Source organism: Sceloporus occidentalis, unplaced genomic scaffold (assembly GCF_023333645.1).
Source record: "Sceloporus occidentalis isolate IW3139 unplaced genomic scaffold, rSceOcc1.0.p SCAF_4, whole genome shotgun sequence".
NCBI lineage: Eukaryota > Metazoa > Chordata > Lepidosauria > Squamata > Phrynosomatidae > Sceloporus > Sceloporus occidentalis.
This window is the reverse complement of record NW_028316984.1, coordinates 162845215-162989393: the sequence shown is the minus strand read 5'-3', so window position 1 is coordinate 162989393 and position 144179 is coordinate 162845215. Positions and strand designations below refer to the sequence as shown.

The window sequence follows — 144179 nt, the reverse complement described above, 5'->3', positions numbered from 1 at the left end:
TATCAAACTGTATAACATGATGGAGACCATCTCTTGTGCATTGGTGCTAAACAAGAAGCAAGAGATATGGATTACATGTGAAAGATGGAACTTCACAGGTGGAATACGTATCACTTTGAATGCCCAATTTGAATGGGTCAGGCACAGTATAAAAGATCTGGTTACATAGTGGAAGCAGGAAGTTAAAAACAGACTTGAGATTTCTACTAGCACAGTAGAAGTCACTCTTGACATCACTCAGAAGTGCCCCTTCTAGCCTTTGTAGAATAAACCCAGAGTGATGTGTCTCATTGTAGAGCATCAGAAAGAGAGAAAGTTATGCATGAATTGCTCCAACCCTCAGGTACTGTGGAATAAGAGATTTACTAGACAGCACTGTGACAAACTGACTTACAAACCAGCCAATCAGAAGCCAGAGACCCTAAGCCAATCAGGTGCTGGCTGAGGAGTTTAAAGATTCCGCTTGGCAGTTGGGTTGAGTTAGTTAGGGTTTAGAATCCTGAGGGATGAAGCTGGAGTTTAGTGGGGGAGATAATTAGTGTTAGGTCCAGAGAGGGACAGTATTAGTTCTGGAGAGTCTAGAGAGGAGAGACTCAGTGTAACCAGACTGAGAAAGAGGGGTTTGGGTTACCTAATTTCTTGAATGATAGTATAGCCTGTGGGGCTTAGATATTTAGATAGAAAGTTAAAACCCAACTTGTGTGTGTGTGTGTGTATATATATATATAAAACAAAAGAAGACATAGTAACAACTTCATGTCAAAGTTACCTTTGCCTATTCTATGTTAAAATAAACTTTTATATTGTTGAACTATCCACTTGGCCTGTGATTTAAAATCCATGCACGCTACTGACCTTTAAAAACCCACAGGTGTGTTGGGTCACAAAGAAGGAAAGAATTGTGAGGTGATGAGGAAAACGTTACATAATTTGGTGGGAGCGGTGGGATAACAAAAGTCCCAAGTGCCTGCCACCATAGAAAGGTTGTTCGTTACATAACACAAGCTCCAGAGCCTTCCCCTTCCTGACTAGGCAGCAGTAATGGGAGGACAGCTCAATATTTGCTCTTTCGGCAGACTAGCTCAACACTTTATTCTGAAAATGAGGTGACTTCCTGTCCCTTTTGAGCTGCATTTTCAGAAATTGTTGGCTGATTATGTGTCTTGAAGTTGCGAGGGAGGGGGGTGTTTACATGATTTTAACCCATTTTTTGCAGTTTTGTGGCTTGTTATTGTTAACCTCCTTCAAGAAAACCTGAACTCATGGTGTCACAGTGAATGAAACACCTCCAAGACACAGTATCCTCAACAACTCAGTGTCTTCTTTAATCAAGGCTATCCATCTCTTCCTACTGTCTTCCACCTTTCTAAGCATCATCATCTTTTCTACTGAGTCACATCTTCTCATGATGTGGCTAAAGTATATCAGCCTTAATTTAGTCATCTTAATTTCTAGGGAGAGTTCAGGCTTGATTTGTTCCAGTGGGCCCTCCTCTTACATGGGGATCCGTTCTGGATCCCTCCGTGTAAGGGGAAATCAGTGTATGCTGGAGCCCCATTGGAAGTAATGGGGCTTGCACCCATGGCATGTGGCAGTGTGGCAGTGTGCCCCATTAGTTCTTCTGGGGTGCATGAAGGGCTCTTCCGGCATGGCTTTCAGCATATGCTGAAAGCTGCGTAAAACGCAGGCACATTGTATTTGTTTGTCTATTTTGCTACCATAGAACTTTCTTCTTTGACTTTCTTTAGTAACTGTTTCAAGTCTTTGTTATTTTCTGCTTAGTGTCATCTGTATATCTTAGACTGTTGATATTCCTTCCTCTAACTCTAGACCTGCTCTGCATATATAATAATATTATAATATTTTCTGCATAAAATTATACAAATAGGGTGATAGAATCTAGCCTTGCCTGACCCCCTTTCTGATTGTGAACCATTCTGTTTCTCTTTATTCTATTTTAATGGCAGCCGCTTGTCTTGTGCACAGGTTATGCATCAAGACAATCAAATGTAGGCACACCCATTTTTAGCCAACAAGGCTCTCCTAGACCGCCTTTTGGAGGACTATGGAGAGGCGATACAAGCAGCTAAGAACTCGTTCTATGGTGCTCGTGTCGCGTCCGCGGAGTCGTGTCCAGCAGAGGTGTTCAGGGTGGTCAGGGAGCTAACTCAGCTCCCTCCCACCCTGAACCAGATCCTTGAACCTTCAAAGGCCTGCTGTGACCAATTTAACAACTTCTTCGCGGATAAAACCTCTCGGATAAGCGAAGGTCTTAACGCCGGCATTATCGCAGAACCTAGGGTAGAGGCATCCAGAGCCTCCGTGGACTCCATTAAACTGGATCAGTTTGAGTTGGTTAGTACCGATGATGTGGACAAGATCCTTGGAAGCGTTCGGAAGACAACCTGCTCTCTCGATCCCTGTCCCTCATGGCTAGCGGCTCAGGGGGGACCGGTGGTAACCTCGCTGTTACACCGGATTATAAATACATCTCTGAGGGATGGGCAATTTCCATCCAGCTTGAAATTGGCCACTATAAAACAGCTGTTAAAAAAGCCCTCCCTCGACCCCCTGATGCATAGTAATTATCGGCCAGTCTCACTGCTGCCATTTTTGGGGAAGGTGATTGAGAGGGCGGTTGCAATCCAGCTTCAATCGATCTTGGATGAAACGGATTATCTGGATCCATTTCAAACTGGCTTTCGGGCGGGTTACGGGGTGGAGACGGCCATGGTCACCTTGGTCGATGATCTCCGTCTGGGCATCGACAGGGGAAGCATGTCCCTTGTTGGTGCTCTTGGACATCTCAGCAGCTTTCGATACCATAGACCATGGTATCCTTCTGGAGCGCCTGGCAGAGGTGGGAATCGGGGGCACTGCGCTCCAGTGGTTCCGGTCCTACCTCTCTGGGAGGTTCCAGATGGTGCAGCTGGGAGACGTGTGCTCCGATAAGAGGGCCCTTACATCTGGGGTCCCTCAAGGAGCCATTCTGTCTCCCATGCTTTTCAACATTTACATGAAACCGCTGGGAGAGATCATCCGGAGACATGGGGCGCGGGGTTATCAGTATGCTGATGACACTCAAATAGTTTTCTCTATGTCTCCGACTGATGCAGTGACCAGGGATGGCATCTCTTCTCTCGTGGCATGCCTAGAGTCAGTAATGGGCTGGATGAGGGAAAACCGACTCAGTCTGAATCCAGAGAAAATGGAGGTGCTCGTGATAGGTTCTCCTGGCCCGGGGATGGCGGTGGTTCCACCTGTCCTGAACGGGATCACGTTTCCCGTAAAGGACTCGGTACGCAGTCTGGGGGTGCTTCTTGACTCGTCGCTTCACCTTACATCTCAGGTGGATGCAATGGTCAGGAGCACCTGTTATCAGCTTCGGCTGATTCGTCAGCTGCGTCCCTACCTGGGCCAGAGGGACCTTGAAACGGTGGTACATGCTCTGGTAACCTCTCGTCTGGATTTCTGCAATGCGCTCTACATGGGGCAACCCTAGTACCATACCCGGAAGCTACAATTGGTACAGAATATGGCAGCCAGACTGGTCACTGGCACATCCAGGGCCAGTCATATAACACCTGTACTTAAAGATCTGCATTGGCTGCCTATTCGCTTCTGGGCGCAATACAAGGCGTTGGTTATAACCTATAAAGCCCTACATGGCTTGGGCCCAGGATACCTTGAGGACCGCCTCTCCCCATACAATCCGCCCCACACACTCAGAACATCTGGGCAGCAGCTATTGAGGGTACCTGGGGCAAGACTAGCCTCCACTGCAAGGAGGACATTTACCATCTCGGCCCCGACCCTCTGGAATACGCTGCCCATAGAGCTCTGCTCGGCTACCTCCCTAGTCCAGTTCAGGAAGGATTTAAAAACCTTCCTGTTTAAGCGAGCGTTCCCCAATACGAGCTCTAGTTAGCCCCCCCCCCCCATAGCCAATGTTGAGCTGGCTAGTATCTGTTTTTAAGGTATATTTTAAACTGTTTTATTGTCTTTGTATATTGTACATTGTATATGTTACTATGCTGTGCACTGCCCTGATTGGAAGAAGGGCGGTATACAAATAAAGCATTTATTATTATTATTATTATTATTATTATTATTAAAGCGGAATCTATAGCTTTTTGTGATCTATATTATTATTATTATTATTATTATTATTATTATTATTATTATTATTATCCTTTATTTATAAAGCGCTGTAAATTTACATAGTGCTGTACATACAATCTTTTAGTCAGACGGTTCCCTGCTCTCAGGCTTACAATCTCAAAGACACGAAACAAAAGGAGAAGGGAGTGGTGGTGGGGAATAGGATCAGGTCCAGCAGATCTTCTCCACCTCCGAGGCCTGGACCAAGGCAGATGGACTGGAGGAAGGGCTTAGCTTCTTAATGAATGGTTAAAAGGAGGCTTCCTGGATCAGAGAGGGGTTCGCCTCTGGGAACGCTTCTCTAAAGAATATAGTCTTTAACTCAGTTTTAAAACTTTGTAGAGAAGTGATGAGGTGTGTATGTGGGGGAAGAAGGTTCCAGGAGTAAGGGGCAGCTAGCGAGAAGGGACGAATTCAGGAGGGGGCAGTGGTAGTCCTACACTGTGACAGGAGACCTTGACTACCAGAGCAGAGGGTGCGAGTAGGAATGTAAGGAGAAAGAAGGTCAGATAAGTAAGGAGGGGCCAATCCATGGAGGGCTTTGAAAGTGAATAATAAAAGCTTGTACCGGATGCGGAAGGGGAAGGGGAGCCAATGAAGGGAGGATAAAAGAGGAGAAACATGGTCAAAGCGGTGAGCGGATGTGACAATACGGGCAGCTGAATACTGGACAGAGATTAAAGGATGGAGGTGTGAAAGAGGAAGCCCTGTTAGAAGGAGGTTACAATAATCTAGTCGTGAAACCACTAGGGCATGGACCAGAGTCTTGGCAGTAGAGGCTGAGAGGAATGGACGGATCTTGGCAATGTTGTGGAGAAAGAATCTACAGGCCTTGGCGGTGGCCTGGATCTGGGGAATAAATGACAGAGAAGAGTCAAAAATGAAGCCAAGACTGCTGGCTTGATGAACTGGTTGAATAGAATTGTCATCAACAGAAACAGAAAAGGAATAATGAAGGGTGGGTTTAGGTGGAAAGACGAGAAGCTCAGTCTTAGACATGTTGAGCTTCAAGCGCCGAAGCCACATCCACTGAGAGATGGCAATCAGACAAGAAGAAACTTGCTGTTCAAGCCCTGTCGAAAGGTCAGGGGTGGAGAGATACAGCTGAGTGTACAGGTGATAGGAGAAACCAAAAGAACTGATGAGTTTACAATCAAAGGCTTTGGTATAGTCTATAAAGCACATGCTGATCTTCTTCTGGAATTTTTTGGTGCGTTCCATTATCCAATGCAGGGGTCGGCAACCTCCAGCCCGTGGGCCGGATGCGGCCCGCGGGCACCTTTCCGCTGGCCCCCCGGTCCCTCCTGCTGCCGAAATCGCCGCCGATTTCGGCCGCTCTGGCCACCATTTTGAAGGGCAAAATGGCGGCACACATTAGGAGGCCTGATGCGGCCTCCGGAGCCCTGAATCGGGGCTCCAGCAGCCGCACCGGGCCTTCCAATGGGCGCCTCCCACCTCCCTCCTGGCTCCGCCCTCCCTCCTCCCTCCTATAAATGGAGGGGAGGAGGGAAGGAGGAGGAGGCAGAGAGAGAGAGGGAGGGAGGGAGGGAGGGGAGGAGGAGAGAGAGGGGGGGTGGGAGGGAGAGAAGAGAGAGGGAGGGAGGGAGGGGAGGAGGAGAGAGAGGGGGGGTGGGAGGGAGAGAAGAGAGAGGGAGGGAGGGGAGGAGAGAGAGAGAGAGAGAGAGAAAGGGTGGGAGGGAGAGGAAAGAGAGGGAGGGAGGGGAGGAAAGAGAGAGAGAAAGGGTGGGAGGGTGGGAGGGAGAGGAGAGAGAGGGAGGGGGGAGGTAGGGGAGGAGAGAGAGAGAGAGAGGGAGGGTGGGAGTGAGAGGGAGGGAGGAAGGGAGAGAAAGAAAGTGGTTTGAGAGAGTGGCATGCGTTTTTTGCTGTTTTGTGGCCTTGCCTAGTCGCTTCCATTCTTGCAGATATTGCTATTATTATTGTTGTTGTTATCCTTTGGTATTCTCTTTGCAAAATCCCCCCACATGGACTTGCTTGCTCTTTTCTGGGTTGAGACAGTGTGCATGCATTTTTCCTGTGTTATGGCATTGCCTAGTAGCTTCTTGCAAATATTATTATTATTATGCAGCTCCGCCCCCAGAGGGTGGAAACTCCACCCCTGACATGTGGCTCCGCCCCAGAGGGTGGAAGCTCCACCCCCATGTGCGGCTCCGCCCCCGGAGGGTGGAAGCTCCACCCCCCGGCTTCGGCCCCCCAGTTGTCTGAGGGACAGCAACCCGGCCCCTGGCTCAAAAAGGTTGCCTACCCCTGATCCAATGTATTGTGTGCACTGTGATTCCTGGTGCCTCCTCCTTTTCTGATTCCATCTTGCACTTCTGGAAATTCTTGCTCCATATATGACAGTAGTCTTTGTTGTAGAATTTTAAGCATGAGTTTGCTTGTATGGGAAATTAATGCAATGTTCCTGTACTTCTTGCAGTCGTTTGTGTTTCCTTTTCGGAGGATAGGAATGCATATTGATTGTTTCCTTTCTGTGGGCCATTGTGTTATTTTTCATATTTGTTCACAGATTTTAGTTAGATCCTGTCTCTGTAGATTTTAGCAGTTCTATTGGTATGTCATCTGTTCCTGGTACTTGTGCTTGTACTTATTCCTGGTGATTTATTCCTCCCAATAACTCTGAATGCAGCTTTCATTTCACTTTCCAAAATTTGGGGTTCCTCTTTCATATGATTTTTCTTCCCATGCGTCATTTATTCTTTCATCTCTTTTATATAGCTTTTCTATGTATTGCTCCCAGTGAGGCACATGGAGCATGAAGGGGGAAAGTGTGCAACTGCACTAAGTGAAACATTAAAAATCTGGTCTTGAATGTCCCAACCATGGCCCCATTTAGGTATCTGCTGAAGGTTGCCTCAGGTGTGCTATCCACATTATCATCACCTCCTGATATTAGCTGAAATGAGGGGGAAATGAATTTGAGAGTTTCATTTTCATCTATGTTCAAATTGTTTTAAAATCTCAAGTTTTTCCCCTTGAGTTAATGAAGGAATTTCCAAATCTGGAGGGATTCTTATTAAAAAAAAGTGAACTGAACAAAATTCTTATCATATGGTTATTCCAAGCACAAACCAGTGTGGTGTAATGGTTTGAGTGTTGGACTAAAATTCTGGGAGATCAGGGTTCAAATCCCTGTTCTGTATGGGAAGCTCAATAACAGAAACTCAAGTCCAGTAACAACAAAAATCTACCAAACAGCGATACCTTTATTGGACCAGCCAAAATGCACAATATATACAGTCAGCCCGCACCATACATGGGCTTCCCTTACATGACTTTCAGTTTATGCTGAAGGCATGCTACAATTAAATGAATGGCATGCGCACCTGTGATGCACACACCGCACCACACCACGTGCAAATTCCACATTGTTTTCAATAGGGCACGAGCATACACGCTTTTCCCCTTATGTTGGGGTGGGGGGTGGGGTCCGGGATGGATCCCCTGTGTAAGGGAACGGCTGACTGTATGTTGTAAGCTTTCGAAGCTACACTGGCCATTCATCATCAGTCCACTTCCAGTTTTGACCAAACAATATTCTTGCTGTTAGTAATCTATCAGGCAAGGTGTTAAAAACCATATAGGAAAAAATGAAGATGTTAGTCATAGGCCTGCACTTTGCTGTCTTTTTTCTTGGCTCAGATGGTATGGAGGGGTATTTCTTGAAGGCTGGAACCTTCTCCTTCTGGCCATGTGGCTACTGGGAGATTCTCAAAGTCATCCATTTGCAACACAAACAAGATACTTCCTTTGCAATCCAATATGCCCCCATCCTTTCTGAGGCCAGAGGCCCCTTTGTAGGTGGAGGACACTGAATTTATCAAAAATCCTTCATGCTTTTGCATCAGGAAAACTTTACGTGATGTTGAGGTAAAACATGCCAATCCAGTCCAAAATTCAGGGGGTGGGAGCTTTACCTTTGTTGGAGGGTAGAAACCTTAAATAGGAGGTCCCAGTCCACTCTGGCTCTCTCTTTAGGATTCCCCTATTGTGCTATAATGTGGCTATATGCCCAACATGGCTACCCTTGACTGTTTTAAGGGAAACTCAGTAAGGGAAGCTCACCTCGGAGAAGTCACACATTCTCATCCTCAGAGGAGGTCAAGGGCAAACCTTCTCAGAATAAATCTTGTCAACAAAACCCCAGGATAGAGTTGCCGTAAATCAAACCAACTTCAAGACACACAGCAACGACAAATTCAAAGGATGGGAAGGACCATGTTGTATTTACCTGCCATTTAGCTATTCCAAAGATGGGGAAAATTTTGTACAAAAGAGATGACAGCAATAATTCATCACCACAACTCACGGCTGAATAGACAGGAACCCATAGCCAGACTTATGTCTGGATTTCTTGTATTTTAATATTTTTAATCTCAGGTTCTTTTTTCAGATCTGCGAAGACATTTGTAAATTTTTGAAAGTTCTCATTTCAAAAATTCTCAGCTAGATGAGACCATTGTAGCTTGGCTCTGCCAAAGGAGGCAAGTCATAGCTTGGATATGCCAATGTGGGCAAGGCCACCAGCTGTTTTGCTGCTTAGGAGAGTAAAGGATGACTCAGAATTGCTGGCACCAAAAACATCCACTTCAGAGTAAATGCTGCTAAAACAAAATACACATTTTAAATCTAAAATATATGGCAAAAGGCACAACTTTTTGAAAATTAATTTTAATATGAACAATATAAATACAAAAAATATAAAGATGTAAAGAAAATGAAAAACAAAAAAAGGAAAAAAGACAAATCACTAAGACACAATAAAGCTCTTACCCCCTCCCCACCATCTTGACTGTAATGAGGAAGAAAAGTAAAAAAATGAAAAAATATTAGTTTTTTGTGGAGTTTTCGGGCTATAATTTACAATCAAAGTAATATGTATTCAAAAAATATAAATATAGAAAGAAAAGAAAAAAGGAAAAAAGGAAAAAAGACAAATTACTAAGACACATTGTACCATTACAGATCCAGCTAAATAATCCCATTAATTTTGCTAAAAACCATAACCATAGATTATTACATTATGAGATTTCTTATTGCTCAAAAAATCCATACACAGTTTCTAATCTTTCAAAAAGTCTTCAGTTGGCTTTTCCTTTAGAACCCATGTTAATATAGCCTTTTGGGCCAACTCAGAGACTATAACCATCCATCCATTCATCCTTGGTGCTTCAGTCCACTTCCAGTTTTGACCAAACAATATTCTTGCTGCTATTATCATATAGAAGTAATCCATGTTTACTCGCCAATTCTTATTCATAATACCCACAAAAAATATTTCTGGTAACATTACAAAATCTACTTTAATTTTTGTTTTACTTAACATATAAATGATAGTCAATAACTTTTCACCTTCTTAGAAGTCCACCGCATATGAAAATAGAAGCCCTCCTTATCTCGACATGCCCAACTTTGATCTGAAATATTCTGGGACATTTTCAACCACTTATTTGGCGTTAGATACTATCTGTACAGCATTGAATACATCGTATACTTTTTAATCATTGCACAATGTAATTTTTATAAATCAGGTCACATTTTCCCTATACATCTATATGACCATTATGCCCAGTGAAAAGAACTTGAATTTACTTTGTTACTATGGTTGCTAATCTTTATGATCAGTTATCAAAAAGGAAGATGAGGCTTTGGTTATCTTGCTCAATGATAATCTTCCTCATCAGCCTTTTAGCATCCGTAGTAATGTTAATTCTCTCTCAGTGCTTACATGCCTCATTTGAAGCCTGGGTGCTTTTAAAATGTGAGTGGACAAAATAAATTCTATTTGTAGGAGAGAAAGAGTGGGACTGTGCTATTTCTTTCTGCCTAAATATATTTTCTTTATTGAGGCTGTCTGTGAAATGAATAGCTCATAAATTTAAACAAAAAGATGGAGTAAACTGAACAAGAAAGAAAGGAGAGGAAATATGGATGCAAATTAGCAGAAGAAGAATAAATGAGAGGGCAAGAGGGAATAGTGACCTACTTTGTAAATTTTTAAAAGGACAAAAACAGAATAGAAGATGGAGATGTGTGGCATGATGAGAAGGAAAGATGGTAATAGGGAAAGAGAGAGACTTTCTAAATGAGATGAACAGATAGATGCTCAGTGAAATGGCTCAGGATTATTGATGGATTATTGATCCAGGGAAAATAGCAAAAGTGGCTTCAGTGAAACACTAGTTTTCTCGGAAATAACAGCAGTTTCATTGCAATACAATGCTGATGGTATGATCATGCTTCCTTGAGTAACTACATGCCAATAGGGAACAATAATAGAATCACAGAGCTAAAGGTATTGCAAGCACCATAAAGTCCAACCTTCTACCATGCAGGACGATAGAGGTAAAGACAATAGGGTAAAGACATGTAGTCAGGGTTCCTGGGTGTGTTCTCTATTTATATTAGCACCTTTAGATTCCTACCCTTTGGACCGTCATTCTTGGGTTTTTCCCCACTTCCTCCCATACACCTCTATATCTGTCTTTAAGCAAATATATCCAAATGACACAATTATGACACTTTGAGGCCACTAACTCTCATGGCTCCACTGTACAGAGACCTGGGGATTGTAGTTTATGATGCATCAAACTACAAACCCAGGAATCTATAGCATGGAGCCATGGCCATTAGTGCTCTTTTTTCACATATATTTGTATTTTCTCAGCACTCAAGCTACACTACCTTCAAAGTAATAAAGCTGGTGGAAAGGGCATTATAAATAAACACTGTTGTTGTTGTTATATGATGCTTCCAGAGTTAGCATGATCAAAATGCTGTCTGGTGTACTGTAAGAATGATTGGCACCTATATGTTAGAAATGAACACATCTTCTGTTGAGACCTTTTCATTTTCATGAGTTCAGGCCTTTACTGATCACATGCACAATGCAAGCTACAACTCTAACATAATCAGAAAGTGGAAAATGACCTTTGTGTAGAACATATAAACTGAGGAAGTAAGCCAAGCTGAAGACGATATGACAATTCAGAAACATGGAACATGTAGGCAAGGTATCAAAAGTTTTTTCTTATTAGAAGTAATGATGTAGAAAATATTTACTCATTTTGCAGATATGGAAAGCACTACAACTAAGATTATGTCTTTCATTGAGTCCTCCTTTATAGCAAGTAAGTTAGCTTTTTTCACAAAGACTTCTGCACTTACAAAGGATATAAAGCACATTTCCTGACTCACCAAATGCACCAATTTGTGGATCACAGCTGCAGGCAACGCAAGGAGTTGCATCATATTCCATGTGCCAGGGCTGTTTCTGTTTCACAGAAGAAATAGTTAGCTGGGCAGGGTTTGGGATTGAGAGAAAGCTTCACTCAGATCCTTTCCTGGTCCACATAAATTGCTTCCACTATCCCACAAACAGTCAATTGGCTTTGATCATCATCCCTATGTACCCTCCCTCAGTATTTGGGTTTTTATATACAGTAATTGATTCTTTGTTATTGGTATTACACTGCTAATACCAACTATTACAGCTTTGAGTGGCTGTGGCTTTGGCATTGGGCATGGATCCACTCTGGGGGCAGATGGGGCCCATAATACCTAGTATGGGCGATCCCCTTAAGGGGCCTTGGAGGTGTTGGCAAACAGATCATGCCCAATTTGAAAGTAGATAGCTCTGCCTCACTCCTAGGTGGCAGGAGTCATCTGTCCCACCTCTGTCATTCCATCACTACCCAACAGGTGAGTTATATGGATGGAGTTCTAGCTGGTCAGCAGATTTTTTTTATCATCTAGCAGGTAGGTTAACTGATGCTTGAATCCATAAGTGGTGGCTATTTTCATTCCAACAAAATGTAGTCTTTATTCCTTACCAAATATGAAGTCCCACATTTGTTGCTAAGCCCATAACTCTCAGTGATGTGGCATTTCTATTTCCTGCCATGCACATAGGTAGTGGAAGGAAAATAGCCAGCCTAACTAAGCCTGGAACTCCTTGTCTCAATCCAGAGTTGCTCAGACTCTGCCACATAAGAGAAGGGTGGGGGGGGGGGGCAACACTAGTCTAGCTCAAGTGGCAGGCCTGAGACTAAAGAGTCAATAAGGTCTCTTCATCAGCATTCATGAACAGGTGGATAAGCATGGAAACTGCTGAGGGTAAGGCAAAAACAAAATGGAGAGAAGGTATGGCTAGGCTTTCTTCACTTACTCTCCTCTTTCTAAAGGCTGGGATAAAGAGGAAGGATGTCGGTTCTTTAGTTCTGCCCCCAGGTCTAAAACATGTGACCGCACACGTAACTGCCACCTGGTCCCATCATCTCTCATGTCCATTAGTGTCACTCAATCCACCCATGAGCTGGCAAGCAGCCACCCACTGTAGTGATTCTTGGAATGTACATATATTAAATTAATGGATGGATGGATGGATGGATGGATGGATGAAATTGGTTTTATGTGGCGTGGCACTCAGCTTCATAATTATTTGGACATTTTTTATACCCTATGCCCTATGTTCATTTCTCTAGTTATCAACCTGGTGTGTGAAGAGGTAACTTCTATTCAAAAAACCTTATCACTTTTAACAATGCCCCTTGAATTTTGATACCCTGTTGGCTACATGCTGTCTATAAGAAAGATCAGATTTGGCCTGAATATAGACTGTGATCCATTGCCCAGCAACTCCAACCCTACTAAGATAACTCCTGAACCCTGAAATATGCCCTCCAAATTTGCAGTTAGCTGCTGTCAGACACAGCAGGCTCTCTCAGCAGTTTGTGAGCTGCCTACAAAACTGACTGCATCAGTTGGAATAAAAATGTTGTAGATTGGCTGAGAAAAAAATGACTCAGAGGATAAAAAAGTAAGAAGGAAATTGAAGGCTCTTCAGGTGAGTCTTGCAAAATATCATTTTCAGAAACAACAGAAGGTTCAAAGTGAAGCTGCCTTAGCAGCAATGAAGACAGTCAAATGAAATGCATTAGGAGAGCAGATTCAGAGGTGAAAACTATACAAACTATACAGCAAATATGAATTCTAGGACTGTAATTTGAGCTTCCTTCCTTCCATGAAAATAATGTAATAAACCTATGTTCTTTTTACTGAAGTCTACAAAATAATAAACAATTCTGCACAAAATGCATATTATTCAGCCTTTGGCAGGTTCTGTTATAGCTGATCAATTAAAACCTACATTCCAAGGTTTTGTTGAAAGACACACAAGATTGCTTATACTAAGCTCTCAATTCCTATATATTTTTGGAGTGTCCTCATACATAACCAAATGCCAGACCCATGCTACCTAGTCTACGTAAGCAATTCAATGCACACAATATTGAACTACTTTCAATAGTATTACAGATTATGCTTTCCTTCCTAGTTTGAGGTGTTTCAAGGCTGGATATGAGGATTTCCTAGTCCAACAACTACGTGGGGACATGAAAGAGGGCCTTCTCAATGGCTGCCCCTAGACTCTTCTGGAATTCCCTTCCCAGAGAGGCCAGAGCATCTCCCTTATTGTCTTTCCATAGGCAAGCTAAAATCTTTTACAGAAAGTTTTAAAATAATGGGATAAAATAATGAGTGCTGTACAGTTTTAATTGTACTGTTTTAAGAGCTTTTATCTTTTTCATCGCATTTTGTTCTTTTAACGTGTGATGTGTTTTAATGCTGTAATAGTTTAATTCTATTGTAATGTTCACTTTTTGTATGTTTTTAATTGTACTGTTCTTTTAAATGGTGAGCCACTTTGAGTCCCAGGGTTGTTTTTTGGGGGGGGGGGGGAGCAGAATATAAAGAAAATAACAACAAAAATACCACTACTGCCTAAACAGGACTTTCCTGCTCCTTAAATTTAGAGTGGGCATTTTTTAAAAAATAATTTTTATTAGCATTTAAAAACATTTTCATGATTACATCAATTCATACAGTCAAATAACAAACAAGGAAACCAACAAAGAAAGAAAGAAAGAAAGAAAGAAAGGAAAAGAAAAGAAAAGAAAAGGGGGAAAGACCTCCTAATCTCCAACAATCCAAAAAATCCTCCCTTATTTCTGTTGTTTTTTCTTATATTAATATATCTCATTATTCTCTTCTGTCGACTCTACATTCCCTTGTAATATCCCTTATTATTGTTTTCCTTTTTATAGTATCCTGTATTTCAAACACCATTATACATACTCAATTAATTTTTTGTTCAAGTGACATAATACATAAAAACATTTCAGTACATATACATTTATATATCTCCAAAATAATTCTCTTCCTCTGTCAACTCCTTTATTTCTAGATATCTTCTCCAGCTTCTATACCCATCTGTTCTATATCTCTAATCTTAAATAACAGAAATCTATTCTTTTTGATATTTTATTTTAATTATTTCCCCTTTTTTATTATCCCTCCAAGTAATCTGCCTTCCTGAGGTCCTTCCAGCAACAGTGAGGACATTACTACATTTGGCTATTAAACTGTGATTATACTGAGGGGGGGGGGGGGGGAGAGGAAGCAGCTTTGGCAATACTTATCATACTCCATCAGCTCTGACCCATAGCTGCTGCATCCTCCTACAACACTCAGGGCATCCCTTTTCATTGACAAAGAAAACCCATCAATGACCTGTCAATAGTGCAAGCCCTCAGCTGTCAGGGCAGTTGTGTTATTGCCAGTCACACGGTGTCAGTGTCCCTTCCTCACCTCCTGTCCCCTTTTCCCCCTTGCAATTCTCAAGCAGCCTCATTGCCTTCCCCCTCATTTCATTTCTCTTTTTTTAAAAAAACCTTTTTTACTGACTTCACTGTAGCAGAGCCCTGGAACTGTGTAAATTAAAAGAAAACTAAATAAAAATATAAAAATACCAAAAGGCAAGCTGGGTAGGACATAAGACAGAGAGGAGGGGTTAAAGGGGACTCAGGCAGAGGACCTGATGGAAGCAGCAGCCCCAGATGTGCAATTCCAAAAACATGCAGCATTGGAGCTCTGAATGTGATATGTTTTCATCCCCCCCAAACGCAATTGCTGTGATAGCAGGGCTTATGCAGTAAAGCCCTGATTGCTCAGGATCTGTCAGAAATCCTGTGATAAATGCAGAGTGAGGGTGTTTGATGGTCCTGACATTACTCTCTGAGACTTTTTCTGTTATGTGCCATTGCTTTTGTTAGACATAGTTACCCTGAGTGTGGTGCTTCATCTGCTTGAATAGGCAGCATTGACCCATATAGATGAAGTCTGTTGGAAGTGCAACAGAGTCATTACTATTCTGAACTTTCTTCTCACTCTGGTCTGCACTGGGTCAGCAGTAACAATAAAGTTTGTATACTCTCTCTTAACCCATTAAGGAGAACTAAGAGCTGTCATCCCTTTTATATGTGTGCAGTGTGTGTGCATGTGCTAGCCTGAAGTGTGGATTAGATTGACCTACACTGCAGGAAGATTTATAAATTTATGCTTTATGTTCTTGTGCTTATTTCTCCTTCAGGATAACAGGTAGCAGACTGTAGGATTGCCTTGTACATCTAATGTCAAAAGGAGGTGCAGAAAACCTACCCAGACAACATCCTAATGCCAGCACATGTTGGTGCCAAGAATCATGCTGGATCATGTAGTTCTAAGGAGCATCACAAGTGGGTGCTAAGCTGAGCTGTGACATAGAGTGACCCAGGAATACTACTTTTAAAAAGCAATTCATTTCCTGTACTTTATTACCATAACCACTTCCAATGTCTGAAAAGTATATCTTTGAATTACTGTTTGATTTGTCATTACCTTGTGTTAGCTTTTTTTAAAAAAGCTTAACATCTAGAGAAGGAAAAGGTAAGAATGGAGGAGGAATTATTAGATATTGATTTAGTCCCGCAAGACTTAACAAAAGAAGAGTTAGAAGAGGGAGATACTAACTTGGAGGAATTATATTGGAAAAAAAGAAAGAAAAGGGGGGGTAGGACAATTTAGTAAGGGACAAAATGGGGATTAAAATAGGATCATTTAATGTGAGAGGAATGAACAAAAATTACAAAAGGAAAGATATTTCATTATTTGGGAAAAAATCAGTTTGATGTAATTTGCATACAGGAAACAAAAATTAGAAGTAATGAAATAAAGTATTTAAGAAATCCCCAATTAGGATGTATTTTTTATTCATCAGATGATAAAAAGAGAAGAAGAGGTGTGGCAATTTATGTGAACAAAAAGTATGAATCAAAAGAGATATTTAAAGACAATGAAGGAAGATTCATCGCAGTAGAAACTGGCATAAGTAACAAAAAATTTGAAATTATTTGCATATATGCACCTTTGGAAAAAAAGATGTTTTCTTTCAAAAATTGTATAAAGAGTTAACAAAAAGTTCAGGAATTAATACAATAATAGTAGGAGACTTTAATGGTGTCTTAAAACCAAAAAGAGATAGAGATTCAAAAAATAAAATTAAAAACAATCAAGGGAAGCTTCCAACTTCTTGCTTTGAAATGATAGATGAACATGAATTAGTTGATGTATGGGAGCATTTGCACAGAGAGGAAAAAAGGATTTACATTTTGTTCAGGAACACATAATTCATTATCCAGATTGGATATGTTTCTTATAACAAAAAATCTAATAACAAAAGTTAAGAAAATGGAGATTGCTCCTAGATTGTTGTCAGACCATAGTTTGATAGAAATAATATTAGAAGCACATTATAGAAAATCTGATTGGACATGGAAACTAAATGAAAGTTTAATTAAAGATGAAGAATTTATAGAAATAATGAGAAAGGAAATATTTTTTCAAAGAAAACAATACAGGGGAAGTAAAAAGTAAGACAATATGAGATACATTCAAATCAGTTATCCGAGGTATGTTGATAAAAAGAGGAGCAGAGGTTAAATAACAAAAACAAAGGGAAAAAAACTAACAGAAATATGCAAGAATTAAAATCTTTGGAGGAAAAGCTGGTAAAAAAATAAAGATAACGAAAAATTGAAAAAACAATATATAATACTAAAACAGAGGCTACAACAACAAAATACAGAAGAAATGGCAGAAAAATTTAAAAGGATTAGACAAAGTTATTTTGAAGGAGCAAATAAATCCAGACGTTGGCTTGCATATAGATAAAAAAGGAAAAAGACAAGAGGATGATTAATGAGATTAAGGCAGGACAAAGAACGATAACAAGAGAGGAAGAAATAAAAAAAGTATTTCAAGACTATTACACCAATATATTCAAGGAAAAAATGGAAGATAGAGAGTTCAATGAGAAGATAAGAGAATACTTGGATATAAAGAAAATAAGTCAATTGACAAAAGAACAGATAGAAATACTAGAAATGCCAATAGAGGAAGAAAAGATTTCTCAATCAATAAGAGCATTGACGGAAGGAAAAGTGCCAGGACCAGATGGCTATACATCTCTGTTCTATAAAATTTATGGGGAAAAAATCATCATGGAATTGGGTAAAACATTTAATAAGATTGGGGAAGAACGTACACCAAACACTTGGTGTATGGCAAATGTATCACTTATACCAAAGGAAGGTAAAGACAAAACTGATGTATCAAACTATAGACCTAAAGCCTTGTTGAATGTAGATTATAAGATTTATACAGAAATTTTGGCAAGTAGACTCAAGAAAATTTTGGTTAAGGTCATACATGAAGATCAGAAAGGATTTCTCCCCAAAAGACAGATAAGGCATAATATAAGAACCATATTGAATATTATTAAATATTATACAGTGCATAATGAAAAAAAATGGCGTTAGTCAATGCCGAAAAGGCATTCAACAGTTTGCGATGGAAATTTATGTTTGAGGTATTGAAAAGAATGGGGATGGGTAATAAATGTTTGGCAAATATTAATCAGTTATATTCTAATCAGAAAATACAAATAATAATAAACGGACAAAAAACTGAGTGTATAAAAGTGGAAAAAGGAACCAAGCAAGGATGCCCATTATTGCCTTTATTGTTTATTACCATTTTGGAATTATTAAACAATTCCATTAGAGCAAAAGAAAGGATACAGGGTACTAAAACTAAAGGTAGTGAGTACAAACTTTGGGCTTATACTGATGATATGGTTTTGATTTTAGAAGATCCACTGAGGAACATAGACTCCACCCTAATGGAGTTAAATGAGTCTGGAGCACTATCTGGATTCAAGGTAAATAAAGATAAGACTACATTGATAACCAAAAATATGAAAGTTGAAGAAGAGAATGAATTAACATTAAAATTGAGAATTAAGGTAAGAAGGAAAGCAAAATATTTAGGGATCTGACTTACAAATAAGAATATTTACTTATTTAAGAATAATTATAAGACTGTATGGCATCAAATCACAAAGGATTTGCAGAGATGGAGTAAATTGGATTTGTATTTGTTGGGAAGAGTTGCAACTTTAAAAATGAACGTATTGTCAAGACTTATGTTTCTTTACCAAAATCTACCTATTATTATTAATGAAAAAGTATTTACAGAATGGAACAAGGAAATTAATAAATTTCTTTGGAAAAGAAAAAAAAACTAGTATTAGGAATCAGATATTTAAAAAAGAGAAAGATAAAGGTGGCAGTGCATTACCAGACTTGAAATTATGGATTACTTTGGTTGCAAGATTGGATTAAATTGGAAAATACAAATTTATTGAATATAGAATCATCAAATATAAGATATGGGTGGCATGCTTATATTTGGTACCAAAAAGAACTGGTTAATAAGGACTTTACAAATCACTCTATTCATAAACCTTTGTTAAAAATTTGGAACTCAGTTAAAACAAGATTCTATGCAAAAATTCCTAATTGGATTTCTGTTCAAGAGGCTTTTTTTAGTAGGTGGGGGAAAAATCAGAATTGTTTAAGGTATAAGGATTTGTTAAAAAGAAATGAAAAATGAGAGATTGAGATAAGAACTAAAGAGGAATTTGAAAATGGGGGAAAATTCAATGGTTTGGTTATTTACAAGTAAAATCAAAATTTAAAGAAGATTTAGTAAGAGAAGGTTTTGAGACCAATCATAATGAAATAGACAAAATAGTTTGGGACAAGGATAAAGGGAAGATTTCCAAGTTCTATAAAGTACTCTTGTCAAGAGAATTAGAACACGAAATGGTAATATCAAATATGACTTTATCTATGAATAATTGGGAAAACACTTGGAAAAAAACATCAAAATTTACAGTAGCACAGGGCCTCAAGGAAAATTACTTAAAGATAAGTGTTGGAAATGTCAGAAGGAAAAAGGATCTTATTATCATGTGTGTTGGGCTTGCGCGAAAGTAAAACATTTCTGGAAAAAAATTCATAATACAATTCAAGACATCTTAAAAATAAACTATCCTATAGTACCTGAGCTATACTTACTTAATATGACCTCCTTTCTGGGAACAGACAGAAAGGAAGCACTGGAAGATAGTATTATATTTCATAACTGCTCCTAGGATACTTCTAGCTAAAAACTGGAAAATAAAAAACAAAAAAATACCTGAAATTGATGATTGGATACAAAAGATATTGGAAATAAAAGAGATGGATAAACTAACTATATTGTTAAGAAACAAAAATGATGAAGGAAACAGTTGGAAATCTTTTGAGGAGTCTGTGAATAAGAATGTAAGATTGTGAAAAATAAATAAAATAAATAAAAATACATTAGTTAGAGCTTTAAAAAATAATAATGGGGGAAAAGTCTAATATGGGAAACGTATTATAACATTAAGATTGCAAGTGTAAATGAGAAATGAAGAGTAATAGTACAGGAAGAGAACAATATTATATTTCGAGATTGTATATATCATGATGGAAAAGATGGCAAGGGTAAAAAAAATTACTCATTTGTCTTTTTGTACTTGAGATTGGACAACATAAAAAGAGAAGATGCAAATAGAAAATTTACAATGATATGTGAAGGTATATGAAAACACAGTTTGTAACCAACAACTGTTATTTTATGTATTTTGTTTTTGTTTTATATAACCAACTTAATAAAGACGATTTAAAAAAAGCTTAACATTGACAAATGTCATAAAACCTGAAAAATCCTCATCAAAAATGCCTCAGAGTTATTAAGATGACCTTTAAAGTAACTTTAAAAAAATAACTAGGAAACATGACTTATGTCATCAGTAAATTAAACTGGTTCCCACACCATTATATTACTTTTGAAATGAAACAACAGTGCATCCTAATTACCTCAGAAGTAGCTTGGGCATCTTCCTTTCAAGATCATCTGGATCTGTTGCACAATGACATGAAGCATGACATAAAGAAAGAAAATATTAAGACCTAAGTAGTACTTGTCTTGATAAAGCCCTAGAGGGAGGAGGAGGAGGAAGAGGAGGAGGAGGAGGAGGAGGAGGAGGAGGAGGGAGGAAGGAAGGAAGGAAGGAAGGAGAGAGAGAGAGAGAGAGAGAGAGAGAGAGAGATCTGGCTTGGTAGCATGGGGTATAAAAAGATTGTGTTGTCTGTAGATCCACAAGGCTATAAGCACATATTTGAACAAGAGCAAAATAGGAAACAGGATCCATGTGCTGACAGATGATCATTTCTCTATTTTCTTATTACTTTAAATAGCCATTATTAAAAAGTAATAAGTAATATTACTTATTAAAGTAATAAGAAAATAAAGAAGTGATCATCTTTCATTTTTAAGACCTTTGCCTGATGAAGAAGTCACTGGAGCTTGGAAAGCTTGTATCTTTGATTATTTCTGCAGTGTGTTTTGGACCTTGCTCAGTTTACAACATATTGCAAAATTAGGTCTTTGACCTCTTTTTATTTTTTAAAACAAACACTCACTCAACCTTGGCCACAAATATGTCTTGCCCCATTTTTTGTGGTCCCCAGTCCTCCCCTCTGCAGAAATTCTCATCCTCATCCTCACTCACTCTCTCAGCCTCAGAGGAAGGCAATGACAAACCTTGCCAAGAAAATCCCATCATAGGTTCACCATAGGGTCGCCATAAATCAGAAATCACTTGAAAGTATACTATACAGCAACAAACAAAGTTAATTTTCAGTCTTCTGTATATATAGGTTACTAATTTTTGTGTATTTTTTTAACTTAAAAAAAACCTTTTGACTTCCAGAAACCAAACACAAAAAAGAAAGCCCTCAAGCAATTGGCCAACCTGAAAAGTGGTCCATATCTTTGAAGGAGTTCCTTAGCCTTTCGCAGCATCAACATCTGAGTTCACATAGATGTAGTTATCTGGTTCCTTTTAGTTTTTAAAGAATTACTGTGAAGGAGAGTACACAGGCAAGACAACAAATGTCACTGTATTAGTTTAAAGTGGAGATTAATTTGTGAGGTTCACAATGCAGAGCCAATTCAATTTCATTTTGGCTATATTTCCCTGAGCTTGGAGGTTTGCAATGTTTTCTCAAATCAATTTTCCATCTTTCACAGTTGTGCAGGCTTGGACAGCATGTTGATAACTGTCCACTATCTTCTCCCTGCTGTAAAATTCCCATTTGAATAGCAAAAATTGATATTGCCTTTCACAGCAAAACAGGGAATTTGTAGCTATGTTGTATAAGAGATGACACTGCTGTTTTTAGAGTATTGTAGGCCTTTCTGAAGGGAGAGGTAAAATTATTATTTCTATTTTAAAAAGTTAGGAGGAATCACCAAATGTAAGATGCAGTGGGAGATGCTGATTTAAGTTGACATTGATAGGGTTGTTCAATTAGTCTGATCACTTCTCTAGCCACAAAGGTAAACTAATAAGATGTTTTGTGGTTAATAATTGTTAGAAGAGCATTGCTGTTTTTTATATGTGGACAATTTATACAATTCCTGAAATACAAAAAAATAATAAATTTTGATTTTAAAAAACCCCTAATAGGATGCACCTTGACCTCTAGATGTAGAATAGCTAACAATGGATGCACTTAACCTCTGGGTGTTGAACAGCTGGTCCTGACTTGTCCTAGGAAATATATAGGGTGCAAATTTCTTGGTAACTTACAGTTGCATAATGAGGGGTTGCACAAATACAGCTCCATTTTATGCCATGGAATAAGGAGATATCTGCTACCTCTTTGTCCAGTGTTTTCTTTCCTCCTGTGCAATGGCAGCTGAATGGTTGCTGGACACAGCTCTTTTCCTAGACCAAAGGTCCACTGATTGGATGGTGATGGAATGCTCCCTCCACATTTGTCACCTTCTGGGTCCTCTAGCATCCCAGAAAGGACCTCCTGCACTCTTACACTGGTGAAGCTTTATGTTCTGCCATAGTCAAGGTGGATCTTCACCACAGGGCTAGTCTACACTAGGGGCAAGAGTCTGAATGGATTCTTGCCTCTACACCTGTCCCAGAGCCACCCCACATACCTTTTGTTTTTTCCATAGGGACATTGGGTAGATTGTATACTCTACCTGACTATCCCTGAGGAGTTTCCTGGGTCTGCCACTGCCACCAATGCTGCTCCCATCACTACTGTTCCTGCCACCACTCCCAACACTGCTGCTGCTGCCACCATCGCCCACCACTGCACCTTCAAACTGGTCCAGCAGGCCAGTCCCCAGCCTGAACTATGAGGTTTTTCCCTCCAGTAATGCTGGCTTTACAGGCATGTCCATCACTCTGAGGCAAATGAGAAACCCAACATGTGATCTGGGCACCTTTTCTGACCTTAAAAGCAAGCAGTTGTGAGTTGGTGGTGGAGACACTAATGAAGGGGAGAGAAAACCCTCAATGTTCAGGCTGGGAACTGGCCCAGACGTTAAAATGGTGACACAAATTGTAGCTGAGTTTTGTTTTGTTTTTTAATTTTTTAAAATGCACTTAAGGTAGAATACTCCGAACTGGGGGCAGATAGGGCCATGCATTTTGTGGCCTTATTGCTCCAGATTCAGGGAGAGGGTGGATTTTAAAGGGTTTTTAAGCAGTGTAGACAAGCCCATACTCTGCAGAGCTTCCATAAAAGCATAAGAAAATCCCTGCTGGATCAGACTCATCTAGTCCAGCAAAATGTTTCTCATAGAAGCTTGCCCATGCCAAATTACAAGATAGCACCCCATTCTCTCTGTCCAAATGGACTGGCAGCTGAAACTTACATCTTTACTGGCAGTGGACAAGGCCCCCCACCATAGCTAAGGGCAACAGTACAATTTAGGGATAGTATACCCTCCAACATTTCACAAAAGAAAACCCATACACATGTGGCCAAGCCACATCAGAGTGTAGTGAAGATGGCAAGTGATTACTTAGGAACAAAGGGCAAGGTAGGAGAAGCTGTAACAGTTTGCTTTTGTCTGAGTGTACAGGGATGGACAAAATTCTGCCCCCTCCTGTCCTCTCCCTGCTGCTGAATTGAATGGAAACTAATTTGCAGTTTGAACTCAGTTTGTAGCAACTGAAATAAGCCAGGATGAAGGGGGAAGATGGGAGGGGAGAGAAACTGGAATCTTTTAAAAGGAACTGAAAAACTAGAGTGACAGAAAATTAATTGGGACTGCCTTAGCTAAATTAGGACATCTGGAGGGTATGGGATGTTGCGTTGTTAGCTGCTTTGAGTCCCACTTTGGGAGAAAGGCGGGATAAAAATGAAATAAATAAATAAATAAATAAATAAATAAATAAATAAATAAATTGGGATAAACAACAGAGTGTGGTGCCCAAGCTTTGTCCTGCAATTGAGGGGAATGTTTTAGGGAAGATTAGAGAAATAGCTGGATGGCTATAACTACATTCCTATAGTATCTGTTGCCTGAGTCAGTGGCCTCCTATTCCTAGTTGGTGGGCCAGTCTTGCACAACAGCCACCTAGATGTGACAGAGGACAATATCACATGGGAGGAATCTCTCCCAATTTAAAAAAAAGAAAGAAAGAAGGGCCAATTCGAAAATGAAAGCTATTATGCGAATGGTTGTCAAATGCACAGAAGAACACAGCGACCATCCCAAAACCAAAGTAATGCAAATGCAAAAGAAGTTATCATATGAGTATGTACCCTTCCTAGTCTAGAGTTTGAATTAGTATCCCTGCACATGCGCAGTGAGGGCAGAATTGGATTGTGACCTTTTTACACTTCCGGTGGGGCTTACCTCTGGTTCCTGTGGTTTTGCCTTGTTTCATGTTATTTGTTCATTCATTACTCTTTATTTCATGTTATTATGCAATTCACATTACTTGTTCATTCATTACCCCTTATTTCACATTATTTAGGGAATTCACGTTATTTAGTCATTCATTACCCTTTATTTCACGTTATTTAGGCAATTCACATTATTTAGCCATTACCCTTTATTTCATGTTATTTACGCAATGCACTTTATTTGTGCATTCATTACCCCTCATTTCACGTTATTTAGGCAATTCACCAGTTCAAAATCAGTTCAAATCAACCTTGTACTTGGTTTGAGCATTAGACTATGACTCTAGAAGGCAGGGATGGAATCCCACTGGGTGATCTGGTGCAAGTCACACTCTCTCAGCCTCCTCAGAAAATGGCAATGGCAAACCCCACCTGAATAAACCTGCCAAGAGAACCCAAAAAGCAGGGTGGAGGTCTCCAGATGGTTGTGTGTGTGCGTGTGTGCGCGTATGTGTGTGTGTGCGTGCGTGCGTGTGAGACTGTGCCTTTAAGTCCCCAGCTATGTGGGAGGGGGGGAAGAGATGGATTCCCTCCCATTTGGGAGAGCTTGGCTGCAGTCAGGTTGTGGGGGGCCTGGGCTGTCTGGTTCTGACCTGGCCCATTGGGAGCCCCATTGAAGGCAGAGGCGTTACCTCTTGCCATGAGTTGGAGGAGGGGGAAAGGGGAGGGGAAGCTGGGCAGGAACCAGAGCTGGCAACTAAAGCTACATCCACATTGGAGAAATAACCCAGTGTGGCACCGCTTTAACTCTTTCTGGCTCAAGGCTATGGAATTCTGGGAGTTGGAGTTTGTTGTGAGCCCAGAGCAATGCCCCTGAGGGGAGGCTTTCTTCCTTAGGCTCCTTTCAGGGAGAAGCCAAGCAGTTTCTGCAAAAAGGTGGGCACGGCAAGTATTTTGGCACCCAGAGAGGGGAGGGAGCGAGGCAAGGCAAAGGATGTCAGGACACTTGGCCTGGAAATGACATGGATTTGTCCACTAGGTAGAACTGGAGCAGAAGTTACTACAGTTCAAGTGGCAGGTGTGCATGAGTCAGCATTTGGAAGCTGTGCATCATGGGACATCTGATACAACATGCAAGTAGGTGAAGTCAGCCAGAGGTTCATCATGGGATACAGTATGACGCAACATGTACTGGGGATGAAACCAGCAAAGTTTCATTGGTGCATGGCTACCACATGACTTCACAGGCGACCACCTATATAAGAGAGAAGGTGACTATGTCCAGTGTTGGGTTGTTGTGGTCGGTGACTGGTGAAGCACTTTGTTTGTATATAGAGCTGTGAGTATCCAAGACGGCTGTCTGTGATTAAAGCCTTTGTGTTCGAGAGAGCCTTGCTCTCTAGCAGTGTTTATTTCTTCAAGCTGGGAGCTCAAGGCTGGTCAGCCTGCGTGGGAGGAATTTTTCCTTCTCAGCCTGAAGCCTTTGCAGACGTCTCTCCAAGAGCCTTCTCATGGCATCTTGCCTGCGTGGATCAACTCTGCACATGGTTGTAGTGGACACAGCGCATTTCTCTATGCCCCAACAAAGGACAAGGTCTGTTTGCTCTACTCCCGGGTGAGGCAAAGCCAGAGCAGCCATGCTGGGTCTCTTGCCTCACAGCCTAGATGGACTGACAAACAGTCCCAGAATGTCCTGACAGAGCAAGTGGACCATCCTACTGTCATCCCAGAATGGTGCAAAAGAGAGGTTTCATGCCACCCTCATCCTCACAATTCCCTGCCACCTCACCCCCCCCCTCTGCTGTCTTTTTTTCCCTCAGGGTCCCCCTGGAGGTTTCCAGTACCCACTCGAGGAATCACTGGGTTAGACTAATCTTTGAGTAGGATGGTCTAAAGCGACATTTTACTTGCATTCAACTGAGTGATAGAGAAAGACTCTACATAACCGAGAACCAAATGTATGATTACATTGAGCATTCTGCTCATGTTCAATCTCCTTTTCCTTTCCGACCTCACAGCTTCATACAGTGAGATCAGGGAAATCAGGAACTGGGCCTTGCATGTATGAAATGTTGGCAACAGGGCCAATGTGCTTAACCTGTCCCTATAGTTCATTGCTTCCTTAGTTCTTTTAACATGTGTATTGGGCTAAAGAGGCTACTGAAAACCAACTTACACACCTACATCATTGGTCTGCCAATCCCTCACCCTATGCCTAGAAAGCCATTACCAGCAACTGACCTTTTGGAAGGAGTCTTGAACAGGTACCATGAGGGTCTTAAAATTGTGTATGTTTCATATCCAGTGACTGAAAAGGAGTGTATGTATGTATGTATGTGTATCCAATCAATAGCTTGGAAAATCTTTGTTTGAATTCCTATAAAAATTTATATCACCTATGTCTGGGGCTTCAGACTTTGGAGAAATATTCCTCTGAAGCCAGCCAGCTAATAAACTGCTGAACTAAACTTTCATTCACTTCTGGTCTTTCCTGAAATATCTGTAATATCCTATGGACGATATCACACGACGATTTTTGCAACTCCAATCTGAAGCCATTCCAGGCCCAACTATGAAAATTCATGTTATAACATGATAGATTATCATACGTGATTGCTTTCTATGGGGTCATTTAAAAGTCGATCCTAAGTCAATCCAAGGTCACTCCTGATGTAGGTGAATTTGGTAACAAGCGAATTCACAAAAATTGTTTCCAAGCTCACTTCGATTTCAATCTGAATTGGTCTGGTGTGGAATGCAACTTTGCTTTGGTCCTGGTACACCCCCCCCCCACAACCTCCAAGCTGCCACATTTCCCATGATGCTGTGCTACAATTTTGCTCCATTTCTTCCAGTACTCCCTCCGCTTCCATTGCTGCTGAGGGGGAAATGCGGTTGTTTACGATGCCGCTGGGGAAAGGGCAGAGACCTACTGGGGAATCAATGTATTCACGTTTTAACATGGACAGCGCAAAGGGTGGGCACTGGGTGGAACATGGCCCCCCCTCTCATATCAGTCGCTTCGCAAGCAACATTTTTTTTTTGACTGAATGCTGGTGCTTTTAGATTGATAGAATGTGTGTGAATGCTTGTGCTACATATGTGTGTATAGGAAGGAGACATGCTGGCGAGGAGTGGAAAAGTGGCTGTTTCCGATGCCGCTGGGGAAGACGGCTTGTTTGGATGCAAAAACAGACTATAAAGCCCATAGAAAGAGTGCTTGTTTGGATGCAAAAACAGACTATAAAGCCCATACAAAGAGTGCTAGTTTGAGTGCCAAAACAGACTATGAAACCCATATAAAGAGTGCTAGTTTGAGTGCCAAAATGGATTATAAAACCCATACTAAGAGTGCTAGTTTGAGTGTCAAAACAGACTATGAAGCCCATACAAAGAATACTAGTTTGAGTGCCAAAATGGACTATAAAGCCATAGAAAGAGTGATAGTTTGAGTGCCAAAACGGACTATAAAGCCCATAGGTGTGTTAGTTTGAGTTCCAAAACGGACTATAAAGCCCATAGAAAGTGTGCCATGAGTGCCAAAACAGACTATAAAGCCCATACAAAGAGTGCTAGTTTGAGTGCCAAAACGGACCATAAAGCCCATAGAACACGAAGCAATCATTCATGTGAAACAGGAAATGACCCCCTTTTTCACTTCAGAAGCGTGAAAGTTCTCGATGCATTCAGAGCCCCACTGAGCATGCGCAAGGGTGCCAATTCGAATTGGTGAACCCGCATGGATTGTACTGGTGTAATAATTTATTTTTCACTCCGCTTTGCCTCCGGAATGACCACAATTTCGCTCTTCACATGAGATAATTAATCACATGAATTGCCTTGCATTCGAATTGACTCTGCTTCCCCTTCCCTTCGGATTGGCTTTGGATTGGAGTTCCAATTTCACGTGTGATCAACTCCATAGAGAAGCAGAACAAAAAACCCCACAAGAATTTGGCAAAGCTACTTTTTGGACTGCAACTCCCAGAATTTCCATCCAACACAGTAAGTTAATTATTTAGTTAGTTAATTAATTAAAAAATGATTTCTGCAAGATCTGGCAAAACCCATCGCAGAGCTCATTCGGCCTGGACTCTTCTTCCCTTCTACCATCCATTACTGTATGCTAAATATCATTGTTAGCAGTTATAGTTTAATATTGCTTTTTTGTAAGTTTATGTATCTTCATGTTCTTTCTAAGTTGCCTTGGAAGGCTTTGTATCATGAAAGGAGAAATGCATATAATTAGGTTATCATAGGATTTTTTGGTACTTTCTTCAGATATGTGGGAGGCAAGGGGCATCTCTTTCTCTCACAAATGGAGGCTTTCTCAGGTGTCACACAATTGCCATTGCTACTCCACCTTTGTACCTGCTAACATTGATGCATTGAGGCCACAGGTTTTCACCACTATCCTCCTCCTTTCAGTGTGCTGCTAATGAACAGCAAGAAACAGTTTGACAAGGGCAGCCATAAAATTAGTGATGTGGTAAACTTCACCGGTCCGCTCATAAATTTAATTTTCAAAGAGGTGAAGCGTGAGATGAGAGGCCATAAAACTAGAGAGCCAAAGCTAGCGTCTGATTGCAGCTTCATCTTTGTTCAGAAGTGCAGGCCAGCTCTGTCCACTGGTGCCTGTTTCCATGGGGATGTAGCAACAAAAGAGAAAGCAAATATTTTAGCTCCATTATTGAGCATGTCATGGGTATGTGGTGCTCCTGTCCAGTGAACTCTTAGCATTTTCAATCATTAGCACGTACGGAAGCCCAGGCTTTTGTTTTATTCACTCACTCACTCACTCACTCACTCACTCACTCACTCACTTCAGTAATAAAGTTCCTCTCTAAAGTAAATGCTGCCTTGGGGCATTGGTTAAGAACACAATCAATATACAAACTAATAGTTTCAGCACCATCATGAAAGTTGCCTTGTTGAGACAATTGGCCCTCCCTTTTCATGGGGGATCCATTCCACACACACACACACACACACAAAAAAATAAAGGCTCGCACATATTCAAGCTCCATAGGCTTGAATGGAGTGTGGTGCCATGTGCGCATGCCAAGTGTGTGCGGCATTGAAAACAGTGGAGGGCACCCCACTGCAGATATTCAAGTTGGCGGATCTCAGATCTGTAGTTAGGAAGGGCAACTGTAATTAATTTCTAACTGAAACCCTAGTGATTCCCAAATTTTGGTCCTCCACATATTTTGGACTTGAGCTCCCAGAATTCCTGACTATAGGCCAAACCAGCTAGGGCTTCTGGGGTCTGGAAGTCCAAAACACTTAAAGGACTTATTTATGTTTGTGGGACTACCATTCAAGCATCATAGCCAACTAAAACTCCCACTGAGTACATGTATCTCCATCTTAAAATAGTTTTGTACAAAGCTTAACTTTTTATACTAAAATGTAATGGTCTTATAGCAATATCTCTGTGTTTGGCTCACTGTGATAGATAAGTTTTATTGAGGCTACAGAAGGGAGGCATTCATCATTAGGAAATAACCATACTGCTTAGTTGTTCAAACTGGCAACAGTGTTTCTATCTTTCATCCTGCTTTTCCCCTGATGAATACAATAGCAGGTTGAAGATTGTCATCAACCTCTTGTTTGATCACTACATAATACATGCGATTGTGGAAGCAGCAACACAAATGATTATATGAGTGTTTAACTGAACTTTTCTTTAAAAAAAAAAACCCTCTGGATTTGTAGAGTTGGTTTCAAAGACTGAAAGAAGCCTTGGGGCTGAGTGATGTTTTCTGTTACAAAAGCCTTCGTTGGTTAAAGTGTATTCAGACTTTTAATTGATCAGAGTGTTCTGTGTGATTCAAAAGCTTATAAACAGAAGCTATTTCAATAAAAAGTGCAATTTTATCCATGCTTGGGTTTTGTCAAGTTTTTGCAATTCTCTATCAGTTTGACTGTAAAAAGAAACCCTTGTTTCATTAAACACTGAAGTACAGACAGCCCTCTATATCCACAGATTTTTTTATCCATGGATTCCAGCATCCATGACTTGAAAATATTTTTAAAATAAATAAATTCCAAAAAGCAAACCTTTATTTTGCCATTTAATAAAGGGGATATCATTTTACTATGCCACTGTATTGAATGGGACTTGGGCAGCCACAGATTTTGGTATCCACAGAACCAAACCCCAGCAGATACCAAGGGCCCACTATAGAATATTTTTGCTTGTTTGTGTTAGCAGTTTGCTGCATGATTTGAGTTACTTCTGATTCAGCTCATTCATTGTGACTCATTGGAAAGGCAACGTCTAGAATCAGTGTAATGCACTGTAGTTCACTGAAAATTGTTCCAATTTTAAAAGTAGCATATTATAGTACAGCTTCTGTTTACTGTTATAAGACTTGTATTTACAGCATTGCCTATTTGCTTACATTTCATATTACAAAAATATCTGTGAAAAGAAACCTTGCTTCTCACCTATCACAATTATTGCCTGTAGATGAAAGCTATTATAATTTTATCTCTTCTATAAAATATTCTTCAAAGAAAGAGAGTGGACATCAAGAACAACAAAAAAAGAGTCAAAATGCAATACATTTTGTCATGAGACATAACTAGGAAAATATGAAAAAGCTTATTTGATTGAAAGTTTAATGACTATCCATAAAATTCATATTTGTAGACAAGTACCTAAGAAGTTAAGAAAGTAAGCTGCAGCCTTTTTGCCCTAGAATAACAGAATACTGAAAACAGAGTATCTGTATATCAATTTACGAAGTCAAAGTAGTCTTTGGATAATGTTTTGGGGGCACTTACTGTGGTTGTAAAAAGACTAATAAATATCAATTTGAAGTCTAGAATGCATAGGTTTACACAGAGTGTGGAATGAATGTGTTACAAACAATGTTGTTACCTGTAACTCATTCCTTTTTAATGGGGGTAACTGGGTGAAGCAACATTAGATTTCAAACATTATCTGATGAGTGGAATGACGTAATTTTTCGTGCATGCCATCAATAACATTTTCATGGTGCTCTTTTCTTTTACTATGTTTGGGTATTTTAGGCATTTTTACAGGCACTTTAAGCAGAATTTTCAAGTTTTGTGTCAGTCTCTTATCAGTCTTAATGCTTTTTGAAGTCACAAAAGTAACAAAAAAGTAGCAAGCAATGCACAAAAAAAGCACAACAAGTCACTCCAATAGTCTTCTAGAGTTCACAGTAAAAAATGGCTTGGGATGGAAGTTATAATACATTACATAGCAAATTACTTTTAAAAAGTAATTTCCCAAGCTCTGGAGAGAAAAACAATTATTTTGCTAATTTACAAACAAAATTAGAAAAACTCAATAATGGTGGGGAGGAGGAATGAAAAGAAAGGCAAACTACAGTTTTGGTTTTCTGTAGCTGTTGGCTCAGCTGGTGAAGTGCTGTGAAATGTTTATGAATGCTCCATAGTTGTTGTTGTTGTTTGTTGTTACTTAAGATTAAAAGCTGCCAGCACATAAGGTGCAGGGACAGATGGTACTATGTGCTGTGGGAGAGGGGGATAGTTCAGCAGAGAAAGGGGCAAGTATCACTATTGATCTCTTGGTTGACTGATCGACTGTGTGGTGTGAACATGCTTCCTTTATGTAAATAGGACAGAGTGTGTATGTATGAGAGAAAGAATGAATGTGAAGGGGCAATTGACATTCAAAATGTATTCTCTCTCTCTCTCTCTCTCTCTCTATATATATATATATATATATATATATATATATAAATGCATGCATTTACATTGGCCTCCAATTATATTCTCCTAATCTTGCACCACCAGAAGGAAGAGTCGGCTAGGGAAAAGTGATTGGAGAGCATTGCAAACAATACTGTACCCACTAAAATCATATACAGAGCTTTGGGGAATTTTTTTTTTACTATAACTTCCAGAATCCCTCAACTAGCATTACCATGTAGTTTGGGGAATTCTGAGGCTTATAATTCAAAAAAGGACATTTTTCAAGCTCTGCCCATATTCCATTATAAATGCCACCTCCTCTTTGTGGTTGTCACTGGCTGTCATGTTGACTTTGATTAATAGCAATCCAATGAGTGAGAGGATTCCAAGAGGACCAGTAATCAACTGCCCTGTTCAAGTCATGGAAACTCAGGACTGGTTTGGCAATGGGACAAATTGCCTAGATATTCTTCTCTAAACATCTTGAAAAAGAGGCTAGACAGTTACCTGATGGGGATACTGTAGCTGAAGTTCCTGCACTGACTTAATGGCCCAAACTCTTATGATTCTTAGTCATCTTGGCCTCTGGTGAGAGTTCAGGTCTGATTTGTTTTGGGACCCATTAATTTGTCTCACCACTACATTTCAAATGAGTTGATTTTCTTCATGTTAGCTTTCTGCATTGTTCAGCTTTCACAGTCATACACAGAATTCATAGTTGGTTGGGGCACCAGAACTCTCTGACAGAGAAGATCAAATATCTCTCAAAAGAACAATGCCCAGGATTCCGTAGTATTCTGCAATGGAAGATAAAGCAGTATCAAACTGGGTTATTTTTGAGTTATGCACCTTCTTCGCCTTATTATCTTTTCATGGAATCATAGAGTTGGAAGAGACCAAAAGGGCCATCTAGTCCAACCCCCTGACATGCAGGAACTCACAATCAAAGCAATCCTGACAGATGGCCACCCAGACTCTGTTTAAAGATCTCCAAAGAAGGAGACTCCACCACACTCTGAGGGAGTGTGTTCCACTGCCAAACAGCTCTCACTGTCAGGATGCATCCATTTACAGAATGCATCAGTTTTGTTCACTGGGCTCAGAGATGGATGTATGAAGCCTTTGAATTCTGCTAAGCCTATATTCTCTTTTTCATTTGCTCCCCAAACTGACAAATTTCTAGACAATCCAAACTACAAACCTGCTTTGCTGTTTCCTTGACATTCATAGTTGCTTCTTTTCCAAATGATATAAATTATTTGGCTTGGCTGGGAGTACCTGGAAGGTTTCCAGCAAAACCTTTTATCCAGCACTGCAAGAGACAAAACATTCTGAAGAAACAGAGAATTACTGACCCCCCCCCATCCCACCCTTGTCAATGTGACCTGAAGTTAACATTGCAACAAAAATGCCAGTCCAAATTATGATGAAAACATTTTATCTATTTGTTAATTACATTTTATTGCTGTTCTTTCACAAAACGTAAGGATATTACTGGAAGGGTTTTTTTTTAAACCATGCTCCTTTGATGGAATACTGTGTGGGTTTCAGATATAAATAATAAATAAATAAAGCTTTAATTTATATCCCGCTTTTTGTTACCACAATCAAAGCAGTGTACAACCTTTAAAAAAAAACAGATGACGATGGTTGAGACCCCACTTAGCACAGGTGGAGGGTAATGCTCCAGTACATAGTTCTGCCAGGCTACCACTTTTGTCTCCCATAGAAGATAGCTTCCCAACAGCAAATAACAACTCCCAGCCATTTAATGGGCCGAGGAGAATATGCAAGGTATTTTGGGGATGGCATGGTCTTCTGTTGACAAGTCAAGAATCATTAGCTTTATAAAAGTTCCTGACAGCTAGAAGTGGTTTGTGGTAAGTACCTGGGTGGCTTTCCTTTGGGGTCTGGCTTTTGGAACTGGCATTATGAGTGCCTACATTGGGCGGGGGGGGGGGGGGGGGCTTTCACTGGTGGTCTAAATAAAGAGCTGCCTGCATTTGTGTGTGGGGGGTCTCCTTGGGGGTCTGGCTCTTGGGACTGACATTAGCAATGCTTATCCTCCAAAATATGCCACTTTTGTCACTGCATACATCTGTATATATATATCGCTGCTTATTAAAACAAAGCAACTTTCCCAACTTGACAATACTGGCATTTTAGAAAGGCTTTGTTGAAAATTCTTCATCCTACTTCTGTGATTTTTTATTCTAACACATTCTCCCTTTTATTTAATTGAAAGCTGCACTTTTATTAAAATGCTAGATTCACATTAGTGCAGAACCAGGGCCACAGGCCTATAGCCTAATATCTAGAGGTAGCATGGGCTGAAAAGTCAGTGCAAAGCAACAAAAATTAAAAAATGACAATAGAGTAACAATTGTGCACTGTGCAAAGCTACATACTGTCTGAAATGCCAAGTTATGCTTTGCCCCTCCATATCTTCTTTCCACATTGTTTTTTGTACAGAATGAGAAGAAACATGAAGGCCAAACAGCCTTGAAACAGAGCAGGGGAAATTTCTATTTTTTAAATTCCAGCTCCCAGAACGTCCTAACCAGCATAGCTAGTAATAATAATAATAATAATAATAATAGGTTTTATTTATATACTGCCCAATCACTGGGAATCCGAGCGGTTTACAATAGAGGGAATAACAGACAGTTCCCTGCCCACAGGCTTACAATCTAAAAGACACGACACAAAAGGAGAAGGGAATGGTGAGGGGGGGAGGGAATCAGGTCCAGCATTCTTCTCTCCCTCTGAGGCCTGGACCAAGGCAGATGGACCGGAGGGAGGGCTCTTCCTCTTCAGTAACCTAGTAGAGGTTTCTGGAAGCTGTATACCAAAAAGTAACTTTTCCAAGCTGTGGGAGAATATCAGTGTTCTGCTGCAAGTCTTGTTATTGTTGTCCAAGTTGCTAGCCATCACTCTGTGTGTGAATGGTACAACCCATATCAATGTGCACTTATCTTTGACGATGAGACATAGCACACAGCTCTGGCAAAGGGGATACAACAAGTTAGGCCCAACTTGTGCCAATGTTGGTGTTCCACCACCAAGTCAAAACATGGCTTTTTATTAAAGCCTTTGGAGCCTCTAGCTGGTTTTATCCAATTTGCACATGTGCTATGGTTTGTATTATTTTAAATTGATTTAACTGGTTTCAAATTGCCTTTTTTAAAGTGTTAAATGGTTTAATATGCTTTTACTCTCTTAACATTATTCTTACTCATTTAAACTAATCTAAATTGATTTTCTTATATGTCATCCTAACATCCTTGGATATAGAGCAGGAGATAAATATTTTAAATGAATGATTGATTGAATGGATGAATATATAAACAAATAAGCAAGCTGTGGTCTCTAGGCTTGTGGCTTGGCATTGCTCTCCAGCTCCTGGCACCTCTCCCTATGCTGTGCAGGCTGGAGCTAATTCTCATGTCATAACATAGTGCCAATGGTAAAGCAGCTACCTGTAATGGTGGGTCTAAAAATCAGCCTTAGCCTGTACTAAATACCAAGCACCTGGTTCAGTGTAAGATCTCAATTGGTCCAGTGAGCATGTCAAGATTATCTCACAGGTACCTTAAGGGAACATGTGTTGGTGGTTCCACTTTCTTTTCCTTTTAAGGCACACGCCTACACATTCTTCATATATTGTGCTGTAGGAGTGAATTTGAAAAGTGATCTGAGCAAAGAGTGAGGAGCGGCTTGACAAATAGATTTTGAAGGGGTATGCCTACCAGGATCTGGCTGCTTTACTCTCAAGTCTCTTGAATGCAGCCAGGACTTGCACAGTGAAAAGCTTTTAAGAACGACAGGGTCAGTTTAGTCAATTCAGTGCTTGATAGGCAGCTGGAGTGAAGCTAATATGATCAATGTAGCTCAAGCTGGAGGTGAACATGCTGCTTGTTTATGAATGAGTGGAGAGTGATAGAAGAACCTGCAGAGTGAAATTACAATAATCCAGCCAAGTCTTATGGCCACGTGGGCCTATGGTGTTCTTACAAGGTCATTGCAAGATGCTATAAATAAAGGCAAAGCCAAACAATCCCCTATCCTATCAGTGCCTGCAGCTGATATAGGACACACAATTTGAATTCAAAATGATAATAGAGCTGGGAGGGACTGTAAAGGCCACCTAGTCTAACTCCCTGCCTTGCAGAAATACACTACTAAAGCACTCCTCAGAGATGGCCATCCAACTTCTGTTTAAAGAAATCTAAAGAAAGAAGCAGTTCACCCTCTGAAACAGTTGGTTCCACTGTTGAACAGCTCTTATTTAATTTATATCCCATATTTTTCTCTGCAAGAGACTCCAAGCATCTTACAAAAATGTTCCTAATGTCTAAGTGGAATGTCTTTTCTTGTAATTTAAATTCATTGGTTGGTGTTCCAATCTCCAGATCAGCAGAAAAGAAGCTGATTCCATCTCTATATGACACCTCTTCAGGTATCTACATATGGCTGTCATATCACCTCTCAACCTTTTAGTAGGTTGGTAAAATGAGTACCCAGCTGTTGGGGACAATTGGCTTACAGATTGTAGACAATTTAGAGAGTGCTGAGTTCACTGCTAAGTGGTATAGAAATGTATATACTATTGCTACTGCTATTGCTTCTCCAAGCTATACAGTACATGGCTTCCTAAGCTATTCTTCATATGACTTGGTTTCCCGACCTTTGATCATCTTGGTCACCTTCCTCTGTACACATTCCAGGTAGTTAATATCTTTCTTGAACTGTAGTGTCGAGAAGTGGACACAGTATTCTATGTGAGGCCTAACCAAAGCAGAATAGAGTGGTACTATTACTTCCCTCAGTCTGGACACTATACTCCTTCTGATACAGCCTAAAGTTGCAATGGCCTTTTTGGCCACCACATCACACTCAGCAGTGAAAGAGTAGTGTCCTGATTCCTTCCAGGGCAGTCTAAAGGAAATCATTCTTAAAATACCAGTAATACTTGCCAAATGTACATGGATATTTGCTGTGATTAACACTTAGGCTTTCCCAATTATGACTACTCCAAGGATGCTGTATATTACAACTGCTGTCACCCCATCAGCCAGCATGGGGCGATGGACATTGTAGTACTGTAACTTGTAGATTAACATCTGTGTTAATCACAGCAAATATCCATGTACATGAGGCAGATTCTGCTGATACTTTAACTATTAATTTATGAGAGATCCAGCATGGTGGAGGGGTTTGATTGTTGGACTGTGACTTTAGACGTCAGAGACTGATTCCCTTTTGGATAATCTTGGGCAAGCCATGCTCTCTCTTTCCCAGAAAACCCTGTGATAATGTTATATTAGGGTCGCCTTAAGTCAGAAATGACTTGAAAGCACATAACAACAACAACAATTTGTTTTGTAAATTTATTAAAATATATATACCCAGCCCTATATCAAGAAATTGCAAGGTGATTTACAACAGCAATAGGTATGATCTTTGAGCAGAATTGATACAGGTTTTGAGCATATTTGCCTGCAAGAGATTTTTGAACCTTTTTGAGATTTAGCTTGAATCCAATAACCCATATCAACACAGAGCTATCCAATGAGGGATTTTAGTGAAGACTCAACATATATACAACAATTGCATTGGGAAATAGCGAGTATTGTGGTAGAGCTTCATAAATGGCAATGAATGAATGGCTAACATAAATAACTAACTAATAAAACACAGTTGTTTCAGAATCTGTTAACTTAAAGTGTTTAACTAAGATCAAGAATGGTGTAACAAAGATTGGAGTAAAACAAAGAACTAGATTCAGGCTGAAAAATATGGCTGTTTGGCAGAGCAATCAGGTTCAGGAGTTACTAAGAAGTGAAGGGAGAAATAGATAGTTACAAATAAGAGGAAGATATTTTTTATACACACACACACAAACCCCAAAGAAAAGGTGGGCAGATAGATGGGGAAGCTGCCATAGTGAAAGAAAGTACTCCTTAAAAATAGATTTACATGTGATAAAAATTATTTTTCCATAGTCTCATTAAATTACTCAGAAGAGCTGATGAGGAGCATTGTAACTGGAATATTGCAAAGTGAAGGATATCTTGGCCGACACCTTAGGGGAACATGACTCTGGGCAAAAACCAGGAGACAAAATAAGTGAACATAATTTTCTGGCTAAATCTGGGATTTGGAGGAGAGTTTGACAGGAAGAAACAGAACGAGATTACTTTTAAGCCTTTTACATTTCAAACTTCAATTATTTCAACTTAGAAAGGAGCTAGGCAAGGGTTAACCATTAATTTTAGTGGTGTTTTACCCCTGCCAGATAAGCATCTAGAATCAGGAAACGTTTAACAAAGATAAAAGGGTTGACCACACTGGCCAAATAAAGCAGCTTCTAACCCTCTGAACATGCCAGCCATAGTTGCAGGTGAAATGTCTAGAATAAATTCTTGCAGAATGCAGCCACATAGCCAGAAAGACCCACAGTAAACTTATTGATGCTGGCCGTGAAAGCCTTTGACTTCAGCTTCTAACCTCTTTGAAGCCTGTCTGTTTAGACAACTCACGAGGTGAAACCAGGTGGAAAGCAAAATGAAGCAGCGCACCAGGGCTAAAGAGCAGAGCAAAAAGAAGCTGTGATGCTCCAGCTCGAGGTGGAAAATGAGCATCATTGCACCTGCATAAAGACAGCCTGACACCAGTATGGGACTGTGGCAAAGCAAAAACATAATTGCCAATAACGCAATGGATGTCATTACAACTTACACAAACCAGACGTTCCATCAGAGAGCATGAGCTGAAGAGGAATGGAGGGGGCATGTATGAGAGGCCTCCATGTTGGTGCTTTGCCAAGGTATCACTTGGCACACCAATGCACTGTACAGGCAGTGCATCACACATGCAAGTGTGTGTCTTGTCATACAGGCAGGTGTCCAAAGGAATGGCATCTGGGTCAGAAAAGGTAAAGGTTTCTCCTTTTACAAGATTGTCAGGTTGTGACCAACTATAGGGGGTGGTGCTCATCTCCGTTACTCAGCCAAGGAAGCCAGTGTTGTCAAAGACAACTCTGTGATCATGTGGGAAAGAGATATTACAAGATGAGCCTCAAGGGAGATTTTACATTTTTATATTACTAAATACATTTTAAATATTTATATTATATAATAGTAATAATGCAGATTAGTGGACTAGATAATTACCCACTTGAAGTAATCTCTACAACAGTACTGCTATTGCCCAAAATTGCAAGAAGTCCAGCTGTGGCTAAAGCTCTTCCACTTCGAGGTATTCAAACTTAATGACTGATTGATTGCTCTCTACATCCTGAAAGCAGTCAGCATTGAACAGTTAATATTATTTAGGAGTTATATTTCTATCAATTCCACTAGAGCTCATTTGTGAACCAGAAAGAGATTTCTTTTCAATCAGCAAATGAGCCCTTTCCTCTTGTGGGAATTCTCCCTATTCCCAGTTTAATTAGCAGCTTCCATCAAGGGCAACTATACACAGACCAGGAGTGCCAGGGGTGTTGCACAAATACAGGCAACTTGGCATCATCATGAAGCTATAGCCAGTTGTATCCCTCCAGTTGTATCTCCTCACTTGCTTTTATGTGGCTACAGATATATATTTTAGTCTTCACTTCACAATCCACTGCATTCAGGATACCTTAAACCACTAGAAAGGTACCTTGGGTCCTTGCGGAGAAAAAGGTAGGATATTAATTAATTAAACAAACAAACAAATAGTAATATAGAAGTTCATGGACTGAGCTGAGGATATCTCAACCAAAATGGTACATGGAGTTCCCCCATTCAGTCCATGAGACTCTGATCCAATATACATTTAACCAATGTGGGAGTCTTACCGTATGCACCTGTGGCAGGACTCAAGGAGTCATAGTAAATTCCCTTCCTTAGTATATATTGTTTATGATATATATGAGCAAACACCTACATTCATCACGTACAGAAGCTATGGTTTTATTTACACATATAAACAACTTTATAGGTACATATGGCTCACATAGTATTTTACAAGTGAGAATTGTAATTATTTACAGCTATTTTAACTAAAAAGGGGTTGCTGGCAGAGTAAAAGTTAAGAGGAACCAAGGAATTGTGTCCAGCTTTTCAGTTTCCTTTTATTCTGCAATGAACTGACAGCTGAAAATAAGGATTGAAGAATCTGTTAGTATATTGAAGGTGAAAATGTTCAGATGTGGCAATGACTGCAGAAGCCTAAATTGGCTACAGCTGGAGTCCAGAGCAGCAGCCAGATGTTCAAGGTCAACTGAACAGGACTAAATGTAAATATGCTATGTCTTCAGTCTCAAGAGGGATTGGTGTCTGTGGTGCAACTTGTATATGCAGAGGCTGGACTTAATGGTCGCCTCATGGTAATTCTGTATATAAGGAAAACACTGTTCTGGTGGATTGTGGGAGTTTGGAGATAGTGTGGTGTGTCGGTAAGAGTTCTTGTATCATAGCAACTAATTCGTGTTTATTTGAAACAAAGTAATAAAGCCCTCTAAGCAGTGAACCACTGGAGAGTGATTCTTTGATTTAGCAGCTGTTTCTCCAGGGATTGTTCCAGCAAGCTGAAAGCTTGTGTTTGGAGTTTCGCTCTGTTCCTGTGTTGGAGAGATAACCGACATCTTCATCCAGTTGGCACCGGACCGGAACCACGGGCAAGGTTCATCACCCAAAATATTAACAGAATCTTCCCCTGGTCAGAAGTCCCATCTCCTGAAGTTCCCTAAGGACAAAAAGAGTATGGAGGGGTTTGGAATTTTAGACAATATGTCAAATGACTCAGGGGAACCCTGCCTGCTTTGAGACAGCCTCTGACAGAGGGAGTGAAGTAGGAAAATGGACTCAAAAGACAATGGAGGGAATTCAGTGTCTCTTCACTTCTAAAGCAAACGTGGATGGAAGAGAGATGAATTTGGGGCACTCTTTGTGTTGCCTAAATAGGCTATATTGTCTTTTCCCCCCTATCCAGCGCAATTCCTCCTGCCTGTGTAGTGCATTCTGTCTTCAAAGAGGTTAGCAAATGTAAAGATATAACTCATAAACAGTAGCCAATGTAAGTGTTCCAGATGAAGTGAAAAGTTGTCCTGACTTTGGTATTTTATGCAACACTAATATGGATGTGAGAGCTGGAGAGTGAAAAGGGAGATAAAAAGAAAACCAACTCATCTGAGATGATGTTCTGGGGGAGAGTGCTGAGGATACTGTGGACAGCAAAAAAGACAAACAAATGGGTCCTTGAACAGATCAAGCCTGAAATACCCCTACAAGTCAAGATGACTGAATTGAGGTTGTTATACTTCGGCCACATCGTGAGAAGGCATGACTCATTAGAAAAGACAATGATGCTCACAAAGGTGGAGAGTAGAAGAAAGAGAGGAAGACTGCTCACCAGGTAGCTAGCCTCAATTAGGGAGGTCTGTCTTGGGGATTCAAGTGTCCCAAGGTTTCAACTTTTGTTAAGAAAACAAAAAAATATCAAAAATATCAAAGTCAAGCCTATTAGGGTCTAGATTTTAAATCAGCAGAGCAGCAGAAACGTGTCCTTGCCTAACTATTGTTAAAACGCTTTTGAAATTGCTATGTTGCGCAGCACATGAGGCAACACGTTAACGTATGGTGCCAGATTCTCCACCTTTGTGACTGTAGTCAGTAGCTTGTGAGCTGGAGAAACACCTGTCGCTTTCTCAGTGAGCAAAGAGACACTGTAATCTTCTCTCAGATGAGGCTATTATTCATAGAAGAAATTCCACTGTGTACAACACTCTATACATCGACACCATCCACCATCCACATCAGTGACAACCCACTCTGAGGCACACACTGTCTCACTCTCCCTCAGTGACAGTTGAGAACGACAGTTGACAGTTGCATAAACATTCCAATGATGCACTGTTTAAATGCTGGAACATATAACTGCCACTAGAGCTGTAAATAACTTGCACAACAGCTCCACCTAGTGGCCACATCTATGTCATTTCCTCAGACCTGTTTACCATGGTCCTGACAACTATGGCCTGGTACATACCGCCAATAAGTGACGTACCAGGGCCGATACTAGGGTTAGGGACCACACAGCAACTGCATGGTCCCTAAACCTAGTACGGACGGATGGCGTAACAATGGTGGTGCCCTGTGTACACGGGCACTGCCATTGTTATGTAAGCACTGCACGGCGTCCACATGTTGCCATGCGGCACTTATGTAATGAATGTGCCAGTGGCGCACTTGTTACACCACCCTTGCAGCTTAAAAAGAACCTGCTTTTCTTGGGTTCTTTTTCCTCCGCAGGGAAGCTGTGCAGTTTGGCGGCTGTGGCTTCCCTCCAGAGGAAAAACAGGCACCAGCAGGCTGTAGTTTTTTGGTGGTCTGTACTGCGCCAATGCTTCTCTAAGAACGGAGGCTAACTCAAAGATAGCACAAATAGCTTGTAGTTTAAAAACAAAACTTTACTAATGGCTTGAATTTACATATGCATAGATGCTACGTCTCTTCCAGCTCTATGATTCTAAGAGGAAAGTGTGTAGCAGACCTAAATATCTTGGATGTTTCTCCCATATTTTTGTCAATATAGAATCTGTTTACAAAGATTAGAACTGTGCCATAGTTTAGACCAGTGGTTCCCAAACTTTGGTCCTCCTGATGTTTTGGACTTTGTCCCCAGAATTCCTGACTATTGACCAAGCTGGCTGGAGCTTCTGGGAGTTGAAATCCAAAACACCTGGAAGACCAAAGCTTGGGAATCACTGGTTTAGACTAACTGCTAAACAAGAACTACATATTTAAATTTGCCATCCTGGAGCTGAGATGGAAAAATTACCTGAAGGCCATTCACAATATAGAATTAAAGCACTGTTATTCCACTTTAACTGCCAAGATTATTTTCTATAAAATCATGGGATTAGCAGTTAAGGAAGGGGCATTTGGATTTCTCAGCCAAAGCACTTCAGTGCCTCACCGAATTTTAAACCCCAGGATTCCACAGGATGGAACCATGGCAGTTAAAGTGGAATAACAGTGTTATAATTGTGTAGTGTGAATGGGGCCCTTGTTTGAATGGTGAGCTTTCTGGAGGAGATACCTCATTCAACAGAGCCCTAGATGGTTCTAATTCTGACCCTTCAAAATGGAATTTCAAAATATCCCATTCCACCTACTATCTGAGCAAAGGGTGAGTGAATTTCTACCAATTGCCCTGGGGGTGTGAAGGTGTGCCATTTCCTTCAGCCACTTTAAAAACACTCCTTTTGCGTGCTCTTGGAAACTTCCTCTCCAGCAGAGGGCAATGGTGACATAAATATAATTTCTGGTACTTTATATCAAGTCTCCAAATTCCCCCAGGTGGATTAGATTTATACCAGTGAGTAGAGACCAGCAGAAATGACTTATACTTCACCATGGTCATCTTTCATCTTAAATCCTCTGGCTACAGACTTCCAGCAGATACTGCCTCTTACTGAAGGTCTTTTTGTTTGTTTCTTGCTTGTTTATGGAGTAATATAAACAGCTAAACTTGTCCTCTTTAATTACAGTTTACAGTTTGTAAAGAAAGCCTGCTAAAAAGGACTAGGTGACCTAGTTAATAAAATAACTCCATTCCCTCTGCAGCTCCTATCTTTCTGAGAAGTAATTTTGGAGTTGGGGAAGGCACTGCTTTGCTAAGTGGTGTTACATTTCTGGTTACCTAAAGGCCCCTTAGTATTTATCTGTTCTGATCTATATGTAAAGTGGAAAAGACATTAAGCTGAGTACTTGTTCTCTGGGTTCCACATTACATTGTTTTGTGGTCCGGCTACATTTGAGATAAGAGAGTTGCTTGGTATTATTAATTAGTGCTTTGTGGAAAGCGTTCTGTCAGAAAGGAGGCAAAAATAGATTAATAAAACACAGATAGCTATCTGAATACTCTGTTCAAGGCTAATCATGTTATCTCTAAAAGGATTTTGTGAAAGAACAAAAGGAGCACCAGACCTGGAAATGAGAGTGAGCATTTTTGTGTGTGGAGAAACTGTGAGGGGGTGGCAGAATGAGATTGTTTATAGAGGAGATGAGTAAATTGGACATGAGAGAGAATATACAAAATGATAAATGGCATGGTAAAGAGAAGGTAAATTAGACTCACCAATAATACCTGAACAAGGGAACATTCAGAACATTTGCAAGGCAGTGTTTAAAACTGATGGAGCAATCTTTCATGCATTGTATGAACAAGGATCTTTGCATCACGCCTGAACTAAACTCTTTTGCTAGAGCTTTTTGTTCCTCTGCCCCTGTAGACCCAATAATATTGTTACCAAATTAAATGGAACCAGAGATGCCTTCAGTCCTGCCATTCCTGATTTGGAAGCACAGTCCGAGATATTTTCTGCTCTGCTTTCTCAATATTATCAATGTTCAGCATGGTGCACTCACTTGTACTGGAAATCCAGTTAGGTACACTACTGTGAAAGCTCCATGCTCACAAGGCTGATCAAAACCTCTTTACACATGACAAATTTCTGCTGCAGAGATATCCCATTTTTGATGAGCTGACATGTGCCTATGCTCTAAGAGGCTACACATAATAAATATGGCATGAATGTGAGCTTCCAACATGTGTGTATGCAGTGCATCCATCACTTCTTCATGAAAAATACACAGCTTTTGATTTCCTTGGTTAAATGGAAACTGTATCCATCAGAGTTGTCCCTGTCATTAGATAGAAGAAAACAGTTGCATTAAAGTCATCCTAAATTTTAAAACAGGGGTTGGAAAGTGTGGTCTATGGGCCTCAAGTCACTACCAAGGCTGTTTTTGTGGCCCCTAATACCCCCCAAATTCCATCTACAGTCAGTAGGAAATATGTAATAGATTTTATTAGGTCTGCATCTTATCAGTTTTTACTAGTTCACCAAGGCCCACATGGATAATAACAACAACAACAACAACAACAACAATAATTTGTATCCCACCCCTCTGAGAACAATCGGGGCGGCTAACAAGTTAAAAATGCAAAACATATCAAATCCCTAGTACCCTCCCCCCCTTAAAAAGGTATTAAATCTAATAGAGAATTAAAACCATACAAGTTAAAACTGACTCAAAGGTCAAACAACATAACAATAATCAATGGGAGCGGCAGTATCTATTTATAGGAGTTTCCTGAGTGCGGGTTCTCTATTCTGGAAAAGCCTACCGGAAGAGATTCATCTTAATAGACTTTATAAAGCTGCCTAAGGATGTAAACAGACAGATCTCATCTGGTAAGCCGTTCCACAGTCTGGGGGCAACGATGGAAAATGCCCTCTGGGAGGTAGCCAAAAGCCTAGATGTTTGTGTAGGCCTCTCCCAGAGGACCGGAGTGCGCGGGGAGGATTATAGGGGAGAAGGCGGTCCTGAAGATAGTTTGGCCCCAAGCCACCTTGTACTGGGCCCAGAAACTAATAGGCAGCCGGTGGAGGGACTTTAAACCCGGAGTAATATGGGCGGGTTATAGACCGCCCATTTGGGGCGGTCTGGACCCGCCCCTTTCCCCAGAGTATCGGGGCTTCAGCAGTTACACCGGCAGCCGCTGAGGCCCCGATCCGCCGCTTTTCAGGCTGCGGGGAAGCAGCAAAACGCCGCTTCCCCGCAGCCTGAAAACGGGTGTCTTTGGGGCTTCAAGCCCCAAGGACACCCCGTGGCGGCGGGGAGGGGGAGAAAGGGGCTACTTGGCCCCTTTCTCCCTTGCTTTGCTGGGCGCAGCCGTCTGAAGGCTGTGCCCAGCAAAGCAAAGCGGCGCTGCAGACCAGGAAGGAGCTCCGAAACGGAGCTCCTTCCTGGTCCGCGGAAAGGGCGCCCTAGGCGCCCTGCCGCGGATTGAGGACGTCACGTCCGCACCGCCCCGTCTAGAGGCGGCGCGGCCATGACATCCTCACGGCAGCAGCCGTATGGAAGGGCCGCCACCGTTTAGTGCGTGACGAGCACGCACTAGGGTTAGGGCGGTGCGGAAGCACCGCCCTTTTGTAACCCTAGTGCGTGCTCGTCACGCACTAAAGTGCCGGTGTGTAACCGGCCGTGGTCTCTCCTAGATGTTCCAGAAATTACTCTGGCTGCCATATTCTGTACTAGTTGCAGTTTCCGGACCAAGTACGAGGGTAGCCCCATGTAGAGCGCATTACAGAAATCTAGATGTGAGGTTACCAGCACATGGACAACAGTCTCAAGATCCCTTACTTCCAGGAAAGGGCGCAGCTGGCATATCAGCCGAAGCTAATAACAAGCGCTCTTGACTTTCGCATTTACCTGATTTGACATCAGGAGCGACGAATCAAGGAGCACCCCCCAAGACTGAGAACGCAGTCCTCGACAAAGAGTGTGACCCTGTCCAGGACCGGAGGTTGCAACCCAATTCTTGGTTTCAGATGAAGGTACCAACAACAACAGTTGGTCATTCTAACGAAGCCAGCAGTTGGGTGCATAAAAGCAACATCAGACTGCTTCACCTCTTCTCTTCCCCCCACATTTTGGCTCAAAATTGCCCATGAATTTGTTTTTTCTCCCTGTGGGGAATATCTGGGAGCCCCCCCCCCCCCCTATATTTCCCTCTACAGCTACCAAAGCAAATAAAGTTTTTGGACAAGTTGCAAGAAGCGAAAGGGTCAAGTATCCTCCCTTCTCTCATTCTTCCACATTGGTATACAAGACCTGAGGCTGCTTTTCACTTTAAAAAATTAGACATGGAGATAGATGCCTATCTTTGTCTGTGTGTCTTCAAGTTCCCTGTCAACTTATGGCAACCCCACTTATTTCACAGGGTTTTCTTAGGCAAGGAATATTCAGATATACTTTGTCATTACCTTCCTCTGAAATATAGCCTATGGCACCTGGCACTCCTTGGTGGTCTCCCATCCGAATACTAACCAGTGTTGATTCTGGAGAGACATGCAATAGCATGTTACCTCTGATGCGATCCTGACTCTACTCTTGTACAATGGTATCTCTGCTTTAAAAATGATTATCAAGATAAGTTAGTTAACAATAAAGCTTAAATTATAGCTTCAATAATAGACTGGAAAATTCAAACAGTTTAATAGATTTCATGGTTGGCTTACTGCCTATGATTGCTGAATATCTGAAGGGAAACCAATCCCCTGGTAAGCTCTCCTTACAATAACCTCTTTACAATAGCCTTGGCTTACCTCTGTTGGTTTGAAAGAAGCTGTTACCCAAGTAATCCCAAATGCTGTGTAATTGGCACCTCTCCAGCACTGAGTCAGTTTTGAGTGTCACCAAGACACCAGAATGGCCAATTTGTCATATATCAATGTGACTCTTATTCCGCTCTGTGTCCCAAAGCTCTTGCATTGTTACCAAGTTGCCCCCTAGGCTATCTTGCCTCTGGAGTCTTTCAAGTGTGCTCCTTCTCTTAATCCAGCTCCCTTAAGGTGTGTTCACGAATCGAGCTTACAAGGAGACAGCTAGCTTTAGATTTCTCAGGGTATATTGGCATTATCAGTGACAGCCCTGCTTCTTTTAGCTATGTTCATTATACTTTAAATTGCTACTAGCTGCCAGCTCTGGTTCTCACTTACTTATCAAATCTAAAAAGAATATTTGCTTAATTTGTTCTGCACTCTAGGGGTGATGGAGAGGGGTTAGATATAGGTGTGTGCAATTTGATAAAGGTCTGTGTGCCTTTTGTTACAGTGATTAAAATGAATGAAAATGCTTCACTATTCCAGGATATGGCATATTTCTCTCCCCCTACCCCTGCAATATTGCCAATGACTTTCATCATGCTTCGCAAATTTATTATCAGCATTGTATTTCTGGCATGTTAGACGTCTGGCTTATAACAACACAAAGTCACCTGCAAAGGCCAAGACACCCTATCTCCAGAATGTGAATTTTCTTAACAAGCTCTGATGTGCCTTAAGAATGAGATATCCTGAGACTGTGAGGGCATGGAGGGGGGATTCCAAGAGGTGAATATTATAGAGTTGTCCATCATATAGTAGCTAAAAGAAAATGAGAGAGAAAATATGTGTGCCAGAGTAAGAGATCTGTCGTGGGAGGCATTTTTTTTCTAGGGAACTCAAAGTGGTTTGAAAAAGTAAACCTTGCTGCTAATGCTGCATCTCATTTTTCTCGGATAAACAGGTTTTAAAAGTGGTTTTATTGTTTCAAAAGCACATTTCACCAGAGATTTCAGTGAAGCAAAAGAAATATGTGTGTGTGCTTATGGGGAAATATTAGTGATGACTTTGAAGAACAAATTTCTATCTCCAGACTTAGTATCTTCACCACTCTCTTGTGCACAGCAATGTTCCATATGAACTGCCAGTATTCACTGAGTGTTCATGGACATGTATTCTACAAACAGAAAATAATATGGTGCTTAATATGTGCTTAATAATAAAATTCTAATTCTAATCTTTTATCCAATCTGGAACTCAATGCGGCTTATAACATGTGAAAGCAAGCTAAAAATGCAAAAGTTAAAAAATTAACTATCCATAAAATTAAAAACAGTTAAAATTCATTATTAGGCACTAGGGCTCCATGACTCAGAATAGTAAATACCCATCCCTAAACTACAACTCCCAGGATTCCATAGGGTGGGACCATGGCTGTTAAAGTAGAATCATAGTCCTATAGCTGTGTAGTGTGAAAAGGCCCATCATTTTACAGCTGTTCCTTCTGTAGCAACTCCCGATTGTATGGCAGTTCTCCTGGTACCACACTTCTGTTGCAAACAGACTTCAGCACCTGGTTGTTTTCCATACAATTCAGAACAGCTCTAGGAGAGTGACTAATAAACTGTCAGGAGATTTGCTGCTCCCACAGCAATGTATTTGCCAACTGTCCCTGGTTAAAACTAGAAATCTGCTTTGCAATGGCAGGTTATAAAAGTCAGGGTAGTTGTTGTTATGTGCCATCAAGTTTGCTTCAACTTATAGAAGGCTTATGAATGTTTGGCCTCCAAGGCACCCTGTTATGAACAGACTTACTCAGGTGTTGCAGAGTTAGGGCTGTGGCTTCCCTGATCATGTAAATCCATCTGTAATGTGGTCTTCCTGTTTTAATGCTACCATTCACAGTGTCTTTTCTAATGAGTCTTGTCATCTTCCAATATGTCCAAAATTTGATATCAGTTTAGACACTTGTGCTAGAGTCCATACTCTTATGGGCAGAAAAGGGTGACATCTCTCTTGCCTGCTGGAGCCTTCTGAACCCCAGCATGCTTGACACAAACAGGATAATGGCCTGTCTGCTTTGCTGGCTGTGTGAATCCCTACAGGCAAATCTGACATACATGCTGTGGAGCTGTAAAATAATAGCCCAATCTGGGGAGAGGTGATAAGGCATATAAACCTTGTCTTGCAGGCAGTCCAATGTTATCTTTATTCACAGAGTACTTCTGGGGTATCTCCTGGCAAAATGGATGCAACTAGGGTGCCTGGAAAGGAAGAGCAAGGATAGCCAGTTGCCTTGTCCTACGCATAGCAGGGGCTTGTAGATGTGTGACAAGGAAGATGTGTGACTGGACATCAACTAATGTTTTATTTATTTTGAAGTAGTGTAGAGTGCTCTTGTTTTCATTAATTTGTCAACTGATATAGGAAATAAACAAAATCAAAAGTAGGCCCCAGAATCAACAAATAAAAACAAAACTCACAGTATCATTTTTAGGATATCTAAACTCACAAAAAGGTGGTGAACTTTGTTTCTTCTCCTGTTCCCTACATTTTACCCACCTTGAATCCCATTGTGAGAGAAAGGTGGGATATAAATCCTTTAAATAAATAGATAGATAGATAGATAGATAGATAGATAGATAGATAGATAGATTCCCTACATTTTATAACATTTAGCCAGAAGAAACCGGGATGGGGCACCCCTGCCTGGTAGAAAAGCGGGTTTGTCCCACCGGAGGGCGGGACATGGCAACCCTAGCCATGAGGCAACTGGAGACACAGCCACAGCAAGGAAATGAGATACCTTCTCCATTGTTCTGTGTTTCTTTTGGTCGACCTAATAAAAATATCACAGTAATGTGTATTATGGATTTTGTTATATTGTTCTTATGCCAATACAGTTGGCCCTTCATATCCACTGATTTTTTTTATCCACGGATTCAAGCATCCATGGCTTGAAAATATCCCTAAAATATATAAATCCCAATATGCAAACCTGGATTTTGCCATTTTATATAGGAGATACCATTTTACTGTGTCATTGTACATAATGGGACTTGAGCATCCACAGATTTTGTTATCCATGGGAGATCCTGGAACCAAACCTCAGTGGATACCAAGGGCCCACTGTAATACTACCCCTGGATACGTCTTTCATATCCATGACATTTAAATTATCCTTGCAAAGGTATTACACAGAGTATTACACTCAAAGAAGAGTTATTTGGACCTTTTCCTCAGACCAATTGCTCTAAAGAGATCATCACATGCGATTTTTAATCTACAATTCCCCTGGAAAGGAAGCAGCATCAGCGATTCTGATCACAGGACACCACTTCCCTCCCATAACAGCTACATCCGCCACCCATCCCTTTTCATTCATGGGAGAAACCCAAGAATGAACTGCGAATCGCACAATGCCACAGGTGCAAAAAGCCATTCCTGGGGCATCCACGTGACTGGCAGTTAAGTGGTGCCACTGTCTCCTCATTCTACCTTTTCCTCCTCTTCCTCATCTATATATATATATATATATACACACACACACACACACACACACACACACACACACACTTTAATTTCCTGATTTTCACACAGTTCCTGTCGTGATTCTCTGCTAGCTGAACTTCCTTCTCAGGTCCAATAACCAGACTCTGGAGTGTAGCACAGAGTGATTTATTAAAGAATAAGAAAAGCAGTAGATAACAGACAACTCACTGACATAGTTTTTGTCAGCTCTGAAATACAGTTATCCAATTATATACTTTTATAGGATTTCCATTGGGGTCCCACCCCAAAGGCTACTCAGCTAATCCCATTGGCTATTCCCTCCAGGGACTCCTGGTCTCACCAGTTTTTCACCATCATATTGTTTGGGTTACAAGCTTTAATCATCACCTTCCATTCTCATAGAACCATTAGACATTGTTTACAGTATCCATATCTCCAAATGGTTTCAGATATGTCCTTCATCTCACGGTGTTAACACACTTGGCTGTGTCTCACAAACATTCTCAGGGGCTATCAACCCCTTCTGCTCCCAGACCATAGTCTTCTTTTCCCAGGGTCCCAGTCCATCCTGCATCCAATAGATTTATGTTAACCGCAGTAGCTATACCAATATTCACAATACAATCAATATCTCACTATTGTTTATTCGATCTCCTTATTTAACCAGTCTATCATTAAGACATGAAATTATGTATCATTGAACTGCCTCTCACTCTATGAGTCTAACACATTTATAGACAAACAGCATAATACACAGCATGGCAATCACTCATCAATTAATTAATCAATCAACACAATTTCAGATGACATGCACCATGGGTTGCATAGCGCATGACAATTCCAGAGCTCTGAAGCCTTGAAGTTTTAAAAATCATTTTAAAAAGTTTAAATTAGGTCTGCAGAAAGAAAAAAGTTGATTTTTAAAAAATCCTAAAAGCATCCTCGGTAAGGCATATGGGAGACAGGGTGGTGTTAAGGGAGAGGATGGGAAGAGAGCATGATGTGGACAGCAGCCCTGGTCACGCGAATGGAAGAAGTGCAGTGGTAACTGCTCCAAAATCGGTTTATTGCCATTTTATTTTGGCTTGCATGACTGCAGTGCATTTCATGCATGTACAGGGTGACCAAATGTCCTAACTGCAAAGGAAGATAAGGCACTGTAAATGGGTGAAAGATTTATACGATCTGAAGTGAAACCAGGAGGACAAGGCACTGTAAAATGTACGATATTCAAGAAAAATGTACGACATAACAAAATATAAGTTTAAAATATTAATATATAAAAGAGGACATTTTGGAATTCCTCCTGGACAGAAAGTTGAAATGTAGGACATGTCCTGGAAAAGGAGGATGTCTGGTCACCCTGTGCGTGTATGCAATGCATTCCTCTAGTGAGTCTACCAGTTGGGGAGTGGGATAATTTGCATTGGAGACAGGGAACACTGGAAAGGATTAACCAATAAATATGACAACTAGACCCCCAGCAGCTGAATCTCTTCAAAAAGCAGGCCATCACTGCCTCACATCTTCATGGGTATGAGTCTTCAAGTTGCCTGTTGATTCTCTGAATCACATAAGGTTTTCTTAGGCAAGGAATACTCAGGTGGTTTTGCCAGCTCCTTCCTCTGAAATATTGCCTACAGCAACTACTTTCAAATTATTATTATTAATAATATTATTAATAATAATGCAGCTATGGCATATTTTGTTTGTCCCTTGTATCACTCTTTTAAAAAAATGTTTTCATTGATTTTTGATACAAGAGAGACAAATTCATTGGTCCAAACACACTGCAGAAATAATCCAATTTGAGATCGCTTTAACTACCCTGGCTCAATGCTAGGGGACTCTGGGGACTTTTGTGAGACATTTAGCCTTCTCTGTCAGAGAACTCTGGTGCCACAATAAAGTATAATTCCAGGATTCCCTAGCACTGAGCCAAGGCAGTTAAAGCGGTCTCAGGCTGGATTATTTCTGCAGTATGTTTTAGACCATTGTCAACCCAAACTCATTCACACCTCCCAACTGTTGCCCACCTGCACTTTTCCTGACAATCCTGTGCACAAAACTTTAGCTATGGCTAGTTCTCTAATGTATAAATCAATGATACTTGTCTATATGGTAGATGCATGTAAATACAACATGTGCATGCATACAAACCGCCCACATGCCAGGAGATTATAGAAGACAGCAAATGAGCATCTGGAGTGCTGAATTGTTAAGGTTACTCCTCAGACAAATTTTAAAAGTCAACCATATATTTACATATTATTCACCAGCCTCCTTCCTGTGGAATGCTCTAGTAAGTGTTCTATGTCTGATATGTTCATGGATTTCTATGTTTGCAAAATAATGCCTTGTCCAGTACACACATATCTTTGTTATCTGAGAGCCTCCAGGCTTTCCTCCATGCAAACAATTATGCCCTGAACCCAGGCTGGCCTTACCATTAGGCAGAGTGAGACAACAATGGTAGGGAGAAGATGATGGGAGACAACAGTGGCACCCAACAGTTTCTCCCGACTCCCCTATCCTCTAGCCATTGCCCTGTCTTGGAGTGTCACCTTTTGTGACATTCCAAGTTCCTGCCCCCCTTTGCTAGCCTTGTGCCCTAAGGTGTACTGGAGGGCATTATCCAGCTGCCTGTGTCTGAAGTAAATTTCAATTGCCAGTCCCATCAGGTTGTATGGAATTGTGGTGCAAGGGGTGGAAATGCCATCTTCTTTTACTTAGCAGCAAAATAAGACAAAATTTGGGCCTGTCTTACCCTGGGCAATTATGGTGAGTTGTCTTCTAGACATGTCTATCATCCTGATGACTTTCATTGCTTTAATATTTGATCAGGTCATTTTGTCAGTGGGACAGTGTGATGAATAAATCTACTATCTATAAAAGTTACATAGGCATTTGCTGCAACTCAGAATGAGGATTATCTTACGACAGGATGTACCATAGTAATATGTATGTCTGTCACCAGACAGATGGGTTTTGGTGTCCTTGGCCAAATGTTAATGGCTGTTGAGTGGTATGGAAAGGGTTAAATTGTATTAGCGGTGTTGTTAGATATCTTTTCACATTAGTTTGGCAGTTTGAGGTAAGGAAAAGATATGAAGACTGGAAACAGATTGGGGGAGCAAATTTTCTCTATTAATAACCTACTTCTACAGTTTCCATTGCTATGGGGAGGGGAAGATGGATTACACTTGTACACTTTGGTTTTCTTAATTTACTTCAGCACTATATAACTCATGGGAGTCTATCTTCTGTCAGCCTTGCCTAGGGGATGCACTCTAGTCCAGAGCTCCCATGGGGAATTAGCTTGCCTGATCAGGGCAGTCTGAGTAGGATTAGTTGTTTTGGAGCCCAATTCTTCCAGTAGCTGTGAGGAATGCTGGAAAAGGGATGGAATAGTTCTCTGCTGTGTATCAGCCTTAACCTTGCTGGGGAGTTATGAATATGTAACCTAGAGTTACACATTGGCAAGTACATTTCTATACTACTTAAGTGGTTTACAATGTGTAAGCTAATTGCCCCAACAAGGGCAATTGCTGGGTACTCATTTTAGCAACCTTGGAAGGATGCCAGGCTGAGTCAACCCTGGAGCCCCTGGCTGGTATCGAACTCACAACCATGTGGCTTGTGAGTGAGTGGCTGCAGTACTGGCATTTAACCACTGTGCCACCAAGACTCCCTGTATCCTCTATGTATTCCCTAGTTCAGGGGACACATAGGGTTAGGGTTGTCATATTCTACTTCTTAAAATCTGGGTACCTAATTTGCATATTATTAAAATATTCTAATTTACATTCTAATTATATAAATTCAGCACATTAACGGTTGTATTTTTTCTTCTACTATGTTTAATCTTTGTACCATTTTAAAAGTTAGAACTGATCTGACAGAAATGGTACAGACCAAAGTTTAATGCTGGACTTGGAAAAGATAGATCCAAACCCCGAAGGCAAATTTACCATAGAGTTTTCTTGACAAGTTTCTTCAGAGGGCGGTTGCCATTACTATCCTCTGAGTTTAGTCATAGCAAATGAATGTTGCTTCTGAGTAGACCTATTTAGGATTGTGGTGTATTTATTCATTTGCTCATTCTGGAGGGAGGCAGGCAGTGTGAAAAACTAGGTGACAGACCAGATCCTGAATCATCCCCCCCCCAATCCTGTCTCTACCGCCTTCTCCTTAAGTGTTTTAAGGATTCTCTACCTCATGCCATCTTTAGTCCCTGTGTGTCTCCCACCAATCCCACTCCCTGTTCTTGGCTGCTTATTCCTCCTCCAAACTCCCAACCACCAGCCTGCAAATTAAGCCATTTGAACAGGAGACAACAGAATATATTTGCTTATACTCTGCAGAGAAGTGGATACAGTCTTTCCTCTGTTTTCACAGGGGATCCGTTCCAGACCCCCCCCCCCATGTAAACAGAAAATTGCACATATTCAAGCCCTATTGGCTTGAATGGAGGCATGCCCCCACAGGGGCATGTGGGCACGCACCCTAAACCCCTCTGTTCACCTCCAGTGGATAGTCAAGTGACGCAGATCCCAAGTCCGTAAGAAAGGAGGGAGGACTGTATTTTATATGTACACCTCTTTTTTCTTATTATTCCCCCCTTCTTCCCTGTCTTCCCCTCCTGTCTCACCTGCCTTTATTTATTCTTTCTCCCTCTTTGAGGCAGTAAGAGAGTCCAACAAGAATGGGAGAGAGAAGGTGAAAGTGTCTCTCAACCTCACTGCCTACCCAAGATTTAAGCCATGAGTGCTGGAGCCTATCCCCACCCCTTCCCTGGCTCCCTTTTCCTTGATAATAGGGTTATCAAAATCACCTTTGATTTTTTTTCATTGTGTTGCTCTCTTCACAGAAGAATAAAGGGGTGAGGGGAGTTTCTCAGTCTCTGACAAAATGCAGCCTGGAACAAAGCAGGAATCTGGGATTTGTGGCTTCAAACATGCCAAGCCAGCAGGGACATTTTTAGACCCTCCATTCTGTGTTTGGCTCAGTTTCTCAGCACATATAGCAAGCCTACATAGGGGCTGTGAAAGTCCCCAAATCCCCATTTACAAGGAAGCAGCTGCTATAATTGATGTGGGTCCAATCCCTTGTAACTCATGAAGCAGTGGACTGTTGTTGCTACTCACCGTTTGCATGTATAGTCTCTGGGGCAAGGAGGAATTGCTATAGGGAAACTGCTTCTGCCTGTCACAATGGAGATCACTCACAAGAGGCAATGGAAATATGTCAACTGCTTCCTGAGTGACAAGGGAATGGATTCCCATTGATGACAGTGGCTGTTGCCCAGTAAATGGGGACTGGAGGATTCAGGCTAGGACTTACTGTATAGCCACAGCATAGTCACTACAATGATTATGCACATGTAACTTCCCCAGACATCATAATGTGTATCAGTGTTAATTATCAAATGAAATCTTGGGGAGGCCTGGAACTAAGGGCAGTTTATGACGAAATCAATGTGGTGGGAATAATCTTGCTCATCAGATATTGGAGTACAGTGTAACAGCACACTGTTAGCTATGCTGGCAGGGATGCTGAGATGTGCAAGCCCAGAACATCAAGAGGATCATATGATTCACACCTCTGCTTTTAGTGCTATGTATATGCCTTTTGTTATTTGTTGTTGCCATGTAGGCTTTGACTTCTGGCAACTCTATGAAAGGGAAACCTTTAAGAAATCCTGTAGTTCATGGCATCTGTAGAACTCTCCTTAATCCCCATATTTCAAATGAGTTGATTCTCTTCCTGTCAACTTTCCCCCTTTAAAAAAACAACTCAGTCCTGTAGAGTGTATACAGGTGTGACAGAAACATTATTGGTCTGAATCAGGTGAAGCCTTGATTATGTCTCTAGGCTTCTGAATTGCATCCTAGTTAAATAGCTAAGTTCATACTTGCCTGAATGATTGTTGATAAATTGATCAGCAAGGAATGTAGGTTGTACTGGAAGACAAGAAGAAAGTATATTGTACTTTGGAGCAAAAGGAAAATGGACTGTGGTTTTCTTTTTGCTGTCATGAAGAAGCCTTGGTCCACTGCATGTTGTTTACTTTTGAGAAATTGATGGTACCTTTCAAAGTGGTACAATGGGCTAGAGTTTGATTCTAGCCACCCCCCTCCACCCCATGAAGACAAAATCTGTGGCTATTCAAGTCTCATTAAATACCATGGCATAGTAAAATGATATTCCTTATATAAAATGGCAAAATTAAGGTTTGCATTTGGAATTTAAAAAAATATTTTAAAGGCATGGATGGTTGAATCCATGGATGCAGAATACAAGAATATGGAGTGCTATCTGCCTGTGCTGTCTGTCTTTTCTCTTGCACACATAGCCACACTGTCCATTACCAGTAACTATAAATAAACAGCCAGGTCAAAAGTATGATAAATTCCCAGTATTTTCTCTACACAAGAAAGAAGGCTGTAAATGTTGCCCATTAAGCTTCCTATTGCTTGTGGAAGTGGAAAACACAAAACAGTATATTATGAAAAGGGATTATATTACTATATTTTTGCTTATTTTATACAAGTCTGCTTCTAATAATCATAAAAGGGAGCCACTTGTTATGCAGGGCATTGAAGCTGCCTTTATTCTGATCACTGATTTTGTTACATAGCAGTTCCCTTCTTCCCTCAACTGGTTTCTGAGATTTACCTAGGAGTTGGCTGTATACCTTCAAGCCTATCTTTACATCTTAGGGAGGAAGGAATGTAAAAACAAAAGTTGAATTTTGCAGAATTCTAAGTTCAAAATTATTCATTTGGGTTTCAATCCAGACAATGGTTTCCTATTCAGTGACAGAAACCAACTAATTAATATCAATTGAGTGGTATATTCAGTTGGAAAATGGATAATGAAAATGAGAAACCTCATCAAAATTATTTTTGAAGTAAAATTCTTTTCTTAAGGTGAAATTTAGCATTAACATTTATCTTGAATTAAGTTATTAAGAGCCATGAGCCAGTGTGCCAAGAAACCAATAAATTTTACATGAACTAGTTCATTCTGTGCCTAAAGCCTCATTTTCCTGGATTTTTAGAAAATTAACTGATGCTCTCTTGGTTGGGGAAATTAAAAGACTGGGTCTGGGGGAAGAAATAAAGGTCCTGAAATCATCTTGACTGCAAGATCCATAGTGCAACCAAAGTTCCTGAAGAATCACTTTAAAGTATAATGCCAGTTTCTCAATTATATAGTTCAGTTACATGAAAAACAAGTGGTATACAATACCAAAAACAAAGGAAGAAGAAGAAGAGGCAAAACTTCTTTACAAATTATTTCTTGTTGCTTTTTGACATCAACTGGCTTCAATTCATGGCAACCCTGTGGATAAGAGAGTTCCAAAAGCCCTGCTCATGACTTACAAACTCAGGACTATGGCTTCCTCCACTGAATTAATCCATTTGCAATGTGATCTTTTGTTTTTCATACTGCCTTTTACTTTACTGGAAATTATCATCTTTTCAAATGAGTCATGTCATGCCAACAGTACGATAACCTCATTTATGTCATTTTGGCTTCTAGTGGAAGCTAGAGAAATGATATATCAAAATAAAATCCTTTACGAAACAATAACATGTCCAACACATTTTAGTAGAAGTTAACCTTTTTCAGAGGGACCAGACTACGGTTCTCCTGAGATCGTGGTTAAACCAGCCCTGTATAAATGCTACCTAGAGGTAACTGTAACAAGAATAGCATTTTAGTTCTCAGTGATACACCTCTGTTGAAGTCTGTAATCAGGACAGGAGCTCTGCTTTAGGGATAGCTCACTCTAGGGTAATTGTATATTAGCTCAATGAACGGCTGGGTTGCACAGTCCTGGGATCATCTCTATGTGTACCAAAGTTGGAGGCACAAAGAACCGAGATGCAAACTCTCACTGAATTGTATTTTATAAGGGAAAACAACAAGCATGCTTAACATTCACTCACACAGACATACAAGAACTGAGAAATAAAAGGTGTCAGTTTGTAACAGAGTAAGGTCTTCTAATGGAGATATGACACCTTGATGACATTCTGAGAGAGGAGAAATGGGAACTCAATTGCTTCCCAGACCACCAGAGTTTGGCGAGTGATAAAGAGGTCTAGCAAAGTACAAACCAGCAGCATCTATGCCTGCAAACCAAACTAATCCAACTAACAAAGGAAAGGTCTCCTAATTTATAGGAATGTTGTGCCCTGGGGCAAAGTCCAGAGAGTTGACATGGTCAAATGGTCGAAATCTTTGATATGCATAGGTGACACTTGGAAGTAGGGTCTTCCAAAGGTATGACATAGGGGTTTGAATGGGTGTATTCCTGCAGCAGACAGCTTAAAGTGTCATGTAGATGGAGTTGTTTACTCTGACCAGAGGCATCCTATTGTTTCATTGCCAGGATCTTCCTCACCTCCTCTGACATGTCCAGAACATATATCCTGTTGGCAACTCCTAAACTAGCCGACGTGACCTGCTCGCTTGCAAATAATGGTGTCCACATTAGGATCATAGAGGCTGAGTTTATAGCAACTCTGAAATCAAAAGAGGAGTGGTAGGTTTAGGTATCTCCAGGGCTAACAAGTCATATCACTTTAACTTGCATGATGGAAATGGGGGTGAATGATAAATTTAATACACAGAGAAAAGTAGCATGCCTGAGTAAACTAAGCTTGGCTGTTATTCTTTTCCAGGTACATTGTCTTCTGTGTACAGATTCTTTTTTTTTTTCTTTTTGTATGAAGAAGAATTAATTTCGTGTGAGTCCCTGCCTGCAATCTGAAGTGGTATACCCCAGACATAAATGTACTCCCTCGGTGAGAATTAAGCCTAAAAGTTATGTTTAATAAAATAAGGTTTTGACTGAAATGAGAAATGAAAGCAAATATTGATTAAAAAGTCCCTTCCCCAACAAAATGTGAAAAGTAATTATATCCTGCTGTAACTTACTATGCATACATTTTGTCACAAAAGAAAGGAATATTAGCTTTAAGAAATTTTCAGCACTACAGCACCACCCTTGAGGTAGATATTAAAACAAGAGGGGTTATGGATTCATCTCCTTGTAGAGACTGTATAAACCCCTGAAAACACATCTCTGCTTACCCCTGTAGCTATTCTTACAGTGGCCTCTTGACACAATGGTTCTCACACTCACCCTACAAGATGTTGTTGGATTTCAGTGCCTAGGTAATCCACTCAACATGACGTTGGTCAGAAATTCTGGAAACTATGTCCAAAACATCTGTCGGGCCAAATGTTCAAGATCACTGCCTTAAAGGCATCATGCAACAGACGTAAGGACAGTGTCTCAGGCATGCTGGACATGAGCCTTGAGGGGAAGAATGAAGGATGTGTAGTGTTCCAAGGGTAGTTTACATGCAACTACCCTCAGCCTAGCCAGAGTTGTCAGTGGTGAGGGATGATGAGAGTCCTAGCTCAACAACATCTAGAGGGCCACATATTCTCTCATCCCATTAAATATACATTGAACCAAGCTCCCAATGCTGTCACAATAGAATCTCTTGAGGGCATGTGTCCTGTATTTACACTGGATGGCTTGAAGACATTTCTTCAAATAAGTGAGTGAGCTGAACTGGGTAGGATTCCTGTGGCGACAGCACAGTTGCCACCTCATGTCTTATTCCCAATCTTATTCATTTCAGCTCAAGCTCCAGTGATGTAAAGTTTCATTTCAGAGTTTTGGTCTCCTGCCAAGAGCTGTTCTATGCTTCCCAGGCTCTGTCTCTCAGATGCTAAAGAGGCACCATGCAGCTATTAAGCCACAGGGGTCTATTCTCAAACAAGTATGGTCCACCACAGGTTGCCCTGTTCTTAAAAATTCCCCACAAACTGGGTAGCTGTAAGCGATCACAGCAAGGCAAAATAATTTTTTCTTGTACGTGACATATGTATTTTTCATTCATTTTAGCCTGATTTTTTCCCAAGGATCTCAAATAATACATCTTATTTTACAGCCACACACTCACTTGGTGAGAAAGATTAGGCCAAGAGATCGTGACTTGATTAACACTATATAGCAAACAGCATAACCAATGCTTTCAACTGGATTTTTCACAAATTCACCACTGGCTCCCTAAGCGTAGCAGTGTCTAAAATCCTTCAATGTCAACCCCCCAAAAATATGGATGAATGAGTTAAGCAAGCAAGCAAGCAAGCAAGCAAGCAAGCAATAAATAAATAAATAAATAAATAAATAAAGAGTGACAATGTGGTGAGGTGTTGTATTTTGTGTTAATTAATCAGTAATGACTCAGTATCGTCACTCCTGCCAATGGTGAAGATCCAAGAATGTAGTATTTATATTCCCTCCTACTTCCACCCTCCTGCTTCCATTACTTTTGCACCACAATGCAATTAAACCAAACACATACAAACCAAGGCATTTCAATATTTATATTAATGGAAGTAATTTTCTACTGCTGTGCTGAAAGTTGAAACACTAAAAGGTTTCCTATGTTCACCTGTTTAAGGCTCTTTATTATGTTATTCATTAGAGTTTAACATAATACAAATATATCTCGTGTTGTTTGCTAGAATATAAATACTTGTAAAAAATTGGATCTTAATTCAGGGGATACCGCTGGTATACCAAATTATACCGGAACTCTTGCCAAGTAGTATGAGGTGGATTGACAGCTGATTGGAAAGGATCTGAGCTCTTGCAAAGAAGTTTGCTTTGGTTTAACAGCTTAAGTTTTGCAAGGTTCCTTGAAGCAGCTTGAAATAGTTTGATGAGATGGTATCTTGCAAAGTGATTGGGATGCTTTGCTTTATTACTCATAATAATATATAGGGAAATATAGCAGAGGTGAAAATTAAGAATTAAGATTGTTTTTCAAACTGAAAGAGTCAGCTGGCTTGTTTGAACTCAGGCTCTAGACTTTTGCCCTAAGTTCCTCATTCAGTTTCATGAATCAAAGCCTACTTCAACGTATTGCCTGAAGTGATAACCTCACTTTGTCTAATGGTAGAACTGGCTTTCCTAGTCAAAAGTCCAGCACTTGGTTCATTCTGTCAAACTGTGTAGAGACTTATAAAATTCCATGAATTTATTTTTGGATGGCATCCCACCATTCGAGTTCCTGGAGCTTCAGTCCCTGAGTCCTTGAAAAAGAATTTAAAATATGCTTAAATTTAAATGGGAAGGGAACTATTCCGCCAAAAATTAGGATGGTTGAATTAGTACATAAATCTAGACTGTGGCCATGAAAAGCCCAAACAATTTTGATAGGTCTTTACATCCAGAAACTCAGTAAATCTTTAAGTGGTAATTATGCATTGTTTTCTTTTCTTTAAAAAAAACACTACTTAACCCAGGAACACAGTGAGAAATAATTATTGCCTTTAAAATTTTCTTTTGACCATTTGTGATTTCTGTAGTGTTTTTCTTCACTGGCACTAAATCTCTGAGCTAAGCTGTCAGTCCACTTGTTACATCTTGGCAGGAGTTCAGGTGTCCAGTTCAAAGTGATCTATATTTTTGGTTGCCAATAATGCAGTGTTAACAAATTTGTCATAGTGTATTTATCTGTTGCTACGTTTGTTGTTAGAAGAAGAATTCCAGTCTTAGCACATTTTGGCAACAGTACTCTCCCTCTCAAATATAATACTTGCCACCTCCCACCACTGCAGAAAAACCACAGAACAAAAGCACTGCTTCTTAAACTCACATCTTTCATATCAACAGAAACCTCCTTTCTCCCAAATGGAACTAACATGGGAATGGTAGTGTCATCTATAAAGCCTATCAAATAATAACACAGTACATTATGCCATGTTTAAGATAATGAGATTGAGTTTTTCAGCCAGCTTCCTGTGCTCCTCTCAGAGTTCTCCCTGCATCAAAGTACAGTCAAGGGAGCACTTACATCTTCCCTTTTTATGAGTCACATCCAGTCATTCTCACAGATTTGAAATGAGGTCCAGTAGAGCAAAAGATTCTGTGTTGCTTTGTATGCGGACTATTCTCTGTCTGTATTCTTTGTATTAGGAATGCTTCCATCCTTTATTTTGTTCATTTGTTCCTTCTCACTGCACCTGAGGTTGAATTTTTGTCTTGGGTCATTTGAGGTCACCTCATCTTTCTAGGTATATCACAGTGGGAAGATGCTTGTACTATTCCCTTCTCCTTTGAAAGCTTTAAACTTCAAAGACAGTCCATCAACACATGGGAGGGGGGGCAGTCTACAGTTGCTTTTATAAATCTATCTGTCTGCTTATCTGTCTGCCTTATTTCTAAGTTGTTTTTCCACACACTGCTAACATGGACTAAATGAAAGTATATCATAAAACAGGCACATTTTACACAATAGACATGAACCAAAATTGCAGTGATAATTGTCTTGACAACATTCCTCTTGGAAATACCATCTTTGTACAATATGAACTTCATGTATCAAGATATAGCATTTATGTATATGTCCTGAGCCCTCAGAAAATGTAAAGTATCTCAGAATGTGACCAAGAACCACCATTCATACATGCCAATGCATGATGCCCCCCCCCCCTTGTGTCACAAAACCCACCAGGTTTCCCTGGAACTTTCCCAGCTCTGCTAAGGCATGAACAAGGAGTAAAAGACAATTGTTGTATGGATATACTCCTTTTATTTTTTCAGTGTGAATGTTATTCATTGCTACTAAATCCAGGGACAGAGGCTGACAAACTCTGCTGTTTGGATATCTCTGCTGTGGCTTAGGAAGGCTAATCTTTCTGCATACCCGAACTCTGGATAATTGCAGCTCTTGGATTTGAATCCAGTCAATCTGTGTGGCCCACAGGAAGGAAACTGCAGCCACATTGAGGAAAGCCAATCTAGCAGTATTGGACAGGAATAATTCCATTTTGGCAATGGATTGCCTTGGACAGCTTCCGTGTGTCTGTATACCCCAAGTCCTTTGAAATGCATTTGCAGCAGTTTATCACTAATGCACTGAAAATATGCTTTTAAGCAAATTAGAAAGCTGTGTGTGAGGGCAGCACTTCTAGGTGGGAAATAATCTATTTTGTGGCATCCTGTGCCTTTAGGGAATGAGATCTTGATGAATATAGAACTCGCTCAATTTTAATTTATGGCTACTCACTTTCAAAGCAAAGTAGCTTTACATCTGCTCTAGGTGAGCAGAGTATTTTGCAAGGTCTCGCCATTGAAGAATGACCTCTTGGCTTTTATAACAAGATCTCATCCATTGTTGGTCCTGCATGTTTACGTTTAATTAGTTGAGGTAGTCCAAATCTTCCTATGAGCAGTTTAATAACCAGAGCAAACGAGAGATATGAGAGCAGGGGCACAACACCATGCCGCAGGCTATAGGCCAACTGAATCTGAGCCCAAAAATGATCTCCTTTTAGTGGGTCATGGAAGGCCCTTATTTTAAATGTCAACCTAGCTCAAGAATGGGAAAACCACAGCCCCTGAGTTACATCTGGGTTCCTCCTTGTTTGTATTCCTCAAGTCCCATTTTAACATTTCAGGTGAAAGGTCTCCCAAACACTGTTTGAAATGGCTTTAGGCAATAGACCATCCTCCCAACACCCTTGGTTTTATTTGATTTAGCACAAATTGGCTGATAAACCTAATAGTGCAAACTAGAAGTAGGGTTTATGACCAGAATCTTGGGATTTGTAGTTTTACTGAGGTATTTATAAGGAGCCTTGGTGGCACAGTGGTTAAATAACTGTACTGCAGCCACAAGATTGTGAGTTCGATCCCAGGGAATCCACGGTCCATCTTTCCATAGGTCACTAAAATGAGTACCCAGCTTGTTGGGGGCAATAAGCTTACACATCATAAACCACTTAGGCAGTGCTTAGTTCACTGGTAAGTAGTACAGAAATGTATTTGCTATTGCTACTTAGAATTCTCTGCAACTGAACTCCAAGACAGTCATTTGAACTATAGAACTAGAGCTCTCTATCAGACAATTCTAAAGTACTATAGACAACAGAATCCAATATTCTGTAAGAGGAAACCATAACTGCTACCATGATATCAAACTGCTATACACATGTCTTGTAGATACAGTCTCTCACACACAAATATGGCTTCTTCAGACATTTGCCAGGGCCTACCAGTATTTTGACTGGCAATGCCTTATTGACCCTCTTTCTCATGAGCCACTTTTTGCATGGAGAAAAAGACCCAAAATACATTCAGGATTGCAAATTCAAAATAAGTTATTGCCACACATAAAACTGTCGCCGCTGCAGCAAGGCAGCTATAACCCGGGTCTCAGACATGTTCAGCCAGCAGCTTTGCAAAAATTGAAAGCTCCCGTTTTGGAAAAGCAGCTGGTTGAGCATGGGTGGGACCCAGGTTGTAGTCACCTGGTGGCAGTGGCAGCAATTTTATGTGATATAATACTCGCTTTTGAATTTGCAATCCCGAATCTATTCTGGGTCTTTTTCTCCATGCCATAAGGTCCTAAAATGGGAGGTTTCATCCTAGTGGCCACACACTGGAGAGATTAAAGGTATTTCCTGCCAAGTGCAGAAGAAACATGGACCCCTATAATTGGCAGGAAGTATGAGGCTACTGGATTAGCCAGATCAACTATAAATAGTTAGATCCTGGCAGTACATGCAAAACCGGTCATGATAGCTTGGGGATTCTGGAAATTGTAATCCCAAAATTTGATGTTTCCTCCCTCTCAATCCTGGCCTTCTCCTTTGTTGTTGTTGTTGTTGTTATTGTTGTTATAGTTGTGTACCTTCAAGTCATTTCCAACTTTTGATGACTAAGGTGAACCTGTCATGAGGTTTTGTTGGCAAGTTTTCTTCAGAGGAATTTGCTATTACCACCCTCTGAGGCTGAGAGAGTGTGACATGCCCAAAATCACCCAGTGGGTTTACATTGCCAAGCCAGGGTTCAAACCCTGGTCTCTAGAGTCAAACTCAAACATAGGCCTCATTCCCACTTACTGAAAGATCTGAATCTCAATCTGGCTCTGCTCTGCTATGCCAAATCGATTCCAAAAGGTCCCTCATCCACATATGAATGGGGACCTTTTGGAATCGCTGTTTTTTGGCACAGACCTTCGTCCCCACCTGCTCCCCGGCCTGGCCTTGGCCCCTTCACCAACCTCCATGCTCCCTCCCCCCGGCCTGCCCATGGCCCCTTCCGTGCTTGCTTTGGCTCTTTCCCCAGTTGAGGCTGAGGCTGAGAGAGTGTGACTTGCCCAAGGGAGGTGGGTAGCTCAGCAAAGATTTGAGGAGGAGGAGGAGGAGGAGGAGGAGGAGGCACCCACCACCAGCTCTCCTGGTCCCTTCCTCCAACCACCCACCCATCCCCCCGCCTGAATCACTACTGAATGGAGAGGAGGAAGATGGAAGCAAGGCCAGGTGGAGGGAGCGTGGACACTGGAACCAGGAGGAAGAGGAGGATGGAGGGAGACTTTTTTTTAACGCAAAAAGTAATCGCAAAATTGCTAGAATGGCTTAGCAGCTATTTGTTTCTACAAGTAGCTGCTTTGTCAATCTATTGCTTTTGTGCTTAGTTTTTTTTTTTTTTTAAGACCCATAAAAGTGGCACTGGCGGTGTCTGGGGATGGGTGACATCTCTGGGGATGGATGACACACACTCCCCTGCCATTTGTCCCTACCCCTTTAAAAAAATTGATTCTGATCTGGTGTTCCCACTGTTAGGAACAGCATCAAAATCGATTTTTGCCAAAAGAACCACAAAAAACTGGCTACCAAAATACCCTGGCTTTTGGCGTTTGCCCCACGTTTTTTCCACTGGAATCAATCCAATGAGGATTAGGACTGATTTCCAGTGGGAACTAGGGTCACATACATCGAATCAGGATTCGAGGCTTTTCCCAGTGGGAATGACCCCATAGTCATAGCTCAAACACTACAGCATGCTGGCTCTCCAAAGTAGAGCTTCATGCACGCTTGCAACAAGAAGGCATTCGCAACATTCTGGATTGCCTGAAAGTCTCTTTGTCTTATTCACAGTACAAGCCAATAGCTCTGCTATCTTGTCCCTGTGAAATTATCTCATTTCTAGCCTTAGAAAGACAGCTGCCTTCGAAGGCTTGGGTTGAAAAGATTCTGCCCCTTTGTCTGTTTCTGTTTCTCCATTGTACCTAGCACAATGCAGCTGATATCCCAGTGGTATCTACATGGTTGAAATAAAACAGCCCTTCAATCATCCAAAATCCTAATCCAAATATATATAAACAGATTGTCACCCATGGGCATGCCTATTGCTGAAAGGTCTCTCTCTTTTTCTGTCCTTAGTCTGAACTAAATCATTCTGAAAGCTAAAGAGAATGGAGTAAAGAGAGATCCAGTGTTTCTGGATCATTAAAGGCACCCATAACATTGTTGTTGTTGTTGTTGTTGTTGTGTGCCTTCAAGTCATTTTTTACTTATGGTGACCCTAAGGGGAAGCTGTCATGGGATTTTCTTAGCAAGATTGGTTCAGAGGAAGTTTGCTATTGCCTTTCCCTGAGGCTGAGAGAATGTGACTTGCCCAAGGTCACACAGTGGGTTTCATGGCTAACTTGAAAATCAAACCCTGATCTCCAGTCATCGTCCAACATCCAAACCATTACACCACGCTGGTTCTCATAAACCCTTTCTAAACAAGAGATCTGTTGTTTGTGTGCCTTCAAGTTGTTTCTGACTTATGGCAATCCTAAGGTGAACCTAACACGGGTTCAGAGGGGTTTTTCCATTGCCTTCCTCTGAGACGAGGGTTTCCATGGCTGAGCCAGGAATCAAATACTGGTCTCCAGTTGTCATTCAGTGCACAAACCACTACCCCACCCTGGCTCACAATATATTGATATATCTATTTGTACTTAAACTGAAGCATGAGAGAATAGAACATGAAACAATGGATTCAAATTACAAGAAAATAGATTCCACCTAAACATTAGGAAGAATGCTTTGACAATAAGAGCTGTTTGACAGTTCTTCAGTCCCTATCCTGCCCCTTGAGTCCCTAGATCACCGCCTTGAGTCCCTATATTAGGAGAAAGGCGGGATATAATAAAATTATTATTATTATTATTATTATTATTATTATTATTATTATTATTATTTGACCGTGGAATAAATTGCCTTGGGGCAAGATGGATTTTCTCATTTGGAAATTTTATAGCAGAGATTGAGTGGTCATCTCTTGGGAGTACTTTAGTTGTGTATTTCTGCATGGCAGGAGGTTGGACTAAATGCCCCCTTGCAGTCCCTTCCAACTCTATGATTCTATTTGTAAAGTGTTACCTTCCCCTAGTCATTACTTGTTATATGTTGCTTTTTTGTAAGTTGCTAACATACCTGATCCCCTTTTCCTCCACCACCCCACCTGGATCCAACGCAGTGGGTGAGGCAGCTGCTTCCGTCTTGGCTCAGGTAAGGCTGGAGACAATGCTCTCCTCTTTCCTTCCCCTCTTCTTGCCTTCAAGGGAGGGAGGGGAAGACCCTTCAAAGTTTTGCCTTCTTCCCCAAACCACTGGATCAAAATCTGGGTAGGTCGGGATGGGGAGTTGTTTGGAAACATTTAAATTAATTCCTAAAATTAAAAATACAAAGTGCCCACAATGGCAAAAAACCACATAAAATGACTCCACAAAAACATTTAATGTTTAAAGTGATTTGTTATATTTTTAAAAGAAACCACAGTAGTACTATTAGTTACATTCCTTTGCTAAAACACCACAGTTGACCTCTTCTTACTACCCAAAGTAAGATGATGTTACTTGTAACAAGTTCATTCTAAGCTTTGAGCAGAACAATGTGGGGAAGTAGTCAATGGATGACACCTGGTCACAGCTGAGTCTGCATCACAGTTGCTCCCCACTTTGGGGATATGAGTGGATGAGGGTAATCCTAGGAGCATTTCTTTCAGGTCGATTATATGGATTTATCTCACAATGAACTTAATTGAGTTCAGAGGAACAAAGTAGACCAAAATCTTCTCATGGTTTAGTGGAAGCATAGCTATGTTAGAGGGATGCTGTGGCTTAGTGGCTAAGATGCCAGTTCTAATGATCGGAAGATCGGAAGGTTGGCAGTTTGAGTCCTGGGTGCTGCATGATGGGGTGAGCTCCTGTTACTAGTCCCAGCTTCTGCCAAACTAGCAGTTCGAAAGCATACAAATGCAAGTCAATAAATAGATACCACTTCTATGTGAAGGTAACAGCGTTTGGTGCAGTCATGCTGGCCACATGACCACTGGAGTTGTCTTCAGACAATGCTGGCTCTTCAGCTTAGAAACAGCAATGAGCACCACTCCCTACAGTTAGTTACGACTAGACATTCATGTCAAGGGACTACCTTTACCCTTACCTTTATAGCTGTTAGTCTGTTGTACTAAAAAGAGCCAAGAATCCTGTGGCACTTGAAAGGAGACAGCCACTGTCATGCATTTGAGGAAGTAGGCCCTCTTGCCTAAGAAGGTTCATGCCACAATAAATTTGTTAGGATTTATTATGCTGCTATAAGTTTTGAATTCTACTTTGTGCTAAGAGTGTAGTTGGGAATCCTATTGGATTTAGGAGCTCCCCTACATGTTCTGTTCGATAGGACTCCAGATATCTGCCCCAAAGTCCTATCCTGGTGAAATGCTACACCTATGGATGATTCATCACAATAATGCTGCACCAGAAGGAGAGAGCAACCTCTAGACTTGGATTTTTCTGGAACCCTGGCTATTTTGAACCCAGGCTGATCATACTAATTGCCAATCTGCTATGTGGATCAGCACAGTCCACATGTGGCTTCCAAGTATTAGAATTAAAATTATGAATGAAGAGAATTTAGAGTGTAAACAGGGAAACATTTTCCCTGCCTCTTACAATGATAGAACTTGGAATCACCTAAGAAAGCTGATCAGCTGTTAAGGGAGAGAGAGAAAGAGAGGGAGGGGGCTGGTCTGCATTGCAGAAATAATGCAGTTTGTCACCGCTTTAAGTACCATGGCTCAATACTATGGAATTCTGGGATTTGTAGTTTGTGACACCAGAACTGTCTGACAGAGAAGGCTAAACATCTAACAAAACCAAAAATATCAGGATTCTATAGATGGAGCCATAGCAGTAAAAGTGGTGACAAACTGCATTATTTCTGCAGTAAAGATCCAGCCAAAGAAAGGCTTCTTCACATGATATATAATGAATGTACAAATCCCATTCCCATAAGTTGCCATGATATTGAGAGCAAGTAATTGAGAGCAAGTAATTAAGAAAAAGTTACATTTAATTTGCAAAAGAGAAGTCCAACAGGAGCTTTACCTGGAGTCGTAATTAAAGTCAAGGTTGGCAGCTTTAATCTGAAAGTGAAGTTTAGCCTCTCCAAAAATTAACACAGACTACAGCCTGCCGCAAGGTAAAGTGTCACCCTGTGAGGTGCCACTAAAACTTGGTGGAGTAGCAGCAACAACCAATGATGGAGAACTTCCACTTTTGGTTTCTCTAAATCAGTGGTTCCCAACCTTTCTAATGCCGCGACCTTTTAATACAGTTCCTCATGTTGTGGTGACCCCCAACCATACAATTATTTTTATTGCTACATGCAAATATGTGTTTTCCGATGGTCTTAGGTGACCCCTGTGAAAGGGTCGTTCGACCCCCAAAGGGGTCCCGACCCACAGGTTGGGAACCACTGCTCTAAATCATACTTCCAGAAAGCCTTAGTTTAGTGTGGAAATGGGGTGAGAAAGATTGCTACCAATCCACCACACTGAAATTCATCAGTGGCAGAAGTGGATTGCATCCTGGACTGCAGAAACGACCACAGTTTGAATGTTTTATTTAGATAGTTAGTTAGTTATATTCCCACCTCTGGATTATAGTGCTAGAGTAGGACAGAAGGGTCTTGGGTGCAGATCTCCAGTTAGACCTGAAGCTCACTGGGTGACCTTAAACCAGTCACACTCTCTCTCAGCCTAACCTACCTCATAGGGTTGTCTGGAGGATACAGCTGTAGAGACAGACCAGTGTTTTGATCCCTTCTGAGAAAAGGCAGGATAGAAATGTATCAAACAAATGAAATAAAAACATGTGAAATCAGGTGTTTATATGGAATCAGCCCACTGGGCCATACTAGTAGTGGTTCTCCAAGGTCTCAGAGGGGTTATTCCTCCTTACCTGATACCTTTTCTTTAGAGATGCTAGCAAGGGGCTGAAGTTGGGAATCTGGGAGCAACCTTCTACACAAAAGGTATATGCTTCTTACCTCTGAGCTCTCTTCCTTTTCCAAATGGAAACTCTATGCTTCCCAGCAACATCTGCTCACCAGAACCAGTAAAGAGGTCACTTGTCACCTCATGCTCTGCTTCTGCCCCCAGCATTTTGCAACCAAAGATGCCCACTGCCTCTAAAGGAAGAGGTCCAAATATCTTATTCTCCTCAGGGGAGACTAGCTATTGATGGATCCACCCTCCCTGAATATAACACAGCCTCTTTGGAAACATATGCCTGCTAGTCACTACTGGTGTCATCACAATTTTGGGGTGGCTTCCCAGGGATGTCTGACTGTTGGCAGACAGAAGTGAGATGACTCTTGGTTTGATCCAACAAGACAGTCCTCTTGTTTGTCTGTTTCAGATACACTAGCTCAGTCTTTCCTCTGCGTACATAAGATCCCCTGGGCATCTTTTTCTTTTATGGAGTCTCTTTTCTCAAATAAGAGGGGGGGGAAAGGTATGCAGTTGTTCAGTACCATGGGGAGAATAAGATATTTCTACATAGACTTTAAAAAAGAAAGCGCTAAAAGGGAAGAGAGGCAAGTGTAGGCAGCTCTTTATTTCTACTGGATGACAATTGGGGGAGGGGGTGAATTATCCATCCATCTCTCTTTCTCTCTTTCTGTCTCTCTCACACATACACAGCTGCCAGCCCTACCCTTCTCTAACACTAGATGAGATGCTTCTAAGGGATGCTTGGCAAAGACATAGCTGTCCCAGAGCGATCCAGTGAGCTGTTTCCAAGAAATCAAAAAATCTGATCAACACCCACTCTCCTGTCTCCTTCCAGATGGAGCCTTCCCTGGGGTTTGGGAGAGAGAAAAAGTCTTCAAAAGCAGATGCTGGTGAAACATCAGGAATAAACTCTTGTAGAACATGGCCACATAGCCCGAAAAACCCACAAAAAACTATAGGCATAGGAATGACTGGAAATTGTATTCACTGTTGAAAAACAGACCAATATCTTTGTGCACCATGAGGGCAGAGCACCAATGAAGAATGATTTTTAATGCAGCCCAGCAATCTTACCTGTGTTTACTCAGAAGTAAGTCCCATTGGCACTGACTTCACAAAAGATTCACTCCCTGCAAGTTTATGCATCTCTACCTTTAAGGTTTACTCCCAGGTGGGTTGACAGGCATCGAGATGACATTCAGTCATCTCGTTTTTTGAATCTTCCACACTCAAATATTTTGCATATGCTGGGGGAAAAAAGCCTATTGAAAGGGGGTGTGAGAGAAAGCAGGCAATTCCATCAAGAAAACGCATCCCTCCGCTTTAGCAACGATTTGAATAGTCTCCCTGGACTCTTAAAAAGAAATGCATCCTCTGATGTAAATCGGCTAGCCTTTTTAAAACTTAATTTCGCCTTAAATAAACAAATACATGCGATAAATGATTCAGACAGGCTGCAAATCGGAAACATTTCAAGCCTCTGCTGAGTTTGCCGGGAGCAACAAAATAAGAAAAAGCCTTGGAGACTTGACTTCTGAGAATAAACAGACACAGATCTCAACATTCTCTCCCTGTTTAAAAAATAAGAAAAGCGGAGGAAAAGAAGAAGCGAGGAAGGAACAAAATCTCTCCGCTGATCCAATCTCCTGCTCTCTGGTAGGCTCTGGGGATGTGGAAGAAACTACCCTCCTTGGGACCCTGGAGATGGGAGGCTGGCTGGCTGGCTGGGGACGGTGCAAAGGGGCTTTGAATGGGGCAGGGCATGGGGGAGGAGGAGGAGGAGGAGGCGAAGGAGGAGAGGATAAGCTGGCGTTTAGCGGTGCAGAGAGAAAGAGGGAGCAGCGGGAATCTCTGGCTGGAAGGAGCCTTGGCTGCAGCCGGAGGGCTGTGCGTAAAAACGCATCCTCTCTCCCTCCCTGTCTGCCAGGCTCAGCCGCATCTCCTCCATCTCTTCTGCCTCTGCTCTCCTCTCCTATCTGGCAGGTGGCAAAAGACCCCGGGATCATGCCCCAGCCCTTTTGCCTCCGCCAGCCCACCTGGATCCAACGCGGTGGGTGAGGCAGCCCCTCGTCCTCGGCTCAGGTAAGGCAGGAGGCAGAGATCGCCTCTTTCCTTCCCCTCTTCTTGCCTTTCCCTTGCTCTCTTCAGGACCCTTCAGGGAGGGAGGGGAAGACCCTTCCAAGTTTTGCCTTCTTCCACAAAACGAAGGGTCGGGATGGGGAGTTTTGGGGGTAAGAGCAGCCTGGCTTAAGGCATGGGATGGGATGGGATGGGATGGAGGCAGGCAGGCAGAGAGGGTGCCTTTGTGGTGTTCCACTTTGGATGAAGTTTGGGGGCATATAGGGGGACCCACGTCTCCTTTGGTTCCCTGGCACCAGGGCAACCACCAGATGCCCAAAGGCGCCGCCAAAGGGAGGACATTCTGAAAGTAGAATGTAAATTCATGCTTCCTGGTCATGCTCCAAAGGCGTTTTGGAATTCTTCTTCCACAGAAGGTGGAAATGGTGGACACACGTCCTGGAAAAGGAGGAGTTCTGATCACCCTGACTGTGGGACAGACTGGGACAAGGGCGCAGGGAGTATGCGTGGGTTGGCCACACTTGGGCATCCGAAGGGTCCTCCTCGCCCCTAGCCAGGACTCAGGAGGGCAGTTTCCACAGGGATGTTGGCCACCGTCCGCAGCCCAGAGGGAGGGAAAGGGGAAGGCAGTGGTGGCCGAGGCTGTCAGCCTCCAGGGGAAAAGGGGCACTTAGGGGTAGGCCAGAGGAAATTCCTGCCGGAAAGTGTCCCCACAAAGGCACCTGGCCTACCATGAAGTGTCCCTTTTCCCTGGACGGTGACAGACTCCATCCTCACCTCACTCTTTCTCTCTCACACACAACTCTTGGCTGTGGTGGCCAGCACGCCTATGGAGAAATGCTACTCTCATCTTTCTCTCTCACACACAGACACAACTCTTGGCTGTGTTGGGTGGCCAACCTGCCTGTGGAGGGGTGTTGCCCTCACCTCTCTCTTTCACACACAAACTTACACACACTTCTTGGCTGTGGTGGCCACTGTGCTGGTGGAAAGGTGTTGCCCTCATCTGTCCTATACATACACACAACTCTCAGCTGGGGTGGCCAACACTCTGCCTCCCACAATTATTGGCTGTGGTGGCCAACATTCCTGTTGACATTGCCCACCTCCAACAAGCCCCAAAAAGGGAGAGCTGGTCTAGCCTGGTGGAAAACATGAACACTCTTCAAGCATGTTTGCTCATGGGATTTAGTAGGGAGTTGTTGTTGTCGTGTGTCTCTAAATCACTTTTTAAAAAGTTATGGCAACCCTAAGGTGACCAACCCCCTCTTTCTTGGCAAGTTTTGTTCAGAGGGGGTTGGTCATTGACATTCCCCGATGCTGAGGGAGTGTGATGTACCCAAGCAAATGTGTATTGAATTGTGTCTAGAGAAACACTCGTGTCACATGCTTACAAGCTCCGTAACTCCAAAACACACCCTGCTTCCCCTCACCACAGGAGGAAACAAGATCTTGTGTGCAGAACAAAATAATATTGTAAAATGATGTACTCAGGAGTGGATTTCTGGATATTCTAGGGAATTTATACCCCAGTTTCATCCTACAATACCCAAGTGAGGGAATTTGATAGAAGAATTGGTCAAGAGCATCCAGTATGTTTTGTGGTAGATTCCAAGCCAGTTTGAACCATGTGAACTCTCTGAGGGCATTTGATTTTATTTGGCAGTGACTGATACTGGAGTTTGTTGCACTACAGTTGTCACCTAAATACAGTTGCTTCTAATAAGTGCTTATAAACTATCTAGAACTACAGCAGTCACCTCTTGCTGCCAGAGCCAAGAGTTAAAACATGATGAGGAAATAAGCTGTCTGAGTATTTTTCTATTACAAACCTGCAACAAAGAAACTGAGAGCACACTTTGGACTTTATCACACTGGGGAAAATGAAAAAGGTTTTTTCCTTGGCAAAATTGCAAGATCAGATGATTAGAGAGGACTTATCCCAGGAAGAAACAGGAATGCTCCAGCAACAAAGCATTTACAGGATTTCCTTGTGAATGGTTTGTTGCTTGAGCATTCCTGTTTTTTCCCAGGATAAGTCCTCTCTAATTGCAATGTGTCTGAAAATCTTTGCCGAAATCTCACAACTTTGCTGGGAAAATGCCTTTTTAATCCCGTCTTAAATCCTGGTTTTTCCCCAGTGTGATGTTGTAATAACCAGCTCTGTTGTGTTCACAAACTCCAACAATGGATATTCTGATAGCCCCATGCTCCCTCATGCTCTCTTGTACTGTGGCAGTTTTTCTGATACAGAAATTGTGTGTGTGTGTGTGTGTGTGTTTCATAGCCTGCACCTGTTGTTCCTGTTTATGGCACTTGCACATGCAAGGTTTAAATCGTTTTTACTTTTAAAAGGTTTGTAATGTCAGCATAAAACTAACATTGAATTGAATGTACAGTGGACCCTTGTTATACGCTGTGGTTTGGTTCCAAGATCCCCCATGTATAACAAAATCTGTGTATGCTCAAGTCCCATTAAATATAATGACATAGCAAAATGGTGTCCCTTATAAAAAATGGAAAATCAAGGTAAATTTATACTTTTTTGGAACATTTTCAAACCGTGTATGCTTGAATCCGTGTATAAAAAATCCGTGTATAAGAAGGGCCAACTGTATAGTCATTTTTTAAATGGCTCTATTCCATTTTCTCACTAGCATGAACAACATTCACCCATGTACACCAGTGTGTGCCAGACATGAAAATGTAGGACCTAAATACTAAGTAGAACAGTGGAGGAGTCTTGGAGATGTTTAATCCACAGGGTCAACATGGGTCAAGATTGAAGGCAGTTAAGAACAACAACAACAACAACAATTAAATATCCCCAAGGCACCAGACTCTATCTGATCATAGAAGCTAAGGGTCAGCCCTGGTTAGTACTTGGTTGGGAGGCTGCCAATGAATACCAGGCACTGTAGGCTATCTAGATACCTTCATAAAGTGCTGCTGTTCCACTTTAACTACTATGGATGCCTCCTGTTGCATTCTGGGATTTCATAGAATCATACAATTATAGAGTTGGAGACCACAAGACCCATCCAATCCAACCCCCTGCCATGCAGGAATTCACAATCAAGGCATCCCTGACAGATGGCCATCCAGCCTTTGTTTGAAGACCTCCATGGAAGGAGATTCCACTGCACTCCAAGGGAGTTTGTTCCACAGTCGAACAGCCCTTACTGTCAGGAAGTTCCTCCTAATGTTGAGGTGGAATCTCTTTTCCTGGAGCTTGCATCCATTGCTCTGGGTCCTAGTGTCTGGAGCAGCAGAAAACAAGCTTGCTCCCTCCTCAATATGACATCCCTTCAAGTATCAGGGCTATCATATCACCTCTTAACAGGGCTATCATATCACCTCTTAACCTTCTCTTATCCAGGCTAAACATCCGCAGCTCCCTAAGTCATTCCTCATAGGACATGGTTTCCAGACCCTTCACCATTTTAGTTGCCCTCCTTTGGACATGCTCCAGTTTCTCCACATCCTTTTTGAATTGTGGTGCCCAGAACTGGACACAATATTCCAGGTGGGGCCTGACCAAAGCTGAATAGAGTGGCACTATTACTTCTCTTGATCTAGACACTATATTGATGCAGCCTAAAATTGCATTGGCCTTTTTAGCTGCCACATCACACTGTTGACTCATGTTCAACTTGTGGTCTACTTGGACTCCTAGATCCCTTTCACATGTTGTCTCCTTAAGCCAAGTGTCCCCCATCCTATATCTGTGCATTTCATTTTCCACCCTAAATGCAGTACCTTACATTTCTCTGTGTTGAATTTCATTTTGTTAGCTTTGGCCCAGTTTTCTAATCTATTCAGGTCATTTTGAATTTTGATCATGTCTTCTGGGGTATTAGCTATTCCTCCTAATTTGGTGTCATCTGCAAATTTGAAAAGTATTCCCCCAATTCTGTCATCCAAGTCACTGATAAAGATGTTGAATAGCACTGGGCCCAGGACAGATCCCTGTGGGACCCCACTGGTCACTTCTCTCCAGGATGAAAAGGAGCCATTTTTGAGCACCTTTTGGGTTCGGCCAGTCAACCAATTACAAATCCATGTAACAGTTGCCTTGTCTAGCCCCACATTTTACAAGCTTATTTACAAGAATGCCATGGGGAACTTTGTCAAAGGCCTTACTGAAACCAAGATATACTATATCCACAGCATTCCCTTCATCTAACAAGCTGATAAATTTATCAAAAAAAAAAGAGAGATCAGATTAGTCTGGCATGACTTCTTTCTCTGAAATCCATGTTGACTTTTTGTGATTATGGAATTGCTTTCTAGATGGTCGCAGACTCTCTGTTTAATGATCTGCTCCAGAATCTTTCCTGGTATAGATGTCAGACTAACTGGATGATAATTGTTGGGATCCTCTTTTTTCCCCTTTTTGAAGATGGGGACAACGTTTGCCCTCCTCCAGTCTCCTGGGACTTCTCCTGTTTTCCAGGAGGTCACAAAGATTATTGCCAATGGCTCCAATATTACATTAGCCAGCTCTTTTAATACCCTTGGGTGTAGTTCATCAGGTCCTGGAGACTTATATTCATTTAGATTAACCAGATATTCCTGTACTATCTCTTTACTTATTCTGTGCTGAAATTCCCCTATTCTGTCCTCTGCTCCATTATCCTCAGGTTGAGCACCCTTTTCCTTTTGTGAGAACACTGAGGCAAAGAAGATGTTGAGTAATTCTGCCTTTTCTCTGTCTTCTGTTAGCATTTTGCCATCTTCTCCACGCGGTGGCCCTACCCTTTTCTTTTTCTTCCTTTTGCTGTGGACATATCCAAAAAAGCCCTTTTTATTGTTCTTAACCTCTCTAGCAAGCCTGAGTTCGTTCTGTGCTGTGTATATCAGACTGACCTCTGGGTATTCTTTGCCTAAGAAAACCCTATGAAATTCATGAGGTCGCCATAAGTTGACAGGCAAGTTGAAAGCATGTACACAGATACATATGAAAATGCCCTGTGCCACAGAAGTCTCTGTCTTTAATTTCTTCTCCCGGTTAGGTCTATGGCAGTGATGGCAAACCTATGGCACGTGTGCCAGAGGTGCACTCAGAGGCCTCTCTGTGGGCACACATGCTGTCGCCCTAGTTTGCCAGAGCTTTTTACTAAAAAGCCAGAGGGATGTGGCACTTTGCAATAAATAAGTGGGGTCTGAGTTGCAGTTTGGGCACTCGGTCTGTAAAAGGTTCACCATCACTGGTCTATGGCCACCCAGACCACCCTTTGCTTCCTATTTGGATCCTGTTCTGGGCAAGAGAGTCAGTCCTTCTCCAAGTTCGTTTGTGCTTTTTCCTACAGGCAGATAAGTTTTATTCCACTATAGCTATTACCTTATCTGCACTTGTTCTGAAAGCAGATTCCCACCCACTTCTATTTGTTTGAGTGATTTCTCCAAAAATGGGCCTCAAAGTAGCAAATTATATTTTATTACTGAGTAGAAGTGGATATGCAGCTTGTTGTTGTTGTTGTTGTTGTTGTTGTTGCATTCTGATTTATGGTGACCCTATGCAGAGAGATTTTTGGCACAATTTGTTCACATTGGCTTGCCTTTGCTGTCGTCAGGGACTGAGAGTGTGACTTGCCCAAACCAGTGGGTTTCCATAGCCAAACAGGGATTCAAATTCTGATCTCCAGAATTGTAGTACAGTGCTCAAACCATTAATTACACCATGCTCTTGGGGTATGCAGCTACTAGTAGTTAAACTAAAATGTTGCCTTTTTCAAGGAAGAATATGAAAAGAAAAATGAAACATGAGATGGATCGAGTACTGAACTTTTTGTTCTCTCTTGCTAATAATGGTTTGATGTTGTAGTGAATGACAAAAGCATTTTGTCCACCCCATCCACCCCAGCCCACTTTGTGCATCTAGTCTGAGATCTTTCCTTGCCTCAAAAGTGTTTTCCAACTGTGCTTTCATTGCTCTGCCTTGTCCTGACTTCTCATGCTAGTTACCCTATTGTTACATGCTGATTCATTAATTAATTGCAAGCTTAGGATGTGGAGCTCAAATCAGGTTTTGTTCGAACTGCCTCCCTGTGGAAAGAGGTCCTTTAAAGTCATCCGGATGAGTCTCTTAATGCAAGACCTTATTGGTTATTCAAACAATACATGTTTTAGTTCATAGAAACACTTTTTAAAAAATCTGCCTGAAGTGTTCTCAAAAATAGTACCTCAGCTCAGTAATACTTAACTGGCTGGTTAGAAGCAAGACTTTGGAGAGGAAAGAAAGCCTTGATTCAATTGGTAGGTCTACCTTTCTTACAAAAAAATGGCTCAGTTCAGAACTTTTTATTTCTGGGAGTAAATGCAGTTTTATGCATTTTTATGTAACACATCCAGGAACAGTCACAACGCAGTGCTTCCCAAAATGAGGGATGGCTGTGGCATTTGGAACCCAGTATGAGGTGTAATCAAACTGAAAATATTGTAAAGGAAAGTCTGGTCACAATCTCTACCTTCTTGAAAGATTTCTATTTCAGGATAGAATGGAGGAGTGAAGTTAGGATGGCAGGTTGAGCCCAAGACATTTTGTTGTTTGATACAAATCAGAAAATAACATCCTTTTGCAGTCAAGATGCACCATCAACTCGTTTTGGTGTCTCCTCACATCAGGAGCAGTAAAAATACAATAAAAGTGTAACAGCCACCAATTTTTTGCCTATTCATGCCACACACACACACACACACACACAATCTGTGTCTCAATGCACCTGAACCATACTTCCTAGAAGTTGAGTTGGTGGAGTGTAGGTGGCAGGTGTGTGTGGAAGAAAAGATGCAGAAGACACATACCCACAAAAATATATGTCCCTGTAGATAGACCTGTTATTCAGTAGGGTTTTTCGGAGTAGAAGGCATGAGGTGATCTTGTAACTTTAGAAGAGACCTGTCACATTCAACATCATTTCATATGCAGCATTACTTTCTGCATAGAGCTAGACAATGTAAAAGATGTTGTGCATAATGAGTAGTGTGAAAGGGGTTTCTGCCATGTATAAGTGTGCAATGGTTACCTCATTTGTGTAATTTAATCATATCAGTCTTGGGCCACACATCAGATAGACATAAGCCCCACATGGAAATATCTCCCTTATGTGGAAAAATATGTAACCATCCACCAGTACACCCCCCCCCCCAAAAAAAAAAAAACTGATTAGCTGCTGGTGATGGTGGTGAACTAGGATTCTGAAGTGACAGAGGATGCTCAGCTATCCCTCTGTTCACCAGAGTTATTATGCATTTTGTTTCAAATTGCCCCCAAGCCATCCATGTCTGGCTAAGTTCCAAATACAAGTTTGAAAAGGCAAACACATGTTTGGAACCCTACTGTGGGAAGCAGATGGGGAAGACATTTGGATTGTAAAAATTGAGAGAAGGGAAATGGTTAAACACCCTCCTCCCAAACCTGCAGGAAAAAAGGATGAGTATAGGCTGGGGTATTCCAGATAGCTACATGTTGTTTACCCTCAAAAACTGACACCAAGGCTTCTTTCCTTCCTCTTTTCCTCCCTCCATCTCTCATTCCCTCTTCTTTTTTGCGTAAATTTCTTTCATAAATTGCAAATGCTTTCAAAACTCATCTATACTATCCTCCAGTCTGTTACAAATTCTCCTTGCCAGTAATGCTCCTTCCTTCTATAGTGTGTCTTTTGAGCATTGGGGAAATTATGTCCCCAGAGAGATGTGCTACAAGCACTTTTACAAGACTAATTTCAGATTGTCAGTTTTTGCCTTATTCCTTAAGACTTTTCTTTTAAAAAAGATTAAGGTAGTTGTGTCTCTGGAGGTTTTCAGATCTGAGAGACATTAATGTTTGCTGGGTCAGTGCTAAGGGCAGGATGCTCTATGTAGAGTAGATAAGACCAATCAATCCAAATTTCCATATGCCAACAAAACATACATTTGATGCTTTAAAGGGGGGGGGGGATCTCCATATTTACATATATTGCTTGGTATTTCCCCTTCTTAAGAGCCACAGTTTCAATTACCCGCATACAACTGACAGGAAGAAAGGGGGGGGGGGGGAAATATGTCTGGAGAAGAAAGAGAAAAGACATAGTGAAGGAGCAGGAGTACTCTTTAGTCTGCAGTTCCCACACTCTCCAGTAGCCCAGCTGTTTAAGGATATTTGGGAGGTGTCCTCCAAAAAAATCAACTTTTCCCAAGCTCTAGTAGAAAGTACAAAATTCCTGATGGTTACAAGTCATGGTGCTCATCTTTCCTTTTGTCCGCCAGCCACTGGCTTCATGTTTCCTTTCAGTTCCATTAAGGACTTTTTCACATGGGGACCTATGTGCTTCCATCTTGAAAATGGTTGAAGTGCTGGCATCCTGGAAAAACAAGCCAGTTTGCTAATGCTTATCACACACAGAGCACAACAAGGAGTTAAAAGCACATAACTTAGGGTCCAATGTGAATTTGGGTATCAAATGGAAACGGACAAATCCCTGTTGCCAGCTTGGGAAATACATTTTGTTGCACATGCTCCAAACTGTCATTTCCACAAGTGTCCAAGCAAGAAGTAATAATAATAATAATAATAATAATAATAATAATATGATTTATTTATATTTCCTGCCTCTCCCCATGGATTAAGGCGAAATTACAACAGAAATAAAAATACAATAAAACAACAAAAGTTTACATCAACCCCCAAACCCTCCCACCATTAAAATAATAAAAATTCACATTAAAATTTTCATCAATAGCACAATCTAAAATAATCAAAGTGGAATGGACCATTAACACGGATGGGGCTATCCTTCGGGAGGTCAGGTTGGCAAGGCCCACCAGAACAGATCCATCTTGAAAGCCTTCTTGAAGGTGGCTAAGGTGGTGATAAGATGGATCTCTTCTGGCAGGTCATTCCATAGTTTTGGAGCGGCAGGAAAAAAAAGTCCTCTGGGAAGTTATCACTAATCTAGTTTTCTGTGGTTGTAATAAATCCTTTCCAGAGGATCTGAGAGTACAGGGCAGATTATGTAGGGAGAGGTGTTCCCGCAAGTAACCTGGACCCAAGCCATGTAGAGTTTTAAAGGTGATAACCAACACCTTGTATTGCACCCGGAAGCTAATTGGCAGCCATTGAAGGGTTTTTAAAACAGGTGTCATGTGGTCAAACCTGGATTTACCAGTGACCAGTCTGCCTGCCATGTTTTGGACTAATTGAAGCTTCTGAACTTGGCACAAGGGTAGCCCCATGTAGAGCGTGTTGCAGAAATCAAGAGAAGAGGTTGCCAGCACATGTACCACCGGTTCTAGGTCCCCCTGGTCTAGGTAGGGTTGCAGCTGGCATATTGGCTGAAGTCGATAGCAAGCGTTCCTGGCCATCGCATCTATTTGAGATGACAACTGAAGGGATGAGTCCAAGGGCACTGCCAAGCTGCAAACACAGTCCTTTAGGGGAAGTTTGACTCCATCCAGGACTGGTTGGCAAATTTCCATCCTCAGATTTTGGGGTTCCAAAGCAAATACTTCCATTTTCCCAGGATTCAGTTTGAGTCTGTTTTTCCTCATCCAGTCCATTACCGACCCAAGATAGTCATTCAGAGGACAGATGCCTTCCTTAGTCACTGCAGCAGTCCAAGAAAACATATTTTAATGTCATCAGCATACTGATGACACCCCACCCCATGTCTCCGGATGATCTCACCCAGCAATTTCATGTGTTAATGCACCTCTATGACACCCCCCTCTCCTTTGAGTCTCAACAAAGCCTTGGGCAAGTCACACTCTCTCAACCTCAGGGGAAGGCAACGGCAAACCCCCTCTGCACAAATCTGGCTGAGGAAACCCCTTGATAGAGTCACCTTAAGTCAGAAGAAAAAAAGCTTGAAGGCAAACAACACACACAAGGCCTCATTGTTTCCTCCCTTTCTCCCTGACATTCAAAAAACTCTTCTTCCAGCAGCTGGCACAAGGGAAGGAGGGGGGGTGTACAGGGAGAAAAATTGAAACAAAAGATCACGGTAATTGTAGTTTGTTTGTTATGAAGGCAATCCATGGCCGATTCTGTAGAAGCATTTCCTACCAAGCCAAATTCGAATTGACTACTAATTTGCAGTGCAAATGGATTTATAAATTCACTGTTTCACCAAATTTAGCTATTCATGGGATGACTGGTGATTACGTTTTGATAGTCTTTGGATTGGCTATGATGTCATTTGATATTCTCATGCAAAATTACGCTAAATAGCAGGGATAGCCTTGGATTCACCCTCATATAACTTTCCAATTTTCATCGTGTGAAAAAGTCCTAAGAATCCAGATGAGAACTGGGGGGGCTCTAATTTTGTTCCAGATAAGGTATGAGAATTTAGAGCCTGCCATACCTTCAGGTAGAGTAAGGCAAGCATCAGATATTTGAGGAATCAGCAAGGCCAGCTCTTCAACCATATCAGAATATTGGAAAAGTGTAATATATGCTTGTTTTCAGCAGGGCCAAGGAATGTGAAATACTCACAAAAGCAAATATTCTGTGAGGTGTACAGTTTCATACACAGTCTCTAGTTCCACAGGAAAATCCATGGGATTCCATTCCACTTTTGTTTCTTTCACAACCCAATGGAAGAGAACCCATTTGGTATGCAGAATGTCCTTGATTGAGTCCCTGGCTTCTCTAGTTAGAAGCAGGAAGCAGGTGATGAAAAAGAAAAATAGACAATAACAGGCAAGGCTAGCCCTACCATTAATGTAAGTGAGATTCTATTTATTATTACTTATTAGCTGTTAACTATACTGTACTTTCATTATTATTGCATTTTTACTGCCAAGCTTGTGAGATCATTTCTTCAAGTACTGAAATGACTTGATTGATCTTGGGTATATTGTAGACTGTCTCATCAAAGGGTTTTCATGGTAAAAGACATTCATGCCTGTGTTTGTGTAGTATTAACAAGTGTTAGCTATGGTGCCATTGTTGTTGTGTCTGTGGTATCCTCTGTTTCCCCAAGGTCTGGCCCTCTGCATCTCTCCTTCATGCCAATATCCAATTGATATCAAAAGGAACATTGAGAGCACATAGCCATGAGGGTGCCCAAGTGCGGGAGAATAGCCTTAACATATAAAGTGATCCAGAAGGCTCAGCATGGAAGAGCTCAGGACAAAGATGTCTCTTTACTTGCAAACCCATGGTCTATCACTCACCATCACTCCTGTCTCTGAAGGGATTATGATCAGAAACTGCATAATCCCTACAGAGACAGGAGTGATGGTGGTTGATAGACCTTGGGTTTGCAAGTAATGAAAAATCCAAATACACTTCCCTGTGGGAGTGATATTTCTTTGTCCAAGGGCATTTGCACTGATTTGTCCAGCCATTCATAACTTCCACTTCTATTCTTCCCTCCTGGAAGCTACCCCTTAATCCCAAATTCTGCCCTGGGACAGGTTTTGCACTATAAATATGCAGAGGTCAGCATTTGCTACAAACAATGTACCTGAACGCAACTGGACACAAAGCAATGATACCATTTACAAGGACTTCTGAAAGTTCTTGTGGATGCCTGTTATTGTGTCTCCAGTGTTAGGAAAATAGCCAGATGTTTGTCTGCTATTGCACCTGCCTTCCACTGATCAGGAAATGGCCAGGTTCAGGTGGCTTCATCTGAATAAAAAAAAAGGTGGTGTCGGAGGGTTAGATAAGAAATTTTTGTTGCTATATCTTGTAGCTACCTCTCCTGATGTGGGATCATGGCCTTTTGCTTTAGGTCAGAGATGAATAACTATTGGACATCAGGAAGCTCCCATCAATCCCATGCAGCATGACCAATAGTAATGAACTGTGGAAGCTTTAGGCCAAAGAACCTGGAGAGAATCATAGAGTTGGAAGAGAATGCAAGGGCCATCCAGTCCAATCCTCTGCCATTGCCATGCTGGAATACATAATCAAACATTCCCTGTGACAGATGGCCATCCAACCTCCAGGACTACTTTGGATTAACTGGTTTAGTGGCCGAAGCTCAAATCATACTGTCAGCAGCAACTTGTAGGATATATTTCTATAACTATGTAGAATAAATGCCAACTCCCTTAGGGAAAAAAAAGATGACAATCTTTCTAACAAAGTTTCATAACTCAAATCCAGGCTTTGTTAGTTGATGTAACAGTTGGGGAATAGTTGAGAATCAAGGCAGAGCTGTGAATTCATGTTCATTTAGTAATAATCTCCTGGGCAGGGTTTTGGCAAGGGATGGAGCTAAGAGCTTTATAATTTAAATCAATAAGGAGGCATACAGGGATGGCTCTTCAATGTGCTTTCTTTACCATCTAAATTGTATTCCTGACTATCATAGAATCATAGAGTTGGAAAAGACTACAAGGCCATTGCCATGCAGGAATACATGATCAAAGCACTCCAGACAGTTGATCATCCAGCCTCTGTTTAAAAAACCTCCAAAGAAGAGACTCCACCATATTCTGAGGAAGTGTGTTCCACTGTCAAACAGATGTTATTGTCAAGAAATTCTTCGTAATGCTTAGGTGGAATCTCTTTTCCTGTATTTGAATCCATTGCTCCATGTCCTAGTAGCAGCAGAAAACAGGTTTATTCTATCCTCAATATGACATCTCTTCCTAACCTTCTCTTCCCCAGGCTAAACATAACCAGATCCCTAAACTGTCCTTCATAGGCATGGTTTCCAGACCTTTCATTATTTTGGTTGTCCTCCTCTGGACACATTCTAGCTTGTCAACCTCCTTCTTGAATTTTGGTTCCCATAACTGGACATCCCAGACTGCAAAATGTTTTGGGCCAGACCTGAAAGTCGGCTAGATACAGAAATATCCTGATATGCCATAAAGCAGCTTTCTCCAGTTCAAGAGGTTGTGTGCTATTACATACAAGGACTAATACTTCCATTTGAATATTCATAACTTGATGAAAGAAATATTCAGTGGTGAAAATGTATTAATCATGATCACAGATAATAGACTACCAGAAGCATTGTTCATATTACCTCAGATCCATTACTATGAATGGATTCAAATTAAGAGCTGTATATACACATTCATCTGTGAGCCATCTAGTGATGAAAAATTAAGAGCTGTGTATACAAGTATGAACTAGCCCAGATGCCTGCAACCAAGCCCTGATATTGTGAGACCCCAAGAAGTAATGCAAAGGAAGAAATTAGAAATAGCAACTCTTTTAGGTAGCATAGGGAACATAACCTCCAACATTTCACAGACAAAAACTAGGACACATGTAGCCAAACAACATTAGAATGTGGTCAAGATGGCAAAAGCTATTGAGATAAAACATACAAGCTAGCTGCAGCAGCTTGTTTTTACCTGAATCTATTTGGAAAAACACCCCTTCCTCTACTCTCCCCCCTGCTAGTTGAGTGCAAATTACTTTTGGACTCAGTTTGCAGCAACTGAAATGTGGTGGGGACAAAGGAAGGGAAATGGGAGAAGGAAAGAGAATCTGGGACGTTTTAAAAGCATATGAAAAGGTGTTATGACAGAGGATTAATTGGGACATTTGGGGGGCATGGGGGCATCCAGAATATTCTGGATATTTCATTAGGGCACCTTGTAAAGGATGGCCAGAAACCACTTGAGGAGTCACAAATGCATAATTGGAGTTAAGCATTTGTAACTATGTGGTATTCATGATCCTTATGTAGCCCCCATGTTTAGGGGACGTAAAGACCATTAAGGTCCTCCAATCCCCACCTACTGTGAAGCAGCTGTTGCAGTTGATAGAAACCTGTTCCCCTAGGGCCTATCACCTGGGAAACAGATGACTGACATTCCTCCTTCTCCTAAGGGAGTGTGACCTCTGGCATGAGGGAGAATTGCAACAGGGACCATGCCTTTTGCAATGGAGATCATTCACAAGAAGGGGTAGGAATGTCAATCATCTGCTTCCGAAGTGTCAGGGGAATGGACCCCTATGGATTGCAGTGGCTGCTTCCCAGTAAGTGGGGATAGAGGGTGGGTGGGCTGGAATTCACTGTGTAGCTCCATAATTACTATAGTTATACATTCATAACTGCACAATAGGATTCTGGCCAGTTCTTCTACTGGAAAAACATTCAGCTTGTAATGAATTCCTAGAATCACAGATTTTGAAAGGATCCCAAAGGCCATCTACATGCTCCCCACCAACACTATTATAGTACTCCTGGATGGAAATCATTCAGCCTCTAATTAAAAAGCTGTGACAATACCTTCTGAGAGAAAGTTCTTCCCAGTATTTATCTTAAATGTTTTCCATATAATCTGAACCCATTGATGGATCCAATTCTTCACCTCATCTGAAAATAACCCTTTCCCCCCTCATTTACACACACACACACACACACACACACACACACACACCTGCCTACTTTTCAAAATACACATTTCTGAAATCATTCCTGTACTTCCATTGCAAAACTAGAGGTTGCATTTCTTCTTGATTTGCCTTTAATCAGGGATATTATGAGAAATACAGACAACACCTTCTCTAGTTATGAATAATGTATGCAGTCTTATTAAAGTGTTATTATTTTAATAGTACTGTGCCATACATTTAATGTTCCACTTAAAACTGCTGTCAGTTATGAGAACAAGCCATAAATAAAGTTGCTATTCCCTCGTATTGTGTGAGCACTCCTATTTCCCTTATAAACTGTCCTTTCTTAACATGATTAATTCTACAAACTCAATAATCCAGTGTAAACTAGTTGGAACTACTAATAATACTAATTAACCCAATTCCTTTTGGAAGCAGTGTGCTTTTGTTGTCATACCCAACTAGTGATTACAGAATATCCCAAGTATATTCACTTCAGCTCAGTCCACTTCATCTATCTAGCAAGAGCTTTTTTTTACATTACAACTGCCAGAATTCATGTTGGTTAGGGGATTATGGGAGCTATAGCCCTAAAAAGTAGCTTTCCTAACCTCTGTATTGCTTGGAAAACAAATAATTTTATGGTTAAGATATCTGTGTTCCATGAGATTCCCTTCTCTGGTTCATCCCTGTCATACTTGAGCATCCTTGTTTTTGTTTCCTTCATTAATTGGCATTCCAGTTGGAACAGAACTCTATATCATCTGAAATATCACTTCCTTTACCCTTACTAGGTTTTGGAAAAGATGGATGCATGTAAATTTCTCTGTCTTCACTGAGATTTTGCAGCTATGTCTGATTTAGTATCATCTCTGAATCTCATTAGAGTCCCCTGTTCCAATCTCCAGACTTCTAATGAAGATGCTACATCAGACCAACCTAGATACTCCCCACACCTCCATCCTTTGCTGTTTATCTGAATATCCCTTGTTTATTTACAGTTTCTGTCAGCTTTTCAGTGCTTGCCTCTCTGCCAGGACCATAACGGTGTCTAAATAAATGTGTTTTTCAAGTAAGATTGCATGAGGTGACACCGTTTCAAATCTCTGATTTTTTTTTATCACTTAATGTTTTTCTAACACCTGAAGATTTGCCGGGCACTTCATAGAAATAAGCAAAAACTCGCTGCCCTGAGAGTTTCTATCTTCCATCATAAAAGCAAGAAAACAGAGAAGAAAATAAGCAGAAAAAAGCAGGAGTGGGCAATCAAGAGGAAGGACAAAATGCTGGTAATAAGATAACACAATTATTCAGTGTGGCCTGGTCACAGCATGATTGTTCCATTTTAAAAAGCCATGACTGCCATCTCCTGCCATCCCCCCCCACCTCACAATTTCAGCAAGCCTGCCTCTGTGTGGTAAAACTGCATTCACCTCCTGCTCCCCATTTCATCCACAGTATACCTCACGCACTAGTTGCCAGTATGTCCTGGCACATCATAGAATTGGAAAGGGCAAACAGCATGGCTTTCTTTTGTGTTGGAGCCATTTGCTAGCAGCTGCTTTTTCCTGGCACTGAAGGTGTATAGGAAAGAGAGAGAGGAGTGGTGTGTAAGAGAGGGTGAGCTTTGCATCCCTTGTCCATCTCCAGCTTCCACTGTTCCTAATTTGAAACATGTGTTTAAGATGGTGGATGTTGATGAATTCTGCTTGAAATTTGGGGATGCTCAAATGGTTCTACTTACCACAGAACTGAACTGGTCCAGAACAAAGCCTTTTAGAAATCCTGCACTTTCTATTATGCCTTTAGAAGGCTTTCCCATGGTTATAAATCCAGAAAGTCACCTTGGCCATTATGACCTAAAACAGCCAGTGTGGAGTAGTGGTTTGGGTGTTCGACTATGACTATGGAGATCAAGGTTCAGTTCCCTGCTCAAGCATAATCTTCAACAAGTCACTCAGGCACGTTACAGACCGCCCGTTTGGGGCGGCCTGTAACCGGCCCTTTCCCCGCCGGATTGGGGCCTCAGCTGCCACAACGGCAGCCTCCAAGGCCCCAATCCGCCGCTTTCCAGACCGTGGGGAAGCTGCAAAAGGCCGCTTTCCCATGGCCTGGAAAGGGGTGTCCTTGGGGCTTCAAGCAGTAATGATACTGTTTATTGCATTGTCACTATATAGTAAATATATTATAGAACACAATGATTTATACGTTTTTAGACCACATAAATGTTTCACCTTTCATAGATGAAAATGAGGATGCATTTGAGTAATGCCCTATTATCATGCCAAGGATTATTCTCTCCATCTTCACGCATTTCAAATTGCTCTCTCTAATACTGTTCAATAGTATTATCTGCCACAATGTTTTAAGACAATTCTTTATGTAAGGATGAGCTAGAAAATATGTACTGTTCAAGAAGAAATAACATGGTGTTAGCATAGATGTTCAGGAAAAACGTAATTTCCAAAGCTGACCAATTTAAAGAAGATATGGCTATTGAGGGCTACTAGTCATGATGGTAACATGCCTTAATGCCAGCTGCTGGGGAACAGGAGTAAAACATGAGCCTCACAGTAATGTGAATTGACAGGCTGAATACTACCTGGCATAATTCTTTGTGCATGTGTGTCTTTAAGGCCTTAGAGATGAGGTGCATCCTCCACCAGCCCATCCAGAAATTTCATCTCAAGAGACAGTGGGGAGAATGTAAATACTTAATAATTCCAACTAAAAGCAAAGCATTCCCACCAAATGTAATAATAAAAAAATAGGAACACTGAATTTCCAGGAGGACAGGCATTGGAAGGTAGATACGGTGCCTGGTAAAGTTAGGGTTATTTTGAATAGCAAACCCCAGAATCTCTGAACAAACATAGTCTATCCCCATGCTTTCTGGAAGAGATCATCCTAAAATGTGACATTTCCAAGATGTGCAGTTAAGAATGTACAGATGTAAAGGAAGAAAACTTGGAACAATGTTCATGTTTACTGACTAAAATCTTAGAAAACAAGGGCATGGAACTGTTGGAGCCTCTAATGATTTCTGTGCTCAACACTGTTGTGAAAAAGGCATGGTTCTGTGTTTTGATTGTTAGGAAGGAACTGACACCACCAATATTATACTACCCTTGCAGCTATCCTTGCGATACTGTATTCTGTTTTGGTCATTGAAGCTGGTACAAGTATTTGGGAAGATGTTTCCAAATAAACAAAACTGTAAGACAGGAAAACAAAGCCATTGGGTTTGTTGTCTACACAGGTCAAATAAAACACCCCCTTCCCCCATCTTCATTGCAAGCTGTCCAGAACAAGTATAGGACAATTCAGGCCAAATCTGAGCCATTTCATCACCTCAGCGTTTTAATTTTGAGGGGGAAAATGATATTTGCTACAAATTTGAGGAGAAAATACAGATGTTTGTGTGGACTGTGCTCCTTAGCGGTGGTGTCACTAGGTTTAGCATCACCTGGTCTGGTAACTAATGGTGTCACACCCCACATAGACCTCCTCCCATACCACACCATACAGAATCCTTAGTAATGTTTTTTGTACTAATGTTACTCATTAATTACAATCCCTGTATATTACTGAATGTAATGTTAATAGCTGTGACATAAAAAACTAGCACAGTTAAAACTATTCCTTTAAATTACAATATCATGTGCATAGCTTAAATGCATTACGTATATATAGTTTCATGTGGTTGAAGTGAAAATTTGGTACACTGTGATGTTTTTAAAGTTTTTTTAATTTCATTTTTTATTTAAAATTTAAAAACTGGAGCCTCTCGTTTATCCTCCCACTAAGCCTCACTCCACTCACACCATCTCTTCAGCATTTTAAAGAGATACATATGTATGCCAGAGCCTATTTCTGCCCAAATGCAGATGTTTGAGGATCAGTGGTGTCACCCCTCCTTTAGGGTATCATCTGGTGTGGTCTGCACCGTCCACACCCATAATGATGCCATTGCTCCATAGCAATGTCAGTGTGGGATTGGGGACAGGAGGAGTTTTTGGTGGGTGGAACTGGTTGCATCTGGCAAGCCTGGTGTGTGCTACCATGTTTTTCTACAGCAGTGTATGTCCAGTCATGAGATCAGCAGTGAGAGGTGAGATAGCTACGCCCTCCTTCTTTTCTCCCTCCCAAGTGTTGCATTCATTTGTACTGTTTTTAGTCTCCCCCCTCTGATCCTCCCCATCCATCTAGCATTGTGTCATCTTTGTTCTTACTCTTCCCCCTCTCTGATTGTCCCTCTGATCATTCGCTTGCTCGCTTGTGCAGAGATCTGCACAGTATGTATGGGGGTGGGGGTGGGGGAGGTAGTGCATGAGCTCTCTGCACAAGTGAGCAACTGAATGATCAGAGGAGGATTGGAGAAAGAGTAAGACCATAGGTGACACAACAGTGAGGTGAGGGAGAGGTTCAGAGGGGGAAAAGGTGAAAACAGTACGTATCAATGGGATACTTGGTGCAGGGTAGGAAGAGAGGGGGGTAGCCCAGTCTAACCCCTCACCATTGATCTCATGGACATAAAAGATGAATAAAATACAATCTCAATTTTAATTTCTGTGTTTTGTGTGTGTGTGTGTGTGTGTTTACATTTCAAATTCCCTTCCTTTCTCACTGGGGTTGCAAAGGTGGAAGGGGGATTGGATGGGAAAGCATGCAATAAGAATGGATCCAGTAGATTGACAGGCAAACAATAATGATCACTAGCTGATAGGATGATGAATACTGGGAATGGGGAAAGAACTGTGTTTACCAGGAAGAAAAGTGTGGCTGGTTGTATTGATGTCACCTCACTGTGACTGTGAATGTGTAGCCTTAGCGGAATTGCTGCAGGGTCACTGTAGACCAGAAAAGTACAAGGTGAAGCTGGTTTTAATCCAGTGTAGATATATCCCTCTTCATGCCAGTATAAAGTATTAAAGATTTTTAAAAATCTTTCCTTTTTTTTTCTAAATTCATATTTTCTCAAGTGTCAACCATCAACCTATACAGGCATTAACCAATCCTGTACTTCGTTATTCAGAAGATTTACTTAGGGAGGCTATGTGTCCTCCTTTACAAGGCTGACTATTTCTTGTCTGAAGGCTTATAAGTACTTTTCTCAGTCTGAAAATATCCTCTGCCTGAAAGACAACCTGGTGCAAGAGCAATTTAAAGATAAAGTTTCAGTGGCACATCTACTATTGGACTGAATAGAGCAGTGCCTCAGGACCATCAGTCAATGAGGACCACCTTCATAGCCTCAAACATTTCACAGATCAAAACCAGGAGACCTGTGACCAAGCAACATCAGAGATGGCAAATGCTACTGATGAGAAAGAACACACAAACTAGGAGACACAGCAGTAGTTTGCTTTTGTTTAAGCCTACAGAGAAGGCTGTTACCAAAAAAGATGGAGGAACATGGCATCTCCATCAACCTTGTCAGCATCTCCTTAAATGCTGGGATAATTGCTTAGCTCAAGGAGGCTAGTGAGAGGCTGGGTAACTTAAGAATCATTTTCACTAATATATACCAGAACAAACTGTGGGTAGACTTGAGGTAAGACTGCAACCAAACATACAATAGGATTTCAACCAGTAACACCATACAGAGCTATCCAAAGTAGAGGTATGGAAATTGGATAGCAGAGGCTCAGGGTTGTAGTAGTGCTGTATTTACCTGTCCTGAAGAGCAAACAATGGAAAGCAGGTTGTGGCTCAGACAATGCCTGAAGGCAACACAGTGTGTGGAAGAAACACTCTGTGCACACACGAGGCTAGAAGCAGATATTTATATCTGATTTCCTAGTTTCAAGGGGTACTTAACATCCCTACATGAAGTACAAAGGGCTTGAATGCTTTCTTACAGAATTGACAAAAAAGGTAATTTCGTTAGACGGTCTTAACTTCAGATTAACAAAATATTGATTGGATGTAGAACAACCCCAAGATAGATGGATAGGTAAGTTGGCTGGGAACACGGCAAGGATAGGTTGGAGAAACTGTATTATTTGCCTAAGTGCAGTGGGACCTCCTTTGTCTCCAGTGCAAAAGAACATGTGGAAAGCCTGAGGGGAGGACAGAATGATCAGCAAATCCATTTAACCTTAATCTTGTTATTACCTGAGTCTTCCACATGTCCTTCACATGAGAATGCTTTCTGATGTTCCAAAGGTTATTGTGACTCCTTTAAAACATGCCTGGTTCCAGATATGAAAATCTGTGTGTGTGTTGGGTGTGTTAACAAGAGAAAGACTCCAACCCTCCTCTTCCCCCTGCAGAGTTAATTGAATGCAAACTATTTTTGTGCTTTGAACTCAGTTTGCTGCAATGGAAGTAAACTGAGTGCAAAGGGGGAAAGTGAAAGGATGCATGTGGTACCACCTATCACAGTTCCAGTTTCTGCCCTACCCTCTGGCATCATCCCCAACCACACTGATGCACAAAGTAGGTGCCAGCTTCTTCCACGTCTGCTGGCTCCTCTAGAGTCACCTGCACACATCTCACTTTCTCCATCATCACCTCCTGCCAGAGCTCTCCCACCCACAGCAGCCATGCCACAGTGCCCAATAAGCAGGGTGAGGGTGAGGAAAAAGCAGCAGTGTCTTAGAGGAGGTTGGAAGGGAGAGAAACAAGGTGGGGGTGTCAAAGGAAAGTAGGAAAAAGGAAGAGTGCTAGCAGGCAGGCGGGAGATGGTAAGAAAGAGAGTAAGAATGGAAGAAGGTAAAACTGGAAAGAAATTAAGAAATGAGAAAGTCTCTGAGAAGCTGGAAAGATGGGAGAGGAGAGGAGAGGAGGTGGAGAGGGAGGTGCAGGAATGGGATGAAAAAACAAGCCAGGCAAAGAGGGAAAGAGAGACAAAAAGCCAGTGGACCCCAAGCATTAAATATTGTACTGTGTCCATAAAAAGAAAGAGTAGGAACCCGAGGTTCCCCATCAATGGTAAGCACCCACATAGCAGTTTGAATAGGCACAGCAGCCATGTGGTCACATTCTTCACCACCATGACTTAGTGGCCTGAATCCTGTTGGTGCCATGCAGGCATGTAAATTGACCTAAATAAACAGTTGGACATTTTTGTCTTATATGGAGCATCTGCATTTAGTTCAGGGTTGCAGAGGTGCTTGTGATATACATTATGTATGGCATATGCAGGTGTGCATTGTGTATGCAGATGCAATGTCACAATTCTTTTACATGGTGGCTTTGCACAATTGCCATTTGACTTCATTACAGTAGAATTACACTCCATCTTCATGTAGGATCTTGGCCATTGTCTTCCTATATACATAATTCTAAGCATACCTAAATTTGCATCTAAACATATAAATTAGCATAGAGAAATCTGTGTCCTCTTTCAGCCTTTGGCAACACTTAAAAGACCACCCTAATCCCAATATGTTTGATGGAGCTTGCTCCCAGGTAAATGTCCACAGGCTTGAAGCCTAAATTAAGTTTTCTCCAGAAATCTCAGAAAACTGGAGGATATTTTCACCTTGACTTTGAATAGAACAACACTTTTATCCTCCTGCCTTTGTATCTTGGAAACATATTTCAGAGGTTCAAAAAGAAACATGAAAATGTGCAGATTCCAAAGTACAAGGTATGTTTTAAAAAGTGACAGAGGACTAATGCTAAAAATAAATTGTAGCTAGTATGTTCTTTAAATATACAGCATGATTATTGTTACCCAGTTGCAAAGCATTCTGGGTGTTGCAAGACAATTATAGCAATAGTTGCTGTCATATTGAAGAAATAAAGACAGAACAATGGGTATAGCTAAAGCAGTGAAAGAAATTAAGAGGTAGCAGGAAAATGGTAAGTTGATCATATACTGTACGTAAAGACATTTTTTTGTTATATGCATAAGAAAAATGTTTCTGCATGAATGGAATGCCTGCGTTTCTAAAATTACACACATACCAGCAATTTATGACAATTATTCTGTGCATTTATGCCAACACATGGATATTAAAGAGGAAAAAGAAGAGAACACAGATAAGTTACTGCACATTTAACTTACTTATTTAAAATATTCATAGTCCTCCTTTCACTTTAGAAACTTTCCAAAGTTAATGAACAGATCCAATCAATTGATAGCAATAATTGATAACAATAAAACTCCACAGAGTGCAACAGTAGTATAACCAACAGCAGAAAATGGGTCTGTTTAATGTGTGTGCTCTGAAGGTTCAGCATTTCTGAAATGGTAAAACAAAAACCAAAGAAATGGCTGGGTTACTCTGTTTCAATGTAAAAAGCAAGTGTCTTGTGGGACTTTAAAGACTAAGTGGGGATTTCAACCCTAGTTCCCCAAAGTCCAGCACACAGCCACTACACTGGGCTGGCTCTCATGCTCCCTGTGCCTCCCATTAATCTCTACTTCTTTACTAAAGACTGGCCCATGGCCCATGAAGCCAAAGTCAAGGAAGAAAGTGCAAGGCAAATCAACAGCTGAATATTTAAAAAGCAAAAAATAATAACCACAGAGGGTTTAGATAACTTTAAAGTAAACAATGATGACATGAAAATACCAAATACATCAAAATATAGATTTTTTTTTCCTTACCTTGGTTCAATCATTAATCAGAGTGGAGGCTGTAGTCAAGAAAGCAGAAGACGACTAGGACTTGGAAGGGCAGCTATGAAGGAACTAGGCAAGATTCTGAAATGTAAAGATGTATCACTGAACACTAAAATTAGGACTGCACATTTCTATATATGGGTGTGAATGTTGGACAGTGAAGACAGCTGATGAGAAGCAAATCAACTCATTTTAAATGTGGTGCTGGAGAAGAGTTCTGCAGATACCCTGGGATGCTTAAAACATGAATAAATGCATACTATAGTAAATCAAGCCTGAACTCTCCCTGAAAGTCAGGATAATTAAACGGAGTCTGTTGTATTTTGGCCATGCAATGAGAAGACATGACTCACTAGAAAAGACAATAATGTTTGGCAAAGTGGAGGGCAGTAAGAAGAGAGGAAGATCACACTCTAGATGGAAGACTCCAGCCAAGGAAGACATTTATCTGCAGGACCTGAGCAGGGTTGCTGAGGACTGAGTAACTTGGAGGTCTCTCATTCATAGTGTGGCCATAAATCAAACTCAGCTCCACCATAGCTAACAACCACCTCCATAAAGCATATGACTTCAAACCACTATACCCTCCAGCTGTAGGTTCTTCAGAAAGCAATAAGCAGGTTATGAGCACATAACCAGTTCCATTTTTCTGAATGGAATTTAAACATACCCAACCTTCTTTGCATGTTTCCCAAGATTGGTACAGCCCCAACCAGTGGTGACTGGCACTTTCTATGCCAGTGGAGCAGGGAATCCACTGTGGGTTTTAGCTTGAACTTTAAATAAGCTATTCAGGATTCAAGACCCACCCCAAAATGAATCTAATTCCTTGGACAGTTCTTTGAAAAGTTTAAGCTAGACACTAGGTTCACTGCTCCACTCAAGGCCAGACTAAAATGGTTGGGCCCCTGGCACTGTCGTAAAAACAGAGCCCCCTTTTTGCACATGTGTCCGGTTTTCTAGAAATGCAGGCAGAGAAAGTAAAGAAAGAAAGAAAGAAAGAAAGGATAAATACAATAGAAAGTACCACAAGGCAGAAGCACAGAAATCTTCATGCATGAACTAAGGATGTAATTCTGCATTAATTTCATTCCTACAGTGGAGATCGAATAATTCATTCCATTTTCTCCCTGCTGTGAGGTCTTTTGAAAACTGTGTAGTTTTCAAAAACATTCTTGCAGCAGGAAGAAAACTGGTTGGCAAATTAGCTCAGTCACCCTCCCCCCAGGACTCACTGTTTTCATATATAAAAACCAGTATAAACATGGCTGTATAGTTGCCAGAGAAAGGTGGGCAACAGCCAAGGATCATCCCACTATGTTCTGATAGCCAGACACAAAACAATGAGGCTATATTCCAGAATTTCCTGGGTGTCTCCCAAGATCACAGAGGATGGCATTGTTGTCACATGTCCACTTATCCGAACATAGCAAGAAAACCCTTACTTTCCCTACCTTCGCCTGGCTACTACATAAGAAGCAGTGCAGAAAGAAACATGACACTCTCTTGGTGTGAATCCATTTTCAGCCCTGTTACTTCAGTGAGATTAACCCCACATATATTAAAAGCAGAGGAAAAAGTGGGACAAGGGAATAATCAGGGCTGTCCCTGCCAAATCAGGACAGTTGAAGAATATGTTATTATACTTTGATTTTCACAGTCTTAAAAATGTATTTAATGTTTTTTTAAAAGTATTAACAGTTTGGAATATGTTTCCTGTATATTTACTTGTATTTTTTCTTGTATTTTAAAATTACCCTGCTGAAGGGCGACTCACATTTTTTTAGATAAATAACTAAGGCTGGCAATTGATATGGGCCAAATAGCTTGCTTTTGAATAAAATGAAAGAGGAAATGTGCATAGATCCTATGAGCTTACCCCAAAATCAGCAACAGGCAAATTATCAGAAAGTAGATTTTTGGTTTAAAATAACCCAACATGAATCACCACAACAGTCAGAAAACACCCCACAGCTGAACCTTTAGTACAAAAGAACAAAGAATAAATACTGAAAAAAATCAGACACAGTCCAAATCTTACACTGTTTTATTAAAGAGTAAAAATATCCATGTTACCACAGCATGCTGATTCAAAACTTCCTTGCTCTTAGGAGGGTTGGGGTTTTGGGGTTGTTTTAATTGTAATTTTTAACTGTATGATGTTTTATTATTAAACTGTTGCAATCCGCTTTGATTCCTCTGCAAAAAAGCAGGATATAAATTATTATTATTATTATTAGAGTAACCCTCAGACCACATTAGTAAAGTTTCATTCATATAAGACCAAACTTTTCCACAAGAAACAAGTCTAAACAAAGTTCTAAATTTTCAAAACTATCAGTAATTGTAGATCACTCATGCCCAAATCCCTGCTAATTCAACACCTGTTATAGGATTTAGACCCCCTTGGTCACAGTGGAACATCTTTCAGAGTAGACCCATGGATGAGTGTGCTTTAAGAATATTTAACAGAATTGCCAAAACGTGCACATGGCTGTACATTACCAATTTGTTGTTTAATGTGAAGAAGTGCTCACCGGTTTTTTTTCTCTCATATGCCAACATAGGTTTGCACATTGACTTTTGGGAGAGGGAGGAGGGGCAACATTTATTGTTTTGTCTCAGGCAGCAAGATGTTTTATGCCCGCTCTAAAAAATTGGTGTGTCTGTGTGTGCAAGAGAGAGAGAGCGCTTGTTATGTGACTTGTTCTGGCATTTTGATTTGAAGACATTTCTTGAAAGTCTGATTGCTTTACATTATGCACAGTTTTAAAATTCTGTCTGACAGTCACCTGGCTTTGCACTGAGGACCCCTTTCTCTGCTTTGCCTCCTGACAAAAGCTTCATTGTGCTTCCTATGGGATGCCAGCCATGCACTGCCCTTACAGGTGAACCAACCCCAGCTGGAGCACTAAATGTCTAGACTGAGAAGAGAAAAGCCTTTAGAACAAGTACCTGGTCCCTAAAATGAAGCTATTGCAACATGCTCTGTGGGATGATGATGATGATTGACTAGTATGAGAAAAAATATAGAAGTGAAGAGCTATGAAAATCTTTGAAGGTAAAAACCACAGTTAAATGTGGTGGAGGCATTCAGTCGGATTAGCCCAATCAGGACAATGAACAAGGAAGCAGGACTTTGGCAGAGAATGTAAGCTTAGAGCTCTTCAAGAGACCAAATGTATATCATAGACTGCAGAGATAAGCGGCTGTAGAAATGCTGGTGGAGATTTGCAAACAATAACCATTAATGCCTGCAATCAGCATACAGTTCACAAACACAAGCTGTTCTACATTCACTGGGAGCAGCTGGCTTATCTTGTCCCATCCTTAGCAACAAACACTTCATGGGGACTGAAAACTTGGCAAAGTAACGCAACTCAGTTTCAGTTCAGATCACAAGCACCTCACTAGCATAAGCACTGGTGAACATTCCTGATGACTGGTGGCTTCCCTCGGTGAGGTGCTGAAGGCCATGCTGGTTTTAGTTGATCTATAAAGAAGCTGTCCAAAGTGCTGAATGTGCCCAAACAAGAATTAATTCCCTGGCTGTTTGTTGCAAATATCTGCTTCTGTCTCTGCTACTCCAGGATCATCACCTTTCCCCTGCTGTGTGCTCCCTTCCAACTGCTTTCAGAAAGAATGAGGTGGGGGGTGGGAATGGCCTTTTAAAGTACAACATCCAGAATCATCCAGCTAAAATGGTCAATGTCCATGCAGACTGGGGTATTCTGCAAGTTGTAATCCCAAACATCACCTTTCCACACTTCGAGGATTTAGAGACATTGAGAGGTAGCTATGTAGCACCCTACTTCTTCATTGATCCAGTGAAGGCATACTATGACCAAAATCCAGTTACTATTTTTAGTTGGAGTAGACCCACTGAATCCATGAATTTTATATTAAGTGTTGATTTACCAAGTTCATGTTGATTCAATGGATGTAATTCAGTTGGGATTTAGGCTTCCAGTCATATTTATTGTACATTCTCCTGATACTCTTTTTTAAAAAAAAAAAATTAATACATAACATTTAATAATATAAAACAACATATATGGGGAAATATGCATAGAAACTACACAATTAACTACATAAACTGATACACTATAAAAAATAACAGTAAAACAAAGGAAAAAACAGGATACATTTGACTTCCAATTTACTAGCTAGGGGTTATAATTATCAAATTATTTGGCTTCCACTAAATGTGCATATAAGATATGCTTCTATATGTTATTCTTCAAATCCTAAAATTGCTGTTTTCCCTCAGTAGTTTCTGTCTCTCTTAAATCTCTCAGATATTTGAGAGATATCCATCCATCTTAAATCTTAAATCTCTCAGATATCTGTCTATAAAAGTACAGCTGAAATGTGTATCCCTCCAACTCCAATTCTTCTCATTTTCATTCTGTAATGCCCGCCATCCAACATCAAAAGATCTTGATAAGTTACCCATTTATCTTTAAATACCATTTCTCTTCTATATAAGCCTTCATAGGGCACAAACTATACAGGCTTTTAAAGACATAATCTTATTTTATATTTGTTCCATACTATTAACAAAGATTTTCTGATGAAGTGGTTATTAAAATCTATATTAATCTTAACTTTATCATGCCTGTGAAAACCTTGCCAACCAAATCTCAACTCTTCCAACTCTAATAATATTGACCTGACATTCATAAAGATGGGGGGGCTTATATATGTTTTAAGTAGGCAAATCAAGAATGATAGCTAGAATTTTGAGGTTCAATTTTCACTTCTCCCAGCTATTGTTTGTGCCTTCTTAAGGAGCCCTGTGCCACACTTCAAGAGCATGCACCTGTCCAATAATTTTTGCTATAAGCTTTATTTTGTTTGTTTTGCTAATGAGCTTCACACAGCACAGAGAATAAGGCTGTATGGAGCAAATTGTGTCTTAATTTGCTTCACTCATAAGATCATCTTAGGTCCTGCAATGCTGTTTTTATGCAGGTAATGATATCAGAAACTGTCCCCCCCCCCCTTTATGTTGGCTAGTGAGGGAACCAGATCCATTCCCATTTGAAACCAAAGATGCAGATGTTCCTGCACAGACACAAATACTCAGTTTATCACACACTTAACAGGCAGCCAAATTAAGGGGATTAGATCCTTATAAACCCTCATATATAGTTATTGGGCTGCTTTCATCTCAGTTTAGAGAATGCCAATTGTGTAGGCTGGCTTATAAACTGGTTGAGGTGACCAATGAAGGCTTCAGATCTCAAAATGCATTGAACAAGACATCTCTTTTCTGTTCCCTAGTTTGAAAAATATCTGCAGTGCATTCACACACTCCTCAATAAGGACCTTTCATGTTACCAGTTTTTATCCAGTCAAGGTGCAGCCATTATCTCTTTGTGGTGCACACTCCAGAAATCTTCTGCTGAGGTTGTATTTCTATTGTGTTTCTCCTGTGGGAATTTGATTGTGTTTAAAAAGCAACATATTGTACCTGGAAGACTCAGATCTTTTCTCCTCAAATGTGTAGAGCTTAGAAAAGTTGCTCTTTGGTCTTCTTTTTGGACTATTATTCCAGAATCCCTCAGACACTATGGTCTATGGACATTAGGATTGCACACAAGTCATTTGCATCGTGTGGCTCTTGCCTATAATGCCATTAGAAATAACAGATACAATTCCTTTTCCATGAATATAATTTTGTATATTATCATTATTAAATTTATGATCAAATGTTAGTTGACTTTTTCTTGTTTAAAAAAAAAATTAAATGTCGCATCATCTCCCACTTCATGTGTTGAAATCCTCAGTGTTGCCCAGCCTTATTAAAATAACAACAACAGCCATTTAAATGATGGCAACATTGTGACTGAAGGCTGTCCCACAGCAACAACTTTATTGGTCTCATCCATCATGTCAGGAGACCAGGTATCACATCATTGACACCAGACTGGGGCTATATCCATCCTTAGCACAAAGTACATATTGTGTTTTCAGGGACCAATGACAAAATGTTTCTGTTTTGTATCTGTATCCCAAAAGTAGGGATTCTTTAGCATTGCCACAAACCAAGGAAGAGTTTAGTAATATGCATTATGCATGATGTAAAGAAAGTGAAGTGGCAGAAGCTTTCCTCCCTCTCTTATAGTACTAGCGTTGGGGGTTATATGCTGAAGATCAGAGAGTCAGTAAAGATAAAAGGCAATAATACCCTTTAACTCAACTGGCTGGTATTCTGAGCTACCCCTCAGAAACTCTTAAACCAGGCAGGACCGAAGTTTCTTTGGTGTTGCAGATCAGGGCACTGGGAAATGATGACTGCAGTGATCTCCTGGTTACAGAATGTGTCGAAACAAGCAGGTGGGGAGATCCCTTGGGGTCCTGCCACAGCTACTTGTCTCAATGTGCCCAAGAGAGTGCTGGGGCCATCACCTCCCAGCATTCTGATCTATAGCACCTCAGAAAGCCTTTGGCTAGGGTGCTGTTTGGCTTAAGAGATAGATTTCTGGGGTCACATTTGGTCATTAATGACCATAAACATGAATTCCAAAAGTTATGAGAGCATACGTCTGACTTACAGTCTCATAAATCCTGAACAGGATTCTAGCCATACATAAAAAATAGAATTTTTTACCACACTAAACAGTGATTACCAGCAGGGCCACAACAGAGGCGTGTGCCACACCAGATAACACCATGTGGTGTGTGTGTGTGTGATTCCAAGCTGTGGTATTTGCCTATGTCCCTTTAAAATCCTGGAGCTCAGTGGAAGAGAAGACATGAGTGAGATGAGGCTCAGTGGGTAGAGAAAAGAGAGATCTTGGGGTTTGTTTGTGTTTTTTTAGATTTTACTCTTTTTAATTTTTTTAAAGTATCACATCTTACTAAATTTTGATTTTAATCACATTAAACTATGCAAATGTAAATACATTTATATTATGCTTATGATATTGTAACTTAAAGTTATAAATTAATTTTGCTAGCTGTTTATGTCACAACTATTGCCATTACATACAATAATATATGGGAATTACAAATTCCCAGTAACATTAATACAAAACACATTGCTAAGGATTCTCTATGGGGTGGTATGGGAGGAGATCAATGGGGAGGTGACACCAGGACTTACCGCACCAGGTGACGCCAACCTTAGTGATGCCACTGGTGATGACCACCAACTCTGGCAACGTTTTTGTTTGTTCTGTGCCTTCACGTTTTTTCCAACTTACAGTGACTTAAGAGGTTTTCTTGGCAATTTCATTGGGAGGAGGTTGCCATTGCCATCCTCTGGGGCTGAGAGAGTATGACTTGCCCAGGGTCACCCAATGGGTTTGCATGGCCAAGCGAGGATTCAAACCCTGAACTCCAGAGTCATCATCCAATGCTCAAACCACTATAGCATGGTAGCTCTCCTTACTTTAACAACAACTTTAAACAAAAATTAAACAAATTCAAGAAAGATAAAATTGTCAGTGGTTACTAGTCATGATGGTTATGGATTATTAACATCAGTTGCTAGGGAACATGAGCAGAAGGGTACTATTACACTCAGCTTCTCATAGGCATCTTCTTGGCTACTGCAGGAACAAAAAGCTGGACAAGACACAATGTTGGAGTGCCACAGTGGTGTAATGGTTTGAGCACTGGACTACAAGTCTGAAGACCAAGGTTCAAATCCCTATTCAGCCATGGAAAGCCACTGGATGACCCTGGGCAAGTCCTACTCTTTCAGCCTCAGAGGAAGGGAAAGGAAAATCCCCTCTGAATAAATCATGTCAACATAACCCCATGATAGGGTCAACTTGGGGTCAGAACAACTTGAAGGCACACAACAACACAAAACAAATCTTCAGACTGAACCAGAACAATTCTTCTTATGTTCTTTAATTTAATATTTGATGAGAAAGACAGAATTGTTGAAATTATACCAAAAATCCAATAAATGCACATATCAAACCAGATCTAGACATACAACACAGTAAGATGCTGAGATCTTTAGATGAATATTTTTTCTGTGTCACTTTGGACTGAGGGTAGGCAGTAGCACATATTTTTAAAAAGGAAACACATTTCTGGGTTTTTCAAATCGTGGTTTGGAAGACTGTCAAGACTGAGTCTGTTTGTTTCCCTTTCTGATGCTATAAAAAGGCTTTGGGACTCCATAATAAACACTCTACTTAATTGAACATTTATAATGCTGTATGATTGTAGAGCTATTCAATGGGAAACTTCATTGTTAATAAGCAAGGCAGTTACCAAGAGACCACTTATGGACATAATTTTCTATTCTACTGTCAATATTGGGTTGGGGGGGGGGGGTCCAGTCTCCCATACAAAACTGTCCCTATTCAGAACCACTTTGATACTCAGACTGGGGATAAATATAGGGCAACAGAGACATCTAGTGACCAAAAATAAAACAAGTTGATTATATCTCTTCCACGATGCAGTCAGTTGTTCATATTCTTGGATAGATTTTGCTGAGTTCGCTGTATCAGTGTCTTTATGGCAGAGGCACAATGACCCATTCCATCTTTGCTTTGTGTCTCTCTCATGGAATACTCCTCAGTTCTGAGCCTCCCAAGAGGATTCTTGGGCCTGTACTAAAAACAAAAATAAAAACAATCCTCATATTCAGGTGCTATCTTGTGCTGCTTAAAGCCTTGCATACTGTGTGATAAAAGAGGGATGAACATTAAATGCTAAACCTTTGGAAATGCAAAATGCAGTCATTAATTGCAAACCTCTTCTAGGAGGTGAAGGAAGACAATTGTTATGTTATATTATTTACGGGTATATTTGAAATCGAACATTTGGTATACCCCTTTTAATGTAATTCTCAGCGTGTCTTATAATTTGAACTATATCATCAAAATTACAATCCAAAAACAACCATATTCTATGCCGTATTGTACGCTGTATAGCAAGTTTTATTACTATTTTATTTTATCTTGATCCCTATCATGTAAAGCGCTGTGCAAACTTTACAGTGCTCTATAAATAAATGTTAATAATAATAGTAACTAAAAATCAATAATCAAGTATGTTGTTTATATGTGTGCCATGTAATGAGATGAAATCATAGCTTCCTCCCCACACAATGCCCCATTCAAATAGATGCAAGGACTGTATCTCTCTATATGAATCTGTTCAGTTTCTAAGATCTTAAGGAAGGCAAAGGCTTTCACAGCCAACATCCATGGGTTTTTAGAGGTTTTTTTTTTCCTGGGTTATGTGGCCATGCTCTAGAAGAGTTTATTCCTGATGTTCTGCTGGCACCTGTGGCTGGCATCTTCAGCATTCTCTGAAGTTGCCAGCTACAGATGCCGGTGAAATGTCAGGAATAAACTCTTCTAGATTTAGAACATGGCCACATAGCCCAGAAAACCCACAAAAAACTATGGATGCTGGCCATGAAAAGCTTTGACTTCACATCAGGAATAAACTCTTCTAGAACATGGCCACATAGCCTGAAAAACACACACACACAAAAAAAACAACCCCTATCTTAAGGAAGACTTTTCTTTCTGTCTTACTACTTTGCCAGGCTTGTTTGGTGAGAACAAAGGAAAGAACCTTTTTGATGTCTTCTCCCTCCCTGGGGTAACTAGGATGGCTCACTCCTTGCTCTCCTTCTATGGCAAGTGAATACTTTCCTATCTGAGAAAGTTTTTAGGGGATTCAAACCCTGATCTCCAGAGATGTCCATCACTCAAACCATTACATCATGCTGGCTCTCTTACCAAAGGTGTGATAAAATTGCCCCCCTCATGCCCTAGGGCAAAAAAGGAGGAGCTGGAGGGCTATAAAACTGGCTTGGGCCAAAAACTGGCTATAGGCTGCACTTTTCCCACCCATTTTGAAAGGTCTAGAGCATTCAAAGTGCATGTGAGAACCCTTTCTACATCCTCCCTTATTGCTCCTCAAGTCCCTTCATTTTTTGTTTCTTCCCTGCTTACTATGACACATTTATTCCTTGCTTACCTGTATTGAACTAGCAGCTTCAGACAGGTGAATTATCTCTCCTCCATCATACACTGTCTGTACTCTTCCCCTCAGTAGCACACAATCCCCTATGTTGCTATAGTAAACAGGATTTTCACAACAGAAGCTAGAGGAAAACAGGCAAAGGAGCCAATGAAGCAACAGGATCAATAATATTCTCATTGATTCAGATTTAGTTTTTCTTGCTTTCTTTTAATATATCCTATCTTTCCTACAATGAACTGAAAGCAATGTATTTAGCTCTTCTTCTGACTATTTTATCCCCTCAACATGTGAGGAAGGTCAGACACAGAGATATGGATTAGCTCAAGATTATTTAGAGAGTTTCAAGGAAAGCTGAACCTGCGTATTCCAATGTGAAGTCCTACACACAAAACTGGTGTCTTGAAAACCAGTGTGGTGTAGTGATCTGAGTGTTGAACCACGACTGTAGGAGATTCAGCCACTGAAACCCACTGGGTGACCTTGGGTAAGTCACACTCTCTCAGTCTCAAAGGAATGCAATGGCTGATCCCTTCTGAACAAATCTTTCTGAGAAACCTTCATGATAGCATCACCTTAGGGCTGCCTTGAGGTGTAAATGACTTGTAGGCAACCTTAGGAAGACCATCCTGACAGTAAGAGCTGTTTGACAGTAGAACACACTCCCTAGGACTAGGAGTGTGGTGGAATCTCCTTCTTTGGAGGTTTTTAAACAGAGGCTGGATGGTCATCTGTTGGGGTTGCTTTGATTGTGTATTCCTGCATGGCAGGTGGTTGGACATGACAACTGATGAAGTCTCTTCCAACTCTTATGATTCTATGAAGGCATACAGCAACAACAACAACATATAAAAACCACTACACATGGTCTTTACAAGTAAGAGCATAAAAGAGGCAAGCTTCAACTGTTTCCCAGCTAGCTTTAAAAAAAGAGTCTTAGCAAGGTTGCCGCATAAATGTTTTATAGTGTTAGCTGGAAGATGTATGACAGTGTAAGGAAGACTTTTGGCTACTTTTCACTGATATGCCATCACTTTCTGGAAGCTTTATGATCAGGCTTCGCCAAGGGCTCTGCACCTAATTTTGGTTTTTCACCATTAGCAGAGATGTCTTGGCAGTAAGCACTTTGCCTCTGCCAAGAAACATTTTTATCAGGGAGAATAAAGATTTGATTTCCATCTGGAAATTGGCCAATTTGACTAGCAACCCCTAAACATCAGCACATGGCATCCCAATTCTCAAAGCAATTTAGCCTCTGTCAGATACCAAAGCCCATCACTGGGGCAGTATTGCTATTAGGAGAACAGAACAAATGACACATTTATTCTTTCCTACCTCTACTGAACTAGTAGCTGCAGACAGGTGAATTATCTCCCTTCCATCATAGACTGTCTGAACTCTCCTGTTCAACAGCACACAAGCCTCCATGTTGGCCTGAGCCCACATTGGCATTGCACTCTTCAGAGAAAGGCAATGACAAATCAGCTCTGAAAATTCCTTTTCTAAGAAAACCCTATGAAACTCATGGGGCCTCTATAAATCAACAGGCAACTTGAAGGCACAACAAACACACACAGATTTCTGTTAAAGATCTAAAGCAGTGCTACTCAAGCCATCTGTGGCGGACCAGACTTTTCTTTCCCAGTGTGCCAGGGACCAGTACCTTATTTGTGCCACATTAACACAATATTGACAATTTCTTGGAAACTCACCCCAGATCAGTTGCCAGTGGCCCATGGGCCAGCACTGGACCTGTGGCCCACCATTTTGAGTAGCACTGATCTAAGGAATTTATGTTAACTCACATTTTGCATGCTGCCCAGAAAGTCATGTGGATAAGAGGTCTGCACCCATACATTGGAGTTTATCAGACAAGGGGAATTGGAAGTATAATCCGATGGCAATCTGAACGCAATCATGGGGTTTAACGTTATTGCGTGATAACCCACTACACACAAATTTGGGCAATGGGAAGTCAATCCGAACGCAATCATGTGGTTGCACATTATTGCGTGATAGACTGCCACATGCAAATTTGGGCAATGGCATGCTATTTTTGGACAATGGGAAGCCAGTTTGAATGCAATGCGTATTCACGTAATTGCGCGAAACTAGCGACTTTAAGTGAATGCATTTTGGCCCCCCTTTCTTTTCATTCAAATTTAAGAGAAATTCCTCATGTTTGATAAACTGTGTTGTTATTGTGGATACAGAGTGTGCATTGAATGTGGAGTATGAGGACTAAATGTTTACCTGACAGGCCAATTATCCTGTGATTGATTCTTAGGAAAGCTACTTAGTTCGCCATTAGCTTGGACTATTATATCCAGCTGCGAGTCAGCCAAATGTCAGGTTGCAATCCAAGACTCTCCACTGAGAAAGGCATTTACAGGTTTAACCACCTGTAACTTCATTGCTTTAATATGTGGTTCAACATGCCATCCTTGCTTTCAGTGGTTAGAGTGCTGATTGGTAAGGACATCATTGTTAGGCATACTGTAACCTCTGTGTGTGTAAGTACATGGCTCCAGGCTCACACAGAGATGATGGACACTAGCATGCAGTCCAGTTCCTTTGTCTCATCTGATTGCTGTCATTGTTCAGTTCTGTCAGTCTTCAATATCACTGACTCCACCAGTATATGTGTAGCTTTTACAGTGGTATGAACCAGTGCTAGCTATCAGTGTTACATGGTTTCACAGTGTGGATGAGAATACCAATGCCCTCCATCAGTTTATGGAGATGGATTTTAAATGAAAATGGATCATGGTTGCTTTTAGCAAATTTTATCTGCTTCAAAGCTACTTTGCTCTGAATTGAGTTTGATTTCTTATATTTCAAAAAGCTGGTGCTGGGTAATAAAGACCCAACTGAAGCAAAATACACTTCAGCACAAGAATGTCCAATCTGCTTTGCAAATCTGTGTGTGATATGCTGGGTGTTATCTTTGCTCACTTACACCAGCAACACTGAGTCTGTTACCCAAACAGTGGATCAGTGTCCCTCTCTCCAAATTTGTGTTGTTTGTGCTCACACCTTGCCAAAACGTTTGCACTTTTGCAAGAATTTTTTTAAAAAGAGAACAGCTGTGAGCCTTCACAGTGCCCCATGTGCCCCTGTGTCTTTCATATATACTAGATGGAGAACTGATGAATGAGTTTGGAAGACTTGCTGGCATTAATGCAGGAATGATGCACAAGGCTTAAATTAAGTCTGCAGCTGAATGTAGCACCTGATGGGACCTTGACATCACAATGAGCTCCTTTTTCCAGGTACAGACATGCCAGCAAAAATGAAATAATGAGGCTGCTATAGCTGCACTGCACAGTTTCTCTACATATTTATAAGGCCTGATCGGAGATGATCTCATGTCTAATTTTATTCTCCCACAATAACTTGTGAGGCCCTTCATATCCAGGTTAAAGAAATGATGAACTGGAATTATCCTTCATATTTGGTCCCATGCTTTAGCATCAAATGGAAGGGGGGATTTCCTCCCAAAATATGGGGAAACAATATGGTGACATTGACTCCGGTGACTTGAATGTAGTGGAATAATGCATCTGAATCCTAAATTCAGCCAGTTGCAACTAACTCAGAGATGCCAGGTATTTGTACACTGACAATGTTCCCTTAAAAAAAAATTAATAACCTGGCATGTCTGACCTTTTATCTTGTAGTTCCAATTTCAGAAGAAAAGCACTTGGAATGGAAAAAACGTATGACGGTATATTGCCATCGTGGTTCCAAGAAATCCACCTGCCAATGCAAGATTGTTATTGTTATTTTAGGTTATTAGTACTTTGCTCAGCTATCTATGTCAGTGCTTAAACTGACAACAGGGTCTTAGGGTATAATGTTGCAAACTTGTACAGTTTAATATCGAAGACCTTGAGTCTGGAAATGTATGTGTTAAACTTCTTTGGATTAATGCTGATTCAAAAATTAATTAACATTTATCACTTCAGTAAATATTATAAAATTATTTCAACATGTATAATATAGCAAGCCCTTGATATCCTCTGGGGTTTGGTTCCAGGACCCACAGTGGATGCTCAAGTCCCAATATACATAATGGGATTGTAAAATTGTATCCTTTATATAAAATGGCAAAATCAAGGTTTGCTTTTGAGATATTTTATATATATATATATATATATATATATATTCAAGATGTGGATGGTTGAATCGTGGATGGCCAGATGTACAGATATACAGCAGTTAACAAAGCTTCTCACAAAAAGAAGCTGCTTTTTACGAAGTCTATTTACTCCTGGCCAGGTTGCTCTTTTCTTTTTCATCCTCTATTTAGATGGAGGGTTTTTTTTATCAGCCTGAGCAGTGGGAAGATGGTGCAAGAGAACTGAAAAAATAAAGACATTGGTGTAAGGTTGCCACAGCATGTCTACAGTAAACAACGCAAAAAGCTTGAGCTGGGGAAGTATGATATTCTGCTCTTGCCAATCCTATTAAAGCTGTGTGTATATGCCTACAACAGGCAAGGTAAACAGCAGCTTGTTTCAGAATCCCTTGGGATGAGGCCAATGTGGGGGGTGACACCATGAGGGATGCCACTGTCCCCAGCATGCTAACAATGCGCAGATCCAGGCATTTGGTCACCAAAATTGCAATATTAATAAAAGTGAAGGCTAGTGAAAGAAAAAATTATCCCTGGAGGGTTTTGGAAGAAGTCTTCAGGTGATCTCTAGCAAGTTCAACATATTTTTGTTTCTTTAGATAAGGCTTCCCTGTCCTGGATTTTCCCATTTGAGACACCCCTTTTGTTCATTATAAATTTGTTAAAATTCCTGAAACATGATGAAATGTTCTTCGTTGTGGTATTCCTATTAAAATATTCCTATTCTTTCCATGTTACGTCCACCTCTGTTTTCTGTTTCTGTTAAAGAAGTAATGGCCAGGAACACATCTGCTTTACTAATTGAGGTATACTTATATTAAAATCTCTTCATTAATGCAATACTTTTAAGTTTCAAAAAATCAATTTAAATTATTTTTTTAAAAAACTAGCAAACATTGGATAAAAACCCTAAATTATCCCCCAGCTAAAAATTAAAGTAACACAAAAGCTGCAAATCTATTGGTACCTCACACATGCATTAATTCCCCTATGGAAGCAGTCCAGCACAGAATGTTTGCATTCTGTTCAAGAAAGCAGTGTTGAGAATGCAGTCCTATGTGCAGGAACATGCACGGATTTGCATTGCCCATAGATGTGCATGCACATTTAGTTGTGCATTCATTTGCACATTTGCTGTCTTGGTTCAGTTGTGCAACATTCAGTATAAGGGTTATTTTGCACAAGTAACTCTGCACTGCAACCTAGATGTAGGACTTCAGCCATCATGGTAACATTTACTCAGACCATTAACACTGCTGATCTTAAAATAATTAAAATAATGACTTACAAACTTATTCAAAATTATAATGAATTGTGGATGGTGAATTGCTTTTTAATGACTCTGCTCCAAGCTCTACCTGTAAGTCTTTGTCTTTCTTGTTATTCATTCCAATCTAATATATGGGTCAGACCAATGATCCAGCCACTTAATCAGTAGTCCAAGGATTCAGGCAATGCTCATTACAAGCCACTGCCATTGAAGACCTTAAACTGAAGACATGCTTCCTATGTGAAAGCATCTGTTTTACCAAATGAGTTGCCAACTGGACATAAAATGCCCCTGTCTCATTTTGAGGAGAAAGAGGGGAAATGGAAGAATTATGGGCGCGTTACAGACCACCCTAAAATGGGTGGTCTGCCGCCGCCGCCATTAGGTACGCCGAGAAGCCCCAGCAGCAAGACCGCGAGGCTTCCCGGTGCATCTAAAAAGGAGCGCTGAAATGGCGTTCCTTTTTGGCCCCCAAAAGTGGCGAGGTGCGAGGCGCACACTTGCGGCGTCACTTCTGCTGCTCCACGTCTGGACGCTGTGCGTCCGAGACGTAAATATGGCGGCGCCCATGTGGATGGGCGCCGCCATTTACTATGCGCTCTGCGCGTCCTAGAAACAGGGCTGGTTAGGAAGGTGAGACCCTTCCTAACCCTAGCACGCCCCTTCCTAACCCTAGGATGAACGGAGCACATAGTAAATGGCAGTGTGTAACGCGCCATACTTTTCCCAGTTCTTTCTTCTCTCTTTCTCTGTGATTTCACAGCCTCATCCAGTCATATCTTTACCCAGATCTTGTTTGGTTCCCAGTTGGATTCTCTGTGTTGCTTCATCTCCTTTTGTGGCATGTTTGGACTTCTCCAGCATTTTGCAAGTGTATAATAATGCAAATATTATGAGAGATATGAAAACTACTTATAGGGCAAATCCTCTTGAGAAGCCTGCTTAACATACATCTAAGGAGCTTAGCACACAGCAAAATAAAGCAACTTAGCGCTATCAAATTTAAGCCAAATTCAGGCTACTCCCGGTGTTATCATATACAGTAGCTTTTGCGTCCAAAACTGCCATCTGCCAGTCGGAAAGCTCCCGACTTTGAAAAATGGCCGCCAAAGCAAGTTCAGGGACCAATTTGGAGCCGGGCTGTACCCGAATGGCAGTTTTGGGGGCAAAAGCCATGTGGTAATACCAGGGGGCATCCTGAATTTGGCTTGAATTCAGGAGCAGTAAGTTGCTTTATTTTTCTGTGTGCTAAGCTCCTAAGATATCCTTATCATTAACAATTTGTCTGGAATTCCATGAAGATGAGCAACTGGGCTACCAGAGGTTTCTAGTCTGCTTTGTTTCTGTGCCAGCCATAGAAAATTATTAAGTCAGTATCTCAGCTGTGTCCCTTCTCTGGCAGCAAACTTGGTAGGATACAGTTAATGATTGTTGTGACATGCTTCTTCCAACAGGCATCCAGGGAGAACTTTTGTTTTCACTAGCCTCCACTTTTCTTATGATTTCCATTTTGGTGGCCAAATTTATAAGTCTATGTTTTTAAAACATGTTTGAGATAGATAGTGAGGCTGGTTTATCTGTTTTTCCCTTTTCTCTCTGTTTTGATGTTCATGCTTCATTAGATTCTGGATGTAGCTGCTGTTTACCTTGTCTGTTGTAGATAAGCACACACTGCTACAGTCAGAACAGCTAGGCTATAATGACATTTTTTCCCAGCTCAAGCTTTGTTGCATTGTTGCACTGCAGACATGCTGCTGCAACCTAACAATGAAATTCTGTATATGGAGAGAGATCATAATGGAACTCTGGTTTCTCTAACTCTACTTCACCACCAGTGCCTCCAAATGCCAATGCAGCTAAAAATTATCTAGCTAGACAGAGCCCAGGGTCTGAGTGGTGGGAGATACAGAACTCATAAATGAAGATGTTTCTTCACACAGTGCATGATTAAGCTGTAGATTTACCTCCACAAGATGTATATGGGGCCACCAACTGGAATGATTTTAAAAGAGGGTTACACAAATTCTTGAAAGAAGACTATCAATGATTATTACTCATAATGACTACATAGTACCTACATACCTTCTAAAATTTCACAGGAAACATGTGGCCAGGCAGGAACAGAGTGTGGTCAAAATGGCAAACGTTATTAATGAGGAAGCACATACAAGCTAGGAGAGGCTGCCTTGAAGGGTAGGACTTCACATCTTTCTCCCATTTGCTTAATTAATTGAGCACTGCTTTTGCACTTTGAGACTGACATTGCAACAAATGAAGTAACCTGAGAACAAAAGGGGAAAGTGGAATGAGGACATAGAAACTGGGAGAGTTTTAAAGCAGCTCAAAGGCAAAGGATTAATCAGAGCTATCCTTGCCAAATGGGGACAGTTGGAGAGTAGGTGCCTATATAACATTAGTAGAAGTATGCCTCTCAATACCAGTTGCTAGAGAATACAAATGGGAGGATGCTATTATTGCATTCATTTCTGTTTCCCATGGGAATCTGGTTGGCCATTGTGGGAACTGAATGCTGGCCTAGATAGGGTTTTGGTCTGATCAGCAGGACATTTATGTACTGTATTGAAATGAGGTAGGCCGCTGTGCAGATACACACACACATTTTGGCTCAGAAGATTCTCACACACACATTTTTTAGCAACCCTGTTCCTAATCAAAATCATCTGGTAATGTTTTAATTTTCTTTAGCCATTGGGATTTCTCTGAGACTCTGTGCAATATACTTTCATCTGAATGATGTTCATTAATTTGCACTTTTATTCTTTCTTCGAGACCCATTAACAAAGTTCTCCAGTAAAAAGCAGACAGGCTGTTGAAACATGCTGTGCCTAGCAGAACCCACCCGACAGCTCGGCATGCTGCTCTTTATCAGTCCTTCAGGCAGGCTTCAGTTCATACAACAATTTCCCATCCATCTCAATTTAAGATAACAGTGGCAGAAAATTGTCATAAAACCAGCTCTTGAGGACTTGGCTAAAATATAAAATTTGTTTGAACAAGAAGCTTTTCTCACAAATCCTTTATATTCAGTGCTGGATTCATATCCCCTAGCTAAGTGATTTCACTTAGCATCTGATCTATTGTTTTACCAAAACAGAACTAACATTTACATAAAATTAATTGCCCAAATCTCTATTCTCCCATTATTTTAAGAAACATGGCACCATGGTGTGACAGTGTGTATTCCTGCACATCTGCCAAAATAGTGTTGTATGCATACAGAGAGACAGACAATAACTGAGTGCAATTCTGCTTCTCCTAAAGGTAACACACAACTCCTATTCATTTAATGGAATAGAACTTGTAACCTTTGTATATACATCTGCTCTCTGCTGAGTTAACTGAGTGTAAACTACTTTTGCGCTCTGTTAACAATTGCTGAAGAACACTAGGGGAGGGTGCAGTTGAAAACAGGGACACATTTGACCAAGCAACATCACAGTATGGTCAAGGAAAGGAAAAAGTAAACACAAGCTAGGAGAGGCTTCAGCAGTTTGCTTTTGCCTGAATTTACTGGAAAAAGCAAGATTCTGCCCTCTCATCTCCCCCAACCCTACTGGGTTAACTGAATGAAAACTGTTTCTTTGTTTTGAATTGCAACAAATGAATTAAACTGAGGACAAAGTTTAGGTGTAGTAGGTAGCAAAACCAAGGCATTGAAAAAGCTGCTAGAAAAGTGAGACAACAGGATTAATTGGGACTGTCCCTGCCAACTCAGGATATGCTAGAACCACAGAGCTGAAGAAAAAGGCTGCTGTAGTAGAAAAATCAATACCTCTCCTCCCATCTTTTATGCAGCTGTTCCACACTGTAGAAATAAAGCAGTTTGACACAACGTTAACTGTCATGGTTCCATCCTGTGGAATCCTGGGATTTGTAGTTTGATGAGGCACCAGAGCTCTCTGGCAGACCAAGCTGAATACCTCACCAAACTACAAAGCCCAGGATCCTGTAGGATAGAGTCATTGCTGTTAAAAGGGTATGAAACAGCTTTATTTCTGCAGTATGGACACACCCAGACTCTTACACCTTCAACTCCAGTTTAAGCTCACTAGCTAGGGATAGAAGAAAAATTTACTGATTTATTGCTGAGACTCTAGAAAAGGTTTTGAAAACTTGTAAACATTAAAAGGTGTAAGAGTTAAGGGAGGAGAGAGGGGGAGGGTCAAAGCTGGAAGCTTCTCATTTTGACTAGTGGGGAGGTAGATGATTTTATTTTATGTATGTCCCACCTTTCTCCTTGCAGAGGACTAAAGGCAGATAGTCTGTAGTGCAAGGACCTGCTGTGTTGCCATTCTTAAAAGATGCATGGAGGGAGGGAAGGATAGAGTGTGAAAACATGCAGAAGATAGGGAGGGAGCAGTAAGAAACTGGACACACCTAATTCAATTGTCACAATCCACATGGCAACCAAATATATTGAGGTGCTTTTTTAAAAAAAACAAAAACCCACTCATCTTTGGGGTAGTAAATACTATTTAGTACAGCAAAAAAGAGAATAGATAGCTAGAGACATTGTGTGACTGGCGAAATGTAATTTGAATCTTTTGAAAAAATCAAGAAATGCAGAAAAGTGCTGCCACTTCCCAACACATTTGCCTCGCCTGGAAGCACACTAAGACACCAATGGTCTCTTGTGCATCTGAATCAATAGCAGAAAAATCCATCTGTAGTTTTTTGTGGGATTTTTGGGCTATGTGACCATGTTCTGGAAGAGTTTACTCCTGGTGTTTCACCAGTATTTGTGGCTGGCCTCTTCAGAGAAATCTTTCTCTGAAGATGTCAGCCACAGATGCTGGTGAAACGTCAGGAACAAACTCTTCCAGAACTCAGCCACATAGCCCGAAAACCTCATCAAAAAATTATGCATTCCAACCATGAAAGCCTTCATAAATCCATCTGCCTTTGGCACTGCCATGTCCACCTGCAGGAAGAAGCTGTTGGTGTCCTCTGCTATAGTACCTGCAGAATAAATGGTGAGAAGATAGTGTTGCAGCTCTTAATTCAACAGGTACAGTGTCAACATATACAAGGGCCTAACAGGATTCAGTCTGGTTCTATCATGATGCTTGACCAGAGGTTGGAAATGTTACTTTTTTAGACCACAGTTCCCAGAATGACCATGCTGGATGATGCCTCTAGGAAATGAAGTCAAAAAAGTGAACTTCTTTGGGCTGCTGCAGACTGCTTGCAGCACCTATCTGCACTAAGACAGCACTGGATAAATACTCCATGTTTCCCACATGTTTTTCCGTATAAGAATAATAGAAGAAGAAGTAGGAAAACATAGGAGGAGTACAAATGGAAGATCACATGGCCCAATGTCAAATTCCATAGAGATCCAATGGGGTTGCACAATAAAAGTCTCCTCCTGTAGCACCCTTAGCTAAGATGAAGCATTATCCAGGAGCTTCAGTCTGACTTGGCTATCTTTGGACTGTTCAGCTCCACTTGCCTCTTTGTTGAGCTTTGCCACAAGACCACCAAGTCTTGAGACAATTTTACATAGTAATGTGTGACATGGTGGTGTTAACGTGAAAGCAAAGAAAGTCGGTTCCTGTAATACAGACAGAGGCATTGCTGGTGTGAGGAAAACATTTGTTATTAAAATATAAAGATAAAAAGATAAACAATTAAGTGCATAGTAGTCCATTTTCTTTTTCTTCCTATGATTTCCTTTTTCTTCCTGTAAGCTTCAGTCCAAATCTTCTACAACTTCATAAGAGTTCCTTAGCATGCAAAATATATTGCATTTACTGGAACTAGTCACAAATGAAAGGGCTGTAATTTATTGTCTTCCCTGCTTATTTAGAATGCAAGGAGGGTTCCTGCAGGGGATGCCAACTTCAGGTCTGTGCCAGGGCCATCTGTTATTCACTGTAGCTCTGCAGGAAGTTATGACCCGGCATAACAAATGCACTATGCATTTACATCAAAATTCTGTTCCCTTTTCTCAAGCTGCCAAGGAGAAAGGGCAGTGCTCAACACATTCTAACCATCATGATGGCTTTGACCTTCTCATCTTCTCACATAGTTTGTAGTTTGATTTCACTACCTGCCACAATGGGTCTGACAAGAAGGCTCAAATAAAGTCAGGTTTCAGCCCATATTTTGGCAGGCTGAGAGAAAAATACATGGTCTCATGCCCAACAGTGGAGCCAAATACTGTCATTCCCTATCAAAAGTACAACATTTGCTCTTATTTTTAATGGCTGATCATTTTTTCCTGAAGTATCAAAGTACTATATGGCATGTAGTCCATCTCTTTTGTACGTTAACAATGGTTTCAACACAGAACACTGCAGATCTGCTTTTTCTCTGCAGCATTTTCTTGAATGACCTGACCGTTTTTTGTACATCCCTAAATAAGGTAATTTCAAGGAATGTATATAAAATTATTTAAGACTTGTGGGGGGAAAAACAAGCGTAGCTTTGGATGGCCTATGTTATATTGTTTTAAATTTGCAGGAATATGAAAGTGTGGAATGTATAAGATTTGTGGGTATCACATGCTGAAAATTCCATTTCAAACAATGCATCCAGCTCAGTGCATCAAAGCTCAATGAGAGGAAAGGCTGGCTTATACTTCTATTACTAAGGTGGTGTTTAAAAGACCATCCAGAGCCAGTCTTAGTAGGCAAGTTAAAAAATTAGCTGAAGCATTTATGCCTAGAGGCTATAGTTGCCCTGGCACAAATCAGCAAGAGGTGGTTTATAGACTTTAAATAATAATAATAATAATAATAATAATAATAATAATAATGCTTGCTAATACACTAATACAATTCCTCCCCTGCCCCAGAGAATCTCCTACAGCCAGAAAGAGTTTTCCATTTTGCCAGGGTGATAGTAGACATGAAATTTTGGAGCTCAGTAAGGCATTAGCTTCAACTGGCACTCAACTTTCTGCACTCTGTCGGGATCTTCTTTCAAATTACCTTCATGAACTGTTCCCAAAAGCACCATAATCTTAGTTTCCATGGGTGAAGATACCTCCAGGAACATAACAAATATGAGTCCAACCTCCAGATTTTTAACAAAACAGGCATGTCCCTCACATAATATTGGCCAATATATAATGCAGTGATTACTACTGAACTGCGTAATTGGTTTCTAGAATTTATGCACTTCTTGCTCTGTTTTCTCTTGTTTAGGACATTCTTCAATTGCAAAGGCATCTTGCATAGAATTTTCAGGAGAATGGAAAGTGTGAGTGAACTTCAGAATCCCCTGTTGGCTAAGAACAATGGACATCTCCACAACAGTTATACTTACCGTCAGGATTATCCTGGCCACCGTTGTCAGGGCAAACTATATTCCTACATTTTCCAAAATTCTGGCAATGCAAGGACTCACCAGTTGCTGGATGCCAGCTCTCTTCAGCTGGCTGTTGAAGCATTGTATGGCCCAAATTTCATCCTAGTGAAGGATGAAGCAAGTGTCAAAGTCAAGGACAACAAAGGAGAGAGCTGTGAGACGACCTTCATGGAAAATAAAGAACCACCTGCTGAGGCTGCTGATGGGCAGGAAACACAAGGACACTCCCTTATGGAAAATGATATCAAAATCCAGACAGTATCCTATGAAGTGGAGGAGGAGGAATTACAGGAATATGAGGTACGTGTGTTAAACTATGATCTTAACAAACATGGGGGATTTTTCTCTGAGTGGGCATGTTCAGGATTGAATGCAAATATAGAAACAACATTAACTGTTTAGTACAGAAACATTAATACAGTAGTAGATAGAACTAGGGTATATGCTACATGGTAATTTCTCCCACCTGAGATATAGATTCTTTTATTTCTGAAAATTAAAAATATAATATATTAAAAATAACAACTGGATATAGTCAAGAGAGACATTCAGTTAGAATGAGGGGCTATTTTTACTACCTTTGAACCTAATGCAAAGGAAGTAAGTTGCTTCAGATGAAAAAATTGCCCTGCTTCACCAACACTTAAGAAGAAAAATAATCCAGGAAACTTCACAATCCCCAGTCAATGAGCTGAGAATTTTGCTTGAGAATAAAATGAGAAACTACTGTATTTTAGCTCAAGAATTTAGGTTGTTGAAATGGTACTCCTTATCCAACTAGACAGAGCAGGCGTGCTTATAGAAACTTTGCAAATCCATTTTCTCCAATGTTTAAAACTGTTCAGAAGTAGCGGATATGTGAAAGTACAGCTGGAAAGAAGGTCAAATGACAGTAAGAAGAAAGGCTGTAAAATACTTAATGAAAGAAAGAGTAGGAGGGTGAAAATGCTACTTAAATGCCATAGTGATGATGAATGTCCTAGAAATATTATCTCCAGACAATGCAGTACACACAGCTTTCAGTGGCAGAAGAGAAAAATCGGTAGGATGCCAATTGTTTCACATCAAGAACTGGAATTGACAGCAGTGAGTGGGATTTTTATCACTGTTACTATTATTACTATTATCACCATCAACATCATTGTCATCATTGCTATTATTATGATATTGTAGCTTTCTGGATTATGATTTCACGCTGAGTTATTTAACAACAAAAAATTGTGTCCCTGAAGACGCATAACTTCAAGTTCCATTGAAATGAATTTCCTCCAAGAGAATATATTTGAGACCAATCCTTAAAACAATTACTAGTCTCCAGTGTAGTATAAGTCAAAGTGTTTCCTTTCTTGTAAAACCAGGTGCTGATCTTAAAGTCTCAGAATTACTCCTCAGGAAAATCAAGGGTCCCTTCTGATTTAAGTAGTTTGAGGACATCCACAAACTTTCCTAAGGCTTCCTTTAAAGTTGTACTAATCTGTGCATCAGTTTTTCTGCTGGTTTAATTTTATATTCTAACCTTAGATTTACAAGTGCATTTGCCATGGGGGGAGGGTAGAATCATAGAGTTGGAAGAGACCACAAGGGCCAACCACCTGCCATGCAGGAAATCTAAATCAAAGCATCGCCACCAGATGGTCATCCAGCCTCTATTTGAAGACCTCTAAGGAAGGAGACTCCACCACACTCCAAGAGAGTTTGTTCCATTGTCGAATAGCCCTTACTGTCAGGAAGTTCCTCCTAATGTTGAGGTGGAATCCCTTTTCCTGTAGCTTGCATCCATTTCTCCGGGTCCTAGGCTCTGGAACAGCAGAAAACAAGCTTGCTCTCTCCTCAATATGACATCCCTTCAAATATTTAAACAGGGCTATCATATCACCTCTTAACCTTCTCTGCTCCAGGCTAAACATACCCAGCTGCTTAAGGCATTCATCATAAGGCATGGTTTCCAGACCCTTCACCATTTTAGTTGCCCTCCTTTGGACACACTCCAGTTTCTCCACATCCTTTTTAAATTGTGGTGCCCAGAACTGGACGCAGTATTCCAGGTGAGGCCTGACCAAAGCAGAATAGAGTGGCACTATTACTTCCCTTGATCTAGACAATGTACTTCTATTGATGTAGCCTAAAATAACATTGGCCTTGTTAGCTGCCACATCACACTGTTGACTCATGTTCAACTTGTTGTCTACTTGGACTCCCAGATCCCTTTCACATGTAGTTTCATTCAGCCAGGTTTCCCCCATCCTATATCTGTGCATTTCATTTTTCTGCCCTAAGTGCAGTACCTTACATTTCTCCATGTTGGATTTCATTTTGTTAGCCTTGGCCCAGCTTTCCAGTCCATTCAGGTCACTTTGAATCTTGATCCTGTCCTCAGAGTCAGTTTTGTATGTTAGATATTCCTATTTAGGATATGCTAAGATCCCGTATGTTAGCACAGAAGACATGGTGCTAGCTAGTTTTAGGGTTGCCAGAGTGAAAACAGGACAGGGCTTCTGTAACTTTAATAGTTGTGTAGAAGAAGGAATTTCAGCAGGTGTTGTTTGTCAGGCTGAAATTTCCTCTTCTACGCAACCATTTAAGTTACAGGAACTCTCTTTAATTTTCACTCTCATCAACTTCAGTACTAATTGGTGAAAACTACAAATCTCTTACTGCCAGTGACCTTAATGAAGTCCTTTTGAGATCTATAAAATATCTGCCAGACCATTCTAAATGAAATGCTTGTGGACTTAAGCCAAGAAGATCTTTCTTAATCAGCATACTAAGTGACACCTTTGCTGCCTAACATATTTCATGGCTTTTATCCAATTATTTGTCCCAACTAGAGTAGACTTACTGAATCAATTAGATTTACATTGAGTCTTACCATTCATCAGTTGATTCACTGGGTCTAGTCTACTGTCAGAAAAGCAATTGGATTTAGGCCTGGTTATTTTAAACTACGAGGTGGTATCCATATGTCATTGAATGGTAAGTCAATGAAGGAGGCATCCATATGTCATCCTCCAGAACTTTGCAAGCCAGCAGTTTCCGATGGAGTGTTCATACTAGCCACTGCTCTTTGCAGATAAAGCAGCCTATGTGAGTCTGCATTATATATTTCAGAGGACATTTCCTATCCCATGGTCTGCCTGCCATGTAACTGTACGAAAATGTTGTCCAAACATGCATTGTGCAGACTGCTGCTCTTCCTGGATGCTCTGCAGGCCAGGCTTAACATGCACCATTGGTCACCATCCTTGAATTAATTTGCTTTCCAGAGTGACTCCTCAAGTGACAGCGAAAGTGAAGATAATTTTCTGATGCTTCCCCCACGAGACCACCTGGGCTTAGCTATTTTCTCAATGCTCTGTTGTTTCTGGCCTCTGGGAATTGCTGCCTTCTACTTTTCTCAAGGGGTAAGAATTTGCATCTGCTGATGTCTCCTTCTATGTATAGTATTCTTTTTGGCTTACTAAACTGCTTTTTAACAGGCGCCTAGAAGGGTTGAATTAATCAATACAGTTCCATTTAACAGAGTCCCTGTTAGCATGAAATTATTTGATGGCTTCCTAGATTTGGAGTGACTCCTATATAACAGGATTACTCAAAGTTTTTTAAAAAAAAAATTAAACCAAAAAGTAGTAGGGCAATTTGAAATGGGGGTAACATTTCTTTGCATCCTGATGCTCTTGTGTTTTGTTCATCAGACAGTACATAGAGATGCCTCATGTGTACTAGGAAATTGAGTTTTGAAGCTCTTACTGTATATACTCATGTATAAGTCTAGAAATTTAGGTCAAAAAATTGACCCAAAAACCCTGAGTCGACTTATCCATGGCTCAATGTAAGTACTGTATCTGAACTCTTATTTAAAAGAAGAAACCATCCCCTGGTGAAAAGCAAGAGTATAATCTGTCCTGGAAGCACTTGTCTCTCATCCATTCTGCCTTAAGTTATGTCTGCTGGAATTTTCTAACTTCTTTGACATTGTGTTGCTTTGCTTCATCCTTTAGATCCTTAGTTATATGCCCCTAAGTTTTATTCTCAATATATCCACAGGCCATAGCAAAACCCATAATTTTGACCCCAAAACCTGCCCTTGACTTATACATGAGGTCAACCTATAATTGAGTATATATGGTAATCCTAGGACTTTTGCTTTTTGCTAGAACTTAATAAACCACATTCTAATTATGCAGTATTTATTTCTCTCTTTTTGAGACTCAGAGTTGACAACAGAGCAGCCTTAAGCATTGTCATGACAATGAAAGGGTGAGATATAAACATACACAAATGAATTAATGAATAAACAAAGAAAAACACTGTCCCCAAATGTATTTACTCTTTATTAATGAATGTAAAGTCAATTCTATTACTCTGTTTCATCCTGTATAATTACCTAGTTTATCTTTGCTCTTAGAAGGCTCCTGCACTTGGTGTCATTTGCAAATTTCATCAGTGACCTACTATTTCCCTTCCTAGGGCCTGTAATGAACAAAATAGGTCCTGAGATTGATGGCTGAGGAAGTCCACTTGTTACATCTGACCTGAGAATTTGCCTTTAGCAAAACCCATTGTTTGTTTCCCTTTAACCATTACCTTACTCATCATTTCCAGTTTAAATAGTAATTTCCTGTGTGGCTATTCATAAAATGCATGATTGAAGTTCATCTGCATTTCCCAAGTATATCAAATATTTACTGTTGAGGAAAATGAAGCACCTTAAAAGACTTGCAGTTTAAAGACTGTCTTTTAGAGGATTACAGTGGAGGGTTTCTATTGATTTCTGCTGCCTTTCGTTGCAGTCAAATTGATCTAGCAAAAATCAGCTCCTAGATTTTAATTAAGAATGAACAAATGTAGGAAGAAAAAGATTTCTGTGATGTTTCCCCCTCCAAGACTTTCATAAGCTTATAGACTTAACCCAAGGCTCAGTTTTATTTTATTTATTTATAGAGTTTCTGCCTTGCCTTCTCACATACAGCTTCAAGACAATTTACAATACAAAGGTAAAACAAAGCAAAAAGAAACAATGAGTTGGATCCGTTTTCTCTTTCCCATGCCAGGAAAAAAGACATTCTTCTCTGTGCAGAATTTACCTTCATACGTTGCCACCCCTAGAAATGTGATATATGTACATTCCTCTACCCACCCACAACCACCAATACCACTTCACCCCTATACTGGAGGTGATACTGGAGGGTAGAGTAGATGAGAAGTATAAGGGACTTGGGAGGGGTTACAAAATTATCACTCCCTCCCTTCCAGCACAGGTTTCTTCTGGATGATGAGAAATCTACCATAGATGTAAGTTCCCTTATGTCCATTGGAGGCATATTCTGGATCCAATCCATTATCAGTTAAAAACAATAAAAGCAACATGAAAAAAACACACACTAGAGAAGCAAGAAAGGCATCTAGCTCTCTTTATCAAATGGAGTCCCCAAAAGCTTATGCTAAATAAAACGTAAGTCTTTAAGGTCTACCCAACTTTCTGTTGTTTCTGTTGCAGCAGTTCCTGTAGCAATAAAAAAAAGTCAGCTGGAAAAACAAATTAATAGAGCAACCCAAGAATGATAAGTGAGGGACAGTTAGGTCCAGCCCTACCATTAGGAAGAGTCTGGCAGCTGCCTCAGGATACAGATTTTGGGTGTTGCAAAAGGGTAGAAAATTCTTTATAGTTGAATTTCTTCTTATGTGATTCTTATTGCCAGAAGGGGAGTGGGGGTAATACAGCCTCAGGTACTACTTAGGGTCCCATCTAGGGTGGTAAACACCTTGTCTGTGACCATTTATGTTTCCTCCCAGATATCTTTGGACTTCTCCAGGAAGAATCCAGCCTACTATACATTGGCACAGTAGAAAATGCAGGGAGTACAGCATCCTTCCTTTACTTTGGGCATTTGTTTTGTTTGAACATTTCTTCCCCTTGCTCTCAATAGGAGGGAAATAAAATGATGCAAACTCAGTCCTGGCATAGTCAGCTCCAACACCCACCCACCCCACCCCCGCTACCATTGCAGGAACATGTTGGATAGTGAAAGATTTGGTCCCATGGACTGAAAGCCTCATGTGATCAAAATACCAACATGTCACTCACTCCAGTCTGAAGCTCCAGTGGCAGCACAGGGTGCTGGGTCTTCCTGTTGCTCCATAAAGGAAGTTCCCAAGGGCAGACCTCTTTGTGTGCCTTTGGATTTCTGTAATGTGCTCAGCATGGAGGCTGCCTTTGAAAAGTGCTCAGAAGCTTCAACTGGCCCAAAGACCTGCAGCCAGTTTGTTAACTGGAGCTGGCTATAGGGAGCACACAATTCTCTTGTTGCAATAGCTCCTCTGGCTGCCAGTTTGTTTCCAGGCACAGTTCAAAGACCTATAAAGCTATATATATGGTTTGAGTCCAGGCAGTTTAATGGTGTGCATCTCCCTCAATGAACCCATAAGAGCTCTAAAATCATCTGGAGAGGCCCTCTCTGTCCCATCATCCTACTCAGGGTCATTTTTGTTTGGTGAGAACAAGGCCTTCTCAGTGGCTGTTTGAGACTGCTTTAACTGCCCTGGCACAGTGCTAGGGAATTCTGTTGTTTTGTGAGAAATTTAGTTCTCTCTGTCAGAGACCTCTGGTGCTACAATAAGCTACAATTCGCAGGATTTCCTAGCACTAAGCCAGGGCAGTTAAAGCTGTCTCAAACTAGATTATGTCTGCAGTGTGTTTTGGACCTATGGTAGGCACTCCAGATGTTGTTGGGCTGCATTTTTCATCACCTTCATTCCATGGTGACTAGGGATGATGTGTGTTGTAGTTCAACACCATCTGAAGAACTACATGTTACTTACCCTTGAGTTCCAGTTTTGGAAGAAAGGCAAAGTATGAATGCAATAATATAAATTCTATAGTCCGTAGGGCACATCTGTCAGGATAACAAAAAATTCCAGCCCTGTGCCCCAAAAGTTAACAAAGGGGCTTGACAAACTGCCCAAAAAGGGCAGGCTGGAGGTGCCCTTTTCTGCTCCCAAGGGAGGCCAGAGCAGCCAAATGGCGCAGCCTCCCTCCACCCCAAAAAGAACCCAGGAAAAACTGGGTTCTTCTTGGGACGTCACGCAGATGTCACGAGTGGCCATTGGCACACTGTGGCACATCAGTGATGCAAGCATGGCGCCATGATGTCCAGACGTGGCACCATGCTTGTGTCATGGACATGCCCACCATGTGGGTGGTGCCACACAATAATGGCACCGCCGGCACATACTAGGGCTCAGGAATGTGCAGTTGTTGCGCGCTCCCGAGCCCTAGAATCGGCCCTGTGACGGCACTTCCCACTCATCTGTCCCAGGCCAAATATTACTTAAAAACCATTTTTTGTACAATGAATGAAACATACTTTACCTGTTATCATTATATTGATAGACTAGGGCCTGTTGTTGTTAAGTCTCCTTGAGTCGTCCCAGCCTAGGGTGTAAGGTCTGTTCTCCAAAGCCATGATGACATTTGGTTTCAGTGGCTTTCCTTCAGTTTATTTGCCATGTAAATGACAATTTTCAAAGTGGTTTTCAGCTGGTGAGAGAAGCATTCATCCTCCTCCCTCTGTATACCATCCTTAATGAACAATGAAGCACAAAAGAAACACTTTCAGTTGAAGCCAATGTGAATTTTCCCCCTTGCGTTTAATTGCTATACAAGGCTTACCCTCTGTATAAGAGGTCTCTCATGGGGTATCCAACATTTGTGATAGATCAGGATAGAAATTTTTTTGTGTGGCCCAAACATTCCTGAAAAGGGACCAAAACTGCCAATCCTTGCTCCAAAAGCTATAGCTGCTTAAGACCCATCTATTTCAACATTACCCAGATGAAAATAGGTACATGTGTGGTCAAGGAACATCAGAATACAGCCAAAAGAGTGTAACCAAGTAACAAGAGGGCAAAAGTTATTAATGAGGAAACACACAAAGAATTGTTATGTAAGCAGAGAATCTTTGGAATTAATCTTCTGAATTTAGCATGTCTGGAAAAAAGGATGAGGGGCTCAAATAAATAAATCCAGTCGTGTTTCTGTCTGTCTTTCAGCATGCAAATGTGCAATATAATTAATAAATACATAACACATTATTCTGCATTTAAAATGTGTTTTATCAGACACCACTCTAAATTACCTCTCTCTCTCATATCCATGTTGCCTGCACTCACACCCACCCCAAGGCACATTGTATATTGGGTCAAATCCCAGCTTCCACACAACAAAACACTCATATGGTCACCTTGAGCCAATCATAGCTTCTAAAGCTAACCTAATTCACAGTGTGGGTGTTAGGATAAAAATATGGATGGATGGGAGTGGTGGAAAATAATGTACAATGATTTTAACTCCAGGAGATAAATGGAGTGATATTACTTAAGAAAGAGTCTGTTGGCAAAAACACAATAGTCATAAAGATAGCTATGCATTCCAGTGTCATTTTGAAATGAAATGTTTAGGTTGCAATCCTTTACATTTTTACATATGAAAAAGTCATTGTGGTGTAGTGGTTTGGGTATTGGACAAGGACTCTGGAGAACAAGATTGGAACCCCTGCTCTCTCATGGGAACCACTGGATGACGTACTCACTCAGCCTCAGAGGAAGGCAAAGGCAACCTCCCCTGCCCCTGAAAAAATCTTGCCAAGAAAACCTCATGTCACCATATACTGGAAATGAGATGAAGGCACAAAATAATAAGTCCCGCTTAATTTGTTGGTGCTTACATCTCAATAGATAAGTGTATGATTGCATTGTTAGTGTGAATGGAATATTGCTCCACATAAGAAAACTCTTAAGTACCGTAAGTAGACAGCATATCTCTCCTAATGCTCTTGTTTTTGTGTGCTTTCAAGTCTTCCCTATGGCAAACCTAAGATGAACCTATCACAGGCCTTTCTTGGCAAGATTTGTTCAGAAGAGTTTTGCCTTTGCTTTCTGTTGAGGCTGAGAGAGTGTGACACACACAAGGTCACCCAATGGATTTCCATGGCCAAGTGGAGATTCAAACACAACTCTCCAGAGTCCTGATCCAGTGCTCAAACCACAACACCACACTGGGTTTCCTCCAAATACTGACTTTCTACTATTACACTTGCTTTCTTGTGAAAGTGTGCAACCCTAACACACACACACACACAATGATTAGTAAATACAAAAGAAAGAAAAAGAGAGAAGACAACTGGTAAAACTTAGACTGAAAAATTGTGTTTATTCTTAATGCTTACCAAAAAAAAAAACAAAAAAAAAAAAACAAACCACAATTGGTGTTACACAATGTGTGTGTGTGTGTGTGTGTGTGTGTGTGTGTGTGTATACTGTTTATTTATAGCCCACTTTTTCTTAATAGATCAAAGTGGGTTCAATATTCAAGTAGCCCTGCTCCTTGGGATTTTCTGGGGTGAGGGTATTTCAAGCCAGGTGTTACTCATCCTATATCTGTGCATTTTATTTTTAATAAAATATTTTGCCCAAGTGTAGTATCCTGCATTTCTTCCTGATGAAATTTATTTTGTTAGTTTTAGTCCAGCTTTTTAAGGTCATTTTGAATTCTGATCCTGCCCTCTAGGGTATTAGCAACCCCTCCTAATTTATTGTCATCTGCAAATTTGATAAACCTGTCCTCTGTTTCATCATTTAAGTCATTGATAAAGATGTTGAATAGCACTGGGCTCTGGACAGAACCTTGTGGCACCCCGCTAGTCATTTCTCTCCAGGATGAGGAAGAGCCATTGTTGAGTAACCTTTGGGTTCAGTCAGTCAACCAATTACAAATCGACTTAATAGCAGAATTGTCAAAACCACAATTCATTTGCTTTTTTGCAAGTATATCATGGGTGACCTTGTGAAAGACCTTACTGAAATCAAGATACACTACATCCACAGCATTACCTTCATCTGCCCAGGCATGACCTGTTTTTGAGAAACCAATGCTGATTCTTAAGTAATCACTGCATTCCTTTCTAAGTATTGCCTGATGTCAAGCTGACTGAGCGATAATTATTTGGGTCATCTTTCTCTCATTTTATGAAGCTGTGGACAAAATTTGCCTTCCTCCAGTCTGGTGGGAAGATTGTTGACAGTGGTTCTGAGATTTCTTCTGACAGTTCTTTTAGTACCCTTGGATGTAGTTTATCTAATCCTAGATACTAATTCATGTCGAGTAGTCAGGTATTCCTGTACTACCTCTTTACTTGTGCTGCATTTCCCCTACTACAATGTTTCCCAACCTTTGGTCCCCCAGGTGTTTTGGACTTCAACTCCCAGAAGCCCTAGCCAGTTGGGCTAACATTCAGGATTTTGTTTATTTACGGTATTTATACCCTGCCCTTCAGCCCTAAAGGCTCTCAGAGCGGCTTACAATTATTATTATTTTTAATCAGATGGTTCCCTGCCCTCAGGCTTATAATCTAAAAAGATACAACACAAAAGGAGAAGGGAATGGTGGTGGGGAAGGGGATCAGGTCCAGCAGTTCTTCTCTCCCTATGAGGCCTGGACCAAGGCAGATGGACTGGAGGGAGGGCTCAGCTTCTTAATCTAGGCCAGGCCCGATGGAGCTGGGCCTGCATCTCTCCCTCCATGGCTGGATGACACCAGATGGACTGGAGGGAGGGCTCTGCTTCTTTTTTAGGTGGAATGTAACACCCAGAATCCCCCTGTCTTGGGCTATGCTGCCTGGGGGATTCTGTGGGGTGCAGTCCTTGAGGAATTCTGAGACTGAAGTCCTAAATATCTGGAGGACCAAAGTTTGGAAAACACTGCCCTACTGTATCATCTGCACCATTTTCCCCAAGCTGAGCACTGCTCTCCTTTTCAGAGAAGATCAAGGCAAAGAAAGTGTTGAGTAGTTCTGCCTTTTCCCTGTTCTCTGTTAGCATTTTGCCATCTTCTCCACCCAGCAGCCCTACCATTTCCTTGTTTTTCCTTTTTGCTGTGGACCAATAGCATCATTGGGGGAGAGGGGGTACAGAGCACACCAAGTGACACCCCAGAATGGTGTCTCATATTTTTCCCCCTCATTGGAACTGTTTGAAATTGTGCCTTCAAGATCTCACTTTTAAGAAACTCCCATCCCTCTTGAACTCCCTTCTCTTTCAGTATTCCTGACCACAGGCTCACACCAAGTATTTCCCTAAGTTTATTGAAATCAGCTGCAGTATCTTAAATTCTAGAATGTTCAGCTTCCCCTTTCTGCTGTATAGCAAACTCCAAGAGAACATGTTCACCCATTCTGCTACTTCAACCCCATTAACCAGGTCACCCCTGTTGGTTAGGCTCAGATCTAAATTAGCTGGCCCCCTAGTTGCCTCTTCTACCTTCTGGAGAATGAAATTGTCTGCAAGGCAAGTGAGTAATTGAACCTGATCTCTAGAGTTGTACTCCACCGCTCAAACCACTACACCACCGTGGCTCTCAAAACTTAGTACTGGTAACTAAGGAGATTACCGCATGACTTTCTGTCCTGAGCTGAGCATGGGCTGGGCACTTGCTTAAACCCAGGGACGGCTCTAGGTATTTGGCCACCCTAAGCAAGAAATATTTTGTCACCCCCTGTCACCCCTCATAATTATTTTCACCCCTTGATTTCCACTGTTTCATTTGTTAAAGCTAAACATGACATAAAAGCTAGGTTCCAGTCTCTTGTCATAGTATTGAGAATTAGTCAAAAAGCCAAAAAATTATACAAAAAAATCACCCTAAATTTTGCCGCCCTAGGTGGCTGCCTAGTTCACCTATATGGATGAGCTGGCCCCATTTAAACCATTTTAAAATAGAAGTTACTGCACCCCTGTGCCCAGCTCAAAGGCATCACATACCTGATCCAGACTTCTCACGGACTTCACAAAGAATGGGAAAGACTCGTTTCTTGCAAAGTCCAGGAGAAGTCCAGAGTGGATATGTGATGCCTCTGAACTGGGCACGGATGCAATAATATCTGTTTTTAAACTGTTTAAGCCAGTGCCCAGCTTGGGAGAAAAAGATGTGTGATAATCTTCTAATCTCCTTTCTTCTTAAACTAGGCATAGGATGTAAACTTTTAAACACGGATTTTATTGCACACCTCCATGCTCAGGCAGGAGGCATCCCGTACCCAATCATGGCATCCTGTACCCGATCTGGACTTCTCCCGCACCTTGTAAAGAACGAGAAAGTCCTGTTCTTTCAAAAAGTGAGGGAGAAGTCTGGATCGGGTACGGGATGCCTCCTGCCTGGGCGTAGAGGCATGCGATAAACTCCACGTTTAAAAGTTTACATCCTGTACTTAGCTTAGGAGGAAAGAATGGGGAAGGGCAGTACAATAATCTCCATTATAAAGAAGAGGCATTTCAACCTATTATAATGAAGTGGAGAAAAACAAAGAAAGGATGCTACTAAATGATCGAAGGGGACACCACTTTTTGAGGACCCTAGGAGGGTTTGAAGGGTACCCACCTCAGCTGGTCTTCATAGGGCGCGGCTGCTCTTATCTTTGGGCATCTTCTTTGCCCCCCAGTTGTGGACTATAGGTAGTATGTAATGTGCTGCTTCTGTGTGTCTTCTTGTGGGTATATGGTGGGTTTGATGAAATATTATTAATCCCTATCACATGGGGACTAATCTAAGAGACTGGGACAGAACAGAGAAAATGAAAAATCACCTTTCTGCACTCTCTGCCTTTACTGTCCTTCCTTTTCCTTTGTTTAAAGGTCTCTCTCTGCTTTCAGCACTGCCTAGTAATTGCTTTATCCTTTCCCTTTCTTTTTTTCCCCTTTCCTCCCCGAATTTGCCTGTCCTTTTTTTCTACCTCCCCCTTTGTTCACGGTCCTAATCCTCATCCCTTTTCCTAAACCTTTTCCACCTTACTCATTCCTGCCACAATTCATCCAGGATTCTGAATGGAATAATACATTCTTTTATTTTATATGGGTTTTTTAAAAGTAATAATGACAGGATGGCTTGGGTAATTAAATGGAGGGGAAATTATTACATTTAGAACAAGATTTGGGTGAGAATTGAGAAATTGAAGTCAGCTCTCCAATTGTGCTTGCTTTGCAGCAACACTGTATTTAAAATTACATTTTGGTGCTAATGTGGTCATTTTTAGGTGTGTGTGTGTGTGTGTGTGTGTGTGTGTGTGTATGAGAAAGAGTTTAAGGCCCTGTAAAAATCTACCTCCCACTCTTTTCTTTTCTGTTTTTTGCATTCACACAATTGCATATTAATAGTCATTTGTTTATTCCTATTTCATCCTGTCCTACAGCTAATAAGACTCCCAGAGTGTCTTGAATACACTAAATAAAAATGATAGTCCCAACCTACTGTCTAAAAATATACAATACAACAGAAAATAGGGATGATAAAGGCACACTTTAAAAAGTAAGAAGTCTTTCGGGAGGGCTGAACTAACAGCCTTGCTACCTGAGTCGCCATCCTCAGTTACAGCCTGCAAAAATCATTTTGAGTGGTGACTTGTCCTGAAGGTCAACTTGTAGATGTGGTCTTTCAACAGGGCAGAGAGAATGGCCCTCAAACCCATTTCCTTTCCTTCTGGTGCAGCCTGCTGCAACGGAAGAGGAACTACACAAGGTGATGTGGGGCATGGTGCAAGTTAACTGAACAATTTATTCTGTTTGTAGTTATTTCACTGATAAAATTATTGGTAAGCCTCGCCTTCTATGAAATTTAAATAAACCCTAATAATTACTTCTTAATTTGCATATATAAATTAGCATATGCAACTTTTGTACCAGTTTGTGCCCTGTGGATTTGAGCCATGAGTCATTTAAGAGTACTACAGTGATGGCAAACCTTTTAGACACAAAGTACCCAAACAAAACGGCCTTCCAGTACTGGGTGTTACCCTGTGCCAGAGGCAGAACTTCTGGGGGGAAAGAGACTTCCAGGGTGGTACTTCTGCCCTATGGGGGTGGGAACTCTGGGGTGGTACTTCTTCTCCCCTGCAACTTCCCAGGCCTTCAGCTGTCTCTCCAGAGGCAGCTGAAAGCCTGGGATGGCCAGGATGAGCAAGAACAAGCGCACGCCTTTTCCTCCTCTTCCCCATTCCACGTTTCAGCAAAAATGGCTTTGTGTGCCATCTTTGTGTGCCAATATGGGTCTAGCAACACCGATTAAAAGACAGAAAAGAAAACATCGTATTCATGTGTCCAGCATGGGATTTAAATTATTTTATGGACTCAGATCTTGGGAAAGTTATTTTTGTACTACAACTGGCAAAATGACCTGTTGGACTACAGGCTCAACCTGTACCAGAATTGCACTGTACCAGAATCCCACTTTACCAAGATCTGAGTCCATGAAATATTGGAAACCCCACACTGGACACACGAGTATGGTGCTTTCTTTTCTGCCTTCTGTCAATCAACATTGCCAGTGGGATTCTGGTACAGGTTGAGTCTGTAGTCCAAAAGGTCATTTTTTGCAAACTTTGGGTGAAACCACACTGAAAAGGATAGTAAATGAAAACTGTCAACTCTGCCTTACGGACAGAACTCTAATATTGTATTGGCTAAACTCTGCTAAATATAGAAAGTAAATAGTCATTCATTCTCCAGCCAGAATTTCTTAGTGAACAGTGGCATTGTAATTGTTGTGAAGAGGGAAAAAACGGTTGAAGAGGAAAGAAATGAATCAACACTTGCCACTGATCCAAACGCATTGTGTTCAAAGGAATTTTGTGATCTCTTTAAAGGATGTAATTATGCCTCAAAGAAACTTAAGTACATAATAAAGTAGCTGGTAGGATGCAATACAAAGCGGCCCACAGTAATTCACACTTTGAATGATACTCTGTGTGTGTGTCTGTATGTGTATTTGGTAACTTCTGTATTGACCTCCTAGGAGTCAGGAAATATCTGTATACTGTAGAACTGTGATCTTGAGCCCGGGGCTACCAAAACTGAGCTCAGACCCTGGTGAAAAATTTGAGAAAGGGACACTCAGTGGCAGCAATTGGTGGGGGGGACCGCACAGGGTGACGCCCCAGAGGTGGAGTGACACCCAGTTAGACCTTCCTTCCCCTTTGGTGCAGGAGGGGTGAACATGTGCCCTTTCCAGTTGTTCCATGGCCGAGCTTTCTCCCAGGGGAGGAAGTTCAAGTACAGAGCAGCAGAAGGGGCAAAAATACACCTTTCCCAGGTGACAACCTAGCTAGGGACACCTGTTCACCAACAGTAGATCTGCACAATGGATGGGGGCTGTTAATGTGTAACTATAGGCAAGATGGCCATGTAAGTGATTCTAAACAGGGGGGTGTCTTCAGATTGAGAGGAAAAGGGCTCCTGGCTGTGCATGAAGGGGACAGATCTGGAAAGGATTTTTCTTCTCCCATCTCCTCCCCCTCCCCTTCCCTCCCCCCTAGACTTCCTACTGGGAGAAACTCCAGAAACCTGCTGCCTGAGGGGCCTCCTGCTGGTTATGCCTGCAGTGTCCTAGGAGAAAAGAAGGCAGATAGGGTGGAATGAGAGGCTGCCATTTCGTGCAGCAGGTGAGAAGAAACAGGGGAAAGTTTCTGGACGTTATCAGACGAGAAATTGGACGTGAATGCGTTCTGGCCCCACTTTTTTTTTTCATTCGAAATTAAGAGAAATTCCTCCCATGTGATAAACTCTTCTGTTGCTTGGAGCTACCTGCATTCAGCCTTGGTTGGAGGTGGGAGGATTTTCCTTCTTGGCTCTCACATTTGGGCTGCTTCTCTTGACAGCTGCAGGAGCAACTTGTGAGGATGTCAGCTTTTTTCCTGGGCTATGTGGCAGTAATTTTGAGCCTCTGGCACACTAAGAACCTGACATGCAATTTCAAACTTGGACTCCTCTTATTATTTTCTTTGAAATTCACTGGTTTTACAATGGATGTCAAAAACATCCATCCAAATAATGATGTTACCAACAAGGACAAAAACACATGTAGCACGGTCAGGCCACACACACACACACACACACACACACCAGACTACTGGCCTCTGGTAGTTTATTCCATCATTACCACCACCCTGATTACTTCTCCACAAGCTACATGGAGTTCTAATTCTGGGTGAAAGGGAGGTTGTAAATATTGATTATACTGATGTTCCTGTCCCAAACTTAAACTCACCTAAGAAGCCAAATATGAGTAGCAGCCCACCCAAAGTGCCATTGACACAGAGCCAACCATTAAAGACCTGCTGCAACTTTCACTTTCACACCAAGTAAAGCAAGCAAGCTGATAGATAAATGGAGGAATACGGCAATCATGACAAGATGTGGAAGTCTTGGAAGAGGTAGTGAGTGAGTGGGGATGTGAGGCTTCCCTGAAAGTGTTTAAAAACAAGCAAGAGCATTCTGCATGTTTCTTAACCACCCAGGAGACTAGAACATGGAGAAAGAAAAGGAGGAACATGGTGAAAGCAAACCCTTCTCTCTAGAATTAAGGCCAGTGGGAAGCTGAGGTTAGTATGTACAAGCACATCAGCAAAAAAGGTGTCCTATGCTCTCACTTTAGTATTTTAGTTCAGAGAAAGATTATCGGAAAAGCAGGATCTGGCATAGGAAAGCTGTTTGTTGACATCACTACCTATTGACACTGAGTTGTGTAGTTTACAACTTAGTTGCCATTTTTTAATTCTTGAGATCCCTGTATGGATATAGCCTAAAGGAGGTTAGGCTGTGACGAAAAGGAAAAAGGACAGACAGCATGAAAATATTATATGTAATGTTATAATAAAGTGTTGTTTGTTCAACTTCTCATTGTAAATATTTCATTGAGTTTAAGTCAATATCGAGGAAAAGCAACAGCATAGGAGGGATGACTTCTTAGTTCATCTTAGTACATAAACATCTTAGATAAACATCTTAGTTCAGATTAAAATCAAATATTTTGCATTATTTCCCCACAATGCCTCTGAAACTTCATAAACAAGTATCGTGATCATAGCCATATATTCTTCTACTAATGCAGTGCAGGTCTGACACATTAAATGGGATGTGCTGAACTTTTTAATATTTTACTGTACATTTGTTATTAGTCTGCTGTTTTAAAACTAGTTTAATTTGTGTTTTAATAGAACAATTGATTTATTTTGTATTTTAATGTGCAGAATTTATTATGTTTTATTGGAAATCTATTTTAAAATATTTTGTGAGGTGTCTTACATCCCAGACTTGGGAGACAGAGGGGGGTTATAAATCAAATACATTAATAAATAGCCATCCCTTATTTGTTTCATACCCTACAGTCTGACAGGGGCACTCCCAATTAATCCTCTGTCTTCCCACTTTTTCAGCTGTTTTCAAAATGTCACCTTGCTTCACTTGTTGCAAATTGAGAACAAAGTGCAAAAGTGCTTTTCACTGTATTAACTCAGCAGGGGAGAAAGAAGAGGAGGGATGAAATCTTGCCTTTCCCAGTTCAATTCAGGCAAAAGCAAACTGCTGCCACCTCTCCAAGCTTTTGTGTTCTTCTTCACTCTGATTTTGCTTTCATGTGTGTCTTGGTTTGCCTCTGTGAAATGCTGGAGGCACTGGTGGTGTAACAAGAGGGATGTGGGGCTATCAGATGACAACTCAGAAGAGGGGTGACAGTCAGGCCCTCCTCCCACTTCCGGGTGAGAAAGGGGGTGCCCCTACCACCTTCATCACAGTGGCAGCTTCCTCTTCAGGGGATGCATTTGAGGAAGTAGGCTGAAGTCTACAAAAGCTCATGCCAACAATGGAGTCAAGCAGACAGGCCAGGAAGTGTGGCCCACAGCCTCACAGGTGCCAATCGTGCCATGGCCATGGCAACTGCACGTGCCTGGCCCCAATCTGGACAGCCACCACGGTTTTGTACCAGGGTGGCAAAAGGAATGGCATTTTACTGCTCCTTTTTGGCCTGGATCTTCCACAAAGAGGCAGCCGCAGCACAGCTTCTGGACAGATTCAGGGCATGTGCATGTAAATGCCACACCCCCAATGTGGTCGGAACCAGAACTTTTGGCCTCTCTGTTTTGGCCAACTTCTGTCTTTCAGTTAGCTTCAAAAGTGCTGCAAGATCCCTTTACATAAAGAGCTATTTATTATATTTATTTAATAAAATATCTTGCCCTATCCTACAGACTCAGGGCATCTTACAGTCATTTTGGAAGAATCTGTTCTGTTGCAGAACAGTTCATAACACAATCTGTGGTGCTCCATGGCCTGAGTCCACAGTCTGGTCTGGTCCATGCTATAGGTATTAGGCCACTAACCACTGATGAACACAACCACCAGTTTTTGCCACACTACTCCTTTCAGGTGTTCAGGACTGTATAGAAGATCCCCTCATTTTTTTTATCATCACAGCAACCCTGCAAGCTGGTAGGCTCAGGAATGTTGACTGGTCAGGGAGGTTTGTATTGCAAATAATAATGTGAACCAGGTTCTCTTCAGTCCAATTTGAACACTCAAACATACTTTTTTTCAGTCTAATCTTTTAATATACTTCTATTTATATGCACACATACACCACACATACTTTTTTTGAAGTAGAAAAGCATTTCTTCTCAAGTGATGAGGTATATAAACTAAGTAAGTGATACATTAGTGCCTCAGATTATAAGAGACCCCTAATTTGTTAAAAAAAAAGTTAAAATAATACAAGTTATTGGCAATAACATAGGCTCTCCTAAACATGGCACAGGTTAAGGTCTCAGCATGCCTTTGATCTGCCCTTGGTCTCTTCTTTGAAAGACTGCTAATATGGTTAAGTATGAATAACTATGTTATATTGACAAGTTACCCAAGTATTGTTTTCTTTGTTTGTTTGTTTCTAGACAAGTAAGGCCATCTCTAAGGGAGACTTCCACCTGGCGAGTTCAGCTTCCCGAAGAGCTCTGTTCCTTGCTGCACTCTCCATTACCATCGGCACGGGGGTATATGTCGGAGTAATCGTAGCATTGATTGCTTACCTATCTAAAGGTGGCCATGTATAATTGCAACTTTTGCATGATGCGCATGACAATGGATAATTCTCTTGAATTATGTACTTTCCTGTGAAACAGGGGACACAGTGCTGACAAGGATTACAATGCAGCCTTTTCTATACAGAGATCTGTGCTCAAATAAACTGTCTATGTGGACTCATTATTTTTCAGATGAACAATAGACTATGACCTACTTTACATCTTCGACTGACAAACCGAAAAAATCCAAAACCCTTCATTGGGAAGATAGCACAGTCTGAAAAGCCTGGATTTCAAGACTGCCAGGAATAAAAAGGGTGGTTGGGATGAATTTTAAATTGTTGTCTGCAGGGTGTTTTGAAACTGATGTTCTTGTGTGCTAGACTCGCTGTTTGTGAAGTTCAGTCACCTGTTGGATCCAAGCTTCTGTCTTACTCAGGGCACACAGTGAAATGTTGTGGAATATTCAATTCATTTAAAGTCTTTCCTTTGGAAGATAGGACTGAGGGCTATGCAGTGATGGCAAAACAGTATTTGTCAGGATATTAACATTTTATGCTGATGACACTACCTGCAATATCAAATACTACGTATTAATTCACCCTTGGGTAACTACCTATCATGAAGCCAGCTTTGATCTAAGTTCTCTTTCAGAGGTTTTACAGCCTTTGTTCACATAATCTGCCTCTCCTGCTACAACTCATGTGTCAGGCTTTCCCCACAGTCTCATCCCATAATGATAAGGCCTTAGAGGGTGACATTCAGCCATAACTTCAGTCTCAAGATACACATCTGTTTTAAATAAGCCAGTGAAGAATAGTTTGAGTATTACTTATTATGATTATTATAACTGAGCACATTGATGGGGTTTGGGAAATTCCCAAGGCCTACTAGCTTTTAAATTAAGTATTAAGCTAGTGGGTGTACAGAACCACTATGATGTGGAAAAGTCACACTGAGAGGTTGAGGTGGTATGACTGCTTTTTACTGCATCTAGAAACACATTCCAAAGTGTAGAAAACTATACTCCACAGAATCAGATTAATGGCCACACCTCAGAAGAAAAAAATGTCAATAAAACATTTTATGATTATTACATTTTCATATTTTAAACAAATATAGCAACCATTAAAAATTTCCTATGAAACGGCATACATAAATTAAGGTGGCAATTCTATATCCCCTTATGTACTAATAAGAGTAATTGAATTCTTGAGCTGCTTTAGTTCTGTTAAATCCTCATTTATTATTTTAATGAGGTTTTAATATGAACACATAGAGCTGATTGTATATGTGGGGTTGTCTTGTAGGTCATACCTGGCAGGAGGAGCAAAGAGAATGGTTATGGTCAAACCTTTATTATGTCTTCACTGTGAAATCCTTCAGGATTTTGTTCCATCCATTATCTTGTTTAAGCTATGCATGCATTTGTTTGGTGAAATAATAATTTATTATGTAAAGGTACAGTGTCATTGGTATATCCATTACACTTCCCTAAATACCCTTTTCCTCTATGCCTGATTCAAATCTTTGTTCTCAACCTTGGCTTGATTTTATCTTTGGAACAAATAAGAGGATCCCATAAAAAGTGTTCAAAAGCTGAGCCATGCCTGCATATTGCCAGAAATGTTCCGGCATATGTGTAGTATGTGTGATGGCACAATTCATGGCATTGGTATTAATCTACAAAGCCTCTTCCTATATAAAACCATATATAATTATCTGGGAATCTTTTCATTGCTACACCAAGGAAGCCTATGGCAGACACATTGTTTTTTGCTGGTTAGGTACTCTCCTTTGAAATTTCCTCTTAGGCTGCATATACACTGCAGAAATAATCCAGTTTGACACTGCTTTAACTGCCATGGCTCAATACTATGGAATTCTGGGAATTGTAGTTTGTTTCAGCACCAGAGCTCTCTGACAGAGAAGTGTCTCATAAATCTACAGATCCTGGGATTCCATAGCACTGAACCATGGCAGTTAAAGTGATGTCAACCTGGATTATTTCTGCAGTGCAGCTGCAGCCTTAGGTCAAAAACACACTGCAGAAATAATCCAGTTTGAGACTACTTTTAACTGCCCTGGCTCAGTGCTACGGAATACTGGGAATTGTAATTTATTGTGGCCTCAGAGTTGTCTGACAGAGAAGGCTCAATGTCTCACAAAACTACAGTTCCTAGGATTACTGGGGCAGTTATAGCAGTCTCAAACTAGATTATTTCTGCAGTGTGTTTTGGATCTCAGTAAAGAGCCGAGGAAGTACAGTGGTTTCAGTGCTGGACTAGGACTCCAGGAGACCTGGATTTGAATTCCTGGGCTAGTCTACACAATTAAAATACTCCTGATTCCAGTCAAGTAGAATGAGATCTGGCCACACTCAATTCACAGGAGTTCAGGCTTTTTGCATGAAAAACTCCTTAAACTCTGCAGAAAAAGCACTTTGCGGAGATGTGCAGAAATGTAGATTATTGCATGTCTAGCTTCACATGCATTTTTGGCAGAGGGAGGATAAGTAGGTGCAAATAGACATAAATTTGCACAGGAAAGTGAAGACAATTAACAATTGATGTGAACTTGTAAAAATCTTCAGCAATGTACACAATACACTTCCATGTAGACTAGCCTCATGTTCAGCCATGGAAACCCACTGGGTAGCCTTGGGCAAGTCACACTCCCTCAGCCTTAAAATAAGGCAATGGGAAACCTGAATAAGTCTTACCAGGAAAACCCTGTGATAGGGTTGCCGTGAGTTGGAGTCAACATAAAATCCTGTAACAACAAGAAAAGGCCTACCTATGCCTGAAGCTCTTGAAAATATTGTAAGTCTTTTTTTTATTGTTATTCACACATGCATTTGATAGCAAGGGATGTGTACAAGCGCCATTCTCCCTTTTTATTACTGTGTGTGTGTGTCCCTTTTTGTTATGGATAGTTCAAATATTAAATGTTTCAATGTTGTTGGAAAGTGCCCCAAACCTCTTGGAAAATGGGTAGTGTAAAAATTTTATTTATTTATTTATTTATTTATTTATTTATTTATTTATTTATTATTAAAGTTTATTTATATAGCACTGTAAATTTTACACGGTGCCTTACATAGTCATCAAATAAGATACAGATAAAAACCTACCTACAGCAAACAATTTATTTTAATGCACTTTTCTCCCAAAAAAGGATCCAAGGTACACAGGATAAATTGCAATACAGTCAGCCCTCTGTATCCACGGATTCCTTAGCCACAGATTCAGCCATCTACAATTTGAAAATATTTGAAAATATATATAAATTCCAAAAAGCAATCTTTGATTTATTTATTTTTGCCATCTTATATAAGGGACACCATTTTATTACCCCATTGTATTTAATGGGATTTGAGGATCTATGGATTTTGGTATCCATGGGGGATCTTGGAACCAAACCCTAGCAGATATCAAGGGCCTACTGTACATAAATAAATAAAAACATCACCAGAACAGCTAGTAAGAAACAGACTTGCTTAACAGAGAAGAGGCACGAAAGAGAAGAAGTGTGGAAAGAAAACAGGAATGGAGAGGTGATGTGATCTGTTCCTTGGTGAAATAACTGGCAATACACAAGTCTAGTGGTTCCCAAACCCTAGTCTTCCAGACGTCTTGGACTTGAGATCCCAGCATTCCTGACTGCTGTCCAAACTGGCTAGGGCTTCTGGGAGTTGAAGTCCAAAACACCTGGAGGATTCAAAGTTTGGGAATCTCTGTATATCTCGCCAGCCTTTGTTTCTACAGACAAAAAAAAAAAAAAAAAGAGCTGTGTTAAACCAAGAAATCATTCTTTCCTGAGGCAAGGAATTAATTTTGTCTCTGTTGATAGCCTGAGGGGTAAAATACTTGTTTGTTAATTATCAAAGCCCAGAAAAGAGGTATTGACAGGTTTTAGGTTTGGGATGACAAACAAGAAATCCTCAAACTACTACGGGAAAGAGGTGTGCTGCTTCTTCAGGCCTTTGTGCTGGACAGAGCCTATATTTTATGTCCTCCCTGAAAGAACATGGTATTTATTGCTTTGTGTTTTGCTTACACATGAACAGAGTGGCCATCAGGGACACAGAGAATTATCTTCCGAATGAAATGCCAAAAAGAGAGAAAGAGAGAGAGAGAGAGCGCTCAGTATTGCCTCCAGTGTGTATCCCAGGCAGTACAAAGAAGTGAACATTTGGTCATGAAGAAGCCCTAAGCTAGCAATGTTGCCATAGAGATTTAGCTTGGAATGGCCACCCAACCTCTCTTTCCACTGTATGAAGCTGGGAAGTGTGACTGTCAGCAGAAGAAAAAGCAGAGGATGTCTCAAGAATAAATAAGTTTTGGAGACTTAAGATGAAAGGAAAAAGTATGCAGGGGCAGCAGTGAGAAACTCAAGCTGCCTCCACACTGCAGAAATAATCTAGTTTGACACCACTTTAACTGCTATGGAATTCTGGGGATGGTAGTTTGTTGTGGCATCAGAGCACCACCATCCCCAGAATTCCACAGCATGGAACCATGGCAGTTAAAGTGGTGTCAAACCAGATTACTTCAACAGTCTAGAAGCATCCAAATGGGGATAAAGCTATACCTTTAGTTTAGAAACCCGATCTATTTCTGACTATTCCCTTTTTTATTGAAAAGGTGATACCAGAGGCAGAGATATAACAGAAAGCTTTGGGATAGCTCACTATGGAGATTATCACACAGGAAAACAGGTGTGGGTTACATGAGGTTTGTATCTGTCTCCAACTAATCTTACTGCACTGACCCATGCCCAGGCAGTAGGCAGCCCATATGCAACCCAGGCATCTCCAGCAGCTTTACAAGAATGGGAAAATCCCATTCTTAAAAAGTGGCAGGAGAAGCCTGGGTTGTATGCAGGCTGCCTACTGCCCGGGCATGAGGCAGTGCTGTAAGATCTATCGGAGATGGATACAAACCGCATGTAATCCATGCCTGTTTTCTCATGCAATAATCTCCTGTATGACAAAACACGGGAGCAGTTCAACAACATATTTCAGCAAACTATTAATTCAAAATTAACAATATGGCTGTGGAGTGGAACGACTAGGGCAGATAAGCCTTCCATATGTTAAAAAAAAAGCAGCAAGCAAACACATTTGATCCACCTAAGGAACCCTGGTGATACAGTGGTTAAGTGCCAGTACTGCAGCCACAAGACTGAGTTCAATCCCAGGCAGGGCTCCAAGTCTGCCATCCTTTTGTAGGTCGGTAAAATGAGTTCCCAGCTTGTTGGGGGCAATTGGCTTACACAAGGTAAACTGCTTAGGCCGAGAGTGCTAGTTCACTAATAAGCAATATAGAAATGTACTTGTTATTGTTATTGCTATCCTTCTGGAGACCACTGAAAGATTGTTCCAAAATGCTTCCAAAAGATTATTTTTTCTTTCATCAGCCTCTATTTTTTTATAGTTTTCATTCTGTTTGTCAAATGTACAGGTCCATGCTTCCCCCTGCACATACACACACACTGGGGGTAGCTTGTGATGTAGGCATGTTTGCTTTCCCTTTTTCCCCCTCTGTGTTTTATTGTCCACACATGCTTAGTAACAGATTCTGAAATTAGCTGCTATTTATTTTGCCTGTTTCAAGGAGACACACAGCTACTGTACAGTTGGCTAGAACAGAATTCCCATTCTTTACCAAATCAAGCTTTATTGCATTGCTTACTGCAGAAACCTTGCAGCAATTTGACACTGAAAAAACACATATCTACATCCCAGCTTTCATCATCCTTCTGATGCTGATGCAGCTAAAAAAAAACCCTCTCAGCTTGGCAGAGGATGAGAAGGAAAACTAGGGTTATAAAAAAACTTTGTAAAAAAGGACCTTCTTTGTCAGAGGTTTTGTTAATGGAGTGTGCCTGATTTAGGAAGGGATACTGGAGGAGATTTAAGACAAGATGCGAGAATGGATTAAGAAGGGATAACTGGAAAGGAAGAAATGAATGTGACTGGCTTCATGGCCACCTCCAGTCAACAACAAGGGTGGGAACAAGGGGCAGCTCCGGAGAGAAACCAGAAGGCAAGTGTTCTCCTTCCCCATTTCTGGACTCCTGTCATTGTTTTAAGGAAAAGCACTTTTCATCTATACAAATGCATTAAAATATTAATATCAGAGTAGGTAAGAGAGAGGTAAAGAATGGGCCACATGCATTTGCCAAGTCCCTTTACACAACTCTCCCCAGTTGATTTTTATTTCAGTTGAATAGTTTGCCATTGATGTAGAATGCACTTCACCCATCTAGAAATATGTTTTCCCCAATCTACCACACCCACCCCATTTTTTCTGAGGGCTTCACTGAGTTGGAATTGTTTTGCCTTCAGATGTTGTTGAACTGAAATTCCTATCAGCCTTAGCCTCATCCCTTATGAGAAAGGCTGAAAGTTATCATGCAATGACATCTGGAGGGCTGCATGATGTCCATCCCATGTTTATGTACGAAATTCAGATTTAAAATACTATGGATAATGAGAAGTGTTAACTTTTTTTTACCTTAAGTGCTTTCTAATAGGAAGAATGTAATAATACTTTCTGCAAAAAGCCAGAGAGAGATTTGGTGCATCACCTTTCCCTTCTTAGACTTTACTTTTCATTCTCTTTTCCCAGCTTCTCAATTCTGTGTCTAAAGATACAGGAGACAGCTGCCTGTCATCCCTTGCCTTGGATCTTTCTGTGCACACTGTAGCCATTCTGTAAGAGAGGCTCAGCATGTTCTGCATAGTTCAGATATACATTTTATTCTAAAGTAGCATGTTAATGTCTGCTATTTCTAAAGTATTTGAGCCATACTGAAGCACATGAAATCTGTTCAGAAGATTCCTCTCAGAGTCCCCTTATGTTTTATATTACAAAAAGTAATAAAAGGTCAAAAAAGAAGAACACATTAATCTTTTGGACTT

General features: G+C 40.9%; 1 protein-coding gene across 4 annotated transcripts; it reads left to right on the top strand.

Annotated features, from left to right (window-relative positions):
* Nucleotides 1-59250: 59250 nt before the first annotated feature.
* Nucleotides 59251-140170, top strand: SYNDIG1L (synapse differentiation inducing 1 like). Of its 4 annotated transcripts, none has more exons than XM_089523563.1 (4): nt 59251-59339; nt 118199-118661; nt 121625-121762; nt 137123-140170. In XM_089523563.1, the coding sequence occupies exons 2-4, from the start codon at nt 118245-118247 to the stop codon at nt 137279-137281; spliced, it is 714 nt and encodes a 237-aa protein (XP_089379689.1). In that variant the 5' UTR covers nt 59251-59339; nt 118199-118244; the 3' UTR covers nt 137282-140170. The 4 variants fall into 4 exon arrangements, with proteins under 4 accessions (XP_089379689.1, XP_089379688.1, XP_089379691.1 ...); XM_089523562.1 differs by lacking the exon at nt 59251-59339 and adding an exon at nt 72546-72778; XM_089523564.1 differs by lacking the exon at nt 59251-59339 and adding an exon at nt 94843-94883.
* The last annotated feature ends 4009 nt before the right edge of the window (nt 140171-144179 follow it).

Excerpts from the sequence above, each read along its gene's own strand:
- SYNDIG1L (XM_089523563.1), top strand. The coding sequence starts at position 118,245 with ATGGAAAGTGTGAGTGAACTTCAGAATCCCCTGTTGGCTAAGAACAAT. Across the intron at positions 118,662-121,624 it reads AGGAATTACAGGAATATGAG|AGTGACTCCTCAAGTGACAG; the intron begins GTACGTGTGTTA and ends TTTGCTTTCCAG. Across the intron at positions 121,763-137,122 it reads CCTTCTACTTTTCTCAAGGG|ACAAGTAAGGCCATCTCTAA; the intron begins GTAAGAATTTGC and ends GTTTGTTTCTAG.